Raw genomic sequence first — 119,732 nt, forward strand, 5'->3', positions numbered from 1 at the left:
AGGACATTTGTTTTATATTTTGATAGAACAGGGACAGTATAATGTCCTCGTAAGAGGATATCAGGCCCTTGTAGAGCAAAATTTAGTATTGTGGTCTAGACAACCCAAAATGTGATGTCCACAGATGTGGATGCCAGACCTAGGTGGTTAATAAAAAAGATCCTCTGTGGACTAAATTCCAATTTCAAGAGTAATAATGCCCACCCTCTATCTCAAAAACACTTTTATTTAAGTTTAGGCTTGAAACATTGGGTGATACTGAAACTGAAACGCACAATGGAAGAGGCAGGCAGGGAAACAGTAAAATGTAACAAAGGCAAACTTACACAGATACCATGTAAAAAGGGAAGAAAGGCAAACAAGCAAGTGATCAATACAATCAATACTATAAGGCAGGGGAGGAAGTGAAAAAGAATACAAGAGACAAAAGACTATAAAAATGAAACAGGAAGTGAGAATGGTGATGCAAGGGGGGGAAATGTGAAAGTTCACACATAACCCCATCAGTTAGTGCTAAACCACCAGGTCAGGATCTGAGATACTCAGATCCCGCCTTTCAATACCTCCCAATAATTTAAACCTAGAGGAAAATTAAACTGTGTCTCTTCATTCATTAATGTCCACTAATACTAAACCTCTGTTTGTTTAAAAATTTTAGTTTTAAAAATATCAGTTGCAAGAATTGATTTCTTTTGATTTCTTTTCTTTTGGTTGTGCACAGACTCCTGACTATTAACTCAAATAGAAAACAATAAATTAATTCTTTGGTAATTGGATGTCATCAGATCATAAAGACACAGAGGTTACACAACTTTGTAAATGTCACAGTTTATTACATTTCACTGATATTATGACTTTTATGTTTACATTTTAAGACACCAGATTGTCAAGACACTAAAAAAGAAGGATGAAACAATTATGTGTTTTTACACAAATGCAAGGTTTACCCGTCATCTCTTTAACAGCCATGTGGGCTTGAGATTTTGTTAACCCTTAGACACATAAATGGGTCAAAAAGGATCTGGTGTGGTCTTTTCCTTGCAATATCTAATTAATGAAAAGTTGTTATAATTTCATGTTCCAACTATTCCTTAAAAAGTGTTTTTGATATTACGCCAATGACATTTTTAACTTACCTTTTATACATGTACAAAGTTTTAGTTTTTGTGTTACTACCCCAAGCTTCCATAAGTGGGCCAAAAATTACCTGTAATCATTGCCTATGGAATTTCATAGGAACCTTTGATTATTGTCAACTGCGACTGTCAGGAAAATATATTTTATTGAACACAAAGAGTGTAACAAGTTAAGAAGATTATTTCAAACAGCAAGAACTAGCAGGCAGCACACATTTACCATTTAGAGTGTTTGTGTCACTGTAGACAAACAGCTTGTGCTGTTCGGGGGGAGGTTCAAATTTCTACAGTAGATGCCAAACAAGCTTGTCATAGCCAAAAGTTCTTCTGAGTCTGTGATGCATGCATCCCCTATGCAAGAACTGGATGGGTTTATATTGGGAGACAGTCAGGGGAAGAAGTTCAGAATCTGGGAGAAATCCCGGTCCAGCAGTTTTGCACTAGGTTCAAAAAGACAAGACGCAACATCACCACAGATAATGTTGCCTCCTGTGCAGTGTCTTCTGAAGAGGTTTATAGCACAGAGTTTGCATTCAGCGGTACGGCATGGAGGAAAATACCAGAAAAGATTAAAAAAAACCCACAATTAATCACATTCTATGGTTTGTTGGCACCTACACCTGCCAGTGTAAAACACAGAGGTGGCCCATGGTGCTGTGGTTCAGCTTCACATTGGTAACTGGTATCGCAACTGCAAGATGGGTCGTCCTCACCGAGCTCTCAAAGGAGCTTGCTGCATCACATATGAGAAGCCGGCTGGAAGGTTGCTCCCAACGGCAAACCACAATCACAGTGACAAAAGCCACAACTGGGCCCCAGGAAAAAAAGCCAATCAAAGACCACAAGATTTCAGATCCAAGTAACGAAGATCATAAAGTCAGCAGTCGGTGCGACAAAATCAATGTACCTGTGTGAAGGGATTACAGCCAGAAATAGGTCAAAACTTCATACAGACAGGAGGACAAAGAAAATAAAAAGAGAGGAAGTATCTCTAATACTGACACACAAACAAAATGGATGTTGACATTGTTCTGTTGCCGGTTTGTATTTTTTTTTTTCATTTCCGATTTTCAAACTGTGAAAAAAAAAATTTCAAACATCAAATCATTCTCGTCTGAACCAAAATATAGTATAAAATATAACACAAATGATTATTTTTAATCACAATAACAAAAACGGCATAATTAACACAGGCCATTTTTGACCCACTTATGGAAGAATGTTGGGTCCAGTCACTCGTGCATCCAAGGGTTAACACGCGTCACCCTGCAAAGGTCCAGGACCAGGTCACACTTGCTCAGCTCTCCTCGTGCATGAACTGAAACACTTGTGTGAGGGACATCTATTTCATATACTAGACATTCATTTTTTGGTTTTTAATTCAGTCTGTAAAAAAACAACTGAAATAAGGTATTGCATTAAATGAGTACTTTGGCTGTTTTCACACTTTAGTCACATGTATAAATAAAACGTGTTTCACACAGATAACAGGTCACCATACAGGTCATACTCTCTGTAGGTCAGGTAGTTCATCAGCCTTGGTGGGAAGGGACCAGCAGCCATAGTTTCAGGGTCATTCAAGGTCCTGAGGCTCATGTGACTTCTGATTACCAGTCGACACAAGTGCTGCAGAGATCGTGGCTTCCCTTTGGACACAGAAACACACATAACCTCCAGCTATTTAAATCACTTTTCAAAATGTCATGTTTTTCTCGGCTTTAGAGTGCATGTTTTGCACATTTTTCTTATCTACAGACTTGTCTCTGCAGTTTTACCCAGTATGTCAGAAATCTCCTCCCACTCCGGCCTCCTCTGCAGGATTTGTCTGAGCTTAAAACAAATGCTGACATGGCTGACGTAGTCCAGTAGCATCCTTACCACTTTGCCCACAACGTGAGCAAGGCATGATACTGACACAAACTCACAGAACTGAAACAGAAAAGAAAAGGGAAGTGACATATGGTAGAGGTTAGCTAACAGATGCTCTGTGTGTTTGCCTGTAGTGTCTCTTACTGAGATGACTTTAGGTTGACTGTAAATCTGATAGGCTTGGTTATGCAGCTCAGTCCAGGTACTATCCAATTCTTCACTGTCACCATGACCGCACTGGAAACACCTGTACGGTTGCAGAAATCCGATCATGAAATTGATGAATCTGAACTACATATCCTCTGTAAATAAATCGAATATCGACTAATTTCACAGCAGGTATACGTGCTTGTAAGCGTGATATCCACTGTTGAGCAGCAATCGCAGCATGACGTGGTCTCTGAAGCAGTACTGCAGTGCTGTGGGGAACACCGTGTTGCTGATCACTCTGAAATAACAGTTAACCTCTGCTCCATGGGACAGCAACAGCTCCACCAAGTCGAACCTGGTTACAGAAAGAAAGAAGGAAGATTTTAATGCCTCTGCTGTAACACAGCGCTGCCAATACCAGAAATGATAATAGTCAGAAATTACATGTACTGTATAGTCAAATTGCATTTATAGTGATGTTAAAAAAATATTTGCCTAATCGTACTTCCTGATTTCTTACTGTTTTACATATTTGTCACACTGCCTGTGAGGATGTTTCAGATAATAGACAAAGGTAACCTGTGTAAACACTAAATATTTGACACAGTAATTGTCCTCTAAATCTAATAAGTGGTTGGCTTTGACTAGGCCACATTTTGGTAAACATGACATGATCATTGGAGTAATTTTGGTAGGCCAAGCACTCCAGGAAAAGTTGGCTTTACAAAGGCTTTGTAAGCCTTTTCAGACTGATATATAGCAATGACTTTGTTTCTCATCTGTTCTTAAGTTTCTTTAAATTTTAAAACAATGAGCTGATTTTTGAGATCCTTTAGCCTCCTTTACTTTTTCACACAAATTCCTCATTCAGTAGGTAATAATCAGGCCTGGGTTTGAATAGTGAATAGTGACTAAATTCAGCTTTCTATAAAAATATAGTTAATTACAGTTAAATTGCACCAAGCAGGTGCAATTACTTTTTCACACTGGGCCAAATTGGTTGGACCAGCTTTTTCCCTTAATAAATTAAATCATTGTTAAATAACTGTACTTTGTATTTACTCGGGTTAGCTTTGTCTAATTTTAAAATGTGTGACGATAGGAAACACGCTAGTGTGATAAAGAAATCAGGAGGGGGCAAATACTTTTTTACAGTACATACGCTATTTACCTCTCAGCACGTATAGAAACCAGTATGCATCGCAGTGGATCCAGGTCAGTTCTCGCGCCAGCCGCCAGCAACCTCTCCGAACAGGTCACATCACCGTTGGACACAGCGAAGTAGAGAGGAGTCTTCCTGAGGTCCCCGTAGTTCTCTGCAGCATTTACAGTACTTGTGCTTACAAATATAAACGACTTCTTTAAGAGGACTGGAAACTTCATCACTTTAGAAAATCCCAACATCACCAAGCATTGACTTTGCATATTGCTCTACATATACAGTGTTGGGGAGTATAGGGGGAGTAATACATGTACCGCCGTTACGTATTTAAAATACAAAATATGAGTAACTGTATTCCGTTACAGTTACCGTTTAAAAAGGTGGTATTTAGAATACAGTTACGTTGTTGAAATAAATGGATTACACGGCGGTACTTCCCTGTTTCATATTGTCGCGGGTCAGGCCTGTTTGGGTTTTGTGTGGCAGCGTTACAGTTGCCATGGTTACAGGGTGACGCTCTCTCTCTGTGTGTTTCCTGGGTGAGAGAGGCCTTTTTGTTGTGTTGTGCTAAGCTAATAGGCAGAATGCTACCGGTATAGCTCTAAAGAATGTAGCATCATAGGCAGTGTAGTCCGTGCTGCTGGGAGAATGGACTGCCATACACGTTATGTGTCTGTGAGCGAGGGAGGGAGAAAAAGGAAAAGTACGAGCTGTCATCGAGCAAAAACGGGAGCTGGAAGCATGTAAATATAATAATAACCACTGCAGCCAAAAAGAGTGCCTGACGAGCCCAGTTGTAAGTAAGCTATTAAGACTCGACTGTACACCGTGTTCGTGTTTTCCTCCAAAAACAATAAGTTCCGTTGGAGCAGTCTTTCAATGCTGCTCTCTGTCTCTCGCTAGCAAAGTTGACCCAGACAACAAAGTAAAGCTAGTTTTCGGCTACGAGCCCGACACAGAACCCACAGTATTAGCCAGAGGTCCCTTTACTACGGTTCGGAGCCGCGGACCTTCAGTAACAGTAATAAATCACACAGCAATAGTACATTCACGTAGTTGTAAACAGCATGATAATATATTAAGTAATCCAAAGTATTCAGAATACGTTACTCTCATTGAGTAACGTAACGGAATACGTTACAGAATACATTTTGGGGCATGTATTCTTTATTCTGTAATGGAATACATTTTAAAAGTAACCTTCCCAACACTGTACATATACTGTATATATATAGATGTTTAGTTCTGTGTTCAGATGGATAAACTTCACACTGATTTGCATTTTTTGCAGTGTAATGTCGCAAATATGAACCACAACTTTATCAGTGATGGGGGCTGAAGCACCCTTCACAGTCACTGAAGAGATGTTTTCATCTGCACTTGTTTTTTGCATGTGCGTGCATCTTTGCATTTACCAAATGTGTGTATTTGCGTGTACCGCTTTAGTCCTGCATAATTTAGAAACTCACTATGATAACTAACGTGCGCATCCAGCTGATTCGTACCAGAGATGTGTGCATGTAGCAGGGCGTTGACATCATAACCCTTCTGGATAAGCAGCTCTAGACACTGAACCTGCCCCCCGTCTGCAGCAGAGTGGACAGGGCTCTGGCCTGAGAGGCGAATAGCTCTCCTTGTGGTGATAGGGATGAGAGTCCTCAGGATTCTGAAGAGAAAGAAGGAGAGAGAGATCGGGTGGGTGAGTGGGAGATAAACAGGAAGAGAGCGGGGCAAAACACAAAACAGAACAGAGACAAAAATGTTCATTAGATCGTGGTGTGAGCTCTACTGTTATTCAGTGACAGAAGTGAAAAACAGTGATAAACAGAGGGCTCTTTGTGGCGATGAGTACAGAGAAAGCACTGCAGCTGCGGAGACAGATGCGTTACATTCAAATTGGCTGCAAAATTAGAGGAAAGTGTTTTGGTCAAGGTATTTATTTTGGGGATTATTAGTTAGAATTCAGATGTTATTGGGTTTGAGAGTGAGCTTCAAGTTGCATGAACTCACAGTATGTATCCTTCATACGCAGCTCTATGGATGGGCAGCTGGCAGGCGTAGCTGGCAACATTTGGGTTGGCTCCATGCTCCAAAAGCAGCTTGACACAGTCCAGGTTTCCAGATCCAGTTGCATCATACAGGACTGTGTCTCCATTGCTTGCCTGGGCATTCACATCACCACCTAGTGGAGTTCAGAGAAAATACAGCAATGTCTGACACCTCAGGAGGTTTTTATGAGGCATGATACAACGTATACTGTTTTACCGTGATGTATGAGTATGTCTAAAACTTCATAGTTGCCATGTTCAGCTGCGATCCCCAGTGGTGTCACACCATGACCGTCTGTGCTTGTTATTTTGGCTCCATGTCGGAGTAACAGCATCATAATAGCTGCACAACCCTCCTGGGGTGAGGGATAGGACACACATGAACACAGAAGGAAACAAAGGTAATAAAAACTAGAGAAAAAGAAAATTTTGTGCTTAAACCTGAACTTTGAGTTTAGATTCAGCTCCATTCACCTTTGCTGCCTCGTGAATGGCCCTCCACTTGGTGAGACACACCTGCTCTACAAAGGCCCCGCCCATGATGAGGGAAATAGCCATGTCGTATGAGCGTTGTCTCACTGCTGCAAAAATGGAAAACAAAAAATGATTCCATTAAAAAAAAGCATAATAATGAAGGTGTTGCGTCAGCTGTCTGAGTGTGTTGTGCTACCGATTAGCAGAGGTGATTCATTCCTGCTGTTGTTGTTGTGCGGTGAAGCTCCGTGCTTCAGAAGTAGCTTGATGTTTTCCACCTGGCCGGCCTCAGCTGCGAGAGTCAGAGCTGTATCACCGTCCTCCGTCTGCTCCTCCAGGGTCAGGTCGGTGGATTCCAACACTGCAATAAGAACACCATTAAGACTGCGTTAAAGGTGGAAATCTACTCAGCCCACTGCTCCAGTAATTGTAGCTTACATTCCACTAAATAGTTTGATCAAGCTGAAATCACACTGGTTTTCACTCTCACCCTGCAGCACTGTGTGGAGGACATCTGGCTGCAGCTGCACAGCTGCTGCGTGCAGAGGCAGCCAGCCCCTGCTGTCACTCTCTCTGAAGGCAGACGCACAACCTGACAGCTCCTGCAGCGCATCCACATCACCTGCCAAGATACAAACAAGAGCCACAAGGAGACTCATAGGGAAACAAACGCGCCCGCCTTGTACGTCTTTGCTTAATGCCGCATGCAAAAGGCAAACATGATTAAAGGGAATGTTACCTTTTTGAATGGCTGCCATAATCTTCATAAACTCCACACTATTTGTGTTTTTCCTATGAAAATGAAAGCGTTTACTCTGGAAACACTATGGTAGAGCTTCATTATACTTTTGAGGCTGATTGCCTTAAAATTTCGTTAATTTGGAACATAAACAACTCCTAACAATACAGTTAGGTCCATAAGTACAGGTTAAGTATAGTAAAAGTTCATATAATCTTGGTTTTTTCCACAATTGTGCAGGCTCTTTTCAATGTTTTCTGGCAAACTTTAATCTGGCCTTCCTGTTCTTGAGCATAACCAGTGGTTTGCACCTTGTTGTAAACCTTCTGTATTTACATTCTACAGATTGTAGACTTTGACAATGGTACGCCTACCTCCTCAACAGTGTTCTGACTTGGTTAGATGCAGGATGAATTATGTGCATAGGGCTCTATTCTCTGCTCGGATTCAGCCAATTGCTGCAAAAGTGACTGGATGATGCTTCACAATGAAAACAGATCGTGATCTGAAGCATACTGGGAACGCTACTCAAGCTGAAAGTCTGCATTTCAATCACATCTGGATTGTTTCATTTAAAACCACTGTGACATTGTATGCGGGCAAAATTACAAAATCTGTATGATTGTCCAAATACTTATTGACCTAACTGTCAATTTTCATTAATAATAAACATTAAAGACCCTTCTTGGTTTTCCATACCTATCTGTTTGCACTGAGCATGGCGGCTTGTAGGCATCTTGAATGCTCTCTCGAATAGCAAACTCAATCAAGTCTTCATTTATGGCCTCCTGTTCAAAGTCATCCATTTCTATATGTAGAGACAAAAGCAAGAGAAAGAATTCTTTTCATAAATAGGAGTTTTGCGTACAGTATGAAGGTGAATTATACAATGTTGAAACCTTATCAGTCTGTAGATCATGCTTTCTGCACAGCATGCAGCTTGCTTATTAGTGAGGGGTTTCTGGCACAGTATCACCACTATTCATGCAGGACATAAGCATGCTAATGTAAAGCAGTCCTATTGGAAATTACACAACAAACTTAACTTGCATTTCATGTTAGTCATATTAGTCGGTCTCACCGGTTGATCTGAATAAGTCCCCTTGAGGTCTCCAGCTCACAGCCTGGTTGTGTTTTTGTTTAGCACTGTGTTAAGCTGTTTGGGTTATATTTAGATGTGACCTGCTTTAGATGACCTGCCTCAGCTCAGACTATGCCTTCCACGTCTTCTCTTACAACTGCAGCAGACAAAGTACTTCTGCACTGTGTGTTCAGTCGAATTAAGTTATTTGTTCCCGTGTAATTGAAACACGCAAGCTTGTGAGAAGTTAAGACCTGACTTTTGGAAACCTGCATTCATTGCATTAGCTCAAAATAATAAAATGATGAAGAAGTTCTACATATAATGTAGATGTAGGTAAGATGTATGCAAAAGAAGGGATACGTCCCTTCCAAAGTTGCTTACATGGAAAGACAGTGAAAGGACACATGGCTGCAGCTGATTTCTGATTGATTTGCATAATTCATTCCTGTATAATGTTGGAAAAAAATAGTGGAAAATGTCACTGGTAATTTCTCAAAGCCCAGAATGATCTCCACATTAACAGTCTCTCAACCTTAAGTATATTACACTTATGCCCATATTTAGCAGAAAGGGACTGATCTGATTTGGCCTGTTTGAAGTTTTGAAAAAGTGGGTTTTATTTTGCCCCCTAATTATTTGATGATCATGATTCATAGTAAAATTTGATCATAAAGTAATAAAAGGGAAAGCAGGTACAGCAAACTGTTTAAAAACCATAAGCTGCCAAAGTCTGGGGAACTGACATAGGAGAATTTTTGGAAAAATAGATACACAAGGGAAATAGATATTAACAAATTAACTAACTACTAAGAAACAAACAATTTAAGATAGCTTTAATCAAATCCAAAATAACCAAAAATGTAATTAAATATCAAATTATGTTAACGGCATATTGAAATTAAATCATTTCAATATTTTTTTATTCAATGAAATTATTTTAATGACTTTAATGAGAGCTTTAACAAAGCAAAAATAAAAAAACATGGTTAATCATTTAATATAAAGTGGCTATAAACAGTATTGTTATTAAATTATTTTTATTTTTATTTTTTGATAGATCTTGCAACTAGAGTAATGTATATTTCATGGGGTTTCCCTCCCTGCATCCAAGGGTTTCCATAAAAGGTCGTTTGCAGCTCCTCCCCCTCACTTTTGTCATTCAGAGGGTGCAGGTGTTGGTAATGGATGTCAAGGTAGGGAAAACGGGCAGTGAGACCTTGTTTGATGGGATTTGATCTCATATCTTACTTAAAACGATGCTACTGTAATTGGGATGGGCTGCTAGCTTGCCAGCTGGCAAGTTCAACGTAAACTTTAGCTAGCTATCTTGGTTTTAACAAAATATCAGAGCAACTCTTACAAGTAATCCCAGCTAACTTGGCAGTAACTCTGCTTGTGTAAAAGTGAATTCCCTTATAATTTAATTTTTTTAAAACAGTGGCCCATGCTTATGTCAAACTGTACTATTTATGCTATATTTGACAGTAAATTTAAGGGGTGGCACTTAGAGCAAGATTTTATTGTCATCAGCTAGTTTTATACTGGTTTTAAACCCTAAAAAATTATATATAGCCACATTTATATAGCTTAAACAATACTGGGACGGTTAGATTTAAATGTGAGACTATGGGGAAATCTCATTTCTGCTGCTGCACACAAACATCACCAATCCCAAATTTATTTTTATAACTCTAAATGACTATACATAATGTAAAGCATATGCACTGTATGATGTAGCCATACTTTTGTATTCATCCCAAAGGTGCCTTGTCTCCTCCTGAGTCTCTTGACAAATTTGACTCTCTGCTTTGAATATGGGTCACCAGTAACTGATCTCTATAGACTGTTGGTGAGTTGCTACAGGCTTGATGTATGTCACATTTGTTGTATGTTGTGGGGCTTTCTTGGCCCAGAATTAACCTCTGGGGAGGTGAGAACATCTTTATTTTCTTATTTCTGACAATCTGATAACCAAAGAGGTCTGCTATGCTTGGATAAAAGAAATTTTTAATTTTTAATCAAAATTCTGTTGGATTTTTTTTTTTTTTTTTTTTTTACACAAAAACCTCTCTGATGGTCCCTATTTCCCCTATAGAAGCAGGATCTTCCCAGTGACTATTTGATTCCCATTAGTTATGTTCCCAAAGAGGTGGTATGTATGAAATGAAGAAATATGAGCAAATTTCTTTTATTATTTTTAATTTTATTTTTGTTGTTCAAGGTTTTTGTACATGCCTCTCCAGGCTGGCACTTGTTGGGTGGTGCTAAATATCTATCCAATGGCGCGAAGTCTTGAGAGATTGACCAACAATTTTGGTGACAAATCCAACAACAGCGAAAGCCTGCTTATTTTTCTTGAAATTTTCCAAACTGTGTGGCTGAAGTTTGACCATGTGAAAGTGGTGGGTAATCATCGACCTCATTCATTATATGCATTTCTGACAGCATATTTATTTTTAATAGCGTTTGGACGGTGACATGCATAGCTTTAAAATGAGATGTAGTTTAATTTGTAGAATCACACTGGTTCACTGTGCAAGGAAACACTGAAACTCAGTTTTAGGCAGAAGTAATTTGTTTTTGTACACTTAATTGTATAATTTAGTTATTTCAAGTGAGCATGTTATCTGATTCCCACAGGAAATATTGATGCAGTACTTTGATTGCCACTATCAGGAACAGCACATACCACCTGGCCCTTACTTTGACTACATGGAAAACCTCTTACGTGAAGCTGATCGAGGACTATTTGATTCCTCATGTGAACCACCACCGTGCCCAAGTACTCAACAAACATTTACGACTCCTCAAGAAACATCCCAGTCACCACCTAACCTTAGAACTCAACAAACACCAGGTACAATGTTAATGCAGTTAATGCACCAGACTTGGATGCTTTATGTAACTTAGAAAATAATGGGGGAAAAGTGTACTCAGTGTTTGTTTGTTTTGTTTTGTTTTGTTGTCATTTGCAGAGTTTCTGGAGGACGAAAACTTGACGCCTTTGATTTTTGCTACCATCTCCATGGCAGTTTGTGTCATTGTTTTTGCGTTTTTGTGGCTGGTGAGTAAACCATCAAACCCCTAACCCAGTAAGTTTATCAACTTTCCTTGCCCTGAAATTCCCAAAAAATTAGTGAGTAAATTCTCTAACAGAATGTAACAGTTCATCAAAAAAAATTTTTCCCGCAAGTACTGTTGAGTCAACAATTTAATTCATCCATGCTGGCTTATGGATAAATGCCAACAAAACGTTTGAGTTTAATACCAATAGAAAACACTTTATAGTGGTGTGCTTTTATCAGTAAAATATGATCAATATGTTAAACAAACCTGCCAGACATTCCTATTTGGTATTAAAATTGTGTGCATGTTGGTGTAACACCTCCTTTAAGACGTGCTATGTAGCTTCACAGGAAGCATTACTTCCACGAGTCTGGTCTGTTGGGAGTAGCGTTTGCAGTAATAAGAGGGCTAAGCATAAAAGCAAAGCTGTCTAAATTTACTGATCAATCTACACTTTTATTCTCATCTATTGTCATGAGATTTTGGTAGTGACCAAAAGTTTGAGTTCGTGGATACAAGCAGCAGAAATGAGTTTCCTTCTAAGAATGGGCTCTCAGACATTTGAGAGGAACTCTGAGTAGAGCTGCTACACATCGAAAGGGGTCAGTTGAGATTGTTCAAGCTACTGACTAGGCCTCCTAGGTATGTTGTTGTGGTCATGTCCCACCGGGAAGAGGCCGATGGACAAACCAAACACTCGCTGGAGAGACTACATCTCTCGCCTAGCTTGGGAATCTCTTGGTGTCACCCCCGGATGGACGAGCTGGTGTGGGGAGTCTGGTCTTCTCTGCTCAGACTGCTGCCCTTGCAACCCAAACCCAGATAAGCAGTGAAAGATGGATGGCTTGTTGCACAATGGCATAAGCATTAAGCTCAAAACTCTTTTTCCTGTGTACAACCTCTCCAGAAGTGCACTCTTGGCTTTCAGTTATTCAGGCAGATAACTGCATTAGTGCAGAAATGGTCCGTAATGCAAGCTGAGAAAGCACGGGACCACAGCTGTGCTGCTGCTTTTTAACAGTTCAAAGAGGACTGCACGGTTCTTTCTGGATAAAGAAACCCTAATTTGGGGTATCTATTTTGAACCTCTTCTAAAGAGAATCGCCCTTGGTGTTAAAACTTCAACTCAGCTGTACCGACTCTTGGCCTGTGTGGTCTAATAAAGCTTATTTCCTAATGAGTCTTCATTTTAGTTGGCACTTCCAGGAAGGCAATTCTTCTAAAGTTCAACAGCTCATCAAAAATTCAGCAGTACTTTGAGGCTGTTTTTGTATGATAAACATTATTTGGGTGCTCTTTTTTTTCTTTTCTCCAGTCCAGGTCCCGAAGGCGTTTACATGTTTGCAGCACTGAAAATATTCAAGTGCAACCTACTAAAATGAGCCAAACTCCGACTGCCTCTCTAAAGCGTGATTAATAAGAGGGAAGGGAAAAAAAACTGGACGGCAATAGAACGACTCACTCTCCAGGTTGTTCTGTTGTTGGCACGAGTCTGCTGGATAAATGAGTGATATGATGGCTTCAAGGCACAGACTAAAGCTGCTGTATGAGAGATTGCGGAATTCAACTGGTGCTATCTCGCAAACAACGCCACAAGAATCCGATCTTATGTTTTTTACCTCTCAATTCTTTAGTTATGTGTTTGAACCAATGTGAATTAAATATGAGATGATGCACAGCTGCATAATGTCTCTTTCTCTCCACTAGCTTACTGCTGCCACATAATGGAGTTGATGAAAGTTCTTACATTTTGTATGGCACAAGAAGACAGAATATGGATGTCATACATTTATTTGTCATGAACAAACTGAGAATAGATCTCTTTGAATGACAAATATTTTTAAATACAAATTAACTTATTCGTACAGTCATAGCGTTGTTCGTCACGATTGTGCGCTGAGATGATTTCCAGGTCAGAGGCAGGACAAGGCACAAATGGAGAAATTGGTGGCTGGATAGCTGTCAAAAATTGCTTCTCATCCTGGCTGCTGTTTAAATCAGTTTGTCTGACGCTTCTGAAAAGACCAGGTTCTTTATCTGCTATTCTGAACTGGAGCCATTCAGGTGGTGATTCAGTTTGGGAGTCGCAGTTAAAAATATCATTGAAACCTCAAATCAAAATATCATTACACTGTCATCAACTGGCCGTTTCTCTGTGGTTAGAGATCGGCCTTTAACTGGAGTATATTTACGCAAGTCCACACATGGAATTCTGGCTTTCTAAAATGCAATGTATAAAAATGCACTTCACAAGTGGGTTATGCAACACCTATACGTGGAATAATGTGTATTTTTGAGCCCAAGTTTGTCCAAAATAATCAAAAAATATGTATACCGTAATAGGTTACAGCAAAAAGTACTGCATCAAAGAGCACCGCTGAACGTCTGAACTACCTCATCTGATTTTCACTTTCCAAACAACAGCTTGAGGAATAACCTTGACATATTCTAAGCGAAATATTCTCTCGAGAGAACAAGCACCCACTTTATCCTGACGAACAAATTGATATGTGGGAGTTTATGGAAAAGTCTCAGACAGCGTCAGTGTGCGACATAATGACTCAGCCTGTAGGCGGCCACTCCAACACGTCAGAAGTCCGCCAGTTTGTCTGAAGTGAAAGCAGACTGCCGGCCCATCCTCAAGTTTCACTACACGCTTGGACATTACACCCACAGACACACAGAGATGAGCTCTGTCTTTGGACTGAAAAAACTGAATTTCATGCACTGCATTTGAGAAACTTGGGATTCTTTCTCCATATGAGGAAGAAAGTAAGTATGTCCTTTAATTTCTTTCTTCTTTTTTTTTTTTTTTTATGTTTTTAACATATGTAATATGTGTAACAGTAAATGCTTCCAGACTGACATTGATTTTTCTTATCTATGCTCATTAAATAACAGGAATATTATTTTATATTAATATTTCCTGCATTCTTTGTTTTTTGTCAGCTGCTTGCTTGTTATGAAATGCCACTGTGTGCTTTTTATAAAGAAATGTAGCCTTGTGGTTTTCTTCAAGCTGACCGTTTTATTTCATAAGTGCTAAACTGATTAAGGGAATATTACAATCAAATAACATTACAGGACTACGTCAAAAAGTTCATGTTATGAAGCATGCTTCCTTTTGGAGCTGCATTTAAAAGCAGTTGAATGTTATTAAGAGATCTACAGTAAATGCTGCACGTACTGCTGCTGCAGCACTCTTCAAGAGGCAGTAACGTGACACGCTAAGAGGAGTAAAAAGAAAAAATTGATTTTTTTTTAAAAAGGATAAAATGCATTTTGCATTAAATGTGACACTAACGAGTTTGCGCATTCATTTGTTAATTCATTGTTTATCGTTTGAAGCAGTGAGTTTTAAACTGGGAGTGTCACTTTACTTCACTGACAGTCTAAAATATATGTATCGTAAATTTACTGTAATATTGACAAAAATGAGAAAAAGATTCTACTAGGTAAAGTAGATCATTCAAATAGTTTCTAGATCAAATTAAAAATAGTAATAATTGGATCCACAGATTTAGCTCCATTTCTAGTCTCAAAATGTTGCCCAGCCTTTTATTTATTGGCTTTTATGCCTGGCAAAGACATTGGAATCCTCACCTTTAAGTAAGGAGGGAAATTGATTATCCTGTAATACAACCACACTACCCTTAAACAAAACACTGAGGTTGAACTGGTCAACTTTCATTTCAGGGATGTGGTAAATCAATGCTCAGTAACAACTCAACACCGCAGCAGATGTCGATTGCTGTACCTTATGTAATGTAAGGTATACATTTCCCCCTCAGATCTTGAAAGCACCTTGTCTCCTCCTGAGTCTGGTAACAAGTTTGAATCTTTGCTCTGGAAAATTTGGGTCCCCAATAACTGATGATGTGAACAAGCTGCCAGTATTGGTGAGTTACTACAAGACTGATACATATCATATTTATAGTGCGTTGACACATGAACTTCTGTTTTGTGCTTCATGTTAAATTATTATCTCTGTAAGAGCTTCCATTCCTGATCATTTGTAGTAAAAACAAAAATCCTTCCCTGTCATTAATTCCTCTGTAGAAGCAGAATATCCCCTATGATTATGAGATTCCTGTTAGTTACATTCCCAAAGAAGTGGTATGTATAAAGCAACGTGAGAGAATAAAATATAAAATTGGTTTAAATTGAATCAAAGCTGCTCATAGTTCTGTTTCTCCGTCTTCAGGCTGGCACCTGCTGGGTGGTGTTAAATATCTATCCACTGGAGCAAAGTCTTCGGAAGCTGGCCAGCACGTTTGGCACCATCTCCACCAACAAAGACAACGTACTCCTCTTCATTGCAATGCTCAAGAGTTTACGCTTCACCTTAGACCACGAGAGGCTGGTGGGTAATCAGACACTGTGGTGTATGCTGCTCATCTTCTCTGCAAACAGTACTCGAATTTGTGCCTTTGTTGATTGTAAAATTTAAAGTATCAGTGATCAAGTAGAAAGCCCTTTTGGCAGTGTGTTGGTGTGCGTGTAGCACGAGTTACCTGTGATATTGTGCAGACCATTGGGTGCCTGCACTCATATGTATATCTCCATCAGGTAACGCTTAGAAATGTTCAGGCCTACAGGGCATGTGGAAACACACTAACATTATGCTAGTTTTGCAAATGAGCTCTGCAGCTTAATTTTAGGCCATATTAATGTAATAACCTAGACAGTGAGGGACTGTTTTAAGGAACATTTAATTGAATAACTGAGGTATTTAAGGTTGGCTTGTTGTCTGATTTCCCACAGGAAATGGCGATGCAGAGCTTCCAGTGTCACTATCAGGAACATGGCTTACTGACTGGTCCTTACTTTGACTACATCAGAGACTTCTTACACACTGCTGCTCAAGGACCAACTGACTTCTCCTGTGAGCCACCACCATGCCTTAGTACTGAACAAACACCAGGTACAGTCCTCATTTGCATTTAAAGTTCAGATTTTTTGTGAAAGCTTCCAAAATAAAGTAGATTATTGGAGGGGGAGGCATTCATTTAGGATTAGGAATCCAGCTGTGTACAGTAATCAGATATGCAGCCTTAAGGCAGAAGCTTTTCTTTAAAAAAAAAAAGTAATTTGATGACCTCTGAAAAACAAAAGGTATTGAAATGACCAGTCCCTAGCTGTAACTAAGATTGATTTCCATCAGAGTATTCTGTCACACATTCAATAAGGGCATTGGTCTGCCCTCTATCATATTTCTAAGGTGTAAGTGTGATTGGTTACATTGTCAATAACGTCCTCCTTGCAGGGGTTCATGAAGAGAATCGTGGGGGTGCTTGGTCGAGAAGATCTCCCCTGCTTTTGGTTCTCATCCCCTTCATCACTTGTGTTGCTCTCATAGTGTGGTTGGTAAGTGAATTTAGACTTGAGGCTTCCGTCTGCTGGTCTTTGTGGGTTAGGCTAAAAAAGCCTGGCTGTTAATGTGCCCTCATTATATTGAGCACTTCCAGGAAGGAAATTGTAAGGTTAACAGCTTATCAAAAATTCATTAGTAATCTGAGACTCTGTTAACGTAATAAAACCCACTTTTCAGATTTACTTTCTGTCATATGAAACTGTATGACCAACACAGGCTTGGTGCTTTTCTTCTTTTCCTTGTTTTTTTAATTTTTAGGTCAAGTCTGAAAAGCGTTTACCAGTATGCAACACTGAAAATAGCCAAATGGAACCTTCTGACACGATCCCAACTGTGTCTATCTCCATCCCACTTCAAACACTCACCCACGCTGCTGACGCTCAGCCAGAGCGGGAAGCGATTGCTGAACATGAAAGTGGATGAAGGACGTTTAATAAAGAAGGAAAAACTCGGACAGCAGCATACCAACTCACTCTCCAGTCAGCTGGATAAATGAGTGGTCTCCTCTGCTTTCACTCATCTGAGCGCAGGGTCCACAGCTACTCTGCAAGAGCAAACCCAAGCTGTTGTGAAGGCAGGTGTGCTACAAAATTCCTCATCTGCACTTCTTTGGTAGCTGGTTATCTTTAAAAATGGCTGGCAAAGCACAGATTTTCCTGCCTTGGGTTCAGCTGGCCTATTTTGTGACAACCAGATTCAGTTGTTTTTCCTCACACTCTGGACTAATATCTTTAAGGGGTTTGTGCTTCACTTTGAAGCTGCAATCAAAAAAAAGTATCGCTGGAGCTTAAAATCATGTAATCATCACACGTCATCCACTTGTTGACTCTGTCTGGGCGGCTGCCAAGACCGCTCTTTCACTGCTTCGCGACAACCTGATTTCTACAAGCAGAAAAAGACGTACAGCCACATTAATGCTATCTTGAAAGGAAACAACTAAAATGCTGTTGCTGCGTTTTATCTCACACAGCCTGTCCTGTACTTGTTGTTGACATTATTATGATCTGCGATCTGTCGCAAATTGCAAACCTGCTACTCACAAACAACACACTGAGCAGTTCAACAAGTGTCCCACTTTGTGTATCAAAGATCTGACCAGATGGCAGATAGCCATCGCCAGAGGGACTTTGAATCCAGTCATTGTATTTTCAAAGCCGTTGCCCAGTGATCTATAGCTGCTGCTCAGCCGCAGTGAGTGTGTTAGAGGTTTTAATGCCTTATTCACTGGGTCAATCATGTTCAGTCATGAGAACATGACTCCCCGAGTGTGAGCGCTCTTGTAGTGCATGTGTCACAGACGGAGCGAGAGACAGTGCAGACAGGACGAGGGAAAGTGAGGGAGATAGGGACTGATAGATGGATGGACGGATGAGCTCAGTGAGAAGCATAAGGAGGGCTTGTTCTCGTCACAAAAGAACTGGCCGTAGGCTGGAGGAAATGCCAGTTACAAACACGACTGATGTGCACAGATCCCTATGAATCAACAGGCTAAGAATCCTTCTAGACCGCAGGCTAAGCACCCTACAGAGCCCGGTTAGTATTCAATAACAGTTGACTGTATTTGAATGATTAACTTCCAAAACACACCCATGAAATATGGATATATCTTTGGTAAAATATCTTTCTGTTGTAGACTTCATGTAAACAGTGTTGTCTTTATAGTGAACCGTTTGTAAAGGTTTGATATTTGTATTTCGTGAAAACATGTTATTTGTGTGTGAAGTATTTAAGTTATTTGGTTACGTGTTTCACTTACAAAAATGTTTCCAGCTGTTTTAGTGATGCAAATGATGAACACGCCCAATTATATTGTGAATGTACATGAGTTAGACAAAATACTGTGAACGCAGAAAGGAAAGCGCGTTATAACTCTCACCAAATTCAGAAATCCATCATTTTGCACTGCAGGGGTCTGATCACATTTACAAATTACTATATTTAGATACTGTCCCCATATTTGAAAATTGTTTGTCTTGGATTTCCTCTGTTTTTCACCTATACAGTTCATCTGACTGACATGGCTGCAGTTTGGGAGGAGCATTTTAACTGTTTTTTTTTTCCTTATATTGATAATTCACATCCAACATTGTTCAGTATCTTTTATACCCAGATGAAAGTAAATTTTACAAGATGTCAGTCACCACATTGGACCTACTATAAGTCTGTTACAGTGTAATTATTTGCAGAGAGCCTTTCCACTCTCCTCTGCTTGTAGTTTCTTATTTTCTCCACATTTTGCTGTGCTCAGGAGGCACCCAGCAGTGGGTGTTTAACTCCCAGCCAATAAAAGTTTTCTGGCTTTGAGGGTGGGGAAACGTGGTGACAACATTACATGCCTCCGTCTCTCTCCTCTGCTCTCCATCTGTGTTGTGAATGTCTGTGCATCTGTTCCTCCAGAGGCACATAGTTAAAGCAAAGTGGCCAACTGGCAATGCTGCACCTTGCTGCAAAGGTGTGGCTGTTTGTTGTCTATAGAGTGACCGCAGTGAAATAATCAGAAAATGTTGTTTCATCTCCCTCGTGTCATTCACCCATTTTTTTGGTTATTCTGTTGTTGAGGAGGCAAAAGTGGGGAAAAGCTGGATGTAACATCTGTAATTAGCATAAAGTGTATACGATACTGTCGCCTTTTACTGTAGTTTTCATTGCAATACATTTTTTTAAGGAACTTTATTTTTGCTAATCCATATAAATGGCTACTAAGCAGATGTTCTGCCAATACTGTGCATATATTCTGATTTGTCATCAAAGTGAACCAAGTTTGTTGACTTCCTGAAATCTTTGTAATTGAAATGGTAGACTTCATGTTCAGGCATGTGAAGTTTATTTAACGCTGGGCTTGATAAAAGGCCTCCATTCTTTTCTTTTCTTTTTTCTTTTTTCTTCTTCGGGAAATATTTCGACATGCATGACCTCTGAACAAAGTATTGTATTCAGAGAGAATGGTGTTATTCCAAAGGGACAGAGGTTTATTTGGAGAATTTTTCCACATTCTGTTTTTCTTCACAAGCGACACTACCACCCATAAAATGTCTGTGACTGTTGCAATAAAACTAATTCATGAAGTTGTTATGTTCAACAAAACGGTGCATTTGGGCTAAATGTTGTTAGACTATAAATGATTACATTTTTTGACAAAGCACCTAAGATCTTGTAAGATTTGATGTAGACAAGATGAATTACTTGACGTTTACATGTCTTTAAGACACACCTAATAATATAGAATAATTAACTTTTAATTGACCATTTAATTTTCTTACTTGCAGACCATGGCCAGCAGAAATCGGGTTATATTGAAAAGCTTTAGGTAAATATTCTATTCAGCCTTTCAATTTATAGGGCAAATAGTGTATATGCTAAATCACCACTTCCTTGGGTATGCCTTGGTAGTGTTGGATTCAACCCCCTTTTGCCTTCAGAACTGCTTTAATTCATCATGGCAATAATTCATCAGGTCCTCTCAGATTTTGCTTCATATTAACATAACAGCATCACACAGTTACTGCAGATTTGTTGACTGCACTACACCGCCACCAGCAGCCTGAACTGTTAATAAAAGGCTGGATGGATTTGTGTTTTTATGTTGTTTATGCCAAAGTCTGACCCTATATCATCCGAGTACTAAAAATGGTCAACTTTATTATCCCCCAAAGGGCAGTTTGTGGTACACTAGCGGCAAACAAGCACACAATGAAAAATATCAGACACAAACAAGAAAAACAACAACAAGACTCCAGTTTGTCACTTAAAACATTAATGGCAGCAACGACAAAGGAAAACTTGTTAGTTCTGCACCGTGGTAATTTGTGTCTGCAGCCAGATGGAAGCAGCTCAAACTTCGCCTCTGGACAGTATGATGATTTAGCAAGAATTGGTAGAGGCTTGCTTAGAATATTTAAAATCTAAAATGTTGAAAATTAATGAAAATTAATTAATGTCACTGATGACTGTCATCAACATGACAGTCATCAGTGACATTACCCAGGCATTTGTACTCATCACTGGCCAATCTTGGGCCAATTTTGGTGAACCTGTGTGAACTATAGCCTCAGTTTCCTGTCCTTAGCTGACAGGATTGGTACCTGGTGTGGTCTGCTGCTGTTGCCCATCTGCTTCAAGGTTCAAATTGTGCAAAAAAAAAAAAATGCTTCTGACTGGTTATTTTCTCTCATTTTCTGCACCATTCTCTATAAACCTTAGAGATGTTTGTGGGGAAATCCCAACAGATCAGCGGTTTCTGTACTGAGAACAGTTTTCAATACTCAGAACAACCTGTCTGGTAGCAAACACCATGCAAAAGTTACTTATATTACATTGCTTTGTTGGCTCTCAATATAATGCTTGGTTTATACTTCAGCAAGTTGTGATTGCCTGATTAGATATTTGGGTTAACGGGCAGTTGAAAAGGTGTACCTACTAAAGGGGCAAGTGAGTGTATATGAGCAGCTAGTTTTCTGGGGGGAGGGGGGGTTGTTTTGTTTTGTTTCTCTTTTTTTCCCAGTCAAAAACAAAAAAAATTCCAACTAAATATTTATACACAGCCTGTTCCTAATGCTGGTTTGCACTGCACTGGATTCATTATATGAAGCTCGCCTCCTTGTCAATTGACTCACTAATGTAATAATTTAGAAAGAAAGAAACTTTTCATAGTTTTTCTTCCTCTTCCTGAACAATGAAGATTTTGGTGCTTTTATATTGTTTAGGAACATCCGCCGGATGTACCCGGACTTTTGTTTTGGAAAGCCGCTGCTAAGCGGTCGCCATTATTCTTCCTGGCTTGACGCTCAAGCTAAAGACGGTTTATTACTTTAAAAACGTTACATTTCGAGATAAACTGTTACAGTCTGTCTGGTGCTGTCGGTTGACCGTCTCTTGAAGTGGTGACGCATCCTGAGCACAGTATGGAAAAACGCTCTCATACTACAAGTAAGTTGCTAAGCTAACGCTTGTAAGCTATCTGTCGCTATCCGCCACCGAGACAGGCGGTGAGAAAAGAAGATGCAACGCCATCCATCTGTTGCAGTAAGCAGACACTTTCCTCTAAACCTATAGCCACCCTGAATGCAGTTACATCTCTCAGGATATTTTTGAGCGCTGTTTGACAGGTAGTTACATGGCTAACTAGCTCAGGAGGCTAAAGCTTTTAAATTAAAACATCCATCCTCCGGATGCACTCGTTTGTCTTTGTATATTTTCGTTTACGCTATCTCCCACGAATAACGGTAAGATGAGCCCAACATCTACTTGAAGTTTGAATCCAGCTCTGCAGAAAATTGGCGCTCATTCTCTACACGATTGCACACGCACACGCAGGCGTGCACTTTTTCAGACCCTCTGCGGCTCCTCTGCAGCCTTCAAAAGCATCCCGCTTGCGCTACAGCGCCCCCTACAGGCAGCAATGGCACAACCCCATAAATGGCACAACCTCTGAAGTTTTTCTATGACCAAAACTCACCAATTTGCTATCACTGACACAGGGCGGATTTGTGCTAAGTTTGTGGGTGTGGATGCCTGAGATTTGATTTTTTTTTTTTAATATTGGCCTCATAACAGCACAGTAAGAGCCACATTGTGCAACGTAATGTTTTCAAACTCGTTTTCAGGTGCCCTTCCCTTGGCCTCCCTTCGCCTTATGGCATCTCCTCTGCAGCTGACGTATTCGTACATCTGGCAGGTCGTACGGCAGAAAAATGTTAAGCAGTATGGGAAAGTGGAGGAGTTTGTGACCATGGTGGTACAGACTGTTCCTGACCTCATGAGTTTCAAACAGACTGCCCAGCTGATCTTGGGGCTGAGAGCAAGGGTGAGCTGTTTGTGTGTCTGCATCAAATGCTAGTTGATGATTATGAAGCTGAGAGTAATCCATAAATTGTATGAGTCTGGATTAGTGATTTTTTTTTTTTTTTTTTTTAACATGCCTCCTTTACACTACAGTTGGTGGTGGTGGCGGGGGGCAGTTAATACAATGTGTATGGTGACTAATGTGCTCTTGTGCTGCAGATCATTTTGGATTTGCTTCGTAAAGACGGTCCACCGGATTCTAAGGCGATACAGACTCTTATAAATAAATTAAAGGTCTCCACATTATCAGGGGTAGGTGTGAAAAAACTATTCTGCTTGAAAGTTTCATTTGCAATTGTTTTTAATGCATGGATTAAATCTGAGTCTAAGTGTTTCCTCTGCTGCAGAAGGATGCAGAAGTGGAGAAATCGCAAACAAATTTCATGGTACTGGTCCAGAATCTGCTTAAAAACCCTACTGAGAGGAAGCGCTTCTTCAAGGTAAACATATGCTAATGTGGTATTATACAGGCACTGGTTGTAACCCTTGTATTTCCTCTTTTGTTGTCAGTATAGTGTTTAGAGATATGCCATTTACTGTTTACAACATGGTTGAACATTTTTTTTCCCTCAATAGGAAGTGTTCCCTGTTCAGTATGGCACAAAGTTTGACACAGCGCTGCAGACTCTGATTGCAGGCTTAGTGTGCAAGCTGGAGCAACTTCTTCCTATGCCCAATTTGTCCCAGGTATGCCTTTGTGATACATTTATGACATTTATCCCAGGTCTCTGACAGCATGGTGGGCTACTGTTTAGAGATCAGACATGTCTTTTCTCAGGATCTAAATTCAGTTGCAAAACATGCTGTTGCGGACTTTCAGAGTGTTTATCTGGTGCCGTAATTGGCCACAACTAAAGCAGAATGTAATTCTTATTCATCTTAACACTCATTAAAGTGTCCAGGCACGCTGGGGTGTCTGCTGTACGTCTCTACGCCATGCTATAATGGAGCACCCAATTATTTTCATCATAAATGTAGGTCAGAGTTAGAAAATTAATTGTCTGTCTGTTTGACACTGATAACAGAAATTTTAAAGTCTCTATTTAAAGGTTTTTATTTGTCTAATGTGAAAATGTAGACAAATGTGATTTAGTCTGAGAATTAAAGTGTAGTGTCACGTTTAACACATTCACTGCATACACAAAAGCTCCCCCAGTTTAAGACTCTTAGGAGACTCAAATCCCTGGAAGGGCTGTGTCAAAAAGGGCATCCGGTATAAAAATCTGTGCCAAATCAAATATGTGCATCCATCCACTGTGCCGAGTCTTTTCTTATAAGGAAGCAACTGAAAGAAGCATTTATTAATTTTAATGCCTGAACTTCAGCTTGGTGCCATGATTTCAACGGAGCCCAGTGTTCTTGAGGCATGTGGAGGCTTTATCCCTGATCCAGTGGATCTGAAGACACTCCTTCTACACCAGCAGGCCAAAGGACTCCTTGGTGTTAAAGGTATACTTTAGGCTGTGTAAAGATTGAATTATTATTTTTTTTTTATTCCTTTTTTATCAAAATGTAACAACAGATATATGGGTGTCTAAGCTTGTTGGTATTATAACTTGTTCAGTTCAATTTAAAAAATGTGCACTTCTTTTTGTGCAGCCACTATCTCGTCTTCAGTGGGCGACTGTGTCCTCTCTTCACTTGCCTTCCGGCCCAAACTTGTTGATCCACCACCAGAATCTCCAAAAACAGTAGAGGTCACACCTAAAGAAACAAACCAAACTTCGGTCAGTGACACCGAAGACGTGGCTGTAATTTCAGATGACCCTGACAGCCCAGCAGTCAACATTTACAGTCCTCCGCTCAGGGGGCGGTATGATTTTAAAACACTTTATAGCTCTGCATCAAAGGAAAGGAGTGTCACACCAGCAGCTCAAAAGGAGAATTTGGTGCAGAAAGAGAGTTCTGCACAAGAACAGCCTGCTCCAACTCCGCAGAGCAAAGAGAATAATGCACCCCAACCGCCACCATCAGAAGCAGAGAAACCAGCACCACAGCCACTGCCTTTGAAATCAATCCCTTTCAGGGTAGTTACGGTGCCGTGCAAAACTGCTCCCACTTTACCAAATGCAGATGCGGGAATAAAAGATGGCCAGAAGCCCCAGACTCAGCGTGTCACTTTGCATCAGTGGGTGTCACAGATAGCCTCCAACTCTCTGTCACTCCCTGCCCTGCCACCTCTTCCTCCACCCAGGCTGAGTGCTGGAGATGACGCAAGGCCAAGCATAAGAAGAAAAAAGCAATTTAGGCCTCTGGGCGACAGGTTTACTTGCAGTGTGTGTGATAAGAGCTTCCCCTATCAGTCCAAGCTGATGGACCACGAACGAATTCATACAGGAGAGAAGCCTTTCCTCTGCTCAGCATGCAACAAAAGTTTCCGAACACAGGCTTTCCTCAACAACCACCTCAAGACCCACAACGCATCTCGTCCTTACGCTTGTGGGCAGTGCGGGAAGTGTTTCACAAAACTCCAGAGCCTGACGAAGCACATTCTCGCCCACAGTGGGCAAAAGCCGTTTTTTTGTAACATCTGCAACAAGGGTTTCACGCAGTCCACTTACTTCAAAAGACACATGGAGTGCCACACTAGCCAGATGACGTTTCCTTGCAAACACTGCAATAAAGTTTTTCCTACGGCTTTCAAGCTGTCGAACCACGAGCGCTGGCACACCAGAGATCGCCCTCACATGTGTGAGCGCTGTGGGAAGAGATTCCTCGTCCCCAGTCTGCTGAAGAGACACATGGGCTACCACATTGGCGACCGCCAGTATCTCTGTTCCCAGTGTGGAAAGACCTTTGTCTATTTGTCTGACCTGAAGAGACACCAGCAGGACCATGTCCCCAAAGCAAAGATCCCATGTCCTGTCTGCCAAAAGAAGTTCTCCAGCAAGTACTGCCTGAGGGTTCACCTGAGGATCCACACCAGAGAAAGACCCTACCGGTGCACTATATGTGAAAAGACCTTCACTCAGGTTGGAAATCTAAAGGTCCACATCAGGCTGCACACCAATGAGCGGCCCTTCAGCTGCGATGTGTGTGGGAAGACTTACAAGCTGGCATCCCACCTGAACGTCCACAAAAGGACACATACGTGCAAGAAGCCCTGGACGTGCGACACATGCGGGAAGGGATTCTCTGTCCCCGGGCTTCTGAAGAAACACGAACAGCTGCACACGAGGGAAGCCAACCCTGATTTCTCCGGTAAGCGGAGGCACAGGGGTAAGCAAAAGAAGCTCTCCCTCAAGAGGAAGTTTGATGAGGAAGAGGAGGTCAGCGATGATTATTAACTGAAGAAACGCTGACATTTAAATAAGTGTTTTTAATGTTGAGGCACGGAGTCATTAAAGTGATGTTAGGAATCATTGACTCTACAGACCAGAGTTATAGTGTGCTATAATCAGTGCCTGACTAGCTGGAGCATCTTAATGAAGAATCCACTGTTTATGTTCTTAAAATAAGGCAATGAGACAAATTGACTTTAGGTGATGAAGTTAGCCAAAATGTCACATTATCTGGAAATTAAGGTAGCCAAGAGCATTTCTGATTGTGAATTAAAATGTTGTTAATCATTTTATGTAGAAAAAAAGTCATGTTCATTGATAAAAATGTTTTCCCAGCATCATGCTATCGAAGAGGCTATCTAAATATAGCAAACACTTAAGAGATGAGTATCATATAAACAATAAAAGTATTTCAGCGCATGTGACTGTAGATAAACTGCTGTGTAATAAAATGCTGTAGTGTTGCCACAAAACATTTTAACTTGTCCTATTCTTGTGGAAATTTTAGTAATTAAAACGACTTCCACCACATGCTTTTTTTTTTTAAATGAAACATGAACTGTAAGCCTTTCAAATAGTTTTAGTGATATAATTCATGTATTTGTGATTTAAAACTGATAGTTTTGTGTGTGTGTGTGTGTGTGTGTGTGTTCACGTAATATCAAGAAACATAGACAACCTTTATTTCATCTGTGCACAACCATTTAACCTTATGCAAATATGTGATGAGGTTGTTCTGTGAATTCCATTTTTGTTTATGTAACCCCCAAAGAAATATACCTACTCTCAGTATTTTTTGTGATGTTTTTCAGTAAAATAAATATTTGTGTGACAAATATCTCTCACTGGTGTATTTTGTTAAATTTTAATTCACGACAACAATATGCCCACTATACTGTCTTCTGAGTGTCCTGAATTTAGATAGCTTTAGTATGTAAATAACATGCTTTAAAAAACCAAAATAACTATAATAAAGAAATATGCCTCTGTTAGTGTATCTGAATATACAGGCAGCAGATTTATTATAGTTCTTACTAGTAGTGTTGAACTACTATACTAAGTATATATTATCCTTTTATTAGTTTCAGTATTGTTTTATATTCTTAGTGTAATATAGTTGGGGGGGGGGGGGGGTTAAGAGATGCAGAATATGTTATTAAATGTAAGGGAAAATGGTAGAAGTATAACTAATGAGATTCCATATGCATAGAAGCAGTTTTAATATCCTAGTAACCATTATAGTAGTTTTATTTTTAAGGGCATTTTAAGGATTTCCTTTAAACAGCACTTCAAAATAATTGGCCAAGTATTCAAACAAGTATAAGAGTTACATTTTCTTTAAACAGTACTGTGCAAAAGGCTTGAGTACCCCTCATTGCTTCCAACAGGCTTTCTTGAGTTTTTTAAAGTGACTTTCAAAGTTTGGATATTGGCTGCATTTTCAGTCATTTTCCACAATTCTCTGACCTGACCATGTCTGACCATTGTCAAATGAGTTCTTCCATTAAGCCACTTCATCAATTCAAGTCATTCAAGCATCAAAATGCACCTAATTCAAGAGATGAACCAGTGTTGTATCTACACGTAACAGACACGTTAGCAAAGAAACAATTTTAAACTGAATTTTAGACACTCTAGCAGACTGTTACACAAACAAAACTTGTTCACCAAAACTGTGATTCCAATAGAGGTAATAACCAAACGCTTGGGATGTGTAAGCCTAAAGAACTATTCCTGAAGACTTCTTCAAGAAATTACAAGGCTTGCCTATGAGTGTTCAGACTGTGTCTGAAGTCTTTTTTTTTTTCAAATTATTATTAAATAACCAAGTATGTTTGCATATGTTGCAATAAATTGTTGCAACCGTTTCCCATTCACCTAGTAAAATGTAAAGAAATGCCACTCCTTTTTTAGTTTTCTGTTTTCTTTTATCCTGAGACAAATGTTTTTATGTGTATGTTAAAATGTTTTAAACCTAGTTTTATGTGACTGTATAGTAAGCCTTCTATTAAAGACAGTGGTCCAGGAACAGCTAGCTCGCTTTCTTGTAACCATTTGTACGACAGCACTGTAAAACCGCTTACCGGCTTTATATCGCCGGAACCATAACTAAAGAAACCGTCGGATTTTAAGTGTGCCACTTCCAACCAAATCGTAAAACTGATGCCGCTTCCACTTCATGGAAACACCCTGTCGTGGTGCCGTCCAGTGTTGCCAACTCCTCAGTAAGCAAAATCACTATTGGCTGTCCTAAAAGTCGGTAGAACTCGCTAAATGACGTCATCGTCATCTAATTAGCATAATTGGTCATGCTAATGTAATTGTAACCTACACTGTTGGAGAAATAACATCGTTGAAGAGACATAAAGTCAGTAAAAAAAAACAACGAACTACAAATTAAATTTCTTTTAGAAATTATTGTTTTTTTTTAATGTAACAATTCCAACCCTGCTCCTTTTCCGGGCTTGGACCGGCAAAAGTGACCCGAAATAGGCACTCTGGTGGAGTTACTTTGTGTGTGTTTATAAGTAGTTTTAAACCTTGTGGTCCACAAAACAACATAACAGTAAAAGAAGAACTGACTGTGTTACAGTCAGTGCGGGAGCAGCGGCTTCGCTCATGCGCGAGTCATTTGCAGTTTGGACGCATAGGTGTGAACATCTCCTGCCCTGATAGCAGCTGGGGGAGGACTATCCTCGGCCTGTGAGCGCTTTGGCACGGGCGAGGTGCACCCGCTGCTTATTGAGAGTAAGAGCAATACGCGCTTTCACGCCAAAAAGTCGTCATAAATAAGTCTCCAATAACACCAGAAAAAGTCGCCAGATTTGTCGCTAGTCGCTTTTTAGAAAAAAGGTCGCTAAATATAGCGACAAAGTCGCTAGGTTGGCAACACTGGTCTCAGTTCAGTCCATAACTACGGGGCGGTTTCCGTCACCAATGTGGCACCTAACCGCGCATTTCCACTGGCCCAGGATGGCACGCCTCTGGTCCGCTATACGAGCCAAACCGTAATCAACCACTATCTCCGCCCTCAGCCGAGCCGTATCCAGGCAACGCTCTACTTCACTGGCTCCAATGAGGTGACGTCATTTAGGCGACAGGAGGAAGGAGCGCCATGTTGAAAAGAAAGAAGTGAAAACATTCCAGCTTCTCTTAGTTGCTCTGGATTTCTGAACTGCAAGGAAGGAGAGATCATGGAGCCGCTGGTGCACTGGTCTCATGAAGAGACCCGAGCGCTTATCGGTGTGTGGTCAAAGGAGAAAATCCAGCGTGACCTGGAGGAATCCTTCAGAAACGAGACCGTTTACAGGGAGATGTCAGGCAGGTTGGCTGCTCTGGGAATAAGCCGCTCTGCTAAACAGTGCAGAGCCAAGATAAAGAAACTTAAACAAGAATACAGAAACACGAGGAGACACGGTGAAAGGAGTGAGGCAGTCACAAAGACCTTCAGGTGGTATGATGCTATGGACACTATCATGGGTGACAAGAGTGCCCGGACACAGAGCAGAGAGCAGCCGTCTTCTTTGGTACTGGAAGTCATGGTTCCTGATGTGGAAGCAAGTAAGTTAGAGAGAGAAATAAATTAAATACAGATGCAAAGTACAGCAAATACTAACAGCAGTTAGATTATATATGGATTCTTGCTTCTCTTCTCTATTTTACTGTCTGTTTAGTTTGTTTTTGTATGTTATATTGTATTTTAGTTTACTGAGCTGTTGAACTTGATGCAAGCTGCACTGGCTGCCTTTTCACTTATTTTGAATCCAGACCTGACCATTTTCAGAGGAAAAGTTTTTTTCTTCATTTAATTTCCAAAAGAAGGCTTGCGTAAGAGAGTAAAAGGTGTGTTGAGGAATAAAGATGGTCATATCAAATATTGACTTTCAAGCACCTTAGAACTGTACAAACTCTGTTATGCCTTATATGGGGTGCCTGTAGCTCACGATGTATAGCTACTAATCTACTACTCTTTCTAATCATCAATCATCAGTCTGCATGCCAAATGTCTTTGGAGTAACCCCAAGTTGCTCTCCGATGCATCCATCGGACTATGAATGTGCGTGAATTTGAGAGAGAAGGCACTTACATAGAAAAACAAAGAAATTGAGGGTGGCTCAAGACTTTTGGACAGTACTGAATAACACATTAACTTCCCAGCTTTGCCAATTTTAATTAGTTATTTGTCTCTTTAAGGTCCACCCGCTGTAACAGACACCCCAGAAAGCTGTACGACATCCACCCATTCACTGCAACTCACTCTGCCCAGACCAGAAGCTTGTCCTGCAGGGACCCCACAAGTATCTTCTTTCTATTCTGTTCAGCTTCATGAATTTGATGGTCCTTCTACAAGCAATCCAGTCACCTCCACTGCTGTACAAACATCAAACAAAGGCAAGTAGTTATCAAACTAAACATATTTACAAGTAAGGCTGCTTTACTGCTTGAGTAAATAATTTTCTGTTACTTTCACAGACACCCCCTTGTGCTGTTGGTCGAGTAAAGAGGTCCAAGCATTGCTGACGCTTTGGGCAAACCCCGAGGTTCAACAGGAGCTTCTCCTCAACGTGAGAAATAATAAAGTTTACACTTGTCTCAGTTCCAAACTGGCATTGCTCGGTTTTAACAAAGCACCAAAGAAATGCAGGGAGAAGATCAAAAAGCTAAAGCAGGAGTACAAGAGGATCAAGAACGGCCAATACAGGGGTGGAAGCAGCAGTGTGTGGTTTGCCATTATGGATGAAGTCCTCAGTTCCCAGGCTCTCACAGCAAAGCGTTCACAGACAGTGCAGAATTCCTCTACAGTGCACTCCCTAGCTGTACAGGCCGTTGCCCTGGATGTGGATACAGATGGTAAGTTGGAAATAAACTACTATGAAATAACTCCTACCATTAAGAGTAGTTATTGACCTAACTGTGTCCTCATAACTATGGTTTTGACAAGTTATCTCTCAAATTGATTACTTTTAATTCTATAATAAATACTATTTTTGTGTTTCTTAGGTAAACATAAGTCATAATTCATGCACTTTTTTTTATTCTTAAATTTCTGTGCATTTTCAGATGAAACGCCGTGGTTGCCTGATGAAGTCCAAGTGCTGGTGACACTTTGGGCACAACCAAACATTCAGAAACAGCTTCTCACCGCAGCAAGCGATCAGGTTTTCACATACCTCAGCAGTGAGCTATCACTGGTGGGGTTTAACAAGACACCACGTCAGTGCAGCGTCAAAGTGAATGAGCTTAAAGAGGAGTACAAAAAAATTAAGCACATGGAGCCATATGGAGTTGTTAAAGGCGACTGGTTTGCTATTTTGGATAGTGTTTTTGATGCTGATGGAGCGACTTTGAAAGAGGTGAATTCATGCGCTGTGCAGAAAAAGCCTAAATCACCACAACATGAGCACGTGGATGGTAAGTTGTTTAAAACTTAATAATAAATGGTTTTGTGCAGAAAAAAATTTGGTGATCTGTTGCTATATTCTTTTTTTTTTTATTCCAGCAGATAAATTGCGGGCTGTTTGGACACCAGACGAAGTCAGAGTTCTGCTCAGTCGATGGGCAGAGGAAAGCGTCCAGGAGCAGCTTCGATCAAATCCGAGAAACAAGAGAGCCTTCGCTCAGCTGAGCTCCGAGCTCGCCACTCAGGGTTTTGATAAGACCACGAGTCAATGCAGGTCGAAAATAGCACTCCTGACACAAAAGTACAGAAGGATCAAGGCACAGGAAGACCCGGAAAAGCAAAAAAGCAGATGGTTTGCCATCATGGATAAAGTCCTCAGTCGCAGCAAGACAGAGACTGAAACTAAACCAGTCAGAGATTCACAGCGTGCATCTCTGCAGATATCACAGCAGAGCCTACCTGACACAGCAGAGGGTAAAATGAGCTCCTGTTTATTCACTTTACAGTGGCAGCTGCAGTAAACATGATGGGATGTGGGTCTCTGTGTGGAAGGGATTATCGCAGCCAAGATGACTAAATTTGCTGTAGCTTTCAGTAAAGTGAGTTACAGTACGATCAAATATTTGTGTTATTTTTACAATTAATAGTTTACGGATTAAATGACCTTCCACAACTGAAGACACCTCTTAAGCAAGATCAGCTCCACCTAAACTATGCAGGATCCATGAATAGAAACTCAACGCTGCATTCCTGCAAAGCATTCACCCTGTGAATTCCAAACAACCTTGTTGTAACACGGTAATAATTAAAAACAAGCCAGGGAGCAAATCTCAAAGCTTTCATACACATCAACTAACCTTTTCTCAATCCACTAACTCCGCTTTTACTTCCTGCAATTTAAAACATGCTCTTTTTAGACTTTACAGACACAAAATAATAGCTTGACAATTAAATATGCCAATTTCGTTTACTTGTTAATTTAGATTTTTCAGTCTTTCTTATTCTCTCTGCAGGCTGCCGTTTGTCCGTCTCCTCGTTGTGCCTCCTGGTTCCAACTCTGCGACTGATGTGCGCCTTTGCCTGGCAGGTGGTTCAGTGTTGTAATGTGGCGCAGTACAGAAAGGTGGAGGAGCTGGTGAAGTTAGTGACGGAGGTGGCTCCAGAGCTGCTGACAACCAGAGAGAGAGTGCAACTCCTACTCAGACTGAGAGCCAGGGTGAGAGGCCCACATTAGAGTATATTTTATGAATATTCAACAACAAACTAAGGGGGAAAAATACTTTATTAGTGTAGATCATTAATTAGCATTTGAAAATGTCTCTTTCAGCTTGTGCTGGAGTTGTGTCTCAGCGAGAACACGACTGACCTGCTGAATATCCAGCCCCACCTGAATGTCATCCGAGACCTCACCTTAAGCTGTGAACAGGAGGTAGGTTTCTCAGGTACAGTTTCACTCTGTATACATTTTATCTTCTTTCAGACTTTTAAAAACGTCTTTACCCAAAAATTGAGCACAAATGATGAAAATAGGTTGGCCTCCAGCTCTTTGCTGAAAGCCTTGAGCTTTTAGTAACTTTGAGCAACATGTTTTTTAAATCAAAAACAATCGTGTTTCTCAAATTAGTGAAATATGAAAATAAGCAAACAACAAAGTAGTAGTTGCATTAGTTATTTCAATTTCCCATTTTGCAAACACAGTGGTCATTAAATGGATGCCCCGTTGTTATCAAATGGAAAATTATCATGTGTATAACATGCATTCATTCAGTCTTTGCACTCCTATTTTGCACCTTTGCTCTTTGCCTGCTCATTAGTCCTAACATGCAAAATCATTTGAATGGGTGGCTGTAGCTCAGGAGGTAGAGCAGGTCACCTACTGATCGGAAGGTCGGTCCCTGGCTCCTCCAGTCTGCATGTCAAGTATCCTTGGGCAAGATACTAACCCCAACTTGCTCTCCGATGCATCCATCGGAGTATGAATGTCGTTAGAAAGCATGAAGTGTAGATAAAGTGCTTGTGAGAATGGGTGTGATTGGGTGAATGAGGCATGTTGTATAGAGCACTTTGAGTACTCCGTGAGAGTAGAAAAGCGCTATATAAGAATCAGTCCATTTACAGTGGGGCAAAAAAATATTTAGTCAGCCACCGATTGTGCAAGTTCCCCCACTTAAAATGATGACAGAGGTCAGTAATTTGCACCAGAGGTACACTTCAACTGTGAGAGACAGAATGTGAAAAAAAAATCCATGAATTCACATGGTAGGATTTGTAAAGAATTTATTCGTAAATCAGGGTGGAAAATAAGTATTTGGTCAATAACAAAAATACAACTCAATACTTTGTAACATAACCTTTGTTGGCAATAACAGAGGTCAAACGTTTACTATAGGTCTTTACCAGGTTTGCACACACAGTAGCTGGTATTTTGGCCCATTCCTCCATGCAGATCTTCTCAAGAGCAGTGATGTTTTGGGGCTGTCGCCGAGCAACACGGACTTTCAACTCCCGCCACAGATTTTCTATGGGGTTGAGGTCTGGAGACTGGCTAGGCCACTCCAGGACTTTCAAATGCTTCTTACGGAGCCACTCCTTTGTTGCCCGGGCGGTGTGTTTTGGATCATTGTCATGTTGGAAGACCCAGCCTCGTTTCATCTTCAAAGTTCTCACTGATGGAAGGAGGTTTTGGCTCATAATCTCACGATACTTGGCCCCATTCATTCTGTCCTTAACACGGATCAGTCGTCCTGTCCCCTTGGCAGAAAAACAGCCCCATAGCATGATGTTTCCACCCCCATGCTTCACAGTAGGTATGGTGTTCTTGCGATGCAACTCAGTATTCTTCTTCCTCCAAACACGACGAGTTGAGTTTATACCAAAAAGTTCTACTTTGGTTTCATCTGACCACATGACATTCTCCCAATCCTCTGCTGTATCATCCATGTGCTCTCTGGCAAACTTCAGACGGGCCTGGACATGCACTGGCTTCAGCAGCGGAACACGTCTGGCACTGCGGGATTTGATTCCCTGCCGTTGTAGTGTGTTACTGATGGTGACCTTTGTTACTTTGGTCCCAGCTCTCTGCAGGTCATTCACCAGGTCCCCCCGTGTGGTTCTGGGATCTTTGCTCACCGTTCTCATGATCATTTTGACCCCACGGGATGAGATCTTGCGTGGAGCCCCAGATCGAGGGAGATTATCAGTGGTCTTGTATGTCTTCCATTTTCTGATGATTGCTCCCACAGTTGATTTTTTCACACCAAGCTGCTTGCCTATTGTAGATTCACTCTTCCCAGTCTGGTGCAGGTCTACAATTCTTTTCCTGGTGTCCTTCGAAAGCTCTTTGGTCTTGGCCATGGCGGAGTTTGGAGTCTGACTGGTTGAGGCTGTGGACAGGTGTCTTTTATACAGATGATGAGGTCAAACAGGTGCCATTCATACAGGTAACGAGTGGGGGACAGAAAAGCTTCTTACAGAAGACGTTACAGGTCTGTGAGAGCCAGGGATTTTCCTTGTTTGAGGTGACCAAATACTTATTTTCCACCCTGATTTACGAATAAATTCTTTACAAATCCTACCATGTGAATTCATGGATTTTTTTTTTCACATTCTGTCTCTCACAGTTGAAGTGTACCTCTGGTGCAAATTACTGACCTCTGTCATCATTTTAAGTGGGGGAACTTGCACAATCGGTGGCTGACTAAATACTTTTTTGCCCCACTGTACCATTTGAAGCGTTGCTGTTAGAGCAAGAAGGTCTGAGGTCAACAACAACTTCACAGCTCAAATTAAGTAACATTCCTTCCTTAACCCCCTTGAACATTTAAAAATTAGGGCTAGTCTATACTCCGCCTGAGACACCGAACACGCCTTTCCCATTTAAGCTCAGCGTTGGTCCCATGTTTGTTCTTCATAACTGAGCTTCTTTGATTTTTTTTCCCTGCTTTTTTCATAGCATATTTATTACTGATGTTTCACTGAGCTTTTGAGCTTTGAATAAACTCTTGTGATGTTTGTTTGTTTTTTAAAATCCTAGTTTACTTTCACATATTCAAATGGAAAACTCTGTTTATTTAATATTTCTGTACAAATTAAAAGTAGCCTCCAAATGTTTAATCCTGAGACTGTGGGCTGCGTCCTTCAGCTATAATACACATTGACCAGATCTCAGCACATTTCTCACACTCTATTATCAATTATCAAATCATTAAAAACATGTTTTTTTTTATGTTTAAAGAACCCAGCATATACATGTTAAACATGTTTGTCTTTGACACTGTTTGACAGGATGCCACCGAGCTGGAAAATTCAAAGTCCAACTTTGTGGAGGTTGTTCATGCCATACTGGAGGACCCAGAGGAGAGACAGAGGTTTTATAAGGTGAGACGCACAGTAACACAGTTATCATAATTGAAAAATATGTAATGACTGAACTTTATTAGAGAAGAAAGAGCTCAACTATTTTTTCCATTTCAGCTTTTGCAACAAGTTCATGTTTCAGTTTGTTAGTTCAATTCTTTCCACTTTACCATCTCAGACTTTCATGAAAAACATCCAGGACAAAGATACACGTCTTAATAGGAATTACACAAAAATTTTCAGTCCTTGCTATCATTATGGAAGAATTATGTTTTTTAACTAGAAAACTAGATTATCTTGATTAACTGGATTATCCAGACATTTTGCAAAATTCCTGTGAAGAAGTGTCTATCCACTGGACAAATCTGAGTTGGAGAGTTGTTTCAAATTTGGTAAAGTGAGATGAAATGACCGTTTTCCCGTTTGTTCTAGGAGGTCTTCTCCATATACTATGGCAAACAGTATGATGTCACATTGCAAACTTTGGTGTGGAAATTCATCTCCAGGCTGGATAATCTCTTACCAATCCCTGATATTAGACAGGTAAGGTTTAAATGTGTGGCCTTTCATATCAATACACACACACTGTAGTGCTCCATGACCTTAAGCAAACTACTGAATACAAATTGATCAGCGATGTGTCAGCATGCTTTATTCTGTTGATTGTGCACCGCATTCTCATGAAGTGTTTTGCAAACCTTTCACAGACTGCACAGTGGCTCAGCTCCGCTCCCTCTCTCACAGAAGAATGTGCACGGCTTATTCTGGAACCTGATCAGCTGAAGGCGCTACTGAACTTCCATCAGCAACAGTCAGGAAACGCAAACAAATGTGAATAGGTTACTACCGTGGTTAAAATATGATCAGCTGACTGGGCTTGCTAAACTGTTAATAAGTAAATAAGCTTCAAAATCAACTCAAGTTTTAAATTTTCGGCCTGGAAATCAAACTATTCAGAAGTTAAATCTATTGGAATACAACAAAACTTGTATTAGGAAGGCTGCACATCAGTATTTAATGTGTTTTTCTGTCTCTCGTAGGCTGTTCTCAAGCTGATGAGAATATGTTTTTGCCAAAGCTGTTGTTTAATCCCAAAGGAAACTTCCAGCATGTTTCAGCACAACTGGATGAGCTTTCAAGCAGCAAAGATGAAAGACAGTTTGATTACAGCGAGGCCGAAGAGCCAGCTGTGAAGGACTGTGGGAAAGAAATTAAAGGCCTAAAGTTAAAACATGAACAAAGCGATGGCATGGCATCTTCATACTGCTCAGGTATGCAAGCACTGACGCCTTTGAGAATAACTGTTTTCCATTGAATTTCCACATTTTTATGAGTCCTCATTATCTTCCCATTTTCAGATTTAAATTGTGCACCTTTGCAGCTGCAGACCTGCTCTCTGTGTCCCTACTCTGACAGCCATGTGTCAGGACTTCTCAGGCACATCAGAGAAGAGCATCTGATCCAGGAATCTAATCCCATCACAGATCCTGGGAAAGACTGCGTCTTTCAGAGAGTCAAAGATCAAACGTTCACTCCTAAGATGAGGAGGATAACGGACACTTGTGAGTATTGTGGGAAGGTCTTAAAGGATGTATCAGCCCTAACCAGCCACATTAAAACACACACTCTTCCATTCCACTGTGACAAGTGTGACAAGAAGTACTCCTCCAAGTGGTCGCTGACAGTGCACCGTCGGATTCACACAGGCGAGACTCCATATCTGTGTTCGTACTGCGGTCAAGGCTTTAGGTCTTCAAATATCCTTGCTCTGCACGTCCGTATACACACAGGAGACCGCCGATACAAATGTCCCATATGCGGAAAAACATCAATCCAGCATCTGTCGAGACACATGCGCATGCACCGAGGGGAAAAGAACTATCTGTGTACAGAGTGCGGGAAGGCTTTTCTGTCCTCTGGGGAGCTGAGGCTTCACATGAGGTTTCACACAGGCGAGCGGCCATACACGTGCAAACACTGCGGGAAAGGCTTCATCGCAAAGTGCCTGCTGACCGTTCACACCCGCCAGCACACGGGGGAGAGTCCTTATAGGTGCTCGCTGTGTCCAAAGTCCTTCCGCACTTTGAGAGCACAGAAAAGACACCTGGTGATACACTCGAGCAAAAAGTCTTTCCAGTGTTTGAAGTGTGGTAAAATATTCCGGCAAGAGGAAACTTTCAAAACACATGCTGAGACTCACAAATGATTTAAAGGGGACCTATTATGCTACCACTTATTTTCTGTCCAAATTTTCAAGTTGTGAGGTCAGCGTTCAAACAGACAAAGAAGCCAAAACCTCAGGCTTTAGACTGCTATAAATGCTTGGCTTGCGCCAATGGGGTTTTTTTCCTCTCTTGGATCTTTATGATGTCATTTAGAGCAAACCCACAAGGGGCAAACAGTCAGAGGAGCCAACAGAGAGCTAACAGTGACTAAACTAAGAGGCTGCACAGAGATATATAACGTATATTTTCAACTACAAGTCATTCAAAGCTGCTCTAACAGTATCTGTGATAAGATTAAAAAAAAAAAAATGGAGCTTAAAATGAGCATAATAGGTCTCCTTTAAAAAAAATGGCAGTGTAAAATATTTTAGTTTCAGCAGTTGAGTTTAAAAGTTCTCATTCACGAGTTTAAAAGTTCTCATTCACTTATTGTAACTCCACTATTGCTTAAAGAACCAGCTTAATTGCTGGAAACGATGTAACTCTGTGTTTCTTTCGGCTACTTCTGTAATACCGAGGGCACATTTTGTGTCTCCTCCTGGTCTCAAACTGGGGATCTGTTGGGTTTTAGGCAAATGTTTTTGAAAACTATGTAAAGCTAATATCCCATAAACAGTCCGGTTAGCACACAGGTAACTTTAAAAGTTTGTGTGAGCTACAAACTGAAGTTATTTGTTAATGAATAAAAGCTGTTGCTACTTTGAGTAAAAATCAAATAACAAAAGTTTAAATGTCAATTGTATTTGGGTTCATAAGTGTATAGTTATCAGAAGGTAAGTTCAGCCAAATTATAAGAACAAAATCTCTAAATAGTCAACTATCTAAATATCTAATATCTAAATCAAGATTCTCCACAGATGTTCTTGATCTCTGGTTCAACGTCTGATCCGCTGCTTCTCTTTGTCTCATCAACACAATGTTTTCAAAGGAAAACAAGACACAAAGAAATTCACAATGCACAACCAAATGTCGTTCTGGATGACTGAAACCTTAACCACCACAACAATCCATTTTTTTTGATGCCTAAAATTTAGATTTATGGATGTTTATGGGTGACATTGGGAATAGATATAGAAGCTGTAGCAGCAATGCATATGAAGACTCTTGATTTGACACAACAGAGCTGCAACATTTTTCAATTTGCCCATTATGAAAAATTACCAAACCCCCAAACCATACCACAAAGCGCTCCTATGCAAATCAGTGACATGTAGAAGGGACAAAGATGCCGAAGGGCATTTGGCAAGATCATGCCAGATTTGCCCTCTTCGTATGAGCTGGGTGAACCATACGTGGTCTGGTTCCAATCTGAAAACATATATGATTAAAATAAATGTAATCTAATTTATTCAACACCATTTTCTGTGTTCTGTTTCTACACAATTAAAGAGTTCAAGCATAGACTGATTTCAACTGCTTACAGCTGTTACTGTTGACTAGGCTTGCTCAGGCTGACAGCTATGCTAAAGACAATGAGAAGAAAGAAATGAGTAGGTATTGGTAGATGCCGCCACTGCCCCAATGATGAGCGATGGGATGCCAAGAATGGACGTCGCCCGGATCAACAAGGTCTGTGTCAGGTGTCGAGGGACCAGGGCTTCATGTCAGTATCAAAGTCAAGGATGAGACAACGAACATCCACGAATACGTCAGGAAGATGGCCCCAACCGACCGTGTACTCAGTGAAACCCAAGAACCACCATGGAAGCCCCTACACGGTATGTACCACCGGTAGAGATAGAAGTGGCTGACATCCAAAAATCCTACCAATGGCTGGACAAAGCTGGACTGAAAGACACTAATCATGGCAGCACAGGAGCAAGCTGTCATATGCTCTCATATCACAGTGCTGTCTGTCTGTTTTTACTCTCTCTATATCTTATATACTGCCTTATTTTCGACTAGAAATGCAGCCAACAAGATTTAATCTCAAAAACTAAGTTTTAAGATTAATGGTTCATTTGCAAAATTCTGTTTTTGACCAGCAAGTTCCAAGTTAAGCTCAAACTCTATTTGTCTATTTATTGTTTTATTGCGTACCTCTAAATATAATATAATTCCAAACTACTCCAAGGATTTAGAAACTTAAAAGACCAACTGCTAGAGTTTCCCGTGTTTCCCATTCCTGCTGAAAATAAGCAGCAGCTTCCCTAACAAAGATGTTACCTGGATGACAGCATATGTCATTCATTATTAATGGTGCCTTAATGGATGTGCTAATTGGCCTTGCCATGTGCAACTTCATACCATCACAAATGTGGTGAAGCATTCACACGAGACAGATTCGTCTCATCTTTAGCCAGTGGAATATACAGTCGCAGCCGTGAACTCCAAAAAGGATTTTATCAGGAGTTGAAAGAAATGATGATGTTTTCATGAAAAATACTGGAAGGAACTGTTTTGCTTACAGATTTATAAGACTGTTTATTTTTATTTACCTTTGTGGTCTTTAGAAGATGTTGAGCAGGGTGTGAAATTTGGTGTGAAATTGACACCTGACAGCACCTGGCACCTCCTACGCATTCTGCTTATTTCCAGAAACTGGGCTACACGACCATTACATAAAGACAGACACACGAATACATGTCATACTTAACATAACCATGGTAAGTGTAGTTGGTATGATCAATGTTGTTTATGCAAGAACTCCAACCAAAAAGCAGCCTCATATGTTAATATTTCTTGATATAATTTCAAGTAGATGGGCGTTAAATGCAGTATAAATAATTAATAGGTACGCCTTTACTGCTTCCACAGGAATTAAGAGGATAAGTAGCAGCCAGGTGCTGTTAATTGATTAACTGATCACCAGGAGGTTTGAAACCACAAGTGTTGGTCTCCCAGACTGCTAAACATCAAGTTTACCTTTGACCTCCAGCTATCACTGGCTGATGGAAATAACACTTTGACCCACTAGATGATATTCAGTCAATAAACCAACAGTCTATTTGCTCTGCCTTTGATAAAGGATTGCGGGATACCACATGAAAGTGTCTTGCAATGGACAGAAATGCACTGCCCACTTTTATTAGCTAATGCTGAACAAAAGAGTGACTGAGAAGAGCTCAGCATGGTAAGAAGGTGGGAAATTATAAAATCCTTTTTAGTAGCATCACTTTATCTTTGGAATATTTCCAGAGATATTTAAAGTCAATAAAAATAAATTTGTTTTGCCTCCGTCTCTAATAGAGACATTTTGTCCTGCTTTGAGAGGGAGAGGATTGCCTGGGCCGACCTTCTGCGACTCTTGAATTATGCCTGCATTTGCTCCTCAGTTTTGTCTCCCTGTTTTCACTTACTAAAACAAGAGAAACCCCGAGTTTATAGGCAAGGTGAGCTTGCTGAGAAGCAAGATGCCATGGGAGATTGGGTTGCTCAGCTTCTGGGGCCTTCTCATTGCTAAGATGAGGAATGACTGTCTGATTTAGCTAAGCCAACATACACTGTCCATGCAAATATAAGAACTCTCAATCAGCCAACTTATTGGACAGAAGAAATTGCAGTCACACTATAGACCCAAGGTATTTGCTTCTTCTTTTTTTGTACCTAAATGTACGCCAAAAGGCAGGAAATCAAGTTTCCAATTTCAAAGTCCAAGACTCACATAATGACTGGGAAAGTTGCAATACCAAAGCTCTCTCAACACTGTTTCCATCCTGTAGACCACACAGTATTCACCCCTCACTGCCGCTGACCTCAATCTCTTACTTCCAAGCTGCCACAGAGGGCGATCAGCGAAGAACCGCTCACCACTTGTCTGACCCCGGGACCTCATAAGATGGAAACCCCCCTCTAGACAGAATCTTACAGAACAAACCACACTGACTCAGAGAGCCAATCCACAGTGAGTTCACGTGGTAAGTGTGCTGCTGTTGACTTCTATATGACTATGTAGGATTGTTCCGGGTTCTTAGTCATTCAGATCATATGTTGTAATGACTTGACCTTGTTTGAAAGAGAGCCCACAGCTGAATGGAGCTCAGTGGATGAATGAATGGAGGGACATATGTGGCCTAATGTAGTCAGAAAAATACAACAAGCATAGGACACGTGGAAAACAGATCGTTGTGTTATACTCTTGCCTTTTTATTGAGAATCACATAAAGATTGATTACAACACCACACTAACACAGTCACTTTTTAAGCTACGATTGCACCTCTGAGTTGTTATTCTAGTAATTATAATGGCAGCATGAGAGTTAGGGAATTTTGATGGATGGATGGATGGGTGGATGACCACCTTGAACCGACGTTGTGGTAATGTCAGCAGACCAACAGCCTACAGTTATTCAACATTGAAATGTTTGCCAGGGGGGAAGAAAAACAAAGGAGTGACAAAATATCTTCCGACACTTCCCAGCTCTGTTGGTGAATAACAGATGGCAGTCTTTTTCAATGTTGATTTATTTATAAATAGCAAACAGCTGGAACGCTCCAAAAATCACTCAAGGTGTTCGAGTTGAATTAAAAGCAGTTTCTCTGTGTTAATTTATGTAAAAACATTGACTCTATAAAGTCTAAATTCCAGGGTTAAATGTAATATTACACTCTTTCTGTTTGTAGTGGGCTGACCCGAAGTGTTGCATTTTCTCTCCAAAGACTAAAACACTGCCAAATCCACCCTTCACAGACCCTGTCTGCTTCTCATCTACTTTCAAAAGAGGATGACAGGCACTGTCATCATCAAACAATGTACCACCTACTCGGCTGTTTCTAGATGAGCACTCTGATACAATTCATAATCTATCCTCAGTTTCATCTGGGACAAATCAGGATTTGATGTTCGGGATGCGTCATTGCCCACATTATTAGATCAGCTGAACGTGTCTAGACAAACTGAGCTGGAGCCTTTAATCTCAAAATCAGCCATGTACAGAGTGGAAAGCCTGATAGAGGACAATTAAACCAACTTACCCCCAGAGCCTGGCGTTTTTAGTGAACAGCCTGAGACATCTGCTGTTCCAAATGTGGTATTAACTGTGGCCCCTCTCAAAGTACTATCATCTCTGTTGTTGCACAGAGACGTTAAATTCAGGGCTTCAGGTCACTATTACTGTAATATATATCTTGCCAATTAGCATTTCTTCATCAAACCTCCTTTAAATGGCTTGAGTCTCATCAATGTTCAAAGACGAGTCTTTCAAAATAAGCAGTGCAGAGTGCAACTTGTGCAGCTTCAATCATTTGGAGTAGAAGGCCAATATCTGAAGGATGTTTTGATTCAGTGGCTCCCCCTACTGCTCAGGAGCCGGTCACTGCATTCAGACACGGAGCCTAGAGGAGAGACGTCAAACTCGTGCAGCCTCTTTGGCCTTCAGCCGGCTGGTCCAGTGAAACTCTTTTTTCCGTCAGTGTAAAGAAGTTTAACTATCCAATCATGCCTGAGATGTCTCAGTTTTCCAACATGAAGAACAAATGCTGCTGTGGTAAATATAAGACATGTGTCAGCACAACTGTTGAGGCTTAAAATGACAGATTTTTTTTCCCCCTCGATAGTTTTAGTCCAACAGCAGTCCAAAACCCAAACATGCCCACTTTCTCATGCCTTTTAAAGCGGCCATTAAATATTCACGTTCTCCACAGACATTTTCATATTCACATAAATATTATTTTCTGTGTTTAATGAAACCTAGAACATAATCTCGTACGCTCCCACTGACAATATTGCAGTCGGTTCCAGCTCTGATCACCACTTTTTCCCCTTTCACTTCACAATCCCCCCTGAAACCTTTTTGGATCCAAAGGTAGATAAGGTGGATGCTCTGTGGCTGCCTGGCTAGTTTTTTATGGTTTGGTGATACATGGTGCTTCTGTAAAAGTGGACCTCCAAGTTGCACCTCAGGATCTCCTCTTTGTGGCCCAAGACAGACATGGCCTGAGCACCTTGCCACCTCTGATCTTGGATCTGCACCACATTACTGCTGCATAAATAACCTAGATTCTTTAACAGTTCATTTCTATGATATTACAGCCTGTGAGAAATGGGCCAAATCAGACTAACCACACTGATCAAATAAAAAGACTGTGGTTGGCAATGAGTTCCACAAATAAATCCATGAATTCAGAGAATCAATGCTCCCAGAGTTCCCCATCACAAAAGATTAAATAGCCTCTTTAAACCGATCATGTCACCATATCTGTGACACCATCCCTCTGCGCGAATCCTCTATGTGGTCTTCCACTTTGTCCTAATGCCTGGCAGTCTTTATGTGCAGGTTGTTTCGAATGAATGGTTGTTGTTTTTTTGCGCAAATCCAACAGCTAAAACACTCCCAGAACCCATTCTAATTTCAGGATTTGCCTCATTGTGACTTTCCTGCTCTTCCTCTGGATTAAAATCAAGTCGCTGGTTCGGTATTCTGGCAAAGTGTAAGTGGTCAGAGCCTGATTTCCAGAGAGAAATCTAAAATTATTTTCCAGAGCTTTTTGAAGGAGATGACCTAGAAATGAGATGGCCAAATTCTATTCTGATTTTGGCTTTTACATACGGTTACGCACATTTATGAATTATGAATTCCTACTTCGAGTCTTACACTGAACACTGCAGACATCTTTCCTCAATGAAAAACAAAATACTCTATAGACAAATGAAGTAATGACAAGATAAAACTGAGCATGATTTGTGCAAAAGCCAACAGCAACATTCTCTACTGGCAGTTTTTATTGTGTTACGCAACATGTGAACAGCATAACTACAAAATTAGGAGTAAAAAAATTAGAAATTCCTTGTTAAGAGTTCACCATCTATTTTAATTTGATGTCCTTTTTTGGGCAGTCTTAAAATCACTGTGGTCCAAAATCTCATCTGCAGAAAGGCTGAGCTGGAGCTGTGGAAACATCATCTGGTGGCCTTCCCATTTTCATGAACATCCATCCTGTAAGCAAGGACAATGTCAAGTTCTTTTAAATCCTGAGCATGAACACAAACCGCACTAACAAGAATGGTATTCATTCAGCATAATGACACTTTCACAGATGACTGAACACACCCGTTCTCGTCTTTGAGGTGCTGGTACAACTCGAACTTGCTGTTCACAGAGCTGGCTCTTCCAAAAAACTCTTGGTGCTTCCTGGAATTGACTGCAGTGATTCGGTTACTCCACATAGTGAGGAGTGAGACAGGACCTGCAAAGACAGCAAATCAAAAACATACAAATAGTTTGTGTGGTGTTATTTTCCTTTAAAAATGTACCTTATACTGTGATAAAATGTCAATAAATTAGTGAAAATGTATCCGCGCTTCTGTATCGTATTATGAAAGGAGATCAGGTGTCAACTGTTGGTACCTTTCAATCTTTCTGGAGGCTGAATCTCCTCTGAGGTTAAGCGAGGCTTTTTGTTGAGCGGCTCTGGGGAATCTGGGGAATCCTTGATGACCTCCGACTCCTGCTCATCTTTATCCATCAAACCCTTTAGTCTTTGAGACAGAGGAGCATACATCAGAAATATTAAAGTTAGGTTCTTTTATCTCTTTCTTCTCTGTTGTATCCAATAAGCTCAATAAAAATAAGCTGTGAATCCACATGGAAAAATGATAGACTAAATTATTTTTGCTAAAACAAACCGAAGGTTCTCGGGCACTACTGACCTCTCTGAGTCCTGCCAGCTTTTGTCGTCCGTCTCCTTGCTGCCATTTTTCTCTGTCCTGTCCTCCCTCTCCTCTCTCTTCCTCCCTCTCTTCTTCCGGTCCTCCTCCTCTGGAGGTTTGCTGCGGCAGGCGATGATGCAATCCAGAACTCGCTGGTGCCTGTCAGTCGCCCCGGCGTGAGTCTTCACTAATGTTTCCAGCTCATTCCACATTATGCGGTACTGCTCATCCCTGGAGATAATAATTATGTGGAAATATTAATGCTGATTTCCGCTGGTAAGCCAGGACTGGGGAGTGTAAAATGATCACAACTGAGGTAATACCTCTTGGGGCCTTTGCCTCTAGATCCTACAGTGGAAATAGGGAGTGGGTCGTTCTTTCTCTCCATATCTACCAGGTTGTAAACGGTCTTCTGGCAGGTGAGAACATCCTCATCTGTCAAAGTCTCTTTTACTATCAGGTTAGCCAGAGGAACCACCTAATAGAGCAAAAACGACACAGACGTGTGCTAAAGGGGGGTGTGGGGCAACTGGAAAAAGACAAATCTTTGGTAGAAATAAGAAAGAACACTGATAATCAGGAAGACTAGTATTCCTGGATGGTGCCCTCACTGCCTGCATGTTGAAGATGGTCGTCTGGGAGATGATCATTGGCCAGTATCGAGTGTGGCGCTCCAGCTGAGCTTTGGCCCTCTCAGCTGGCAGCTTCCCTGAGGGATCGTGGGAAGATTCTGACACAGGAGTGAGCCGGTTCTCCCTCATAAATTCACCAAAATCCTGAGGAAAAAATGTAAAAAACAAAAAAAACAAAAACATTTAGGATCAGATCAACTTTGCTGAATATTTCTGAACAGCTGATGGGAGCTGTACATACAGTGATGCGATAGTCTGTCACACGGCCTCCGCAGCCCTCGCTGATGGAGGGCGGGTCCTCTAGGGTGGAGCGGTTGCTGTTGAGCACGTGCAAGAAAATCTCACCTCCGTGGCTACTGAGCATGTGGCTGATTACCTTTGAACCCGACTTCCTCGGCTGCTCCAGCAACACGGACCGACCTGTTATCAGCACATCAACACGAATAATCAGCAGTTTGCAGGAACAGTCAAAAAAAATAGAACTTCAACGCAAAAAATAAACAAATTGTGATGAATCCAGTTTACCATTAAGGAGAAAATTGGTCAAGCATGACGAGGGACGACTGTTGACATCTGTGGGGGAGATGCGATAGGCTCCTGTGCAGTAATGTAGCTCTGAAGTGGAAAAAAAACAGATCTTTTGACCACCATTAATTACAACATAAAACATGAACAATGCCTCCTTCACTGATGACTCATTTTTTCCCCCTAGATGGTAACTATTTGTCTATTACAACCATTATTGTTATTTTATAACAAGATCCCAGAAGGACACTGTAACAGAGATGCACAGGTTGTACAATTCTGGTCAGATACTGTTCTGTTTTTCTTTGTTTCTTATGTTTCTGTTCTTATTGATTTCTCCAGCTCTAAATCACTGAGACAACATATTAGGACCAGGCGCTGTCATCGTTAAAAGCTATTTTTATAGCTAATATCAGTCCACAATCCCAATATTTGCCAATATACTGTGTATACCTAGTCTGCAAATTAACAGAACAAATACATTAAAACTATAAACTGAACAAATGTCGCTGCTTAAATTAGACTTGAGGATAAATATTCTAACTCAAGAAAGCGTGGCCTAAGTCTGATAACCAGTGGCGTTCCTGAGGGCCTCGTCTCTTGTGCACAGAGATTTCTCCACATTTTCGGAATGTTTTTGTTCTTACGTACTGTGGAGGTTTTCACAATTTTTCTGAAAATTGACCTGTTAGTCAGTTAAAATAAATAGCTGTAAACCAGCTTGTTCTTTTAAGTATCACTGACGTGTTGCTGCCATCAAATTGAAAATGAGCGAATTCATTTGAAGAGACAGTACCATGTCTCAGTTTAAACGTGGTATTTTTTCTGTGTACTTTTGTACATAAGTTATAGATTTATGAGACTTAACAAATAAACAATGCATGGTGTTGTAAAACCATGGTGTTGTAAAACCATGGTGTTGTAAAACCATAGTGTTGTAAAACCATGGTGTTGTAAAACCTTTTAAAGGAAGAATGAGTGAGGTTATTCTTTGTTGCAATTTTTCCCACCTATGCTGTTTGTTCGTGGAGTACACCATTTTAACGTAACCGTCTCCTTGAGTCCATTTTCTCTAGTGCTGGTCCCCGCCATGTGTAAGTCTCCTACACAACACAAACACAACATTGACATATTTTATTTATTTCGAAGATTAAGAACTCAAAACACCAACAAGGAGCCCATTGAGCTGTCCAGCTTGTACCTCGCCTCCCAACTAAAGCTAGGACGCACACGCTCCACCTAATTCTTGCAAGATTTCTGAAATACTTTATTTTGTGTAGCAGGGTTTGGAGGTTTCAACAGCATTTCTTACAATGGGAAAACAACAGTTTCAACCTCCTGACCTGTTTAACTGGCTCATTTAGAGCTAGGCAGACCTGTAACGTGGGCACTCACCACTTTTAAAGAACTCGAGGTGGGCGTCTCGGTGATGCAAGAGCTCAACGTCATAATTAGCTGATGTGTTGGCATGCTGCTCTTCCTGTCCACCCACAGAGACATTAACAAACAAAGGTCAGCGTGAAGTCAGCTCCTAAAAGGTTCAAACTCACACAAATGCACAAACACACATCGACACTGCTGATTTCATGTCCCAAAGGGCAAAACGATAAACAAAGTAAAAGGAAAAATGTTGGTTCATTCAATGACCCAAGTTTTAAAGCAGAGATTATTATTCAGTTTAAACATGCTTTGATGTGTTTAAAAGGTTTGTTTTGATAATAGGACTTGTTTACTTCTGAATATGGGCAACACTACTATCAATTTGAAAAAAAAAAGTCAGTACATGGATAGCTGGAAAAGCTGGAATCCAGATTGAAGGGATAGATGCGCTCAAAAACTAGTTACAAAAAAAAAGCACAATGGAACACACTGAGACACTAAATGGAAGATCTCGGGAAGAGAGACCGTTTTCAAGGGGTGGATAGAGAGCAGGGGAAGTCTGATACACTTTTAGGGCATCTACACATTGACAGAATTTAATAAATCAGAAGAGGCAACGCTGGTCACAGATGTTTCCACTTATGAACACTTGAATGCAACAAATTCTGAAGTTTTCTTTTAGTTTTTGTCATAAAAATAATCTCTACAATCAGACCAAAAAGATTTCCCCACAAATCAAATCCCTTTAAAACTACATTTGAACTTCGTAAGTCCACATGAGACCAGAGTTGCCCGTCCTTTACTTGATCCAACTGACACATCAGGATAAATTCATGACCCTAACGCTCAAAATATACACACTACATGATGCAAACTCTGCCCCCTTCCTCAGTTTGATGTGTGTGTGATCAGAGTACTAACCTGTTCGCAAACATTTAATGTGGGCTAGCAAAACAGAAAATACAGCATGAAACCAGCAGCAGGTTCACAGTCACATCGACATGCAGATGAGATCAAACAAAAGATGCGACTAGAGTGCATTGGGTTATTTTAGTGAAGCGAGGGTTCACACTTTATAAGCAAGCAAAGAAACAAAATGTGGATATGAGTGAGAAAAGAGGATTAAAAAAAAACAAAACATAAAACCAATCAGTCCAATAAAAAAAAAAGTGAGAAGTGCACTGTATTCTAAAAAAAAATAGATTTCTATACTAGCAGAATGGAAAGACAAACATGTTATTTTAATCAACATTTTGGCAAAAGATGTGCAAGAGCAGATAAAAGGCAGGACGAAGATGGCCTTTACCTTCATGGGGATGTTCGTTATGGTGGTGGAGGCCAAGTCAAAGTGCTGCTGGACCAAAATGTTGAGTTTGGTGGCCAGGTGCCTCCCAGCTCGAACACTGTGCACCTCACTGGTGAGCAGAGGAGAGATCTGAGACACAAAGAGAGGGACACAGTGAAAAGCTGGATTGTGATAGATTAAATGGGGTTTGGGTGAAATTCAGTGTTAACACGTCTTCACTTTCTATAGTGTTTGATTTTAATTAAACGTTGACCGTCAAGCTTTTCACCCACCTCTTTCTTGGGCCGGTCAGACACCAGTGTGTCCTCACCCTGTGGGTAGATGTGAACTAGAACCAGCTCACACTGCTGGATGGCCATGAGCCTAAAACCCACAACAATGAGTTTTAATATTACAAGCAATACCAGAGTTCCACTTTTTATAACCAAGTCAGGATCATCTGGACAAGTCTTTCTTTGCTGCGTACTGACCTGTCAGAGCCTGCTGCCAGTTTGTTTTGCTCTATAATAGTTTCCTGGATGCAGTCTTCCAGCATGCGCACATGTGTGTCGCTGCACGACAAAAAACAAAAAGAGCAGGAATTTATGGACATTTATGGACAAGTAAAATGACAAGTGTAACAAGAGTACATGGCTGCAAAGAGGCACATGTGTTTGTTTGTTAATCTGCTGACAAAGGACCCATGTTCCATGTAAGCCCCCCTCAGACATGCACTCCTTCCAATCAATCTGACAGCTTTTGAACATGCAGGTTCTAAGACTGACTCGTGTTACCTCAGAGAGAAAGCAATGCAATTTCTATTTTTATAAACAAAATTCTTCCGTTGATACATTCTTATCATTAAAAAAATAAATTTAAATAAATATTACCTAACAAAACTGGTTTGAAAAAAAAAAAGACTTAGGGTAGTTCAGAAACTGTTCAGCATCTGTTTTGATGCATTCAAACCTCTCTCTCTCTCTGAGCCTGTGACGGACGAGCACATACTCTTCTCTTAGCGACAATGAGGAAACAAACAAAAAAAGTGTTTAGAAAGCTGGTTACACCTCACTAGAGTTGATGCAGACAATGCTTTTTGCCAGAAGTGCAACACGTCTTGCACATTTGGTAAAACATGCTTCTTCAGGAGATAAGTGAAGCCAATATGTTTTAGTATCCCGCGTGTAAAAGGACTGTTTTTCTAGCTGCCTGTTATGGGCTTTCCATCACTGTATTAGCTGTGTGGTAACCGTCATCCAAGTATAGATGAGAGTTTTATTATGGCTTTAACTCACATTGCACAAGGTTTTCAGTGATACAGTTGTATAAGTTATTCTTATGACTCAGACAAAATAAAGAGCTGAAGCACTGAACACGTGGCCTCTGTTTACCTTTTAGCATTAGTTAGGCAGATAATACGGCCTCTGTTAGCAACTCTGTCAGCTGTGTCCATCAGAGCGATGCGCTTCTCATGCTGCAGCTCTGTGATCTTACATAATGACTCCACTGCAGCTACCAGGCCATGCAAGATGCTGCAGCACTCCGGGTCCTCGCGAGGGTTTGGTGGCCCAACAGCTGCCAGAGCTGACATGAGCTATGAAGAAAGATGGGAGACACTGAGTTCAAAGGAAATGTCTCCAAAGTGTGACAAAGTTGATGTTAGATATTGCAACTAATTCAATTCAGGCAGCTTATTCCGTTTAAATGTGCAGTGGATTACCTCGTGAGTGCTCTGATCTTCCCTCCTCCAGCTATTCAGTATGTGAAACTCTGAATCACTCACAATGTAATTAACCTGGAAAATAAAGAGGCAGAAAATGTCAGTGGCATGGATGACATCAAAAGGTGGACATCCAGCATGTCCAGTCTCATAATTATATCACTTAGATGGACAAACAATAAAAAACAGACACTAACCAGTTTGTCCTTTGGATAAACATCATAAAGGATCCGGCAGTACTCCATGGAGCACTCCACAGCACACGTCCACAGGGACTTTGACACCGGGGCCAAAGGAATGACCCCTTGAGCTCGGCTCTTTGTCAGCACATCACACTCCACCTGCTGACGACTGGACTCTGCCATGTAGGGACAGTGATCCACTACGAAGACAGTCTTGTGTGCCACAGAGAACATCTTCATTTTGCAAATCTGCAGAGTCAGATAAACCATAAGAAAAACAGAGCCAGACAGGAATGTTAGCTGTATATATATTTTGTTGTTTGTTAGGAAACATGTAGGCCCCTGACACATTAAAGGAACAACCTGAACCTACCCCCCACAGTGAGGAGATTAGAAGAACCCAAGAAGGGTCTATTTCTGGCATGATCTGGGGCTACTATTATCCTTAACATGGACATTATGCTATGGCTTTTGCAACTACCACATCTCAGCAGTATAAAACACCTACACTTGACATTTAGACAGTGTGCCACACCCCTCTATTGTGGTTCTACATAGTCCAACACTTTCCAGTACAACCTGCTTGTTTGTTTGTTTTTCTTTAATTAAAAGTGCAATAGGAAGGTGAAGAATAGTGTGCAGACAGGATGGAGTGGATGGAGTATCAGGGGTGAGAAGGATAGGTTCACAGGTATTGAGACTTGCTATGATGTATTTTTCAAAGATGGTGATTCTAACAAAAAGACAGAAGGCCAAGCTGGAGGTGGCAGACCTGAAGGTGCTAAGATTTTAAGTGAGATTGAAAACAATAGACAGGATTAGCGATACAGAGGGTTGATGTTACACAGACGAGAATGCCAGCAATAGGGTGAGATGGAAGATGAGCACCCAGAAGAAGAAGTAGTTGTTTTGTTATGTTTTGTCCTGTCTTGTATCTTATTTAGACACAAGACAGGAAATGATCTCTAAATTGGTACATACACTTCCTCAAGCTTTCTAATAAACAAAACCTGGTTAAAACATCCCAAGAAGCCTAGATAAAATAACCCAGGTGTCTTTGGAGTGAAATAAACCTATGCATTAACCTTACAAAGAATACATTTATGACCTCATATGACCTAAACCAAGTACGCAGCATAGATTATATATTACTACAAGCAATCTCTATGACTGTTCATATTCAGGTTGGGTCAATTTCCACCTGTTTTACTGCCATTTATGTTGACTCACCTGGTGGAAAACTTGGGAAGGTAACGCTTCCCGGTCTGGAAACAACATGAATCGTCTGAAAAGCCCCGGTATCTGTATTTTTCTAAGTCACACTCTGACTGTTAAACCCCCTCTCCGTCTGCAGCGCGATGATCCTGACGCGTTTCAGGACATGTTAATTAATATGCGAACGTCCAACGACCTGCTAAAAAGAGCATGTCACCGAGCAGCGGTTTAGCCTGTCAGCTAACACCAGTCGCAACCATTTATTTGCTGATTCACCTTTATGACCGGCGGTTTAAACATTTAATGGTAGCATTTGTGTAATTCCAGGATAAACGTCTTCTAATTAACCAACTTCCAAACAACCGTTGCCTAGCAATTTTTTTGCAGACACTTGGGGGAAAAAAGCACAAACAATACAGTTCAAGTTGCTACAAGCTAGCAGGTTTGTTATTGGCGGAAATGTGTTGAGAGGTGTTCCGCCTCTTCTTCTTCTTTGACGTTCTAAAGCAGCACGTTCTATTACTGCCATCTTCTGGATTTATTAGTCACACGCATAGTTTTTTTCCCGCTTATTTGTCTGTTTTGTTTTTGTTTGTTTTTGCTTGTCTGACATTGTTTTGTTTATAATCCCTTGTGTAAACGTAAGGAATGTGTTAATACGTGAAAGTCATTACTAAGAGCTTCTGAAACTTCTTTTATGTGCACTGTATATAGGTTTTCTTCTTCTTCTTCTTCTTCTTCTTCTTCTTCATTCTATCTCTATGGAAGCCACTGAAGAAAAAGCTTTTTTGTCATCAGTAAGTTAAACACTTAAATGTAACTTAAAGAATATATACTATATATATAAATATATATAATTTCATAACTCAAAGGTTAAGAGTTGTATAGCTCTCAAAAGTTGACTAACTGACCAAGTATCCTGAAATCTGGAGTTTGTTCTGAGTAAATCAGCATTTCAAGATATATTAAAATTCTCATTGACAACCCAGTTCTCAAGGTCACCAAATTCCAATAAACCTTTTAAGGCCTACTTTTTTCTGTTTCTTAACCAACACAGTGTCATGCATATTCTTTTCTGTCTGTTGATTCCAGTACTGCCCCATCAGGTTTGGACAGTTTAATATTCATTAGAATTGCCCTTTCTCTTTCAGCAGATTAGCTGGTTGTTGTTTCGGCTTCTTGTTTCCTTTCTTGTTGCTTGCAATGCTCATGAAAACACTGCAGGCACTTAGTGTTAGGATTGGCTCATACATACATGCAGGACTAGAGCAGCGCAGATACTGAAGGACCCGTCCCACCCTGGCAACAAACTGTTCCAATTTCTGCAATCCGGTAGAAGGTTTCACATCATCCGGGCAAGGACAGAGAGACTCAAGCTTCTATCCCCAAGCCATCGGGCCCTGTTTTGCTCTATAATAGTTTAGAACATGTGTAGTCTGCAACAGTGAATGTGTCTATGAGCATGTGATGTGATCAGTGAAATGTGAGTGTGTGTGTGTGTGTAGAAAACAGAGGTGCTAAAGATCTAATCATCTTACACAATGACAACCATATTGATCCACAATTCTCTAACAATCGTCTGTCCCTAAATTAAATTTTCCCTGTTCAAATTCCTCTGTAATTTAATGTAGGCATATTTTGATGCTAATAAATTTATGCTACTACTGCATTATAATGCAGTAAAGTCATACATGACTTTTACTTTAAATATAGAGTCTATATACTTCTTTTAGTGCCTGAGAAAAAAATTATTACACCATGAAATTCTTCAAATCGTTTTTCTATCATCCTAGAATATATTTCACAAATAAGATCTACGTTGAAGATCTATCATGTCTGGCTTGTGCTAACAGCCTTTTTTTTCTTTAGAAAAAGAAAACAAAAGAATATGTTTAATGAGTGCAGGCTGTGCAGAACTCAGAGATCACATCACTCCTGTTTTAGCTTTTTGATACTGGAACTTTTAAGGCCTTTCCTCCCAGCTACATCTCTGACACCTTAGTACCATATGCACCACCACCTACCTTGAGCCCCCTGTTTCAAGAGCCCACCTAAAAATCTAAGGGCACACTTTCAATCCAACTTGTATTTGTGCAAAGAAATCAAATTAGAAGTATGATACTTTAATTAAAAAAAAAAAACATATAGCAGCTTAATGTCTTCAAAAAAAAATGTAAAGTAAATACTATTATTTTTATTTTTAAGTATAATATCTAGGGGTTTTTGTTTTTGTTTTAGTCAAAGCCACAGGGAGCCATTTAAAAAGCCCATATAAATATTGGCAATCTCTCTCTCTCTTTTTTTTTTGGCAAACTGGCTTAAAAACAAAAAAAAAAAGGAAAACAAAAATCGTCATCAAGAGAACTGCAGGCCTCACTTGCCTCAGTTAAGGTCAGAGTTCATGATTCAACAATTAGAAAGAGGCTGGGAAGGAATGGCATCCATGGAAGAGTTCCAAGAATAAAACCAGAGAGGCTTGTCTGACATTTGCCAGAAGACATCCTGATGATGCTCAAGACTTTTTGAAATCAGTTTGTGCCCTGAAGCGCAAGCACACCTGGGTTATGTAGGTTAACCTCTTAAGCCCCAAGCCTAACTGATCTCCTGCCTTTTGCCCCCGTATCAGGGGGCGTTGGGGCTTAAGAGGTTAAATAGGTTAAATAAATAGGTTTAAAAAAGTGTTTTAAAGTGATCTGATCAAAATCTGGACTTAAATCAAGTTGAGATGCTCTGGAATTACTTCTTCACAGCGCTGTATCATATCCGCAAACCCAAATGCAGTCACACCAAACAGTTTATAGCATTTCAAAAGGAAACAGAGCATTATGATATAAGATTACATTACATATTTACTCCCCTGTCCCTGTATTAGTTGCTGACATTGTTTACTGTAGTTGCTAATAAAAGGTTTCATTAGAGGGGGAAAAAACACTGGAGACTTTTTTTTAAAGAAAGTTGTGTAACTGATAGAAGATTTTCTCTTAAACTGAATGTGAATTATATCAACAAGTATCTGGTCAAGGCCTGGAGAGCTGAGGTCCATGCGCAGATGTTGATGGGTATAAACCAGAAGAAAGCTACACAGGGTCAGATAACCAACTTTTTTTTTGAACACTCTCCTCCTCCTCCTCCTCCCCCGCCCTCTCCAGCCCCACCCGTTTCACACTCGTACAAGTCACTGCATGAAAACTTTACGGAACCAACGCTGTGAACTGAAGCAAGAATGCGCGGAGGCTGTGGCTTGAAATCACAGTGAGAACCGGCACGCTTGTTGGTTTCCGGGTGTATAGGTTTTTTAAAAAAAACTTTTTGTTTGGGAAGTGATGACACTGGAGCTGTCGGCAGGACTATGAGCGACCACGACATCCTCGAGATGGAGTCCGACAATGATGATCTGGGGGATATAGAGCTGGGCATGATAGATGAGGAAGTTGGTGAGAGAACATGGTCTTTTGCAACAGTTGTCTGCATGCTATTCCGGAGCGCGGACTCGGTCTGGGTTTTATCCTCGTGATGCTGTGGGCCCTTATCGAGACAGCTGTCGATATTCTTAGGCCACGTTATCTCCGGGAACTCATCTTTTGCTACTCTGTAGTGGAGAAATTATTACTATTGTAACTCCTTTAAACAAAGCCCCCTTTCTCTTATGTATTCTGCACTCCGGTATAGTTAAGATATTTACTTTTTACTCTATAATATGTAGTCCCAGTATTGCGCAAATACAGTGTTGCTCAAGGATAGATGACGGTGTGCAGTGTTACAGATTGATCCGGTGTTGTGCCAAAAAGTGATTGTCTGCCAAAAACTGATTTCTGGTATTTGCCAAAAACTGATTGCTCGTATTTAAATTGCTATAAGTAACTTGTTGGGCTATAATATGTGAAACATATGTCAAATGCATCCCTCATGGATGACATAAATTCATATTGAGCTACAAACAACATTAGTGTAACAAGGTAGAAGCCGCAATCAGTCTTTGGCAGTGACTTTTATATAACCTTTATTTATGCCGTTAAAAAAATCGAATTAACATTAAAAATGTCTTTTGTAAGAAGTAGTTGGACAGCAGAAATGCCTCAAATATTACAATAGTTCTGTAAAAATATTTAAAGTGGGGATAAAGGACCGGATTGGTTATAATGTAAGTACAATAACACAGAGTTGTAAAGATACTTGAAAAAACAGCTAATTTTTTTAATTCCATATATAGCCCCTTTGTAAACGCTGTTCACCGAAGTCTATTTACCAACATACGTAAAGATATTACACATAAAAAATACACGCAAACATTGGAAATCAGTTTTTGGCAGGCAATCACTTTTTGGCACAACACCGGAATGGGCATGTGCAGAGAGACAATTGAGCACGAGTGGAGGTGTGGTGCACAATACAGCTTCGGCCATCTCCAAGAACCTAAGATTCCAAATGACTATAGTTTCTCGGTATTCCTAGATCTCCCTTGCTACCACACAGAAACACCTCTCAGCGAGCTTTTGTTGTTTGGATTTTTCACATTCCTGACTCTGCAAACCGAAACCATAACTCCGCTGCTGAACAGAATGTCTCCTGGGCTCGTCTTCATCTCTGCACCCAGAGTAGATTCTGCTGCAGTGTTTCTATGAAATCTATATCATGTCTGTCTCATCTAAAGTGACGCAGACCTGTCGATGACATGTTTTTTTTCTCCCTTTGTTCACTGATGTCTTAGATAATAGATCATAAGATAAGATTATAAAATAGATCATAAAGAGCATCTCACTGTAAATGCACTCTAGTCTAATGGAATTTCATTAGAATCATGGTTGTCAGTGCATTCACCAACAAAGTAGTCTTAATGAACATCAAATGTAAAATGGTGGTGTCAGTCACTTTGGCTTCTTACCCAGCTTTCTTTTTATGCTTCAGTAAGCCTGAAGCTCGATCTCAATCCAGGCTTGACACAGTTGCTGAAGGTGCACTGGATGTACCCATTTTACTGAACCGATCGAACGAAGATGAGAAAATCAGGTTTAAGCACTTTTCATGAAAACCAATAATTATTTATTTATTTTGCGTGTAAAATATACAGCCATATTTGTGTCCTGACTTGTAATAGAGCTGGTGCTCGATTCTTATCTGTTGTGAAACCTCCCCTGAGCTCAATGCAGAAAAGCAACTCCTGCCGTTTCATAAGATACTTTTTTTTAACCATATTATTATGTACGCCTTAAGGTCACATACCCAGGCACCACAATGCTTCAAAAGCTGTTTCTTTTTCTTTTAAGGAATAATCCATTTTCCTCTCATTGTTACATGTGCCTTTTTTTCTTTTTTCTTTTTTGTACATTGATGTGTCGGATGTACTCTAAGGAAGGAAGTAGCCTGCGACTGGGTTAGTGGTTTCTGACAAAATAAAAGATTTCAGTTGCATGCTTTTCAAATGACTCACACTTTCTGAATCAGTTATTGTTGCAGAGGTTCTGTAACAGCGTTTGTGTTCGGAGACTGACGATTTCAGATGAATGTGTGTCTGACTGAACTGCTTAAAACCCGGGCTGTATGTTATGTCACTGCACTTTGTGGGATGACTGCAGTATAGAAGTCAGACCGTGAGCCTGCTTGAAGACTTTCAAAGGAGAAATTGTTGATTTTAAGAGCAGTGTTTCTTCCTCACGCTCCCTCAGCATGTTACTATGGCCTGTGTTATGAAAACAACATCTGTCTCCAGTTAGTTTTCTTTTCTGCTTTATATGGAAACACTGCAAGACTTCCCATATTAGATTTTTAGGTCATCTGTTTTTTTCGAAATAAGGGACAAAAGATTTATGAGGCAAATGGGAGAGGCTGCAGTGTTATTTTTATTATATATTTTCTTGTTTTGACGTAGTCTGTGGTGGGAAAGTATGTATGTTAAGCAGCGGAATTTCTATTTTGTATCAGGGGATTTATAGAACAATTGTGGTGAGTAGGACGTTTTGTGCAAGCAATAAATCAGCGAGAGAGTGTGATGTTAAAGGAAGTGAAAAGCAGTCTGTGGTGCTTCAGTGAGCACTGCAGAGCTAGAGCATTAGCTATAACTCAGTGGAAAACAAAGGTTAAAGAAAAGCGGGTCAGTAGTTCTTAAGAATGCTGTAGACTGGTGGGGAATGGAAAGGTGGAAAGAAATAGGGAATGAAGCTCAGTTGAGTCATTTTGTAGGCAAAACAAACAAGAGTTCACTGATTTAATTGAAAACGAACCTCAGTTGTTTTCTACAGCATCTGAAAAAGTGGTTGGGTGGAGTATGTGAGCTGTTTCTGGGCGCTAAAGTGGGGAATGCCAGAAAAAACGTTCAAGAATAACTGCTCTTTCAGCCTACTGATGCATATTTCCATCAACAATAAGCTCCTATAAGTAGATACCTTCTTAATATAATATATGGGATCTTACCTTTTGCTTTGTTTGCCTTAGGTGACTAAACCATTTGTACTGTAGGACCTTAACTCAGTGTAACTATAAGTTACTGTACTGTACACAACTATACAGAACTGTTATAATCAGTAGTATATGCATAAACATATATGTACACCTATTAGAGAGCATAATTTACCTAGTTTATGGGCTAAACTGATATTTTAGACACATTTAGTTGAAAGGGCACACATGCTTTTCCTTTTTCTCTGGCACATTTTTGCTGTACTATGAGAGATAGTCACATTAAACATGGCCAAAAGTCTCACAAAATGAGGTCAGAATATGTGCATCCAGTCCCTATGAGTCAAAAGCTTAGGGCACACACTTTTATTCTGTTTTTTATGTTTGCTTAATTCTACTTTAAGGGGAATCCCCTCACACAGTCATGGCTGTCCCCACTAACTTAAATAACTTAAAGGGACGCAAAATGGCCTGTTTCAGACACTGGAGTGACAGAGAGTTCGGATATAGAGATATATGAGGACCATTCTGAACTGTAAATCATGAAGCGCTACTCTGCTAAAGTTGTAAATGAGCATCAGCCCTTTCATAATAGGTTTATGACCATATGACAATGCTGTAAAAGAACAGCATATGAACATCCGTGTCTGTTTTTGTGTGCATGCCCCAGCAGGCGTACAGACACACTCATCCTCTCTGTTGTGGCTGACAAAGATATGTATTAGGACAAACATGAGATGCAGGTCAAACTACAAATAAAAGACTAAAAGAGAAATAGTAGCAGCATAACTTCTGTGCTATAAATGCAACAGAAGTTAATACATTCTCTGTACAAAACTTTTCTGGAAAAAAAGCTACAATATAAAATCTATATAATCTGCTAGTAATGCATCTTCTGCAGTACTCAGTTTGCATCCACTTAATCATGGACATTTGGATGTTTGGCTGGACATGGATAATTTCAGGCTTTCAGTGAATTATCTGACTGGAATGATTTTACAGCATGCATAATGGCCTGTATTTAATGGCCTGTATTTAATGGCCTGTATTTGTATAGCGCTTTACTAGTCCCTAAGGACCCCAAAGCGCTTTACACACTCAGTCATTCACCCATTCACACACACATTCACACACTGGTGATGGCAAGCTACATTGTAGCCACAGCCACCCTGGGGCGCACTGACAGAGGCGAGACTGCTGAACACTGGCGCCACCGGACCCTCTGACCACCACCAGTAGGCAACATGGACCATGCATATTTAATGGCTTTAAAATAAACAAGAACTGGTTACACATGGAGAAAATTTCACACACATATATATATATATATATATATATATATATATATATATATATATATATATATATATATATATATATATATATATATATATATATATATATATATATATATTTGACTACACTTCTTGGCATATTTGCTAGAATTCATTTAAAATTGTTGGTTTCATGGCATGTGTCCAGCCTTTAAACATAGCCCACAAATTTTCAATAGGTTTGAGAGCTATGGAAAGCTTGATGTTAGCCTGCTTTATCCATTTCAAAAACAGGCTACTGTATTTGTTTGGAGTCATTATCCTGTTGGAACGCCCGATTGTTTCAATAATAAAGCCACAGATTTGAGGTAAAGTTAAAGAATTTGGGGGTAGTCCTCCTTTTTCATTGTTCCATCCACTTTTTGTAATGCACCAGTACCGCTTGTAGCATAACAGCCCCCAGAGCATGTTCAGTGTTCTTAGGTTTGAAAGCCTCACCTTTACTCTTCCAAGCACACCTCTTGTCATTGCTGTCATGGCTATACAACTTTTCCCCTTCTGACCATAAAACCTTTCGCCAGGCGTAATCTGGTTTATGTGGGCAGGTGCAAATTTCAGTTGACCTTGCACCTCCTCTCAATCAACGGCAATGCAAAACAGACTTTACTGTGGTGTTCCAGCAGTTTCCAGTTCAAAGCAGTGTTTAGCCTTGGTTTGTATGTTCTCCTGAAAATCCTAACTAGGGCTGCCACAAATGATTATTTTGATAGTCGACTAGTCACCGATTATTTTTACGATTAGTCGACTAATCAGATCATGCATCCACTGGACGTACAACGTACAGCTTATTGCACTAGCATGCATCTGCTCTTATATAACTATCATTAGCTTACAGCTTTAAGTGTTTAAGGTATGTGCTAACTAAAAATAAAGACAAGATGATAGTTTATTAAATTTTAATGAGATTTGCAGATTGTCTCAGTGGAGTTTAATAAACTCAGCCGTCTGCTCCTTGCTATCTAAAATATAACAGGACACCAGAGTATATTCTCGAGCATCTCACACTTCTGATAATCAGTTGTCTGCTTGACGTTTATTCAGCTGTGTAAAAACTATAACTTTAATCTCAGCCGAAAAGATTTAATCAGGAACAAATAATGTACTGAAAAAAGCCAAACAATAACAGTTTTAAGTTATGTAAGTGACTTATATATCATGTTTAACCTGAGTAGCGAAAGACGGCCATGGGTTTGAAAACGATTTGCTGATGTTGTGCCAAAAACTGATTTCCGTTATTTGCCAAAAACTTGTTGGTCTATAATATGTGAAACATATGTCAAATATATCCCTCATGAATTATATCAAGTCATCTTGAGCAACAAACAACATTTGGCAATTGTGGCTCAAGAGTTGGGAGTTCGTCTTGTAATCAGAAGGTTGCCGGTTCGAGCCCCGGCTCCGACAGTCTCGGTCGTTGTGTCCTTGGGCAAGACACTTCACCCATTGCCTACTGGTGGTGGTCAGAGGGCCAGATGGCGCCAGTGTCCGGCAGCCTCGCCTCTGTCAGTGCACCCCAGGGTGGCTGTGGCTACAATGTAGCTTGCCATCACCTGTGTGTGAATGGGTAGATGACTGAATGTAGTGTAAAGCCCTTTGGGTCCTTAGGGACTAAGTAAAGCACTATACAAATACAGGCCATTTACCATTCCTGTAACAAAGTAGAAGCTGCAATCAGTTTTTGGCAGTGACTTTTATGTATCCTTTATTTATGCAGTTAAAAGAAATTCTTGTTTACTTTAAAAATGTCTCTTTGAAGAGTAATCTGGCCAAGAGGACAGTTGAAATTGCAACAAATGCAAAAATAGTTCTGTTGTGGTGGACCACTGGAGGGCTCCACTCACACCCAGTTCTCAGAAAGTGCTGGTGCTGTGTTTTGGAGGGAAAAGTGTTCAGTTGTGTGGTGATGAGTAATAAACGAGCAGTGTCAATCGAGAGCTCTCGTGTCGTCTGTGTCTACCTCCACACTGTAAAGATATTTTAAGTGGACAAAAGGAAGGTGATTGATTATAATGTAAGTACAATAACACAGTTACAAAGATACTTGAGAAACAGGTAATTTTTTAATTTTATATATAACTCCTTTGTAATACCTGTTCACCGAAGTTTATTTAGCAACATACGTAACAATATTACACATAAAAAACACATGGAAACATTGGAAATCACTTTTTGGCAGGCAATCACTTTTTGGCACAACGCCGGGAGTCCGGTGTTCTCACCGGCTCTAGTGAGCCTTGAGCCCCGGCTAGCTATCGAGCTGGTGAGTAACAAACGCCTCCGAAAACGTCAGAGCGCTTTTGAAAATATGTGGTGTCTTGATAAACTGAGTAGATATTTGAGGTTCACACAGCTACATTCTCGCCTGAAAATATGTTAAACGTTTATTTTGTGACCCAGAAAGAATAATAAGAGTAATATTAAAACTAACTAGCTGGAAACTGAGCAGGGCTGCGCTGGGCCGCGCTATGAATTCTGGGATAGGTTGGGCCACGAAGTATACACCCGACCCATCCTTCAAATCTGGGGAAATGAAGGGAGCATTTGCATGATCTTGGAATCTGCAATTAATTTGAAATGTCTTTCCAAAGTTGTCACAATTAGTGACAATGACAGTTTTCCTCCTTAGTGTCAAGACTAGCGAGTTAAACTCAAAGTGCAGGTTTATTGCTGGGAAAATTCTTCATAGAAATAACATCACCAAACCAACTCAAATCACCAATACGGGACTAGACACTAAACTGGGCACTGAAACCTAAAACTAGAAAACCTGAGGAAACAAACCAGAACTAAGAGCGAGGAAATGTACAGGAAAATGAGGGTTGAAAACACAGCACGAAGTGAGGATTAGGAAACAGGAAGAAACACAGCTGGGACAAATCAGACATAATGAGACGAGGGAACGCAAAACTAGATACACTGGCATAGGAGACAGACTATCAAAATAAAACAGGAAATACGCCATGTACGCACAGACACATACTCAGAGGCACAAGCTTAACACTACGATAATACTGATACAGTACAGAGGGAACATAAGGACAGAGATGACTAGACAGGAGACACAGACTTGATACTGAACAGAGGGAACACGGAGTACAGGGACAGGAATAACATGAGACACGACCGACAGGGGAACAAGAGAATAAACACGAGGGCAGAATTAAACCGAAGAACTAGAAATCACAAAGCCAGAAGAACTAAAGATCTAGAAATACAAAACAGAAACCAAACCCCTAATAGTCACGAACCACGATGAAATCAAAAATGAAAAAACTAAATTCAAAACACTGGGTCACCGACCCAGGACTGTGACACTTAGATTTTCAGAAGTCCTTCAATTTTCCTGTTGTTTTAAGTATCGGTCCAAGATTGCTGACAAAAACAAATTATTTTTGTGCTAGCAAAGAGAAACTATCATTTTGGGGTGGCTGTAGCTCAGGAGGTAGACGAGGTCATCCGCTAATCGGTTGGTGCTTCAGTCTATGTGCCAAATATCCATGGGCAGGATACTAACCCCAAGTTGCTCAATGATGCCTCCATCGGAGTGTGAATGTTAGACAGAAAGCAATTAAACACTGTTAAAAGTGCTTATATGAATGGTGAATCCTCATTCACCCAACCAGTCCATTTACCTAGTTCTAGTCAATCACGATCACATAACCTCTGCCAAGTTATTAAAAGATTGAAGCGCATTTATATATTTGAGTATCTGAATATTTGAGTCTGTATGTATAATTTTTACTCTGTGAGAAAATCCAAAAGAAACTCAAACTTGTGCACCACACTCTTGTTTTTAAAGATGAATGCTGTATCACCATTCCACTCTGGAGAAAGAACAAGCCAAAGAAATCATTAAAAGCCCCAAATTCCCTGATATTCATGCTCATGATACATTTATGCAAACCTCTGTCCAAAACTGCATGTCTGTTCTTTGTTCATTGTTGCATTTGCATTCCTGTTTATATATGCAATCTTCTTCTTTCTTTCTTTTTTTTTTTTTTGCAGTATACCCAGAGGAGTTTTTACCAACTTATCACTCTATCAAAGAAGGAGGAAACGTAATTAAAGCACAAGAGGTGAGTCAACAGACAATGGAGTAACATTAAACCCCTAACATAATATTATGAGCTTTACTGAAACTTAGTGGGTCGGACTGTGTGGTGAGAGAGGGGGAGGGGGAGGAGAGCAGGGCGTTACAGTGTTTGTTGACCTACGTTACACGTTGAATAGGCAGGTCCAGGTCAGCGTTAACATTGTTTCTGCTGCGACTGTCTCCAAGCTGGACATTTACTTGTGATTATGTTCAACAAGTATGACATTATGGAGGAAGAGGAGTATGAGTTTCATCCTGTAGATTTACCCAGTGAGCCTTGTTTTTCCCCTCAGGTAGAGTTTAATGACAAACCAGACTCCCTGTTCTTCAATGATGGTGTAAGGAGGATCGACTTTGTCCTAGCGTATGAAGATGAGGACAAGAAGGAGTATGAGAAGAGGCATGTGTTCCAGAGACGCAAGGTAAGCTTGTTTTTCTTTTAACCTTATTGAGCATTTTAGTAAAACGCACCGTGCCATTAAATCCAAAGGTACTGGGTGTACTGCAAACGGTGCGAAGTGGAGTAAATAGTGCATAGCAGAGAGATGACATTATAGCGATAAAAAGCTTAATTTGCATAGTTCTTTGTAAAACACGGTGGTTTTTGGTATGTATGTGGGAGCCTGGATATACGGGTCTTTATATCCCATTAATAAAATGATAAAATCAATTTTAAATTTCACTGGAAGCTGGTGAAGGGAAGCAAGAATAGAGGTGACGTGCGGGCAAGCCTAGCTGTTATGTCAGTGTGATTACTAACCTTCAAGAAGCTGTCAGGGTGAAAAAGAATTGCAATGGAGGACATTTAAAGATATCCAACTGTTAATGGTAATGTTAAGGTTGTCATCGTCAACATAGTAACATATGAGATGCCTTTAAAGCTCTTAAGTAGATGCCCAGGGGAGTAGCAGATAGTTGGAGAGTTGGACCAAAGCGCTTCTAGTGAGAATATTTAGCTATTAATGATTTTTAGCTATCAGAATATAATGAAAGCCATTTAAGAAAAGTGATGCCAACCTAGTGCAACAACCTGTCATATAAGACCGGTGTGATCAGTGGTGTTAAAGGCTCGGGGACTGCAAACAGCCTGCTATGCCAGCATTCAGAATCCATAGAGAGTAGTTATGATGTTAGATTTAGAGTGTTAGTATTGACATTTGATCTCTGAGCATCTATTCTTTTCACCAGTGACTCTCTGGTTCGATTCCCAGTGGGTTTTATCTGAATGCCTTCATTTTAACTTTAAGATCTGACTGCATTTTATTTGTCCTAATGAGTTATATAACAACATTCTTCTAATAGAATAATCTAACATCATAACGTATACACAGAGTGCATGCATGCGAATGTATATAGCCAAAATTTTCTCAGTGTTTGATTTATTACTCATACAAATGGCAAGAGTCTGTTTCTTATTTGTAAATGGAGTTTTTGTTTGCACTTGGATTAGTCTGTCAGTCTGTGGCTTCATATTATTTCCCTCTGTCTGTAAATATTCATTATCCAGGATATGAAGCTTTAGATTCTGACTGTGAGGTGCTCCTGACTATATTCCTTGAGAAAGCTAATGAAGAGCATCATTTTTTCAATTAGATGCTCAAAGTTCATCATCAGAACACATCTGTTTGGTCATGAGTAATTTTTAATTTATGTTTTTAGATTTTGCGGTGCAAAAATGTTAAACTGCCACAAAACAAAGTCAGTTGGTTTGTAACTGAAGAAAAGGAAAAAGAAAAAGAAAGAAGACCAACTTCCAACTTCCTGGTCTGGTTTCTGTTGTTAGTATTAGACTGAAGTATGAACTGGCATATCCAGGCTTGTTTGTCCTCTTTCACAACAGGTTTACAGTCAGGTTTGTATATAATATAATGCTTGGAAATGAAAATGTTGTTGTTAGAAAAGAAGTGCCACATGTGTTCCACTTGATTGAGATGAGAGCTGTAAATAATACAGGCAGTGGGTGTAGACAGCTGCAACCCAGCTCCACGTCCGTAAAAGCTGATCAGCCAGTTTTACTGAGTTCCTTGGAAAAGATTTGCCTATAGAGTTACTGGAAGTGTCACAGTCCTGGGCTTTGGACTCAGTTTGCAGACTTCTGATTCCCTCTCTATTTGTTAATGTTACGTTTGTTTCTTAGTTTGACTGTTTATTCTTGATTGACTCGTTCCTGAATATCTTGAGTCTTAGTTCTGTGTTTCCGTTAATGCTGATTTCAGTTACTATTCTGCTTTAGGTTGTTTGGTTTGGTCTCGAGGGTTTTTTTTTAGCCTTTCCCTTCTGTGTCAGGTTCAGATGTCAGGGTCATTGTCTCTGTGTTTAGTTGTTTCCTCTTTTATTTTGATAGTCTTGTCACTTGCACTTTATGTTTAGTTCTACTTCCCTTGTTTACACTTGCTACATTACTCCTTGCATTTATTGTCTCCCTTTAACATTTGTCTAATCAACCCCTCTAGCTCTGTAGCAGCTTACTGGGAGCTTTCCTGTTTGGAATCTGTAGCATCCCTTGATATCTTCCCTATTTTGATCCCTTGTTTAGCACAAGTCTGTTAGAACTGAGGAAACATTATGTTCATAAAAAATCCAGCAAGCGGAGAGTCTCTAGAAGTCACTCGATTAACTTTGTTGTTCCAGAGCATAACTTTGGTCAAACACAGGTTGCTTAACCTTATTCTGCTCTGACTGCTGGGAAGGCGTGGTTCTTTCACATGTTGTTGGTTAAATGGAATTATTATGATTGTCTATATACATCACATGCAATTGTGGTATTTCCTGTTTCTCAATGAGTAATCTTTCCGCTAACAAAGTTAGCAGTAATAAAGACTGAAGCTATTTTTAGCTTTGCTTCGTTAACAGTTCCTTGAAAGTGTCCATGAGGTGCTGAATGTGACAATTTAGCGATCTCAAATTATTCACCAAATGAACACACCGAAGACAGAGCGCAGTTCCTGCACCAGGAGAGCAACATGATGCAGTATTACAGTATTATATCGAGTTTTTAGTACATCTTTTTGAATAATAAATACATAAATCAGTCAACTAAAGGGGCCATGAAAGTATCTGCTGTATCCAGCGATTAATTTGCATTGGATATTTATTGTCTTATTCTTTAGAAACGGCGAGAATTCTTTGAGGCCAACCTGATGAAGATGGGCATGGAGTTGGAGGCCACACAATCTGTAAGTGGATGTCCTTGCCTGGAAGTTACTGTTTCTGTCCCCGTATCTCTTACTTTAACTGAATTCTCTCTTTGTTTGCAGGTTTTAGATGAAAAACTCATGTTTTTGAAAGTTCACATGCCATGGGATGTGCTGTGCACCTATGCCGAGGTCCTGCATATCAAGCTTCCCATACAGCCCAACGACATGCCGGCCCGCCCCTCCCCGTTGCGCTTTTTCTCCTGCATCACCAAGCACTTCTATCCCGATGAGAAACTGATCAGTAAGGAGTCCGAGTTCTTCACCGCCCCCTTTGAGAAGCATCGACAAGATCTCTTCTGTATCAAGGACAAAGATCTCTTCTTCACTCCATCGATGAGGAGCAGGATGGTAGGTTGTTCCATGTAGCTGCCATAAGTTCAGGCTGCCTGCAACTCTCCCTACACATAAATATGTCAATGGATTTATGGATTTCATGTTAAAAGCATTAAAGTCAGGGTTCACAGACAACCTTAAAATGCCTTAATTTTAAAGGAACTATATTTGAAATAATAGTCATCTTAAAACTTAACTTAACTTTTTCCATGAATTTGTGGTTTAAGTCTTATGTACAACATATTACGTATACTTTCACAAATTGCACATTAAAATAGTGGAGAAAAAGTTAGCAGGACTGGAAAATACAAGTTTGGACCAAGAACAAAAACTTTTATGCTCCTAGGTGAATGATTTAGTAATGGTTTGCTGTCATAACAATTTATTTTGAAGTGGTATGAAAGGAAACAGGCGTAAGAGACTCTGGAGAGGTGGAGGTATGCACCGGATACAAGAGGGATGAATATCAGTAGAGCCAAGACTGAATACATGTGCGACTGAGAAAGAGACGAGTGGAAATGTTAAAGTTTAAAGAGTGCAGATATTAAATGTACATGAATTTAAATACCTGGGTTCAAGCATCCAAGGCAAAAGGCAGTGCAAGTGAAGAAGAGTGTCAGGGGTGATTTGTGATAGAAGCACAGCAGCAAGAGTGAAAAGGAAGATTTACAAGATGATATGATGTATGGTTTGAAGACTATGGCACTTCCAAAAATACAGGAGGTGGAGCTGGAGGTAACAGAGTTAAAGATGTTCAGATTTTCATTGGAGTGACCAGAATGGTCAGGATTAGAAATGAGTATGTCAAATAGACAACTCAGGTTGAACAGTTTGGAGACAGAACTAGAGAGGAAGGTGGTTTCTGCATTTGGAGGGATAGTGGACACATTGTTCAAAGTTGAAGATGGAGCTGGGAGGCAGGAGGAAAAGAGCAAGACCATAGAGAAGAAGGACATGCAGAGGGTTTGTGTGACAGAGGAGGATGTTGGAGTAGAGGTGGAGGAAGGTGATCTGCTCTGGTTAAACTGAATTTATATTCCACCAAATCACAACAGCAGTTGCCTCAGGGCACTTTATATTGTAAGGTAAAGACCCTACAATAATACAGAGAAACCCCAACAATCAGATGACCTCCTTTGAGCAAGCACTTGACAACAGTGGGAATTAAAAACTCCCTTTTAACAGGAAGAAACCTCCAGGCTCAAGGAGGAGGAGTCATCTGCTGGTTGGGGGTTAGAGAAGGGAGAAAAGACAAAAGACACGCACTGTGGATGAGAGCCAGAGATATGCAATAACTAATGATTAAATGCAAAGAGGTCAGAGACGCAGGGTGCTCTGTCGAATCCAGTTTTTTTCCCAACTGCAGTACGGAAAGAACTGCATGCAATTGGACAATTTCCTCATTCGTTTATTTTTCCAAAAGTGATGATTCCAAACCTAGAACACTTGAGACACTCATTTAAATAAAATAACAAATATCCATTGTTAGAAATTATATAATTATCTTATAGTTTTTTATTTGATTTGAAAAAGTCAAGAACTCTTTTTAGATTGACAGAGTGGTGTTGTCTATGAAGAAAAAAATCATTGACAAACTGAATGTATTATAAAATAGTAGAATGATAACTTTTTGACTCTTTTTCTTTTCTCAGGCGTATTACATCCTGAGCCGAGCCCCCTATGACATACGAGGAAACATAAAGAAGTTTGGCATCACCAAACTGCTGGACAGTGGAGTTTACAAAGCGGCCTATCCCATCCACGATGTAAGCCATAATATTTTCTGCTTTATTTTGCATACTGCGTATTGTTTTGTTTAGCCAAGCTGTACTATGTTATGTTAATGGCTTCACTGCTCGTCATGTCAGTGTCGGTTCAATGTCAAGTCCCAAGAACCAGAGTGTCCCAATGAAAGATACCTGCTCTACGAAGAATGGGGTCATCCCAAAAGCTTCTACAAGATCCAACCGCTGGACCTCATACGGTAAATCTTTTTTCTGTGCATAAAAAATTGTCTTCGCTGTTTGTTCAAGAAAAATTAGTAGTAATTATTAATAACTCTAATTATTTTTATCGACAGGAACTACTACGGGGAGAAGGTTGGCATCTACTTTGCCTGGTTGGGTTTCTACACGAGAATGCTCACTTGGGCTGCTGTTGTTGGGATCGGCTGTTTCATCTACGGGTACTATACCCGGGACACCAGCACCTGGAGGTACTACAAACAATTTATTTCTGTTTAATGATTTTAAATATTTTTTTTTTAAAAATGCTCTTTAATGGTCTGTCTTGTGTCTTTGAAATGCTGCAGCAAAGAAGTGTGCGACCCTGATATTGGGGGAAAAATAGTCATGTGTCCACAGTGTGACACGTGCCAATACTGGACATTAAACAGCACCTGTAACACTTCGAAAGTGAGTTCTGTTTTATTGTATTTGAATGCATCTTTACCTGTCTTTAATGTTGCTCAGTATACTTTGCAGCACAGCGCTCACCTCACAGTAGGTAGTACTGTTGCCAGATTTGCATAGTGAAATGTGTGGCTGCTGTTTTACTTTGAGACACAGCTGCAGCTGCCATTGAAATTGAATCTCTTTCTCTCTTTTTTTAGAATCTTTGCATATTTGATAACTTTGGAACGTTAGTGTTTGCAGTTTTCATGTCAGTCTGGGGTAAGTTTGATACAGTTTCTACCAGATTTTAGCTTCTGTTATTATCTTTGCTTTAGCATCATCTTTGGTATTATTAATAGAACACCCTATTTATATTGCGCTTCCTTCTCTTATAACTGCCTGGCTTGTTGTTTCCTGTGTTTGTTTCGCTTTGTGCAGTGACTTTGTTCCTAGAGTTCTGGAAGCGCTACCAGGCAGAGCTGGAGTATGAGTGGGACACTGTGGAGTTCTTGGAACAGGAAGAGCCACCTCGCCCAGAATATGAAGCCAAATGTATCTATGAGAGGAAAAACCCCATTACAGGGGTAAATCCCACATACTTACTCCAGCTAATCTCAGCTTGAGTTTTGATTTTCTCCATTTACATTGCATCAGTGAGTTTCACTTCTTCAAATATTGTTGCTGAGGTTCATAATTTCATTTTATTTATGTCTGCTATTTAGGTGAAGGAAAAGGTGCCATACACAGCCTGTGGACGATGTGTCCGTGTGTCGATAGGAATGACAACAGTCCTTTTCTGGGTGAGTCATGAATTAAATGTCTTTTTTGTGTCTATTTTGGAAACACTTTTTTTTTTCCACAAAGAAGAAGAAATACACAACAGGAATAGTAAGAACAATATATAAACTCCTTTTAAGGTATACCCTTCTTTTAATTTTATTATTTTACATAACAGCATGGAAAGAAAAACGTCTAATCCTTAGAAGGCCTTAAAATGATAATTATTTATTTAACAGAAAGTAAGCCAAACAAAGAAACAGTATTTGAAAAACTATGTACAACCGTATTGTTTCTATAAGAATTAAGAGGTTAAATATATAGCCGGGTGCTGCTAGTCAAATGCACTATTAACTGCTCATTAGCAAGTGAGAGCACTACTATAAAAGTAAAAGCCAAAGAAAAGACAAAGGAGTATGGCTTGTTTGGGAAGGTTGCCTGGAGAAAGTATCTTCTTCCTAAGAAGAACATGGCAGCACAGCTTAGGTTTGCAAAGTTGTATCTGAACAAACCACATGATTTCTGTAACGATCCCTTTTGTAAAGATGAGACTACAGTGGAGATGTTTGGCTATTATCTACAAGATAATTGTTTGGAGAAAACCAAACACAGCATCTCAACACAAACACCCCATACCAACTGTGAAGCATGGCGGTGGATGGGTGATGATGTGGGCTTGTTTTGCAACCACAAGACCAAGGAATCAAGGTGTCACAATGTCCCAGACCTCATTGAAATGCGGTGGTGGGAGTTGAACAGAACTGTGAACAAGCAAATGTCCTCATAACTCAATGAAATCAAGCAATGTTGTAAAGAAGAGCAGGCCAAAATTCTTCCACAGTGCTGTGACACACTAATAAAGTCACAAAGAAAAAAAACAATTATTGTAGTGAAAGTTTGTTCTACAAGCCAATTTATATTGTTCTGATATTCAATTCAATTCAATTTTATTTATATAGTGGCAAATCACAACAACAGTCGCCTCAAGGCGCTTTATATTTTACAGTAGATCGTACAATACTAGATTCAGAGAAAACCCAACAATCATATGACCCCCTATGAGCAAGCACTTTGGTGACAGTGGGAAGGAAAAACTCCCTTTTAACAGGAAGAAACCTCGGGCAGAACCAGGCTCAGGGAGGGGCGGGGCCATCTGCTGCGACCGGTTGGGGTGAGAGAAGGAAGACAGGATAAAAGACATGCTGTGGAAGAGAGACAGAGATTAATAACAGATATGATTCAATGCAGAGAGGTCTATTAACACATAGTGAGTGAGAAAGGTGACTGGAAAGGAAAAACTCCATGCATCATGGGAATCCCCCGGCAGCCTACGTCTATTGCAGCATAACTAAGGGAGGATGCAGCGTCACCTGGTCCAGCCCTAACTATATGCTTTAGCAAAAAGGAAAGTTTTAAGCCTAATCTTAAAAGTAGAGATAGTGTCTGTCTCCCAAATCCAAACTGGAAGCTGGTTCCACAGAAGAGGGGCCTGAAAACTGAAGGCTCTCCCTCCCATTCTACTTTTAAATACTTTAGGAACAACAAGTAGGCCTGCAGAGCGGGAGCGAAGTGCTCTAATAGGGTGATATGGCACTACAAGGTCATTAAGATAAGATGGGGCCTGATTATTTAAGACCTTGTATGTGAGGAGCAGGATTGAAGGATTGAATTCAATTCTGGATTTAACAGGAAGCCAATGAAGGGAAGCCAAAACAGGAGAAATATGCTCTCTCTTTCTAGTCCCTGTCAGGACTCTTGCTGCAGCAAGATATGTACGGAACTATTTCACTTACTACTTCCTTTTTACAATAATTATATACTATTATTTATATAATGTGGTTTCAGTTCACAAAAAAACAAATTTTGCTTTAAAATAAAATGTCCATTTTAACCGATGTAATATTCAGCAGGAAGTATTGATCTATAAAAGTAGTTAGGGTACATGGAACAGTTTCCTCTTTGACTCCACATGTTTTCAAGCATCCTGTTATCCCAGCTGTCTTTCTCCACATCTCTTGACTGTCAGAAAGAATTTGTAATAATTTTGTTTTGTTTATTTATTTATTTTTACTGATTTTGTCCTTTAGATAATGTTGATCCTGGCATCTGTTGTGGCCATCACTGTATACCGCCTGGCTGTCTTCTTTACTTTTTCTCGTGAACTGAGGAATACAAACTTGACAATTGCTGAGCCAATAAAGGAGTATGTGACACCTCAGATGGCCACTTCTGTCACAGCATCACTGATTAGCTTTGTTGTAATCATGATCCTCAATATTCTATATGAGCGGGTCGCCATCTGGATCACAGACTTCGGTGAGTTAAACATCCAACTGTGCTCTCTTTCCTCATTGGAAAATAACCTAATCCACAGTCTTTTCATATCCGACACAATAACAGAGCTTCCACGAACCAAGACGGACTATGAGAACAGCTTGACTCTGAAGATGTTCCTCTTTCAATTTGTCAACTATTACTCCTCATGTTTCTACATCGCCTTTGCAAAGGGGAAAGCAGTTGGCTATCCAGGAAAGCCTGTTTATCTCTTGGGAAAATACAGAAATGAGGAGGTACTATTAGTCCGTAAAGTTCTTACATAGCCAAGTAAATAGCTAAGATATCCATGGCTCTCAATGTGTGTCTTCGATTTGCAGTGTGATCCGGGTGGTTGTTTGATTGAGCTGACGACTCAGCTGGCAATCATCATGGGTGGAAAAGCCATCTGGAACAACATCCAGGAGGTCTTGATACCGTAAGGACTCGGAATCTAGGACCTGTTTTTGTTGAGATGAGGTTGAACGCTAACTAGCCATCTTTTAAAAAGCTGTCCTTTTACTGTATACATGTGCTTGAAAAGTGAATGGACCCTCGAACTTTTCAATTAAATCCAGTCCATTTGAGCTGATGTGGTCTATATGTCAACTACATTTTTATCTGTTACGTATTTTAAGCTTGAACTAAAAAGTCAACCATTTGGACAGCTGCCAAACCTCTAATGAACAGAAAAATGCTAATTGGCATGAGGATCTCTTTCAATTTAGACAAAGGGATGTCTTTTCAAAGGTCGTTCAAATCGACTAGATAAATAGGCAACAATACTTACTTACTGTTACTCTATGCCATCTGTTTCATCCTTTCAAGGTGGTTGAAGAATTTAATTTATCGCCACTGCGTCCATGCGACATCGGAGAAAGTGATTCCTCGCTGGGAGCAGGACTACCAGCTCCAACCCAGCTCAAAACTAGGACTGTTCTATGAATACCTTGAGATGGGTGAGATGGCAATACATTATTGGCACTTTGTCTGTTATATTTGCAGCTGCAAGTAAGATGCTGTTGTTGATAACAGAACCTGAATATACAGAATAATCGATTATTTTATTAATACCTGGTGCACTGGGAAACCTCTTGTTCCTTACAGCCATCCAATTTGGCTTTGTGACCCTGTTTGTGGCCTCCTTCCCTCTGGCTCCGGCCCTGGCGCTGCTCAACAATGTAATAGAAATTCGGGTTGATGCTTGGAAAATCACCACCCAGTTTCGCCGTGATGTGCCAGAGAAGGCACAGCACATAGGAGCCTGGCAGCCCATTCTTCAAGGCATCACTATCCTGGCTGTGGTAACAAATGTAAGCTGATAATTACACCCAGACGCTAGTTTTTAACTTATTTTATAGGCGATTACAATCTCAGTCCTTCAGTTTAGTTAACTACTATAACTGTACCACAGTTATTATCTGCAGCCCAAAATGACTATATGTTTGTCAAAACAACAAGAAAAATGTTGTGCAAAAAGAAAAGTCTCACATTTTAACTTTTACAACCAGTTTTCTGCTTTTCCTGCATTAACTTTGTGCCCTGATGTTTGTCTGTTTCAACAGGCCATGATCATTGCTTTCACGTCGGACATGATCCCACGGCTGGTCTACTACTGGTCTTTCTCAGTGTACCCCTACGGAAATAATACTGAAAACACCATGAAGGGCTACATCAACAGCTCGCTGTCGGTATTCAGTACCAACGATTTTCACCCAGTTGATGATGAATATATCTACACGCCTCCCAACCTAACCACTTGCAGGTATGTGATGGACCGAGCAGTGAAGGAAACTTAGGCACAGGTTAAAGTCCAAAAAAATGATTTTTTATTTAACCCAAAAAACATAATTAGTTAAATCATGCCAAAAGAATCAAAATCTTGGGCCCATAAAAGAGGTCAAAATAACCTAACTCTACTCAAATTTGACAACAGTACTGATAACTCAAACAAAACTGACCTAACTTAACGAGACAAAGGGGAAACTTAAATAGTGGCTGATCAGCCCACAAAAACAGGAGAAGGGGTAAAATACACAAAACCTGACTAAACCAAACATAATGAACTCCAATTCCCCCCCCCCATGGTCACGAATTATGGCATGAACCAATTTGTAGTGTTCCTTTAAAACTCGCTCCGCCCCTTTTCCACCTCTTGGCTCCTTAATCAAGGGACTGGAACAGCTGCAACTAAGGTAACTCAGAAAACAAAAGATTAATCATACATAACAGTGTAAACTAAAATGTGCGCACTTATTTTAGAATACAGTGTTATGTGGATATGTGAATTAACTCTAAACAAAAACCAGTTATTTATTGTCCTGTAAATTAATTCCTATATTTAAAGAAAGAAATGTGAATGCAATGTTACTTATAAGCCTCTACATTAACATGGTGGGTATTACCACTGTGTGGCTGTAAGTGCAGTCATCACAAGGTACAAAGACTGAATCATCATTTTCGTTTAAAATTAGCTCCCACACTTTCTAGACAGTGCGAGGTGGACTGGAAGGGCAAGGGCTTAAACTTTTTGTTTGTTTGTTAGTCCATTTTTTACATAAGAACATCACACAGCAGATTTGATCGACTCCACTATGAAGGTGCATTATAGGATTTAGATCTGGTAACTGTGGAGGCCTAACTGTTTGAGTACAATGAATTTATTGTCATTTTTAGGCTTGAGATTGCTTGAGCTTTGTGACATGGTTAGTTATGATGAGAAAAGACCACAGCAACAATATTTGGGTAAGATGTAACATTTAAATGACGCTCAGTGTCCCAAGAAGACATCATTACATCACCAGCACCCTAAACTGATCTAAAGGCAGGATGGAGCAATACCTTCATGTTGTTTACGCTCAGTTCTAATCGTACCCTCCAAATGGAGACTCATCAGACCAGGAAATGTTTTTCCAGTATCGTGAGTTTCTAAAGCAGTCTGACTCATCACCTCTGACATCAAAGGTGTTTTTTTCCCCAGAGACCTCCAGCTCACTGGATATTTTATTTTCTTCCCACCATCTTCTAAACTAGCTAGAGATGGTTGTGTGGGAAAATCCCAGTAGATCAGCAGTTTCTGATCCCATTGGGCACCAAAAACTTTATTACACTCAAAGCCACTTAAATTACCTTTCTTCTCCATCCTGATGTTCACTTTGAACTTCAGCAGGGCGTTTTGATATTGTGTATATGCCTAAATACAGTAAGTTACTGCCAGGTTATTGGCTGATCAGATATTTACCTTAATTAGAAGTTGAAAAATATGTACTTAATGAAGTGGCCAGTGAGCGTATTTGAATGTATGTAACTTGGGGAAAAAAAGGTTCCAATTAAGTGAGTTTTTATTTAACCTTCGTTAGATCATATATGCATAAACATGCAGAAACCTATACACACATATGTGTTTGTTTAAGTGCAAGTAAATAGCAAACAGTCCCTGCAAGTATGTGCAAGACAACCTGATTTAATCACAGTTATAACATTCACTGAAAAGAAGTTTTATCTGTAGCCTTGAAAAATGCAAGGAGAATGACTAAGCTGAGGGAGGGAGTAAAGACTAAGGACAAGAGAGGAATGCAGACCAAAGCTATTTTGGTATTAGGCATGGGGGCAGGGCTTGGTTTCAGCAAGGCAAAGACAGAGTCCAGATCAGAGCCGAGGAATGGACCGAGTAATGCTGGAGGTTGACGAGACGGGCTTTAGTAGCGTGGGAACACAAATGAGCTTCAAAACATTCCAGAAACGACTGAAAAACTGTTGAGCTCGAACCAAAGAGTGGAGAAGGATGAAGAGCAGCTGTGGCCTGACTTATACTCCTATAATCAAGCACAGACAAATTATATTCTGCAGTCATAAAAAAAAATGAAAGCTGAGAAATACAGAAACAAATGTGTGGCAAATCAGTGCGGGTTTGAAGAAAACTACTGAAAACTTTTCTCTTACAGGTATCGAGATTATCGGTTTCCCCCCGGGCACCGCAAACAGTACGAACACAACATGTTCTACTGGCATGTGATCGCTGCCAAAATGGCTTTTATAATTGTTGTGGAGGTGAGTAGAAACTAAATAAACAGAAACCGATCACGTCAGAAAAGGATCATTTAAGAACATGCCAATGGAGGTGTTCACTTCTTTTTGTGTGTGTGTGTGTGTTCGCAGCACATCGTTTATTTTACCAAGTTCATCCTGGCCTACATAATCCCCGACGTCCCGTATGCTGTTAAAGAGCAAATCAAACGGGAAAAATACCTGACCCAGGTGATCCTCCACGAGACCAACCTGAAGCTGGTGTCCAAAAGGGCAAAGGCAACTGAAACTGAAAGCTGAGCATTTACAAAAGAAGGACTTGGAGGTGGATGAAAACGGATGGGACACGAAAGCAGAACCTTTTAAGTGTGTCACAAGAAGAGTGTTCTTTTTCTCTGTATTCAATTCAGTTTTATTTATACAGCACCAAATCACAACAACAGTCACCTCAAGGGGCTTTATATTGTAATGTAGACCCTACAATAATATTATGATTACCAAGTTAATAAAGCATGAACTGCCTGACAGGAAACACCATCCTTGAGGAACTGCAGGACGGCGAATGGAAAAACCAGAAAAACCACTGATGTGTAGTCTTCCCTAACCACTATTTTCTTGCCCTGGACTTGCCCTGTAGACTTTCACTGTTTGCTGGTGAAAACGCACTTTACGAGTCTTGTTTTTCTAGTGAAATAAATTTAGCTGTCCCTTCAAATATAAAGATAACAGCACAGGTGGAAAAGGCTGCAGCAGAATGCCGAATATGAACTTTTGGCTCAAGAAATGTGAATTGTAATCTTTTTTTTTTTTAATTACAAAAAAACCACAAATCCGTCTTGATGTTAAAGACCAAAACACAAATACTAAAATTAAGAAAAAAGTAACATTTAGCACATTGGTGATTTTTTTTTTGTAAATTTTAAATTAAATGACATGCTGTATGTTTTATGCATTGACTTTTGCAACCGGATTTATTCAAAAGGGGGGAAAGGCAGGTTAGGACGTCAAATCAGTGCTTTCAACTGTGAATCGTTTGTTTTTTTTCCCCTTCTTTCAGCTCTTTCACATATTTTTCTTGGCTGTTACAGAGATGACCTTTCAAGTCATACCAAAGGATACATTAATTTTAAGCATTTTTATGCATTAGTTATGCTATTCTCTTTGCTTGTTTTGGGTATATCAGTCTAGAGCAGTTCTCACTTTAGTATCTCACTCTGTCCACCTTCCTCCACATGGGTGTGCACAGCTTTCACACACATTTAATACTCACCAATATTGCAAAATGCAGATTTGCCCCACTTTTGAATGCAGTGTTGGTATAATGCTTTTGTCACCTCTGTTAAAGAGGTCTATCAAAGAACTCACAATGTTGCACGGCATAAATGTGCAGGAGATTATCCCCTTTAAACTTTACATGTGTTTATTTTGTGAGGTGGGGGTTCTAGTAAGGAGAATAATCAACACGTTTTGTATAGAAAAAAATATGTTGAAGTGGGGAAAACATAATATATCCTATGAAAAAACTTTGGTGAATATAAGTCTTGTGTATGACCACTGCACTTCATTTTTTATTCTGAAATGATGGTTCAGGCCTTTTTATGTTATCCCGTGTCAGTCGTGAAAGTACCTCTTTTAATCCACTTTGTCCTGAACGTAAGTATAATCACCTGTAACAGTATCATATATCAATATCTTTATTGTCTTGTTGTTTTATACGGTCATTAAATGGTTTTTTATATATATCTATAAAAAGCATATTTCGTGTCTTACGTCATACATTTCATTTAGCCCTCAACTCTGATACGGATACAAGTGTAGTGCTCACATTAGTAAAATTAAACACGGCCATTATACTGAGATGAGGGGGGGTGCACCTTTAAATCACAACAGAAAGGCAAATCAAAGACTCAGCAAAAACTTCTCAGTGATACTTAGCAGAAGCAGCTACCTTAAATTAAAAAAAATAATAATAAAATTAAGGATAATCTAAATTATCCTTAAGTTTAATGGTCACCTGACCAAATAAACTCTATAACCAGCAGGGATGTCAAATATAAGGCCGGGGGGCTTGACCTGGCCTGCAAAGACAATGCAGCCTACTAGACGGCTTTGGAAAATGTGAAGAATTTTTACTACTTTTTCATTTAAGTTTTACAGTTTTCCCTACTGATAAAAAGCTCTCACGTGGCGATTCGTATTACACCAAAGTAAGTAACTGATAAACAAATGACAGAAAAGTTCCCATTTTCACTACCTGCTATGGAAATTGTGTTAGCAATGGGTCCAGAGTTTTTGTGGGTTTTTTTAAGAGAACTCTTTTTGTGAATTTAAAAAAAAAAAAAAGCTACTAGAGCTTATTTATTTCTTGCTATTTAAGTCGTGCTGACAGATTTCTTTCCTGTACTACAGCAGAATTTCTTCAACAAATAGTAAAACTGAAACATACTGTTGAAATTACACTATTTTTGTTATATAAATCTCAGGCGTTACATGTATAATTAAACTTCTTCAAAGTGGGCTTACTTTAACATTCTGCTTTTGAGGGATTCCTCTTAGAAATCTCAATTCAGAAGTCTTTGTGTGTCAAGTTTCTCTGCTACATTTTTGATCAGGCAGAATTTTCAACGCTCCTCAAACGCCATCAAGACGCGTCGCAGGACCCAGTGAAACTCACGTGTACGCCCCCAGTGTGCGTGCCTGAGGTTAAATAGTCTTTTAGTGTGTAGTTTATAAAGTTTTGAGTACATAAACCGCACAGTTTGTCCGCAATGAGCTCCCAGATTACTTGTATCGGGTGGGTAAAACAAGGCGTTGCCAAGGAAACCCCGGATAAAGTAAGTAACATTAGCATGTTAGCCGACCGGCGGCTAATCTGTCAACATGGCAGTGCCCAAACTTTTACACGTATTGAACCTCGAGCAAATGGCATATATATTTTAAAATAATAAAGCCACTTTTAAAATTTAACTCTAGGTTGAGTTGAGCCAGGAGGAGCTCCAGCGAATCATCACTGAAGCGAAAGAAGAATTGGGGTATGTTAAAGGCTCACTGCTCCCGTGTATCCCATCACACTGTGCCTGCTGTCATGTACTTTTTGTTTACTTCTTTGAATGCCCCCAGGGAACTGGCAGCTGAGGACGAAGAAGAAGATGCTGAGGGTGTACCTGTTGAAGAGAGTGATACTGCTGAAGTGCCACAGGATGAGAGTGAAGAAGGAAAGGAGGAGGAGGATGAGCTAGCAGAGTATGGCCTGGATAAATATGATGAAGAAGACGCAGGTGAGGAAGGGGAAAGGTGCTCTTTGGTTATTTGAGTAGATTTGCCGCTTCATCCCATATCTTCTGGTGCTCTGCCTCTGTTTTAGTGACCGCTAATCTTGGTGACAGCCTGGCTGGACTCACAGTGTTCAGCTCTAATGAGGAGGATCCTTACATCACCATTAAAGACACAGTGAGTGGCCTCCAAAAATAACTGCATGCATTCTGTGTTGTGCCTGAGGAGCTGCTATAAACTTTAAAACCCCTCATTTGTTTTCCAGTGGAAGAAATTTATGTTAATTATTTTGGATAACTTCCTTCCTAGGACCAGTATGAGCGTGAGGACTTTCAAATCAAACCCACTGACAACCTGATCCTGGCAGGCAAAGCAGAGAAGGATTGCTGCAATTTGGAAATCTTTGGTAAATGCCTTCATTTACTGACTCAATGGACAGATAACAGAGGATTTTCTTCAGCAAATAGAAGGAAATTTTGTTCATTGGATACTGCTGCTGTGGCTTAAAATAAGCTAAATGTTTTACTTTGCAGTTTACAACTCAGAGGAGGACTCCCTTTATGTTCATCACGATATTCTGCTGCCAGCCTATCCACTGTGTGTGGAGTGGCTAAATTTTGACCCAAATCCTGCAGAAGGAACATGTAAGAAAACATCAATGATAAATGCAATGTAGATAAAGTCTCTTGTTTCGTTGTATTGGACCTTTTAGCAAACACTGTCACCTGTTTGTGTGTGTGTTACCCTGCAGCTAACTATGCAGCTGTCGGCAACATGACCCCTCAGATAGACGTGTGGGATCTGGATGTGGTGGACTGTTTAGAGCCAGCCTTCTCTCTGGGGAGCAAAAAAGCCCCCAAGAAGAAAAAGAAGAGCAAAAAGGTAAAAACCTAATTAGTGGTTTTATTCTCAGCAAGAAATTGAACCCTCAGATGCCCATCACAGTGAGAGTGTGTGAATTTCTATCGCTTTCATTAAATCCTGAATTGATTTTTAAATATAAATGTATTTTACCAGAAATATCAGAATTTCAGGTTAAAACTCACAAAACTATTTCAACAACTGCCAAACAACTAAATAAGGAAATGAGAGCAGGTAAAAAGATGTAAACACAGAGTGCGGATCCCCCCGTTCACCCGACAGCACGTACATAGACACGCCATCCGGTGAAAGCTGACGTCTTACAGATTCTAAAGCTGCAGGTTTCGTCACTCTCTGACCAAAATTTACTGAACCAGCAGCAAAAGAAGATCAAAACTACGCTTCGTGTTTAAAAAAACATTGTCATGAATTCCCTCTTACTTTCACTGTTTTGCTTCCATCAAGATAAAAATCACACTTCCTGCACAGCCCTCTCTCAGTGTACTCAGAGACCAGTTTACCATCAAAAGTCTCCATTTTCTGCATTATTCACTTGCTCATTACGCACCAGTCTACCGTTGTGTACAGTGCTGTCGGCCGCTGTAACTTTGCTCTGCTTCACTTTAGCAGTATCAGGTAATATTCATATGTTGATTTGTGGTTTTCTTCAGTTTTTGATCTAGTGCAGAATATTTTTAAGGCGGTAATCTGCTATAAAAAGTCAGGCCAGGAAAATCTCCTTCATGTTTTTCTGTGTTTTATCCTCAGTTACTTTGACACAAAGGCATCTGCTGTGATGCTTGCACCTCTAATAAAGTCTCACAAGTGACAGATTTGTTTTTGTACATATAAAAAATATGAATATGCACTGATAAATGATCATAATTATAATATTTCTGACTGTTTGAGTCAAAATTGAATTGAAATGATTCAGTTATAGAAATCAAATAGATACCCAGCTCTAGTAGAAAGCACTATATTTGTACCAGTCCATTTAGTAAACTGTGATGGGTTTAATATCGGCTGAGACTGAGTTAGTAATTAACGGTTTCTGTCTGTTCTTTTAAAAATAACAGGGGGCAGCAGCAGAACCTGTTGAGGGGCACACAGATGCAGTGCTGGATTTATCCTGGAACCAGCTGGCCAGGTCGGTATCAGATTGCATTAATATGCATTCATCCATTTTCTACCACCTATTCTCATGTGGGTTGCGGTGCCAGGAGTCTAAACAGAGATGAACAGGCCTTCGTTTACTCTCGGAAAATTGACCCATCTCTAATGGAGAGCCCAGATTTCCTGTAAATGAAGCTCATTTCCTCAGCTTGTATCTGAGCTTTCATTATTTCAGTCTCTACCCCCTGCTTCTTATCATAGATGAGGGTAGGAAAGCAAGTCAACCAGTAAGCTGACAGCTTTGCCTTCCCACTTTGGTCTCTCTTCACCACAACAGACTTAAACATGCTGCATCAGTTCATCTTTCAATCACACGATCCACTCTTCCTTCCACTTGTAAGCAAGTCCCAGAGATACTTGAATTTCTTTACTTGAGGCTGAGAGATGTGCATATACTTTGTTTATATTAGATGCATGTGGTATAACTGTATGTATCTGTACATCAGTGGGTCTTTCCTGAAACGCAGTCCCCTCTTTCTTAGGAACATGTTGGCTAGCGGTTCTGCAGATGAAACTGTTATCTTGTGGGATATGTCTCAAGGCAAGCCAGCCACAACCCTGCGCAGACACACTGATAAGGTATTCCATGAGAAATAAAAATACAATTCACAGTTTATATTGAGAGTTGCATTCCCAGAAATTACAGCATTGAGCTGCTGGGTAACAAACATTTTTGTCTTTCAGGTCCAGACGTTAACATTCCACCCGTTTGAAGCCCAGACTTTGCTATCGGGATCTTACGACAAGTTCGTGTCATTTGTTCTCCTCACCACCAGATTTTATAGGAAAATTTTAGATTGACAAAGGTTTGGAGGCTTAACATGTTCTCTTTACAGGACAGCTGTACTTTATGATTGTCGGAGTCCAGACAGCAGCTATCGGACTTGGAGGTTCAGTGGCCAAGTGGAACGTTTGGTCTGGAACCACTTTTCACCCTGCAATTTCCTGGTGAGTCCTTAAAACATCCTCCAGAATTTTTTAGTAGACAAGCTGTGCAGAACACAGTAAAATGCATTTCAATTTACAGAGCATCCCAAGTTTTCTAAGAAACAAGTGCTATTCTCAGCTCCCATAAAAGTGCCAGTGCTCATATTAAATGTCTTTTTTTTTTAATTTGGGGGGCATGTCTGAATATGCAAAGTGTCATCGCCACTGTTTGTAAGACAGTTTATTTAAATTTTCTTTACATACAAATTGTTTTTAACTGTAACAATGACTCTCACATCAAAGGTGAAGCTTTTGCCTGAGCCTGAAAAGGTGCTGACTTGGAATATTGCTATGCTAGGCTATGCTATGCTATGCTATGCTATGCTATGCTATAACATAACATAACATAACAGTAGAGAGATAAATTGAGGAAGCATTTGTTCAGCTGACACAGAATGACCCATCTGTTACGCCTTCTCCCAGCACTGGTGCTTCACATTGATGTTTTTGGCTGACGTCCAGGTCATTTTCAGAGCTCGACCAGCATAATCACATGTGGAGATGTGGTTTATGCAGCTTTTGTTTCAGTCGCATTGTTTTCACCAGACAATAAATTAGAGATTTTTTTCTGCTCAGTTTTTTGATTTTTCATCAGAGGATGAAAAAAAAAATCATACAAAAGCATCAAAGCTTAACCGCATTAAATCACATTCCTTTTAAAACCCGGCTGAGCAGCTGTGACTCCAGCTGGTGTGTGGTCATTGTGGAAATGACTTTGCGTATCTCATTCTGTTGATTTTGTCAGTTCTTCATAAGCTGTGTGCTTTACGTGTGGGTTTTTTTTTCTTATTTTTCAGGCGAGTACAGAGGATGGTTTTGTCTACTGCCTCGATGCACGCTCAGATAAACCGGTGTTCACACTGAGGGCACACGATGAAGAAGTGTCAGGTGTGTGTGTGTGTGTTCAGTCCCTTTTTTCAGTTTAAACTCTAGATAAGCTTTTCTTTTGTAAGAGGAAGTGGCTTTTTTTTTTACTTGGAAATGAATCATTTGGGAAAATATGAAAGCATTCCTTGACATTATTCATACATACCAGAGAAATGTGGGAAAACTTGTGGTTGGCTTTTTTCATCATCATCTCAAAACCACTTCCTTTCTGGAGGAAGTCATGAAGACAGTTGGGTAACACTGAGGCTCTGTGATTTAGCCCAACCAAGTGGAGCCTTCCTTTCCTTGTGTTTTTGAAAAGATACAGTAATGGCTGTGCTATAGAAACCACGCCTAACCCCCTTTGAATTCCTGCAGGGTTGACCCTCAGCAGCCAGATTAAAGGATGCATGGTCACCTCTTCAGCTGACAAACATGTTAAGATTTGGGACATTTTGGGCAACAAACCCAACCTGGTGCACTCGCGGGATATGAAAATGGTAAGTTTGTGGTGTGTTGTGGATTATTTTTCCATGTGTATAAAAAGTGGTTGTTAAAAGATGTTTAACCTGACTTTGTAACCTGTGATCAGGGTGTGCTGTTTTGCGCGTCATGTTGCCCCGACCTGCCCTTCATCTATGCCTTTGGGGGACAGAAGGAAGGTCTGCGAGTTTGGGATATAAGTGATGTTGCAGCAGGTAAAGTTAAATCATTTGTAAATCATGTGAAGTTAGTTCCAAAAGCAACTGCACGACTTGTTCTGTGGTTATCTAAAGTGGCAAACATTTATTTTTGATGCTGTTTCAGTTAATGATGCTATAATGTTGTTGTGACTGCTTTTAGTGGCCGAGGTCTTTGGCAGTCGAGAACGCTTGGTGGCAAGTACGGGATCACAGGCATCCAGCGCTGCAGCCACATCTGACATGGAGGTCTCCTAGTGACAGTCTGGTTAAAATGGATAAACTGAGCTAATGTGGAAACACGTCAAGCTGCCATGCTTGAGGTTTCTTTGTGGAAGCTCCACTGAGAGGCTGGCCAGCCTTTGAAAAACAGGCCCAAAGGAACCAAAGAGCTCCGTTCAGCTTCTCTCTTTCCACATATGAGGCCGCTGACAAGAACATTTAAAGACTTGTTCAGGAAAGTCGAGGAACAGTTGCTTTTATATTAATATAAGTGGACTTCTTTGGATTTTTGATTGACTGGGTGAAATTTAAAATCAAGTTTTTTCTATGTACATTACCAATGTAATATGCTGCTTAGATTACTTTCTCAAGAAAGCCATGCACACTGATCTGAACAGTGGTTTTATACCCTTTTCTGCTAATAGATAAAAATTTTGGGGGGGGAAAGTCTGTACAGTTATTTGATTTGGCTCAAGTGTAAAAAATAAATAATTAATGGACTCATCCAACTTTCATATATTCAAGAAATAAACACAGTTCATTAGATTTATGTTGATTTTGTTCTTTGGTTTTCAAACTACTTATGAACCACTAGATGGATGTATTAAGGATGTGTATGGATGTGCGTTGTTTAAATATTTATGTGGTTGTACTGTACATTATTAGCCTATAATCTTTTAAAAAAAAAAGAAAAAGTAAAAGACTTTCTTTTGGGTTTTGTGCTAAAATGTAGTGCATTTAAAAACTGGACCTAATACTAAGAATATATGGAAAAATAACCACCTATAATGTAAAGTATGAAATGTAAGAATTCATAAATGTTTCAGTTTACTGTTAGTCACCAGCAGGGCTGAGTAGTAACAGACTGAGCAATCAATGTTTTTAAATCATATTAAAGAAAAACATAGAAAATAAAGATATCACAAGTACTACATGATGCATGTGCGCACTGGGAATTTGAACTGTGAGTATTTGTAGGGATCCCAGGGTTCAATTGTATTTTATTTTAAACAAAACATTTCTAAGATATTTAAAAATATTTTATGTAACAGCATGAAGTTTAGTTCATTTTGGAGATTTTGAAATAATCCAAACATGTTAGATGTCAAAGAAATTTGAAGTGAAATGCAGGAGTTACAAATAAAGCCAGAGTAGAAATATTGAAGGAGATGGGTCCAGCAGCGGAACTGTAGAAGCCGAGTCAGAAAGCAGAGACGGAAATATTACAGTGTTGCACATACAAAATAATTAAGCATGGCGTCGGGTCGTTTGTGCAGACTAAACAGTCTCCTAACGCGACTCTCCGGTCGCACTCGGTTATCGTGCGTACAAAGTAAGTTTTATGCTTTATTTGTCATTGTTGGCGGTCATGTGAGTGTACGCGAGTTTACAGATTTATTGGTTAACAGCGATGGCAGCGGTGAAAGCTAACGGGCTAACCTTGACAGTTTAGGTGGCGAGTCTGACTTCACTGTCCAAAGCACAGTGTGTCTGTACAAACAAACAAAAACTCGCTACGAATAATTTAATATATTACAAGTCTACACGTTTCCTAGTGACTGTAAACGTAACACATTTTGGGCACAGTAGCAGCATCATGTCTAGTATCTGTGTTTAGTAGTTCCTGCTGCTGCCTCCATCCTTGTGTTATGGTCTCTAAGCTTTCAGAGTTTAATTTATAGCTAAGAAGTTGAACCGTGTCCATTTGTGTCATTAGTTGTCTGGACTTGTGTTACATCTGTGTTGGTTGTGTTTGTTTTCCTGCTGCAGCTTGTTTGGTACCAGCTCGCCAGAAGTCCAGTGTTGGTACTACTTTTCTTGATGGACCTGAATGGTTTGTATTTGTCCAATTAAGATGAGATGAACAAATACGAAAGTAGTTAGCTTACCTTGTGGATTAGAATTAGCACTGCGTGTTGTATTGTCCAAAAGTCTTGAGCAACAATTCATTACTTTAAATTTTGACTCCAAGCAGCCAGACTTTGTTGTAATTTTTAAAGAGGCCTCAATTGGTAGTTCTCCTTCTTTCTGAAGGACTTTGAAAGTTTTTCTTTGGTCATTGGCGCCTTTTTCACAGTAAATTCACTCCCTTCCTTGTGCTTGACATAAGGAAACATAAATTCCTTATAAAGACAACCAACTCAAGGGATGAAGTGTATCCTTAAAAGATTGAAGGAAACTGAACAAATGGAGAAAAAATCCAGCAAAGACTTGACACAGCATGCCTCGGTCGATCCATCTACTGTTCACCAGTGCCTCATCAGAATTGATTTCAGTGGAAGTTCAGTTCATTCTTAAGGAAGAGAAAAGGCTGAGGTATGCCAAATTACAAAAAAACTGGACTGAAGATTTGTGGCATCAGGTTTTATGGAATGATTAATTCAAATTTTAAATCTTTGGTTCAAATCATCATCAATATGTGCAGAGGAGGTCAGGAGAGAGGTACAACAGCCACTGTGGAGGGTCTGTCGTTGTTTGGGGGTGTTGGGGATCTTCTCAAAATAGAACAAACAAACTCAGAAAAGCATCATAATGTTTTGGCTTACCACATAATACCATCAGGAAGGAGTCTGATAGACAACGGCTTGACTTTTCAGCATGACAATGATCCCAAACACTGCCAGTGCAGAAAAAGTATGGCAAAACACACAATGGAACACCATCAGTCATGGATTGGCCTCCCCAGAGCCCAGGCCTCAACATTATTGAAGCAGTGTGGGATCATTTTAACAGCTAGTGAAAGAAAAGCAGCCAATATCGAAAGAAGAGCTTTGAATTTCCTTCAAGAAGCCTGGAGAACTATTCCTGAAGAATATTTAAAGAAATTACAAGAAAGCTGCCTAAGTTCAGGCTGTGTTGAAGAATAAAGGTGTTCATACAAAATAATGACTTTCAAGCTCATTAGAATTGTACAAACCTAAAACTGGTGTACATATTTCCCATTTAACTAGCAAAATATAAAGAATTTGTTACTTCAAGACTTTTGGAAATCACTGTAGCTGCAGAAATATTTAACATTTTTGTAGTTGTGTTGTTGGAATAATTAATGAAGTTTAAAAAAAATGTGACAACTACTTAAGTACTTAAGTTTGACATAGATACTAATCTTTCAATTTTTTGGCTTTAGTAATGTGGAAATTGGTGTGACCTCAGATGGACAAACCATAGTGTGCTACCATCCCACTGTGGACATTCCCTATGAGCTTACCCAGGTAAGGCACTACTGTGTAGGTTTTTTCAAAAGTATTCTGGATATAGTTTTAGACCTGTTATTATTTTATAACAAATAAACTTGAAGTATCAGACTTACAGCCATTAGAAAAGATGTAACTGTTCTGTGCACAACAAGTGAGAAAGCTTCAGGATTGCAATAAAACACTGTGTATTTACAAAACGGGAAATTAATCTTTGCAGCCTATAGAAAGACCAGACCCAATGGCCAACCAGGACGAGACGCACGACCAGGTTTTAAAGGCCCACCTCAGCAAGGAGGTGCTCAAGGACAACGGCCCCACAATAGAAGAGCTGAGCAAGATGTTCTTCACTACAAAACATCGCTTTTATCCAATTGGACAGTAAGTACACAAGTAACACACACATAGGCAAAGGTCTGTGATGAAAAGGTTGGTGGGAGATTTGCCCAGATGTTCTTCATCTGGTCTCCCTTTAGTAATTTAATGTTGATTTATTCCTCCAAAGTTTACATTTGGATCAACAAGATGAATTATGTTTAGAAAATTGTTTATCTGGATGTTACAGGTATTATTGGTATTGCACAGTCCCGATCAAAGCTTAAGACCACTTGAAAAATGTTTGATGTGATCAGCAATAACGGTGGAGCTACTTATTACTGAGTTTGGGTTTTCTGTTTTGGGGTGGTTACAGGTCTTTTGTTTTTTTGCATGCTCAAAAAATGTTTGTTTGTAATTTTTCAAGTGGTCTTAAGCTTTTCATCACCATATTTACTGGCAAGCTGGAGGTCAGAAATAACATATTGAAGAAATTTCCCTTGAAAGTGGGTTACTCAACCTTGTTTCGTCTGGTTTGCTGATTTAACAGTGTTAGCACAGCAGATTTAGATGAGTTGCCAACTTCGATGAGGAGACTCTGTCGCTCCTTCTGTTGTTTTTATTCATTGGATGATTGTGAAACTGTGTAAAAGAGCTGAAAGAAAATGTGCTCTCTCTTTAAAAATGCGTCTGTACTTGTTGTTCTGTATTGATCGTCCTCTGTTTTGTTGTTCACAGGTATCGAAGGCGACGCATAAATAAGGACCCACCAAAGGACAGATAGCTACCAAACAGCAAATGATATCCTTCTGTTGTCACTATAATGTTAAATAAACTGTTAAATAATAAGTTAGTAGTTACATTTTTTGATGCAGCCACTACACCGGACTTCACAGTTGCAGTAGAATTTTCTTTAGACTGATGATATAAAGCAGGGGTTCTCAAGTAGCCTGGCAAGTCACACACGTGTGTCTTCAGAGTTTCCAGGTGTGCAGGTGTACAGATCCATCTCAGATATTGTGATGTCATTATGTTGGCTAGCAGCCACCTACCAACCTCCTTTATGCACATGTAAACACCTTTTATAAAGGTGTTGTATCATTTTTATTTCATGATGGTAGCATCTAGTTCATATCCCTGAAACTTTAATTATGAATAACGATTTATGACGTCAACATGTTGCCTAGCAACCAAACAGTATTGTAGCAATGTAAACATAATGAATGAAAATTAAATTGACTATATTTGTGCTCAGCAGACATTTAGTTCTCATTAAAAAGGTATGCTGAACAGCTATGCTGAAAAATATAGGAACCCGTTAAAGAGACACGACTTCTGCTACCTAACTGTTAGCATAAAGGACAACGTGCGTGGGGAAAGTGAATCACTTTCAAAGCACAACTAACTACCTGTACAACACAGCAGCAGAAGAAGAGGGGAAAAGGTCATTCTCTTTTGGATGTATTTTGTGGGTGAACTGTGGCCTGAATGTCACCCGCTTGAAGCGGGTTGTGGCAAGTGATGAGTTTGTCAGTTTTAACGCAAATGTCATAATGCACCTCACATCTGACCCACATTTGGTAGATCTGTGGCTATGATGTGTCACTTGGATAAAAAACGTTCTTCAGTCTGTTGGGCAACAGGTCAAACAGATAGTGTTCAGGGTGAAAAATGTCTCTATTGATTTTTAAGGCTTTTTAACAACATCTTGGTTTTGCAATCTTGTTAAGTGTAACATAGAAGACGCCCACTCCACAGTGCTGAATTTTCCACTTTTTTTTTTTTAGCCTGCTGTCCACACACTTAGATTCCAAAAGATGCATCAAGGCAACTCAGGATTTAGTGCCTAAAATTCTTTGACACGCAGACTAGAGGAGCTGAGAATCAAACCATCTATCTTCCAGTTGGTAGATGAACTCTATGGCAGTTTGTGTGGAAACAAGTATAAGTAACAAGGTTGCAAATCTGTGCTAGCATTAATGTTTTCTCATAAAAAGATGTAAGCGGTGGAGTGAAATGGACTGTGAAAGTCAAAGATGAATGTCGTTATACAAATAAAGGAAGAAATCTTTGAAATTCATTTAGCTTCCTTTGGTAATATGGCAATAGGGTTGCATTAGTTAAGGTAATACACGCAATCCAGTCAGAAAAGATAATAAAGTGGACTGCCCTTTGGTCTACCCGTGATGTGTGCATGTGACTTGATATGTCACTTTTTCTTTGTTATGTCGTTCATAAAATAAAGAAAGCTGATTCATAACTTTTAAAAAATCTTATACTTGACAACCAGTTTGGCTGTTAAGATATGGGACAAATTGGGATTTGGGGAATTCTCCAAGGCTGCTATGTATTTTAAACTATATGTGTGAACCACTTATTTAACAAGAGCAGCTGTGATTTACACAACAAATTAAAGTTTTAGTATTTTGTGCATAGACTGTTTTCAAATTCTGGGGTGTGACAGAAATTTTCCTGCAATTGTAGAATGGCCCTTTTATTTTGTCTTCTTAAAATAGTAATAGCAGCATTAAAAAGATATATATATTCAGAACCCTTTGAAAACATTTAACTAAAATTTCAGATTCATAATATGTTTTATTTGTTCATTTATTTAGTATTGCAGCATTTATATTTTACATGGAAGTCTTTAGACATCAGCATACTTGTCTACGTCATCTGAAGCCACCGGAAGCGTGAGTTATCTGTCCCCGCCCCAGCAGCTCAGTCAATCCAACCTGAAGAGAAGGCGAGTCAACGGCTAAAAATATAATAGCTAACACAAGATGGCCGGTCTGCCTCGTAGGATTGTAAAGGTACTCCTGTCATCGGACAATATGTATATACCATAATGAGCCGTTGAGTGTATTTTATAGCGGATATTCAGTGCCAATATGGACATAGACGTGCACTCATCTCGCGTGTAGCCTGGCGTTAGCAAGGCTAGCACATTTAGCTCCTGTCGAGCTAGCTCGCTTGTCTGTGTTTTGTTTGCCACTTCCGTTTAGTGAATTCTGCTGTGACGGTGGTTGAATTTTTTATACGTGAGGAATTCTTAACTCGCTTAATTTGCAATGTTAAAGTTATTGCTTTCTTACATTTTCAGTATGAATCGACTGATTGTAGAAATTTGTCCCAGTCGCCCTATGAATGGATTTGCTAAGTGAGCTAGGCTAGCAGTTTTAGCGTTGCCGATTCGTACACATGTCTGATGCTGATGTGAAGCGCTGCCCTTGTGCTCACGAAACATATGTACGAGCCCAACTACGCGAGCATGTCAACATGTCATCTTTTGTTTAGTTTTAGTATTAAAATATATGGAACTAAAACAGAAATGCAAGGCCTTCAGGGCTGCGGTCTCCTCCCTTAGCCTCACCGCAGCTTCGCTGGGCCGGGCCTGGGCGCGATCAGCCTTTTCCGCTACGTCTAGCAGCTCTTCCTCAGGTTTAACAGGTTTTCACAACCAGTAACACGACCGTGGGCAAAGTGGGAAAACCGGAATCAGCTTCTGTTTATAAACCTATGGCATTTTGCTTTACATTCACAACAAAGAAACGTTTTTGTTTTTTCTTATTCTAAGAGTGAATCAGTTTCCTTCCTGTTTATTGCAGACGTTTTGGTGCACCTGCTCAAGCGAATGCAGAAATCTTAAATAGATTTCTACTTCCTCCTTGTTCATTTTCGCACAGTGTTCATTGCGGTAAAACTCTAGCAGATACACTGTTAATACACCCAGTAAAGTGGAACAATCATTCCACTGAAACAGTTTCTAAAAGTAATCTGGACAAATTTATTCAGACAGACAAGCAAAAAAAAAATCTGCAGTCAATCTGATAACTGGTTGCTTCTTTAAACAGCGATTATTTATTGGCTAATTTGTTTGTTTGTTAATGTCTCAGAGTTTGGGCAAGAAAAGCTATTTGAAGAGCTCCCTTTAAGCTAATGTGATTCTGATTGGCTGCCCCTCATAAATGGAAGGTTTGAACTGCAGTTTTGTTTAGAGCAGTCTGAAACCACAGTTTTTGGCTCATATACTCTTTATTGCAACTGTATTTTTTTGCTTAAAAATGTTTGTACTCAGCACAAAAATATTTCCATATTAAAGATAAGAACCACTTCTCTAAAGCACAAACAGAAGTACAATGTGAGGAAGGAAAAAAAGACTACAAGAAATTAAGGAGGCAATGGAGAGAGAAGGCTTGTTTTAGGTATTGGGAAATGATTGGTTGAATTTCAAAAATAATTTTAGATTAAAAATAAAGTGGAGCCACTGAATTATTTGTCAGTGCGAGGCACTGCACGAACACTTGACTGCCTTTAGTTTCCATTTTAAATAACTTGTGGAAATGTTTTTCTTGTCTATATATAGGGTAAAGTGGAAAGTATTTGTGTGACTAAGCGGGGTGAAATTGTGTATTATGAACCATTATGCACTTAAAAGTCTGTTGTTGACACCCTCCTACAGTTCTTCATGCAACACTTTTTCTTCCTTTTTAAATTCAAAATGTCAACAACTGTGTTTCTCACTATGACCTTGCTCAGGAAACGCAGCGGTTGATGGCAGAGCCTGTTCCAGGGATCACTGCTACGCCTGATGAAGGGAATGCACGCTACTTCCATGTGTTCATTGCAGGGCCTCAAGATTCTCCCTTTGAAGGAGGCACATTTAAACTTGAACTATTTCTTCCAGAAGAGTATCCCATGGCAGCTCCCAAAGTGCGATTCATGACCAAAATCTATCACCCCAATGTTGACAAACTGGGAAGAATATGTTTAGACATTTTGAAAGGTAAGAAAACCGTGAGATAAAAATAATCTACATGATTGTTTTTTTTTAAATATTTACATCCTGTTTTCTTTTTCTGGTTGATGTTGGTGTGAAACAACTCTGACAGCATTCTGCAGGACTTGATTTCAGCTTTTTTCTTATTGCTTTGTAAAAGTGAGGAGCATCAAACAGTTAAAGCTTATGGCTTTTATGCCTTTATAGCAGTCACAGGTTCATTTACTTGCAATTCCAAGTACAAATGTGTGGAAACCCACTGAATAAGAGAGATAATAATAATGCTTTAGGAAAACACTTACTTGCATTGGCATTGTTCTGTTTTTGCAATGAGCAGGCAGTGAACGTCTGACATGTTAAAGCCTGTTGTAGAGAAAAGTATGCCTTCAGTTTTATATAAAGAACTCATCGTCTGAAAGAAGAAGGAAGTTAGGTGATTACTTTCAGTAGGGCGTGGAAATAATACGAACCATTTTCATGTTATACTGAACTGATTTATTGTTAACGTCAAAATATGCGTTTTTAAATTGTATTTGTAAGAAAAAGGAAGATTAATTCATGACATGTGTTCTAGATCAAGATTTGGGGGGATGGGATAGATAACATTAGATTGGAACACTGTACAGCCATATTTTATGTGATGATTTCATTATGATTAAACTATTTTATTTAAGTGAAATTGTTGCAAAGACAATATATCAGACTTTTTTAAGGCTCATTTTAAGTTTTATATCTGCAACACATTTTAAATAATTGGAGACAAAGCCTTTGTTTTGGATCAGCTTTTATGATGACAAGCGAGGTGTTTCCTCTTTAGAGGTGTATTTGATTAAAACAAAATGAAATAAAACTTCACAATTCAGGTCCACAGGAAGCAAGCTGCCATTCGACAGCTTGCTTCTAAATTCTTTTTCTTTAAGCAGCTGAGTTTTCTCTTTATTTTATGAGTGCAGAGACAAACTTTGTTCAGTGGTTGTTCCCGAGCCCGTGCACTGATTTCTGCTGCAGAATCGAGTCTGTTTCAGTTCTCTCGTGCCTTGTGTTCACTGATTTCTTTCGATTATTTTAACGATCATATGCAGCGTAGGTGATGACAATCCCAAAGTCTCTGCATTTTCTGTTAAGCAAACAAATGTATTTATAATTTATTTGAGCACATAAGCATTATTATACAATGATAGAATCATGGATTTAATTTTTATTATCTTGATATTATGTGGTAATGGAAAGCAAATTGGTATATAAAATGTATCAGGAACGCATGCAGCTGTGTTTGCATATATGTTTAGAAGGGAATGTGGGAAAATAGAAGAGATTGTTTAGCAAACTGATCAGCACTAAAGGACTGCTACTCCCTCATATGGTTTTTTTTCTTTACCTTGCCTTTCTGATCAGCTGAGCCCTGATATTGACTGCTTTCCTTTTCTGCCACTAGCAAGTTGTTGACACTAGGTTTGCCATCAGATTTGTTTCTTTTCCCATTAAACCCACCAGCCTGTTCCTCTTTTTCCTGATCTTCTCACAGACAAGTGGTCTCCAGCCCTGCAGATCCGTACAGTGTTGCTATCTATCCAGGCATTATTAAGTGCTCCCAATCCAGATGATCCACTGGCAAATGATGTTGCAGAGCAGTGGAAGAAAAATGAAAGCCAAGCCATTGAGACAGGTGAGGAGAAGATTTATTTTTTTTCTATTAGATCACTTGGGATGGGTTTTGTTAAACTGTATTTCTGCTGCCACAGGTGGTCACAGGTTTCAGTGTGAGAAGTGCTGTGACAGATGGTAACAAACAACAGCTCAGGTCTTGACCTTAACTGTCAGCCACTTTACCAATAGCTGCAAATTAGCCAACGCTGAGATGATGGTTTTCTTTATGGTTCATTTCCTGGGGGGAGAAGAATAGCAACCAGAAAACAAAACAACAAACCTGTTGGTGACTTTGTGGGAGGGACCTACTGTAAATAAAGCCAGGTGATAGTAACAGTTCTCAAGTTTGCTTGGCAGATGATGCACGTGAGAGCTGCATATATTTGTTATTCTCCCAACATTTTGTGAAGCATATATTTTATCAGCTTAAGAAAATAAGTTGATGCTTATGGAGGTCTGCACCTAATGATCTTGTTGGAGAGTCTAGTAAAAGAACTTGTTTGGTTTGTCTCGGCTGATATGCCACTTCTGAGTGTACAATGACAATGAAATTCCTTGATCGTGACTCACTTGATGGTATCAGTTGAAACCCGCTAAATAAGAGAGGTAATAAAATGCATGCGTGTATGCGCAGCAGTCAATCATGAAACAAATTCTTGCGTGTTGTTAAAGGCAATCTGAAATGAGCTGTAAAAACAGGGTTTCTCTGCCAGTTTCCATGGAAATCTTTGTGACTAACCAAACCAATACATCATTTAAATATTCTGCTTGTGGTTTGACTGTAAAAGCAGAAACACATAATGAGATCAGAAGCCTTTTTTTGGTTTTGTTTTAGGATATCAATAGTTATTTGTGTGAAATCAGCTTCGCGTGGCTCAACATGATGTTCTTGTTTTCCTCTATCTACAATCCAAACTCTAAACATAATAAAGTTTAAAGTATGTAAAGCATCAAAAACAAGCAACACAGAAATGAAAAGCCTAAATATTAAAATTTTGTATTTGGAAGTCCTGTGACCTCTCAGGTGCTTTTGCTGCCTGTTCTGGGATTAGCGCTTCGTGTGTATACCTCGCAGCACTTTACTTATTTACTGTTATTTACTCAGCTGATGGCCCTCATACCAAACAAAACCCTCTTGTTTTGTTTCCTCCCCAGCCCGAACATGGACCAGGCTCTACGCAGGCAACAGTGAAGTATAGAAGAAGAGAATCGAGGCGTCTGAATGTGATCCACAAAATATACTCCTATTCTGTCATTTGAATTTAACGGACACAAAAAAAGAGAAAAAAAATATTATAAGTCCAAATCTATCTGAAAGAAATGACATGAGCAGCAGACCTCTGGGTGACATATGTTAAGACGCGTTAAATGTGTGTTAGCCTTTTTTTTCTTTTTTCTTTCTTTTCTTTTCTTTTTTTTTTTTTTTTTGATTGTTTGTTTTCTTTCCCCTGTGTTGCTATTTAAATGCATGGACAGAGAATGAGACCCTCCCCATTACAGTCTTAAAACTCACAATACAACGTGTTGTCTTTAACCAGGCACATACTGGTACGTTTGCAAAGTGTACATGCATTAAAGCTGTCGTTCTTTTAACACATGCATTATTTGTCAACACATCTGTATGTCTTTATGTGTTAATTCAGCACTGCACCGGTAGAAATAGTAAATGACACATAAACTATTAATAATGTAGGTTCCCAAAACTTTGATTTGGGGGGCCCAAAACAATTGGAAGGGGGGAAAAGCAAAAACAGCAGTTTAAATGCACAGCAGGGGTGAATCTGAATGATTTCACACAGGAAATGCTTCCTCAAACTTTTATACAAGCTGCCCCTAATGTAAGTGCCGGGTTTGCTAATGGGGAATACATATTCCTTCACAGCCACAGCTCATGTTTTAAAGAATTTAGTCAGTGCCTAGTATCCTGCAGGGTTTGTGTATTCATTCACACCTTACCATTGGAGTCAGATGTGTAGAAAAGATGATAGAAATGTTCTGATTAGAATCCATTGAATGGGGATTCCTGCAGTAATCCAAGTGCTGCTGGTTGGTTGTAAGCCTGTTGTCCGAAAGCTTCAACAAGTCTCAGAAACTTGATTCAATCTTTCTTTTATTCATTTTTTCCCATCTCAGTTTTCAGAACCTGTGTAGTTTGGGGAGGGTGGGCGGAGTACTTCCACAGCCTTAAAAAGTCATTCCCAACACATTAAGGGAGGCAGATGATGGTCAGTGTTGAAAGAAACTGTAAATATCATAGCAGAGTAGCGTGTGTTGAAAATGACGTCAGCTTTTTAAGAGTGTAGGAAGTTAACTTGTTGGTTTTATGTTCATTTTTAACTATCTGTCCATGCTGTATCTGTTGCCTGTTTTCGATTTTATTTTCAGTGTTACTTCATGTATCATAACCAAGCTGATAACAGGACGGTTCAAACTAGAAGCCAGAGGTGAAGGGGGGTGTTTTCTTTAAAGGGGAAGTTGCAGTTCTTGCCATTGATTACAAGGTTGTTTTCAGAGTTTTCTGCTTTTACATTTAATCAGTTCCTGTGGGTAAATTTGGTCACTGTGGAAGCAGGAAGAGCGGTGTTACAAATAAAACGTGTTCAACTTCAAAAGGATTTTTGATTGGCTAAAGAGAATGGATGTCACGCACACTGTACGATAATCCCACAGGGTGTGATTCAATTTGATGAACACTTCAGAAAATATAGAAACTTTCCTTTTAAAAGGGATCAAATAATGTTAAAGGCTCACTGCTAAATTGCCTGTACCCTTCATGTTGCTTCATTGTGGCTCATCTGAGAGAGGACTGACCGAAACCTGTTTGTAGCTTTTCATTTTTTTTTTCTTGGATTATCACAGGCTTTGCTTAGATTTGATGGTGTCCAGAAATATTAACTCTAACTGCTATATTTGCTGAAGCCTGGAAGATGGAGCACGGCTTAAAACCTGGTTAATTTATTGTTTCCCTGAGGGACTTGATGGTAATCTAAAGGAAAAAAAACAGTCACTGGATTTTTGAAATATATTGATCAACATACTGAGCTCAAACAGAATAATCAACTCCCCATGTGATGAATTAAAAAAAAAAAAGAGAGAGTTCTGTCAGTAATTTCAGTGCATTTGCATACATGGCTCTTCAAACACTCTGGTAATAAACTGAGTTGAGTAAGTAAGAGGAGTCTTTGTTTAATGTGTGGATGGATGGATGTTTCCAGAGCTGAAAGCTTACAGCTAAGATTTATTCTACACTCTTAAAAAAAAAAAAAACAAGCTCACGGCTTATGAGTTTCTTTCATGTTAAGATAATATAACCTTTATTAGTCCCACGTGTGGGAACTTTGTTACCAGCCCTTCTGCCGGGAGACACAGCAAACCTTGTGACAACACACATGGATGGCATCTGATGTGACAAGCACACTGAGAAAAAACAAAACTAGAGAAAAATTCATTAGGATTAATGGAAAGCAATGATCTGTGGCCAACACCTGTAAAACAATCCCCTTTCTGGTAGCTGGCTTTTCTTGCCTCTCCACTGCACATGTTGTCACTTTCCTTTGGACCACAGTAGGTGAAACTGATTCACACTGGTTTTTGCTTCATAACTGGACGCCCTTTAAGTTTGAGGTATACTCTGATGACCGAGTGCTAATTTTTGAACAGCGTATTAAATACTCCATCCTTAAGACATTTCGTATTTTTTGCAAGCAGTAGGACCATTCATGTCCAGCGGAGGGAGACAACCACAGATTTAACCATGCTGAGTCACACAAAGTGAACTCTTTACTCTTACTCATAACTTGGGGCGGGGGAGTATGCACATCTACAAAACCTTTTCGCTGTGGGCACACCCAGAAATACTGAGTCAGAAACCCTGTGAGCAACGTCCAAGTTTAAGACAACTGGTTTCTGAAATTCTCACACCAGGACACATGACCTTCCTCATTCTGATGTGCATTTTTAGCAGTTATGTCTACATGTCTAAATTAACTGAATTTCTGCCATGTGATTGGTTGATTTGTGATAAATAGGTGGGCATAGAATTTGTATACATAATCCAAAGGTTATTGCATCTTGTAAAGCCTAGAAAATCTTTTAAATTTATTATTATCATTTATTGTGGCTGTATTAGCCAGCCATATATTATCACCATTGTCACCAGATGGCGCTACAAGCAAAGGTACCTGGAGCCTGAGACTTCTTCCTCAAGATTTGTGTGTTTTCTTAACTACCTGCAGGAGTCACCTGTCTTGAAGGCCTCATGTTTCATCACCTGTGAAAAATGTTTCACAATGTTTTATGACTCCATGGCTTAGTTTATATGACAACTGTGAGTCATTCAGGCGGGTATGTAGCCATTCTCTGAATGAATGTGCAGTAAACGATCCCCTCTTGCTATCTGTAGCTTCTGCAAAACATTAACCAGTTACAGAGGCATTTGTCTCTGGAAAGGGAAGGGTTTGTTGTTGCAGCGGTCAGATTCAGATTTCAAAGTCTTAATCATTATAACTTGTCACATGCCTCACATTTACATATGAGTTCAAACATGCCGGCATCAAAAGCATTACATGTTCTTATAAATATATATATAATTTTGGTTGATTATGATTCTAAGAATCTGGGTCTTCCTCCGGTTTACTGCTCTGAGACATGGTTAATCATCACCTCACATATGACCTTGTATTACTTGAACCACATTTTATGGTTTGTTGTAGCTAACTTTATAGGGCATATTGAAAGACTTTACTACTTATGAGATTTTTAAATATATTGGTGTGATTTGGAGTGATTATTTGACTCACGGATCCTTTCTCTTTTTAAATCCTTTTCTGTAAACCAGAGAGATGATCTTGTGGATAAAACCCGGGAAGATTTGCAGTAAAATATGAAATTCATTCAAGCCAGTCTGGCAGCGGCAGCCTTACTGCATTCAAAGTTACTTTTTCCACATTCTAGTCCTCAGTTTGATCTTCAGCAGGCTGTCTTGACCATGTCTACACGCCATGGAGTTTCTACCATGTGACTGGCTCATTAAATATTTGAGTTAATGAACAGGTAAATGTGTGTACCTAATGAAGTGGCTGGTGAGTTTATTTAAGACGAACATAGCCATTTTGGGGCTGTCAATGGAAAGCTATGTTAGCTGCCAATGCTAGCATGTCTGCTTAGCAAGATGCATCTGTAAATTCTGGAGGTGCATCACACAGATACCTCATAATTAGTAGTGAGTATAATGTATGGATAAAATATTTGAAAAATCAGTGCAGCATAAACTTCAGCGGGCTCTTGGCTTTAGATAATGGTGTTCATTTTTAGTCCAAGACCAACCAAACCGCAAATAATTGTTGTTATGGGAGGGAAAATTAGCCCAGCAAACATGTTTGTTGGGTATTTTAATATTGTGTTGTGCAAAATGTCTTGTTTTCTGTTTTTTGTTTGGTTTTTTGTTTTGTTGTTTTGCACTTTGGAGCTACAATCGTTTGTACAACTATACTACAAAAGGCCATTATTCTGGCACTAAGTACTGTGTACAGATATAAGCACGTGACAATACTGAGTTACATCTACAGTGATTGCTGCTTTAGAGGACATGGAGCCAAAATCCTAAACATAGCCCTGCTCCTGTGACACACCGGATCATGTCTCACGGGGATTGCTGACTGCAGGTGAAAACATTCCGGTCACATGCTGGTGATGTTGAACCAACAGGTGATGGCAGACATCCTGTTTTGACTGTTGCTTGTAATCGGAATCACCGCTAACTTGAAACGCAAACCCCGTGTCGGTCAGTACTCAGGATATGGTTCAGTTTTCTAAGTGGTGAGTTTGCTGGTCTTCTTTGAAATCATCCACTCTTTTACTTTTTCTGTTTACTTTTCCATTTCTTCCTCATATTTCTACACTGTGTAAATACTTGCATTTCATCCTCCTTCTGCATGCCTTCCTGTTTTTTCTTTGCCCTTTCATGTCCTCGAGTTTTCCCTTCTTTCCCTTTATGTTGTTTCCTTTATACTTTTCTTCTTCTTCTTCTCCAACTTTCTCTCATTCTCCACTTTAATTCTCCCTATCCTCTTCACCGGCCCTATCTTTTCCCCTCCTCTTCCTTCCCTTTTCCTTTTTTCCCCCATTTCATCCTACATCTTCCCTCCTCTGTTTCCCAATTCCCCACGCCTCCTCTCTATCCCACTGCAAATGAAGTATAGGGAGACTGCAGTCAGAGTCATCTAACATGAACCCTCCTGAAGTTATATAACTGTTCTTGTTACCCTCCATGCGTGAAAAACAAACGTCAGCTACCCAAAAGGGAATCCCTCCTTTTGGCCACTGCAGGTACCCAAAAACCAACCAGGAGCTTTAGGTAAAGGAGATGTTATACAAGACAGCTGCAGTGGAATATTAATGAACGCAGTGATTAGAGGAGCTTGTTGTGAATACAAATTAGGACTTGGCATTTTTTTAAAAACCACTTTTGAATAATTGGGTTTTATAAATCCTTAACCTTTTGAACCTGAAGTAGCTTCGTGGGTTCTTTTCATTTTTACATCAACCCACGTTTCAGCTGGGCATGTTAGCAGGTTTTCATTTTCAAGACAGGATGGGCTGCTCTGAATAATTTAGCATAAGTGGGTCCAACGTAATGACATGACACAATGCTACTTTATATCACACATGAACAAGATATGCAGATTAGACATTTACAAACACGAGACCACCAAGTTATAAATGCATATGTTCTTTAAAAGTCAGTATTATCTCTCCCACAGTTAGTAGACTTGTATATCTACACTGTTTTGGTTAAAACTTTTGCTTTCAGAATTGGCGGAAGTCTTAATGGCATCAATTCAAAAAGGTGGTGGAAACATTCCTCATTGACTTTGATCCATATTGACGTGATTGCATATTTGTCAGCTGCACAAATTAGGATACCCTGATCCACCACTTCCCAAATTCCAGATCCGACTGTGGAGGCCATTTGAGTATAGTCAACTCATCGTCATGTTTAATAAACCAGTTTCAGATAATTTGAGCTTTGTGACATAGCCATCACATGATGGATTCCCTGTGGTCCTAAAGGCATGGACATGGTCAGCTACAATACTCGGGTACATTGTGACATTTAAACAACACTCAGTTGTTACTAAGAGACCCAAGGTGTGCCCAGATTTCCCCATGCCATTACACTGCCACCACCAGCATGAAGCATTCAAACAAGGCAATGTTGTTTACACAAAATTTTGGCTCCACCACTGAAATATTGCAACAGAAATCACGACTCATCAGACCAGGATGTCTTTTCCAATCTTTTGCCATCGAAATGTTGGTGATTCATTGGAAATTGCAGCTAAGTTTCCTATTCTTAGCTGATGGTAGTGGTACTCACTATGGTCATGTGCTGTAGCCCATTTGCTTCAATTTGTTGAGAGTTGTTTATTTGAGTTACAGTTGCCTTCCTTCCTCAGGCCGAAGCAGTCTGGCCATTCTCCTCTGACTGTTGACTGGCATCAACAAGGCATCTTCAGCCAAAGAAGTGCTGCTCACTGGATATTATCTTATTTTCAGGCTATTCTCTGTAAACCTTAGAGATGGTTATGGGGGGAAATCTCAGAAGATCAGCAGTTTCTGAAATATTCGATCCAACTAGTCTAGAACCAACAACCTCTATACCTTCAAAGTCACTTAAATCACCTTTCATTTTCATGACGATGCTCACTTTGAATTTCCGCACATCATATGGCCCATGTCTGCATGCCTAAAAACATCGAGTTGCTCTCATTTGATTGGTTGATTAGACATTTGTGGTAATCAGCTGTTGCACGGCTGTACCTAACAAAGTACATGAACAGCTACTGTAATTTATTTTATGGATAAATTATGGCAAAGTCCTTGCAGTTGGGAAGTCTACGCACTGTAATCTAAACAGTTACAGTAAAATATATTACAGTATCCACTGTATGCAATGAATATAAATTTTACAGTACATTCCAGTCCCAATAGTTTATTAAAATAAAATGTATTAAGGAACTATAGACTTATACCTAAGCATCAGTCCTCATGCTGCATCTTCATGTCTGAGCTCATGTACTCTGAATCTAGTTCGACCTCCTTAAATTATGAGAACACATCATAAAAACAAATTTTACCTTTAAACCACCATTTGTCACAGTGTACATCACATTTTCTGTCACATCATTCAAGAAATTGTTAACCCAAATGCATTCGTATCATCATTTAGCTGTACTGGTGCAAAGAGTGCACCATAAAACAGATCATCTCAATGGCTGACTCAAGTAAAAAAGAGCTAGTGCATGTTCTCATATCTGCAGCAATGAGTGTTTGCGTGCTTGTGTGAGGTAGTGGCACGGATTGCTTTTCTATTCCTGTGGGTTTTTCATCCATAACTCACAAGACTGTTGCAGGCCATCCTTCCACATATCTATTTGTAACAGCTACTGCAGAGAAAGAGTGAAGTGTGTGTGTGTGTGTGTGTGTGTGTGTGTGTGTGTGTGTGTCTGTCTTGAAATGATTGCTGAGGCTCCAAAATGTAAGACAGCCTTGCGCTGAATTTAACCAAGATACCAGTGCATTGATGCCACTTTGACTTAGCAGTAATGGCTGTGAAATATTGTGTGACCTGTAACACCATTATACTTTAACTAATAGTAAAAACATTTATGCCAGCCTTTATGATAGCATGGACACTGGCACAGGAGAGCATGGCTCAGAAATGAGCCTGAACTTGTTTAACTTCTCATCATTTCCAACACACACAGATCCCTGCGGCTGGAGCTGAGGTTAATGGAACAAAACAGTTCAACCCTGAAATTGTGCCAGTTCATTTAATTTTGTCTCATCAGATAATAAACAGGCACACCCACTCATAGACTATAGATAGAATCAGATGGGGCTTGGTAGTCCAACTCAACAGTGCTAAATGTAAATAATTAATAGCTTCCATTCACTGAATTTCTTCATGGGGCCTGGGCAAGGTAACCTCCACCCAGACTGGTAAACAAACCTACAACTGTGTGCTAAAAGATAATGTGTTACTGTATCAGAGGGAGTCATCCTTGTGGTGACAGTGCTGATCGATAACCTGCCAGACAGTGCTGACAGTGAGGTTTTAGCAGTCACAACGTTTGTTTTGACAAATTGAGCTGTAGTGGTTTTCCATGTTTCACCCTTTCAGGATCAATAAGACTGATCCTCCTCCGTGTCCCCATTGTACTGCTCAAATCTCAGGCAGTGGACGAAACGTTCAACCTGCCTGCATTTTATCAGTTATCTGTATGCTCCTGCATACCCGAGATTCTGACCTATGACCTTTGACCATGTTGTAGGAAGATAGGAGTGATATTCTAAATTTTTAACCTAAAAATCTATTTTTACTGTACAAATTAGTCCAGATTTTTCTTCCAGATTGAGCTGTAAAATGTTAACCAAAGAACTAAAAAGGATACTACGGCATAGACTGTATATAAAAGATGGATGTAAAAGTAACCATAAAGCTGAAGTATCTTCAATATGCAACATCTGAGACAAAGAAGTCCTACTGCAAATAATATATAATAATATATGTGAATATCAGGAGCTGAACCACATGTCAAACATTCTTCTTCCAATTATACGTCCATCGGTGCACACACCCATTTGCTATTGTTTCGATGCCCCACGCTCCCGGTCCCTTTTCTTTGTTAGTCATCGTCTGGGAGCTGCTGCTGACCCTCAGTGAGGCATTCCCCTGTGTTCTGGCTTGTTGCTTCAATATCAATTAACAGTTGTCACTCGTCTGGTTTATTCGTCTGAGTTATTCTTCCGAGTCCGAGAATGCATAACTCTTGGCCAAAAAAATGAAACAAGTGCCTGGATACAGAATTGTAGCTTGATCTAAATGCGTTAGATATTTTCTTGAGAAGAGCACGTCTCCCAGTTTTACATATTTTAATTCAGTATGTATTTGTGAAGTTATGTTTCAAAAATTCCTGAGCCTGGATCCCTTCTTAAAATGAGCCGGTCCCATGGTCTGGGAACATGCTTGCTGCATAACATTTTATGTAATCTGGTTAACAGGCAGACTAACAGAATCGGTCACATAACCTCTTTGGTGAAGGTAATGAGTTCATGATCTCCAATTTCTAATATTCTTTAACCTTACATGATTTTAATTTTCTAATTTATGACCCCATGTAGATTAAAATCAACAAAAAGGCAGTATGATTCATGTCTGGCTAATTATCATCATATGACCATGCAGTTGCTGTTTACTGCTCTAGTGTTTCAGTAAATGGCCTAATGGCTACTGCAAAAATGCCAACTCGATGTTTCTGATAAGTAGTCCACAAACCACTGGGTGATGTCTTGGTGGCCGTATCTATGTTTTGTTATCAGTCTATGGTCTACAGCAGTGCTAGTGTCTGTGAGGCACAGACACATGCAAATAATTTAGCAGCTATATTGTTTGCCATGTTTATAACTTAGGAAAATTTTAGCATAACATTGGTAACCACAGGTACTTGGCCTTTATGGCATTCTATTTCAGTCCATCCAATAAATGGTTCAGCAGCAACAAATATCTAAAAACAAAAATCAAAACCAAATAGAAGAAAAAATCCAGATATTCACGGTGAAATATGAGAATCTGCGGTGTTTTCACTAATAAGAAAATTGCAGAACTATTTGATAATCAAACATGTTTTCTGTCATTCTCTCAACTAATCACCTTTTAAGTTAATATTTCAGCTCTGATATTAAAATGTGTTTGTCACTTTTAGAAAAGGTTAAGTGTGCAACAATCAAATGTCTGCACAGAGAACTGACTCAACCCAGAACTCTCGCAATCATCAGAGATAAGTTGTGCCATAAGGTGGAAGATAACACAGCGAGTGCAAAAGCACTGAAGTTAGAAAAAGCAGGTGTCCATTTACTGGGATTCAAGAGCCAGTTGTGTCATCCTCACTTTTAGTGCATATTTCAATAAATAAATAAGTCAGGAACACGACATGGCAAGAAAGAGACCAATGATACAGAGATATAAATCAAATCAAGTGTTTTTTAAAAGTATAAATACAGCTATTGAAAAAGAGGAATGCAACTAAGCTCTTCAGGATGTAGAAAAGTATCAAGTGTATTTGAGCTGGGATCACATTGTACACATAAGCATGTCAAATAGTAAAAGTTGGACACACTTCAGTGATAGCAAAACATAAGCGTGTCAGATAGAGGAGACTCGGAGTTCAATCATGCTGCAGAATTTGGAGGTTTTTTTCTCCGGCCTGGTGGTGCATGTGAGGATTGACCTGGAGCTCAAACAGATGGTGTCCAGGGTGTGGAATGTCTTTTATGATGTCCTCTGTCCTCATCATGCAGAGAGTGCTTTGAGGACGCACTTGTGATGGCATTTCTGTGCCAATAATACCCTGTGCTGTTTCTAATACACACTGAAGGGCTTTTTTTGTCAGCTTCGGTGAAGCTGCTGCCATGCAGGATGTTTTTTGATATGTGTCTATGCACCTAAAGCTGGAAGCTTTATTGTCATCTTGGTAATCCTAAGATCCACAGGGATCTAAGTTGTTGTAAACAAATATTCATTTTGGAAGATTTTGGAGCAAAGCGTTTCATCTTAGTTCTGCGATAGACTGATAACATGGCCTGGGTGCGCTTCACCTTTTGCCTTCTGAAAACTCAGTGGGCCCCTCCAACTTCATGACCCTGAACTGGATAAGCGGTTCAGAAAAGGATGCTTCGACTTCTCATCTATTTCCACATTTTCACAGACAAATCTTTATCTTCTCAAGATAAAAAAAAAAAAATCATGTTCTCACTCATTTGGATTTACAATGAAAAACTGTATTTTAAGAGCAACTGCTGCCCTCTTACTAATAGATGCATGGGCCCAAACCCTGTGTCACTGCATCCTGGCAGAAATCCAGTGATAACCACAGAACTGTGATGATTATACCTTAAACATTATGGTAATCATCTGTAAATCTCCAGTTTTAGCAGGATTATGCCAGCCAGCGAAACACGTACTTATAACAATGCCCAAATAGTACTAACAATTACAGCCGTAATGAATCATATGATTTGGTATTTTCTCTTTGTAACAGAGTGATGTCATCTGAAATGCAGCCACGCAGCACTTTTAGTCCTCCTTCCCTTCCCTTCCTCTCCCCCTCCCTCATCTTTGTCTGTCTGTATTCAGGTCACTTTTTCTTGCATAACAGCTCATTCATAAAACAGCACCGCGCCTCGGGGAAGGGATAAGGGGAAGACGCTGGATGGGTGCTGAGACGTAAAAAGAATACGTCTACAGAGGGAGGATTTTGCTGCAGTGTGAATATTTGTCAGGTCATGGTGCAATGTACTGTACTGTAACTGCTGGATCAGAAATCTCTTGTATCTCAAGTCAAGATAGAAGAAGTTGGCCATTGGCCAGGGGCTTGTCATGTGGAGTGTGGAGCAACTTTGATTCCTTGTATCTATACTGCTGTATTTATTTTAAGATTAGTGTTGGGGATATGCTTCTTTTCACTCTAAATTTGCTTTATGATATGATTTGAATTATGTTTGACTTGATTTGAGCAAAGACCTCATGGTTACATGAATTCTGCAGAGGTTAACATACATTGATGATCATTTTTGCATGTCTGAGACGTTTAAACATTTGCTTCTAACTCTCACTGTAGTGAGTCTGTGATGATATTTACTAATTTTATCACCAGACAAAATGCATTAGGTTCTGGGTTGCTCACAATTGTGCCTAAACATGTTGGAGTGGGGAAAGCATAAAATGAAATTTATAAACTGACTAACTGAATTTTAAGGATGTGAGGTTAATCAAATAATGCACATGCTTTGGATGCCCAGGATCTCTGGGAACATGTGGTCATGATAAAAAGAAAAGACCTGAATGGTGCGGAGATTTCACAGAAAAAAGACTCCAAAATGAGGCAAAATACTACAAAAGTTTAAGTGAATATTAAATATTAATTTATGAGAGAAATGACCGATGAGATAATGTGCAAATAATAGACAAAGAAGTTTTTTTTTTCTCTTCTTCATCAACATCAGAATTTTCATGGCATACTGTCAGTCTCTTGTCAGTATGTTCTGTTTTGCATATGGATGAACAATATCATGGTTTTTGATGACACTGGTATGTTCAGACACATGTTCTGACAGGCCTGGCTGTTTTCTCAGCCCAGCCTGTCAGGAGGTGAATAAAACAAAAGAAGATGATACCAATTTCTTAACTTCCGGAACTTACCATGCAAGGCCTGACAGATCACATTCCTAGCTCATCATGACTTATCATATGGTTTTAATAGAGCACTTTAAATGCAAAACATTGGATCATACAATGACAATACAGACCACCTACTTTTCCTGTTGATGTTCTCTGCGGAAAACCTCCTGTCTACTTATGTTTTTCCTCTTTAAAACCACTTATTACATCTTATTATACACGTGAGAACACAGGCTTTGTTTTTTTACTTGTTCGGTTACTTTAATGAAAATTCAACACACATTATCCATTAAAAATTCTATAAATCTTTTTAAACTTCCTACTGTGTGTCAGTGTTTTGTTTTCCCCAGCAGCCTGTAACCCATTTAATCCAGAATTTTTCCCAAACATAAGAATATCCAGATTATGTGCCATCAGTAAACCTTTGAAGTAATCACGGTTTTGTGACAGTTTTTATCCGTTCCAGTTATCCCGTCACTGTAGTGCCAGTCATAAAACAGACTAATTCTTGGTGGGTGTTGGCCTCTACTAGGGCTGCTCTTTGTCACTGATTTTATTCATAGTTTTTATGGACAGAATTTCTAGGTGTAACCAAGGCGTGGAAGGTGTTGGGTTCAGAGGTTTTAGGATCTCACCTCAGCTTTTGGCAGATAATGCGGTTCAGGCTACGTCCACACTAATGCGTTTTCGTTTTCTCTCCACTTTGGCCTCCCGTTCACACTGAGGCGGCGTTTATTTCTTCAACGAAAACGCAGCGTTTTGAAAATGCTCTCGGAGACGAATACATTTGAAGACGGTGCTTTCGAGTCGCAGTGTGGACAGCGAAAACGCAGACCTTCGTAAACGATGACGCATTTTAGTCATGTGATGCAGTCATGTGACCAATTAAACAAAGATAGCGGAGGGCATTATACAGCAGTTGTTTTGTTTGCTTTCAATTTTGACAGCCCTATTAAAGATTATTATCAGTTTGTACATGCTCCAGATAGCTTTTCTTCAAATTCTTTAATTCTCACTCGCTTTTGCAACTTTGTACTTTTGTGTTACTCGCAGCAATAACTCCACCTCATTGTTAGTCCATTTAAAAAACTCGGTGCTTTTCAACAACATTTTGCCGCGACGTTTCAAAGAGCCGGAAAGTAGTGATGTGCGGATCGATACTGAAATATCGATTCCTCTGATACCAGTCATTTATGTTCTTGAATCGATTCTCATAATAAAATATCGATATTTTAGTAATTTAGGGTAAATTTGTAGTTTATCATTAACAGGAACACAGTGGTAAGAAACTATATCATTCAGATTGTCTACATTGGAAGGAACTACTTCCTCTTCCACCTTTCATAGTTATGTGCGAAATACGGCTGTACAAATGTGTCGCAGCCCCTGGCATGCGCACTCACAACAATGGCTGAGCGTAAACGGAGTCATGTGTGGACGTATTTTACCTCCACAAACAGCCGAGACTTGGTTTGTGATACATGTGGCAAGAAAGTGAGGTGTTGTGGCAACACCACTGACCTCGTCAAACACCTCAAAGTAAATCATATCACAGAATATGACGTCTCTCGCGGAGTCCTTTAGTGCTGCAGGCAGGCAGCGTGTTCAAATAGCGCACAACTTCATTTTTTTTATTTCTATATGATGAATTCTGCATTATAAGAACAAGTAGTCTGATATCCTGTAATCATGATGTTGCTATAATTTGAGATACAATAAAAGATACGATAAATAAAATACGTTTTTGTACAAAGTATCGGTATCGGATCAGTATCGTCGATACCACCCTGAATTTTAGTTGGTATCGGATCGGAAAGGAAATCAGTGGTATCGCACATCACTACCGGAAAGTAAATAAGCGGCAGACAGAAATGAGGCAGGCCGAATCTTCTTGCGTTTTGCGCATGCGCCGTACTGGAACGTAAGCGTTTTCGGATGTTTCAATGTGGACGCACAACTCTGTGAAAATGACTGAAAACACTAGTGTGGACGCGGAGCGTTTTCAGGCGAAAACTCTGTTTTCAAATCTATCCGGGCTAGTGTGGACGAAGCCTTAGTCGGCTTTTGAGCAATGACCTTCAGTTTGCACTGAGGTGGTTTGCAGTCACGTGTGAAGGGCCTGAGGATGTATGGGGGAGAAGGGGGGCATCATCACCACTGACAATGTTGTTCCTATCACGATCTGTTTGCAGCAGTTCAACAACCTGGATGTCAACATGCATACGTCCCCTTCATGCTCCATATCTGAACCACAGCCATTGCAGTCACTGAGGACAGTGATTGTGATGGCAAGCACAAGAGCCATACCTCTGTATGAGTATGTATGTACACGGATACACTGCATCATGAGTGTGGTCGCTATTATTGCTGATGAGATGTACAAAGGTGAAGAACTGAACATATATAGACGTTAAAATTGGACGCCTGATGTGTACCAAATCAAATGGCCACATGTTTATATTGACATACTTTAATAACCTTTCATCTGGGCGCTTTGCTGTACCTTATTCTCATGGTTTAACCAGAGAATAACCAGCTCCAGTCATGTGAGAAGTTCTGCTGAACATTTGACACTGCATAAATTTAACTGAAACACTTTCGTATTTCAGTACCTGCTTAAAATGTATTGATGCATAATTCAGAAGCATTCTTTGAAACTTCTAATGGCTTAATGGTTTTTTACAGGTCCTTTTTGTGACCAGTGGGATTAAGTGGGTTAAATCAATAAACTGGTGTTTGCTCACGTTGTAAAAACAAAACAAAACACAAGGTCGATGCGTTTTCTCAGCATAACTTACAAGAGCAGCGCGGTCCAGATGAACACACGATGAAGATCCGTTGCAATATCCAACTTTTTGAAACATGATGCACTTAGTTTGCTCAAGTTACTGACTCACATGACTCCTAAGGGTCATGAGTAACTTTGGCTTTCTCTTCCCTGCTGTCAGTTACCGCCATATGCCCTCCTCCCAGACGCATTTTGAGCTGTTTGGGTGGATTGCTTCTTTTTGTCAGGCTGTGTGTCATTGTGGCTGCGGGGTTTTGTTTCAGTCGACTTTCCCACATTTGGGCAAGCTGTCACTGTCTGGGTTTGTTTATGCCCCTTTAAAGCCTAATCTTCACATGATTATAGAGTGTCTGTGTTTTTGCTCTACCTCGAGGAGACAGAGGCATTATTGTTAGAGAAACACTTGGTCACAGGTAGCCTCAACAGTTTAACGTAGTGAGATAACATCATTGTGAAGTATTTATTCTTCATGAATCTTCAATATGATGCTCTAGAGCATGAAAAACTATTTACACATTGTGTAAATTACTGTGCCTAATATATAATTCCTTTTCAGATTAATCTACTGTCAAGATCTCTCTGTCTTTCTGAGCAATTCATCATAAGTGATGTTTACTCTCACTGAGTCTGCTTTATCCCCTGCTAGCATAATGACAGGTTCGAATATGCAGCCACAAGTCCCCATTGTGCCCTTCAGCCTTCACAAGCAAGTCATTCTTCCATCCTTGGCTTTGAGACCTGTATTTATCCTGTTGTATAGACTGGAGGAAAGATGTTGATGTGATTTTTGGGTGAAAATTGCAAAAAGGCTTTAAAACTATAAAGTTGCACACTTACACAATGCTAACTCTCCTTTGTTAAATTTCCAATTGCGTAAGTCTTTGGCCAGAAAACACTGCCAACCCACCACCATCCGATAAGGATAAGATGGATCAAGTTAGTTAATAGCTAAATAACCAGTGGAAGTCAGGCAAATTCTTAAGTAGCTAGTAGAGACGAAAGAGGGAGATAAAAATGTACATTTGGGGAACATTTTTTATACACCAGCTCAAATTATAACTCCTAATAAATGCAAGTGTTGTACTGTGTCTTCTTTGCTGTGTTTTATTATACATATGCCATATCAGCTTCATACTTTTAATGACAGGTGTTGTTTTTAAAGCTTCATTGTGCCCTGGAAGATATCTCCACTTTTTCTGAATCCTGGTAATGTGGATTTGGCTTTTACTGCAAACAGTTTATCAGTGTACTGTCAACATAGCCTTAAACCTTTAAGATTCTGCTGCATTACCAACAATGCACCTTTATGTTTCCACTCAGTTTAATCTAAAAGATGGGTTCTCAAACTGTGTCCCACGGGCCAGTGGTGGCCCTCAAATAACAATAAAATAATGCACAAGGGCACTTTTCATTCATCCAGACTTCCTGTCATACAATAACATGGAACCACAGAACAAGACAGAGAGTGTACTCGTCTTTAACTCTTGGCTTCTTGACATGATGCTGAATCAGACTAAAGCTAAAACTCATACAGCTGGGTTTCAGTTGCCGTACACATCCATCAGCTTCTTCTTATCTAAAGTTGGTTCATGGTGACAGCAGGTTTAATTCCAGGCATTTCCAGGTGAAATGAAATATATAATCTCTCCAGTGTACCCTGGAGAGATTATATATTACATATTATACATCTCCTTTGTTTATGTAGACATAAACAAAAGTGACATTCCCAACAAAAAACACTATTCTCTGAAAGGACAGATTACGAATCATAAAAAAGGGCTCGTGTGTGCGCCTCTTTTCCACTTAGTCATCAAAGGTTTTTGGAATTCTCTGATCTGGAATTGAGATTTCTTTCTTTCACCCAAGGCACATATACACTTACATCTAGAGAAACTTATGTTACCCCTTTCTAAGCACAGTACATAGACAGACTTCTTTCAGAGAATAGCAAACCTCCAGCTGCCTGTGTGACTCTGTTCACATAATAGCTACTTGTCAGGTAATGCTAGAGGTACTAAACTACTCTGGAGACAAAGATGTTTATTTATGGGTGCGAGAGTGTGTGTGTGTGCTGAAGGTGGGGTGGGAGTAGAGGGACTTTTACCTTGGCTGACCTGTGAATATCTTTTGCATAATTGTTGTAAACACCCATTACTGCTTCTACAGCAAACTCTCTGTCCCACAACAATGGAGTAGATGTTTGTGCTCGTTACATACCAAAGAGCTAGCTGGATGACTGAACTGTGAAACGGGTTGGCCACAATGTGTGAAGTACTGTGTCTTCACACATTTACTGTTCTTAAACGACTTTTTATGAACAGGCTCATTGACAACGTAGTGAGCAATCACAATCAGAGAATAATCCTGAGACTCTGTAAGAGGAAGACACTTTGAAGAGTTACCACCCCATTAGAATACACTTCACCATATCAGACATTTTCACACAGTTCAGCCAATCATGTCAATATCTGTGGTTGTTGACATTTACAGGCCTGTGAAAATGTGAAAAAGTATTCGACCCTTTTCTGATTTCTCTTTTTTTACATATTTGTCAACCTTAGATGGTTAGATCATGAAACAGATATTAATATTAACCTAGGGAGGTTTAAGTATTATTGACTTGTTTAAGGTTGTGCCAAAGCATCTCAGTTGGATTTAAATCAGTGCTTTTGGTGCGTTCCTAAATAAGTCGGAAGTCAGAAATTTCAAATTTTAAGGAGTCACTCCTGGGAGTGGCAGCACTCCCAACTTGAGTCAGATTCAAGTACTCGGTTTCTGCCTCAGTGAAGATACAGCATAGATCTACCTTTGCACAGGCTCATATTCAACAGCTGACAGCAGCACACATCCATCTTGTCAGCCTTGGCCAGCCAGCAGGAGTTTATCAGATGAGTTTCATCTCATTAAACGTTCACTTCATGCTCAGTACTTGAAAACTATTGTTGTATATTTGCTTGTAATAATGACTGTATTTCAGGGAAGGATGTGTTGCAAAAAACTCATTTTACTTAAGTGTTCGATAATGGAGACCTTATGGGAAAACAGATGGCTGAACCTAAAATTATCCTGATAGCTGCAGCATGACGATTATCCATGAGCTAAACTTAGGAAAGGGATAAATGATGTCTCATTGTCTTTATCTGGATGAGGACATCTCCATCTTTTATATCAGAGATCATTTCAGGCAAGTAGCCAGTCCCTCACATGGCTCATGACTGAAGGCTCAGCGCTGAGGTCAAAGAAGAGACTTATGGGTGAGCTAATCAGCTCAGGATTTTATAGGCATAATCACAGTTGGCTGCAAACACTTAGTGGATCACAGGCAAAGGAAGAGGCAGATTGGACTCTGTGTGTGAGAGCGTGGGTGTATGTGTGTGCATCTATAGATGCAGCAACATGTATACACTATTTCTTTGTATTAAAAAAAGTGACACGTGTATCCACGTGTGCATGTTGTGGCAGACTCTCCTGATAAAGTGAAGACAGTCAATTCTGTGTCCATCCATCTGTCTCAGCATGAGCCAGAAGAAACCGGATCCGTATATTCCCCTCACACCTCGGCTAAATGAGGACCTCTTAATTACCCTCCTTTGCTATGCAAGACGGCAATGATAAACCACTTTAAGTATATGATGACAGAAAGATTTATTTTCCACTGATGCCATCAGGATGATAACATCTGTTGTTATATTAAGGAGCAAGATTTGGTTCAGCTGGTCTGTTTCTAATTTTAGTCCATCATAAATCACTTATAATATATCATGCAAATGACATCAAGAGTCTATAAATACATAAATTTTCTAGCACGTCTCCCTTACCCTGATGGTATGGATACAAATGACAACCTGCAGAAACTCTGCAGTCATTTGTAAACTTAAGATGACCACTTAAGCCATTGGATATGCAGTTATCTGGACTATTTAACGAAATCCACACATTCCCTACAATGTTTTTCCTTTTTGTATCCATTACTTTAAATAGTATATTGCAAATAAATGATTATCTTTTAAATTATTTATAGGTTATGTTGGAATTGCTCTGCAATTATGGTCTAGGAGGTTAGATCAGTGCAAAGCCAGGAAACCATTGCTAAAACAAGATGATGATGCTGTCTGACTTGCAGTAACACGATGACCTGCATTTGATGCTGTATTTATATCTGAAGCAACTGATGACAACAGTGATTTGAATGATAATATGACTGGGGTTTACCTGTTTTTTTTCACACAGAAGTTTGTAGGTTAAATGGAAGGGGGAGTCAAGAGTTCTCTGTCCCCACACCCCTCCCAATTTCATGGGGGAAAACGTGTGAAAAGGGGTCACTGGGATCATCAGGATTAGCCTGTTTCACTGAGTATCAGTCTCATGACACTAGTGAGCTCATCAGTTAGTTCTGCACAATCTCAAAACTACACCCAATGATTTTCAGTCAATCAGCAAACTGAAAGAAACAGAACAGTGGTTATGCTGCACCATTTCCCAACTATCACCTCAAGTTGCTTTACTCCCTCCAAAAAGTCAAAAATATAAATATAAATATAATGCAATGATTCACAATAGAACACAGAAAACATATTAACTGTTTAACCTGAAACATTTGACTATGTCATGAAAAATATTAGCTCATTTTGAATTTGATGGCAGCAACATGTTTCAAGAGAGTTAAGCTGGGGCAAAAAAAGGCTATAAAAGCAAGTGGTACTAAAACAAAACAGCTGAAGGAACATTTTGCAGCTAATTAGGTTAATTTGAAACAGCTCAGAAACGTGACTGGGTATCAAAAAAGAGCATCTTAGAGAGGCGGAGATTCTTGACAAAGGTCACTGAAGACTGTGAACAAAATTGTAACGACTTTGAATATCTCATTATGAAAGTACATAATACGATGCCGTGCCATCCACATGTGCAGATTGAAACTCCGTCATGCAAAGAAGAAGCCACATGTGAGCATGATTCAGAAACTTCTGTGGGCCAAAGCTAGTTTAGAATGGACTGAGTTAAAGAGGAAAATTGTTCTGTGGTCAGATAATTTGAAATTGGACATTTTTTGGAAAACATGGATGCCACATCCTCCAGTGAAGGACCATTTGGCTTGTTTTAAGCATTCAATTCAAAGACCTTCATCTCTAATGAAAAGGGGGTGCATTATTGTCTATGGAGTCAAAGGAGCTTGCAAAGAAAGCGTCTGGACTTCTTTAAGTTGCTTGAAAACGTTTCACCTCTCATCTGAGAAGCTTCTTCAGTTCTAAGGTCAAATGGTGGGGAGTCCCAGATTTAAACCTAGTGGAAGTATCCCCCCAAAGAGGGACAAAAGAACCCCCTGATGATCCTCTAATCGCCTGACCCATAATCTAATCGCCTAATCGCCTGAGCCAAGGTGTGAGCCACACCTTGGTTTAGGGGGTCCTTTTGTCCCTCTTTGGGGGTTTACTCCCACTAGGTTTTAGCTCGTTTGACTACGATGACCTGGATGACTGAGAACCTCCACAGACATATTGTCTATGGAGTATGCAGCTTACACATCTGGAAAGGCACCATCAATGCTGAAAGGTGTGTGCAAGTATTAGAGCAACATATATTCCCTTCCAGTGACATCTTGTTGACGGAAGACCTTGTATATTTCAGAAAGACAATATTAAACAGCACACTGTGTCTATCCCTGTATTTCAACAGCACTGCTTAGTAGAAGAGTCCGTGTGCTGAACTAACCTGCCTGCCAGGAAAGTTGAGCATTACATTACATTTTCTCAGTGTAAAGATTTGTTATCTTCCTATCTTTTGTTGTGAATAGAATATGAGTTTAAGAGATTTTATTGACACTTTCACGTTAAAAAAAATTGGGATTGTATATTGTAAGGTTAAGGCCATACCATATTTGAGAGAAAACCCCAAAAATCGCACAGTCCCCTATGAGGAGAGCGCTGGACAACAGTGAGAAGAAAGAACTCACTTTGAACAGGAAGAACCCTCTGACACACATTATAAGAGAGAGGAGGTATAGCTTAATGTGATGCATTAGTGGTTTATAAACACATGGGAAGTGAAAATATGTGAGTGCAGAAGTAGAGAGAGTGTATGTCTCCTGAATCCAGTCTGGAGGTCTGATATCTCAGGGCTCTGCCTCACGTTCTGCTACATCATTCTACATCAGGACGTCCATGGACAAACCTAAAAAGCTAAATATAAAAGTATTTATCAGAAGTAATATTTAGCCTGTTTGCAATCTTAGTGGATGCAGAACTTAAGCCTGCTCTAAATGTTTATAACAAATAAAATGCTTCTCAAAGTGCAACCTGAGGGATACAAGAATCTATGAGGCCAATGTTTTTGCATTGCATCCATAAGTTACATCTTGGGGGAAAGTACAGGAGAGAAGGAAATCTTGAATGGTAAGCCACGTGAAAGCTAAAGTAGCATTTCCTTTAATGCCAAAGTTTTTGACCTAATGACTACACAAAGGCCTAACTGCCAGAAAACTGAGAGTCAAAGGGATCTATGATACACAATTTCATTTTGCCAGCATTTATCTCCTGAAACTTTAAAGACAGAATAAAGATTCACTTGACTATCTCCACAAATCTTCACAAACAAGTCGGATGTCACAGTGCCGGTTCCCCTTTGATCAATTTCATTAATTTATGGATTTTTATCTTCCGGAGCTGACTTTGCTTTTGATGTTGTTATTTGCAGGCGTACAGCATGCAGGTCTGCAGGTCAAAGGTAAACCGAGGCCAGGCTTCCCCTCAGTTAATGTGTGCCATCAGCACACGTGCTCTACTCTGTCCCCATTAGACTGCAAATTGATTATCTGGAGGGAGTTTAAAAGACATCATTTAAACAATGATTTACTTAGCTGATAACTTAGCACTTCCCACAGGTACACGAGAGCAACTGCTATTTGATAGTCTTCGCAGGAAGAACAGGTCAGGAGTTTGCTGTCACAACCTCTGACAAAAAAACAGTTGCAACATCAAGATGCCTAATTCCAGTTTTCAGAAGTAACTCAGAAAAATACTTCTGATACCTACATGTTTGTTTTTACTGCTGAGTGGGAATAACACACTCAGAATATGACCTCTGTAATGACATAAAGTCAGTGAAAGCAGGGAGTATCTCACTGATTTCCCAACACTGGACAGAATGTGTTGTACGTGATCTTGTGCACACTTTTGTCAAAAAGCAGAAATCTAAGAGGTTTTTAAGGAGCTGGTTCGTTTGAACTAGAAAAACAACTTACTACAGCAGGAAGACGGTGTAAGGCACATAGAAGTATACAGAATGTCTACTTCTTACACGTGGCTGTACAAAAGGTGGAACCTGTAAAAGAAAACCCATAAAATCCAATTCAATAAAACGGACACAGCTGACTATATCATGGAAAATGCTTTGTAAATCCATTCCCTTTGTGGGATCTGAGAGTTGGTATTGCTAAGCCGAGCCATGATAATTCAAGGAGAGCTCCAGGTCTGGTGGGTCTGGTACTAATATGATTAGCACATATCTGGGGGATTTAAAACTGTGATTTCACAATTTGAGTGTTTCCTTAAAAGATGGTCTTTTAAACTTTCAGTCTGTCTTTTATATCCCAGATCAGAAATCAGTGAGTCAATGAACAATACCAGGAAAATGTAAAGGCCAGAAATCAGTAATGTCCTCTATCAAAATATCATACTTCAAAAGATCAAAAATGTCATTTCACTTTAATAGAATTAAATTCTGTCAAGGACAAGTCATCCATTAAATTAGTTAGATTTTAAACAGTACTTTTACTTTCTCCGCGGTTCTCATTCGCACATGAGTCTGAGTATATAATACTGTTTACCTTATGTCTGCGATGGACTGTAAAACTGCCACCAGAGCATAAATATTGTTATCTTGTCTTCTGACAGATTTGTCTCTCTCTCCCCCTCGTTCCTTTTGAAGTTCCGCCACACCAACATCAAGGCTGTAGCTACTGCGGACACTGAGGTCATGTCATCTGCATTTGCGTCTGTGTTGGGCTTTAAGAAAGAAAAAAACGAAACGTCTGTGGAGAAGGTACCAGAAAATATGTAGATATACTCTGTGCCTGGTCAAGATTTGTTTTTGTTGGATTAGGATATGGGACAGTCCT

General features: G+C 39.8%; 10 protein-coding genes across 13 annotated transcripts; 8 read left to right on the forward strand and 2 right to left on the reverse strand.

Moving 5' to 3' along the window:
• Positions 1-700: 700 nt before the first annotated feature.
• asb15b (ankyrin repeat and SOCS box containing 15b) lies at positions 701-8,748 on the reverse strand. Its single transcript, XM_087830632.1, has 14 exons — positions 8,660-8,748; positions 8,278-8,386; positions 7,579-7,631; positions 7,330-7,461; positions 7,036-7,200; positions 6,840-6,946; positions 6,583-6,721; positions 6,328-6,499; positions 5,823-5,983; positions 4,327-4,471; positions 3,355-3,510; positions 3,150-3,252; positions 2,912-3,065; positions 701-2,782 (listed from the first exon to the last, which is right to left on the reverse strand). Exons 2-14 carry the CDS (start codon positions 8,382-8,384, stop codon positions 2,613-2,615), a joined length of 1,764 nt encoding a protein of 587 aa, XP_087686758.1. The 5' UTR covers positions 8,385-8,386; positions 8,660-8,748; the 3' UTR covers positions 701-2,612.
• Positions 8,749-9,847: 1,099 nt separating this feature from the next.
• Positions 9,848-13,415, forward strand: LOC148097871 (uncharacterized). Its single transcript, XM_087831063.1, has 7 exons — positions 9,848-9,855; positions 10,400-10,511; positions 10,758-10,814; positions 10,906-11,064; positions 11,303-11,519; positions 11,638-11,726; positions 13,044-13,415. The coding sequence occupies exons 1-7, from the start codon at positions 9,848-9,850 to the stop codon at positions 13,143-13,145; spliced, it is 744 nt and encodes a 247-aa protein (XP_087687189.1). The 3' UTR covers positions 13,146-13,415.
• LOC102794371 (uncharacterized) lies at positions 11,686-20,142 on the forward strand. 2 transcript variants are annotated; one of them, XM_006780658.3, is made up of 8 exons: positions 11,686-11,726; positions 14,153-14,500; positions 15,520-15,627; positions 15,788-15,844; positions 15,933-16,091; positions 16,493-16,652; positions 16,995-17,095; positions 17,361-20,142. In XM_006780658.3, exons 2-8 carry the CDS (start codon positions 14,489-14,491, stop codon positions 17,523-17,525), a joined length of 762 nt encoding a protein of 253 aa, XP_006780721.2. In that variant the 5' UTR covers positions 11,686-11,726; positions 14,153-14,488; the 3' UTR covers positions 17,526-20,142. The 2 variants fall into 2 exon arrangements, with proteins under 2 accessions (XP_006780721.2, XP_087686757.1); XM_087830631.1 differs by lacking the exon at positions 11,686-11,726 and having other exon boundaries at positions 14,129-14,500.
• A 1,704-nt stretch (positions 20,143-21,846) lies between these two features.
• On the forward strand, positions 21,847-27,054 carry si:dkey-14d8.1 (uncharacterized). 2 transcript variants are annotated; one of them, XM_006780661.3, is made up of 7 exons: positions 21,847-22,028; positions 22,706-22,905; positions 23,103-23,195; positions 23,291-23,383; positions 23,520-23,630; positions 24,269-24,392; positions 24,543-27,054. In XM_006780661.3, the coding sequence occupies exons 1-7, from the start codon at positions 22,004-22,006 to the stop codon at positions 26,228-26,230; spliced, it is 2,334 nt and encodes a 777-aa protein (XP_006780724.2). In that variant the 5' UTR covers positions 21,847-22,003; the 3' UTR covers positions 26,231-27,054. The 2 variants fall into 2 exon arrangements, with proteins under 2 accessions (XP_006780724.2, XP_035765072.2); XM_035909179.2 differs by having other exon boundaries at positions 23,294-23,383.
• A 1,823-nt stretch (positions 27,055-28,877) lies between these two features.
• LOC102775939 (uncharacterized) lies at positions 28,878-39,177 on the forward strand. Of its 2 annotated transcripts, none has more exons than XM_087830956.1 (12): positions 28,878-29,785; positions 30,419-30,616; positions 30,698-31,075; positions 31,286-31,636; positions 31,725-32,099; positions 32,639-32,841; positions 32,953-33,054; positions 35,910-36,002; positions 36,414-36,524; positions 36,689-36,812; positions 37,022-37,252; positions 37,340-39,177. In XM_087830956.1, the coding sequence occupies exons 1-12, from the start codon at positions 29,419-29,421 to the stop codon at positions 38,185-38,187; spliced, it is 3,381 nt and encodes a 1,126-aa protein (XP_087687082.1). In that variant the 5' UTR covers positions 28,878-29,418; the 3' UTR covers positions 38,188-39,177. The 2 variants fall into 2 exon arrangements, with proteins under 2 accessions (XP_087687082.1, XP_087687083.1); XM_087830957.1 differs by having other exon boundaries at positions 31,728-32,099.
• A 5,645-nt stretch (positions 39,178-44,822) lies between these two features.
• ints13 (integrator complex subunit 13) lies at positions 44,823-53,191 on the reverse strand. Its single transcript, XM_006780662.3, has 17 exons — positions 52,749-53,191; positions 51,534-51,767; positions 51,337-51,411; positions 51,008-51,210; positions 50,108-50,188; positions 49,910-50,000; positions 49,638-49,766; positions 48,347-48,431; positions 47,962-48,054; positions 46,952-47,041; positions 46,668-46,846; positions 46,406-46,570; positions 46,118-46,272; positions 45,795-46,025; positions 45,493-45,623; positions 45,196-45,331; positions 44,823-45,081 (listed from the first exon to the last, which is right to left on the reverse strand). Exons 1-17 carry the CDS (start codon positions 52,794-52,796, stop codon positions 45,045-45,047), a joined length of 2,163 nt encoding a protein of 720 aa, XP_006780725.2. The 5' UTR covers positions 52,797-53,191; the 3' UTR covers positions 44,823-45,044.
• Positions 53,192-55,912: 2,721 nt separating this feature from the next.
• ano6 (anoctamin 6) lies at positions 55,913-79,337 on the forward strand. Its single transcript, XM_006780663.3, has 20 exons — positions 55,913-56,167; positions 64,466-64,536; positions 64,847-64,975; positions 67,664-67,729; positions 67,811-68,098; positions 69,736-69,849; positions 69,952-70,067; positions 70,164-70,298; positions 70,395-70,497; positions 70,695-70,755; positions 70,915-71,060; positions 71,199-71,276; positions 73,341-73,569; positions 73,654-73,823; positions 73,908-74,005; positions 74,395-74,525; positions 74,674-74,879; positions 75,132-75,331; positions 77,511-77,616; positions 77,725-79,337. Exons 1-20 carry the CDS (start codon positions 56,083-56,085, stop codon positions 77,890-77,892), a joined length of 2,700 nt encoding a protein of 899 aa, XP_006780726.1. The 5' UTR covers positions 55,913-56,082; the 3' UTR covers positions 77,893-79,337.
• A 905-nt stretch (positions 79,338-80,242) lies between these two features.
• On the forward strand, positions 80,243-86,201 carry pwp1 (PWP1 homolog, endonuclein). The gene is made up of 15 exons (XM_006780664.3): positions 80,243-80,426; positions 80,566-80,624; positions 80,713-80,870; positions 80,957-81,042; positions 81,175-81,271; positions 81,399-81,509; positions 81,617-81,747; positions 82,803-82,873; positions 83,382-83,478; positions 83,584-83,645; positions 83,736-83,847; positions 84,684-84,774; positions 85,132-85,253; positions 85,346-85,451; positions 85,597-86,201. Exons 1-15 carry the CDS (start codon positions 80,361-80,363, stop codon positions 85,689-85,691), a joined length of 1,464 nt encoding a protein of 487 aa, XP_006780727.2. The 5' UTR covers positions 80,243-80,360; the 3' UTR covers positions 85,692-86,201.
• Positions 86,202-86,870: 669 nt separating this feature from the next.
• mrpl42 (mitochondrial ribosomal protein L42) lies at positions 86,871-90,013 on the forward strand. The gene is made up of 5 exons (XM_006780665.3): positions 86,871-86,988; positions 87,426-87,489; positions 88,783-88,867; positions 89,070-89,230; positions 89,903-90,013. Exons 1-5 carry the CDS (start codon positions 86,910-86,912, stop codon positions 89,946-89,948), a joined length of 435 nt encoding a protein of 144 aa, XP_006780728.2. The 5' UTR covers positions 86,871-86,909; the 3' UTR covers positions 89,949-90,013.
• A 1,237-nt stretch (positions 90,014-91,250) lies between these two features.
• ube2nb (ubiquitin-conjugating enzyme E2Nb) lies at positions 91,251-98,764 on the forward strand. The gene is made up of 4 exons (XM_087830278.1): positions 91,251-91,977; positions 93,704-93,950; positions 95,470-95,610; positions 96,747-98,764. The coding sequence occupies exons 1-4, from the start codon at positions 91,948-91,950 to the stop codon at positions 96,788-96,790; spliced, it is 462 nt and encodes a 153-aa protein (XP_087686404.1). The 5' UTR covers positions 91,251-91,947; the 3' UTR covers positions 96,791-98,764.
• The last annotated feature ends 20,968 nt before the right edge of the window (positions 98,765-119,732 follow it).

This window comes from Neolamprologus brichardi, chromosome 17 (assembly GCF_056152115.1).
Source record: "Neolamprologus brichardi isolate AB-2024 chromosome 17, ASM5615211v1, whole genome shotgun sequence".
In the NCBI taxonomy this organism is placed as follows: domain Eukaryota; kingdom Metazoa; phylum Chordata; class Actinopteri; order Cichliformes; family Cichlidae; genus Neolamprologus; species Neolamprologus brichardi.

What these genes read in the sequence shown, in the direction of transcription:
- asb15b (XM_087830632.1), bottom strand. Translation starts at nt 8,384, where the DNA reads ATGGATGACTTTGAACAGGAGGCCATAAATGAAGACTTGATTGAGTTT. An exon ending in TATGGCAGCCATTCAAAAAG is followed by an intron (nt 7,462 to 7,578) that starts GTAACATTCCCT and finishes GTATCTTGGCAG; the next exon opens with GTGATGTGGATGCGCTGCAG. An exon ending in GTTTCTATACGTGCTGAGAG is followed by an intron (nt 3,511 to 4,326) that starts GTAAATAGCGTA and finishes TTCTGTAACCAG; the next exon opens with GTTCGACTTGGTGGAGCTGT.
- LOC148097871 (XM_087831063.1), top strand. An exon ending in GTTATGTTCCCAAAGAGGTG is followed by an intron (nt 10,815 to 10,905) that starts GTATGTATGAAA and finishes ATGCCTCTCCAG; the next exon opens with GCTGGCACTTGTTGGGTGGT. An exon ending in AGTTTGACCATGTGAAAGTG is followed by an intron (nt 11,065 to 11,302) that starts GTGGGTAATCAT and finishes TGATTCCCACAG; the next exon opens with GAAATATTGATGCAGTACTT.
- LOC102794371 (XM_006780658.3), top strand. An exon ending in CCTTAGACCACGAGAGGCTG is followed by an intron (nt 16,092 to 16,492) that starts GTGGGTAATCAG and finishes GATTTCCCACAG; the next exon opens with GAAATGGCGATGCAGAGCTT. An exon ending in TTGCTCTCATAGTGTGGTTG is followed by an intron (nt 17,096 to 17,360) that starts GTAAGTGAATTT and finishes TTTAATTTTTAG; the next exon opens with GTCAAGTCTGAAAAGCGTTT.
- si:dkey-14d8.1 (XM_006780661.3), top strand. Translation starts at nt 22,004, where the DNA reads ATGGAAAAACGCTCTCATACTACAA. An exon ending in AGAGGAAGCGCTTCTTCAAG is followed by an intron (nt 23,384 to 23,519) that starts GTAAACATATGC and finishes TTCCCTCAATAG; the next exon opens with GAAGTGTTCCCTGTTCAGTA. An exon ending in CTATGCCCAATTTGTCCCAG is followed by an intron (nt 23,631 to 24,268) that starts GTATGCCTTTGT and finishes CCTGAACTTCAG; the next exon opens with CTTGGTGCCATGATTTCAAC.
- LOC102775939 (XM_087830956.1), top strand. Translation starts at nt 29,419, where the DNA reads ATGGAGCCGCTGGTGCACTGGTCTCATGAAGAGACCCGAGCGCTTATC. An exon ending in CCTGGATGTGGATACAGATG is followed by an intron (nt 31,076 to 31,285) that starts GTAAGTTGGAAA and finishes GTGCATTTTCAG; the next exon opens with ATGAAACGCCGTGGTTGCCT. An exon ending in CCTACCTGACACAGCAGAGG is followed by an intron (nt 32,100 to 32,638) that starts GTAAAATGAGCT and finishes TTCTCTCTGCAG; the next exon opens with GCTGCCGTTTGTCCGTCTCC.
- ints13 (XM_006780662.3), bottom strand. Translation starts at nt 52,796, where the DNA reads ATGTTGTTTCCAGACCGGGAAGCGTTACCTTCCCAAGTTTTCCACCAG. An exon ending in CTGACCGGCCCAAGAAAGAG is followed by an intron (nt 49,767 to 49,909) that starts GTGGGTGAAAAG and finishes TTTGTGTCTCAG; the next exon opens with ATCTCTCCTCTGCTCACCAG. An exon ending in AGCTGGCAGGACTCAGAGAG is followed by an intron (nt 45,624 to 45,794) that starts GTCAGTAGTGCC and finishes TCTGTCTCAAAG; the next exon opens with ACTAAAGGGTTTGATGGATA.
- ano6 (XM_006780663.3), top strand. Translation starts at nt 56,083, where the DNA reads ATGAGCGACCACGACATCCTCGAGATGGAGTCCGACAATGATGATCTG. An exon ending in ACGTAATTAAAGCACAAGAG is followed by an intron (nt 64,537 to 64,846) that starts GTGAGTCAACAG and finishes TTTTCCCCTCAG; the next exon opens with GTAGAGTTTAATGACAAACC. An exon ending in CGGGACACCAGCACCTGGAG is followed by an intron (nt 70,299 to 70,394) that starts GTACTACAAACA and finishes GAAATGCTGCAG; the next exon opens with CAAAGAAGTGTGCGACCCTG.
- pwp1 (XM_006780664.3), top strand. Translation starts at nt 80,361, where the DNA reads ATGAGCTCCCAGATTACTTGTATCGGGTGGGTAAAACAAGGCGTTGCC. An exon ending in AGAAAAAGAAGAGCAAAAAG is followed by an intron (nt 81,748 to 82,802) that starts GTAAAAACCTAA and finishes TAAAAATAACAG; the next exon opens with GGGGCAGCAGCAGAACCTGT. An exon ending in CTATCGGGATCTTACGACAA is followed by an intron (nt 83,646 to 83,735) that starts GTTCGTGTCATT and finishes TTCTCTTTACAG; the next exon opens with GACAGCTGTACTTTATGATT.
- mrpl42 (XM_006780665.3), top strand. Translation starts at nt 86,910, where the DNA reads ATGGCGTCGGGTCGTTTGTGCAGACTAAACAGTCTCCTAACGCGACTC. An exon ending in TTTCTTGATGGACCTGAATG is followed by an intron (nt 87,490 to 88,782) that starts GTTTGTATTTGT and finishes TTTTGGCTTTAG; the next exon opens with TAATGTGGAAATTGGTGTGA. An exon ending in TTCCCTATGAGCTTACCCAG is followed by an intron (nt 88,868 to 89,069) that starts GTAAGGCACTAC and finishes TAATCTTTGCAG; the next exon opens with CCTATAGAAAGACCAGACCC.
- ube2nb (XM_087830278.1), top strand. Translation starts at nt 91,948, where the DNA reads ATGGCCGGTCTGCCTCGTAGGATTGTAAAG. An exon ending in TGCCTCGTAGGATTGTAAAG is followed by an intron (nt 91,978 to 93,703) that starts GTACTCCTGTCA and finishes GACCTTGCTCAG; the next exon opens with GAAACGCAGCGGTTGATGGC. An exon ending in AAGCCAAGCCATTGAGACAG is followed by an intron (nt 95,611 to 96,746) that starts GTGAGGAGAAGA and finishes TTTCCTCCCCAG; the next exon opens with CCCGAACATGGACCAGGCTC.